At 47.4% G+C, this 144,179-nt stretch overlaps 1 protein-coding gene across 3 annotated transcripts; it reads right to left on the bottom strand.

The window, feature by feature from the left end:
• Positions 1 to 30,503: 30,503 nt before the first annotated feature.
• Positions 30,504 to 134,908, bottom strand: Crtc3 (CREB regulated transcription coactivator 3). Of its 3 annotated transcripts, none has more exons than XM_057756263.1 (15): positions 134,609 to 134,908; positions 124,189 to 124,287; positions 76,227 to 76,346; positions 66,625 to 66,686; positions 64,530 to 64,592; positions 62,227 to 62,327; positions 55,909 to 55,944; positions 51,627 to 51,712; positions 50,237 to 50,286; positions 45,778 to 45,995; positions 41,859 to 42,157; positions 38,153 to 38,350; positions 37,986 to 38,066; positions 35,723 to 35,825; positions 30,504 to 35,221 (listed from the first exon to the last, which is right to left on the bottom strand). In XM_057756263.1, the coding sequence occupies exons 1-15, from the start codon at positions 134,738 to 134,740 to the stop codon at positions 35,016 to 35,018; spliced, it is 1,854 nt and encodes a 617-aa protein (XP_057612246.1). In that variant the 5' UTR covers positions 134,741 to 134,908; the 3' UTR covers positions 30,504 to 35,015. The 3 variants fall into 3 exon arrangements, with proteins under 3 accessions (XP_057612246.1, XP_057612245.1, XP_057612247.1); XM_057756262.1 differs by having other exon boundaries at positions 30,505 to 35,224; XM_057756264.1 differs by having other exon boundaries at positions 30,505 to 35,224; positions 51,627 to 51,709.
• Positions 134,909 to 144,179: the final 9,271 nt, after the last annotated feature.

The following is a 144,179-nucleotide window of genomic DNA, read 5'->3' as shown; positions in this document are numbered from 1 at the left end:
TGCACATCTGGATTTTGCACATCTGGATTCTGGATTTTTGCGCATCTGGATTTTGCACATCTGGGTTTTTCGCAAATCTGGATTCTGGATTTTTTTCTGGATTTTGCACATCTGGACTTTTTGCGCGTCTGGATTTTTCTGGATTTTTGCACATCTGGATTTTTCTGGATTTTTTGCGCATCTGGATTCTGGATTTTTTTTCCTGGATTTTTGCACATCTGGATTCTGGATTTTTGCACATCTGGATTTTGCACATCTGGATTCTGGATTTTTTGCGCATCTGGATTTTGCGCATCTGGGTTTTTTGCAAATCTGGATTCTGGATTTTTTCTGGATTTTGCACATCTGGACTTTTTGCGCGTCTGGATTTTTCTGGATTTTTGCACATCTGGATTTTTGCACATCTGGATTCTGGGTTTTTGCACATCTGGATTCTGTATTTTTTATGGACTTTTTGCACATCTGGATTCTGGATTTTTGCACATCTGGATTCTGGAATTTTTTTCTGGATTTTTTTGCACATCTGGATTCTGGATTTTTTGCGCATCTGGATTTTGCACATCTGGGTTTTTCGCAAATCTGTATTCTGGATTTTTTTCTGGATTTTGCACATCTGGACTTTTTGCGCGTCTGGATTTTTCTGGATTTTTGCACATCTGGATTTTTCTGGATTTTTTGCGCATCTGGATTCTGGATTTTTTTTCCTGGATTTTTGCACATCTGGATTCTGGATTTTTGCACATCTGGATTTTTGCACATTGGATTTTGCACATCTGGATTTTGCACATCTTTTTTTTTTTCTTCCTGAGACAGGGTTTCTCTGTGGTTTTGGAGCCTGTCCTGGACCTAGCTCTTGTAGACCAGGCTGGTCTCGAACTCACAGAGATCCGCCTGCCTCTGCCTCCCGAGTGCTGGGATTAAAGGCGTGCGCCACCACCGCCTGGCCTGGATTTCACATCTGGAACGCACATCTGGATTGCACATTGGAATGCACATCTGAGATGCGCAGTGGGGATGCACATCTGGGATATGCACCAGGAAATGTGTATTTGGGATGCACATCTGGGATATGCACCAGGCATGTGCCATCTCGGATATGCAAACCATTAGCTTTGTGGTTGATGAAGTTAGGGGTTCAAATAGGAACCAGATGGGTAGCAAAGAGCTGCCAAAGAAAATTCCATTTTGTTTATCAGGCAAATACTATTACTATCAGAGTTTTCTCCCTCCCCTCTCTCTCCCTTTCTCCCTCCCCCTTCTCTCCCTTTCTTCCTACCCCCTCTTTCCTTTCTTCCTCCTTCCCTCTATTCCCCCTTCCTTGGATAAACATGGAAAAAGGAAGTCCCTAGGCCTCTGAGAAACTCTGCATCATAAACAGGGAGCACAGTACTCACACGGTAGAAGAACTGACTTTGAAACAGACTGTAGTAACCCAAGAACATTTAAGAACACCTCAGACTAAGAAATAAAACAATAAAAAAAAAGAAAAAAAAAAGAAAAGAAAACAAAAAAAAATAAAAATAAAAAAAAAAAAAAAAAAGAACACCTCAGACTTACCTACCCCTTCAGCAAAACTCGGACATTTGCAGACGGTGAAACAAGCTGTGAAACAGGAAGTGACGTACCAACGTATGACATGAAGTCGACAGTTGAGGAGCGTCAGACAGTTTAAAAAGATAAAATTTTAAAACATGAACCATAAAAAACAACATTAAAATCAACATTATATGCCAGGCATGATGGCGTATGCCTTTAATTCCAGTATGAAAGAGGCAGAGAAGGTGGATCTCTGAGTTGGAGGCCAATCATAGCTACACAGTGAGACCCTGTCCCAAACTTAAAATATTAAAAGCAGCACTAACAAGGCAGAAAACAGTTAACGATCTCTTATACCTCCATGTTTACATTGGCTCAATGGTGGTCACATGACAAATGAATAAAGCCTGTGATGCTTTTAGTAGAGGACCTGAGTGAGGCTTACTTTTAACAGATAATCAGCTATTATTTTTGTAAAAAAAAAAAAAAAAAACTCAATATAAGGGCTGGAGAGATGGCTAAGTGGTTAAGAACACTTGTTGCCCTTCCAGAGAACCTGGGTTTAGGTCCCATCACCCACATCTGGTGGCTCACACTTGTTTGTAGTTCCAGTTCTGGGGATCTGAGGCCCCCTTCTGGTCTCCACAGACATTGCAGTCATGTGGTGCTCATAGGTATCTCGAGTACACACACACACACACACACACACACACACACACGCACGCACGCACGCACGCACACAGCCAAAACCAACCAAAGAAAACAAAACAACAAAATTGTCAAGCCTCATATGTATATAACCTATCATATATATAAAACTATATATAATATATATTTATATAAATGAATTGGTAGGGTTACTTCAGTGGGAAAATGTATATTTACTATGCGAATGGATCTGACTTCAATTTCCAGCACCGAAGCCAGCAAATCTTTTAAATATCTCTAAAAGATTTAGTTATGCATTTGCTAATGTGAGCTTGTGACAGATGAGGCCGACTTTAGACTTGGGATCAGAAGTCTTGGATGGACTTGAAAACCTTAAGCGAAATGAAGGAGGGAGAAGTACAAGGGTAGGTACACAGAGAACTAAGCAGGGGCTTAAACATAATCATTGCTAATCTTTAAACAGACATCATTGGGAGACATAGTTTTTAGATTTGTAAATCAATGAAATCTGGACTAGTGGCGTGGTTTAACTGGTAGCATGCTTGTCTAGTATGCATGAGCTTCTAACCTCAACATGGCATAAAGTTAGGCAAGGGCGTGCACATCTGTAATCTATGCTCACTCAGCACTTAGGAAGCAGGGCAGGGAATCAAGTTCATGCTCATTCTCCCCCACATGGTGAGTTTGGAGCCAGCCTAAGCTGCTATGTGTAAGATCCTGTCCTTCTTTTTCTTTTTTCTTTCTCTTTTCCTCTTTCTTTCTTTCTTTCTTTCTTTCTTTCTTTCTTTCTTTCTTTCTTTCTTTCTTTCTTTCTTTCTTTCTTTCTTGAGACAGCGTTTTAGCATGTGACTTTGGCTGTCCTGGAACTCACTATGTGGACCAGGCTGGCCTTGAACTCACAGGGATCCACCTGCCTCTGCCTTCCAGGTGGTGGGATTAAAGATGTGTGCTACTAGGCCCGGCTGTTACGCTGTCTTAAAAGAAAAAGTGTTGCCATTTAGAAACGTGGATGAGCCTGGAGGACACTACGTGAAGTACGGCAGGCCTAGGAAGACAAGTTCTCTCTCGTAGACATAGAGTAGTGCTTATCAGAAGTGCGGAAGGGGAAGGAAGAGGAGAGTGGGAAGAGGTTGGCTGTGAGTGTAATACTGTGGTTAGAGAAAGGAAATGGCTGGTGATATGGCTTAGCAGGAAAAGGTGCTTGTTACCGAATCGGATGACCTGAGTTCAATTCCCAGTAGCCACACGGCAGGAGAGCACCGACGCTGACCTCACATGTGCCACGGCATACACAATAAATAAATGACTGTATCGAAAGGTAGGAGAAACGTGTTCTGCTCTCCTATATACAGTGTCTACCATTAGTAACTCCGGAGCTTTTGGGACCATCAATGGAAATGTTCAGAGGAAAAGAACATGGTTAAAATAAAAAGTCAATTATTCATGATCAAGGTGTTCAACTGTAAAGATCAAAGCCTGAGACAACAGAAAAACATTATCTTTTTGTTGTTGAGTCAGAGTCTCACCACGCAGTCTGGCTGCCCTGGAACGCACTATGGAGAGTGGCTGGCCTGGAACTCACAGAGGTTCACCTGTCTCTGCTTTCCTAGGACTGGGGTTAAAAGCATGCGTCACCACCATACCTGGCCTTGTGTTTGGTTTCTGTAACTAAGCTATTGATTCTGTCTGAGCAGAGAGCTTTGTATGCACGGTAAAGCCACTAAGCCGGGCTGTTTCTGGCAGCTAGCTGCGGTAAGCATTGTGTGCTATGGCAGCATGCAAGGGGCAAAGTGTGCCGTGTGTTCTGAACAGAGGCTGCAGTGAGATTGCATGAGCATGGCCAGAAATGTCTTAGGTTCAGTATTTGTCTGACTTTGGATTGATTTGTGGCTGTACATCCAGAAACCTTTTTAACAAGTTTTTAATAACCACCACATTTGGTAAAAGGACCCCATAAGGAGTGTAGGGATTAAACCCAGCGCCTCCTGCACACACCACTTAACTATGCGCTTTACTCTGTTTTGGGTTTTTAAATACTTTTTTGAGACAGGATTTCATGTAGTCCAAGCTGGCCTCAAACTCACTCTTAAGCTGAGGATGACCTTGAACTTCTGAAGCTCCTGCTTCTGAGTGCTGTGGTTACAGGTGTGCTCCAGCAGGTCTGGCGTATGTGGTACTGAGGATCAAACCCAGAGCTTTGTGGCTCCTAGGCAAGTCCCTACCAGCTGAGCTGTAGCTCCAGGCCCCCCTTCGTGGGTCTGAGAGTGTCCAGGCTTACTGGTTCTCTTGCTTCTCTGTCTTTGGAGCGCTGGGGATTACAAGCGTCACTGCCATGTCCTGCCGTATGGAGATATTCTCAACGATCATGACTTGGATGCACTATTAGTGTGGTTGTCTAGTGTGGAGGGGCCAGCAAGGCTGCTAAATACCCTACCATTGCAGGCTGGAGGCAGCTGACAGGGGAGGAGGATGTGGAGTCTGTCCGAGGAAGCTAGTGGAACTCCTGAGATGACCAGAACTTGCTTGTGGTATAAGAGCCTCCTCTCCTGGGAGTGGGGGGGGGGGGCGGTGGGCCTTGGGTACCTGAGGAAATGGATGACTGCAATTATCCTAGCACCAGAGAAGCACACGACAAGGCCGCTGAAGTAGAGACAGAGAGCACTGAGGCTGCCACTCAGCTGGCCCTGCGTGTTCCCAGCTGTTCCTGCAGATGGCAGGGGTGAGGAATGTGTGAGCTGCAGCCTCTAGGGACTTTGAGGGAACGTGCTACTTGGGGCTGAGGTGGCAAGCAGCAAATGTGGACCCGGATAACAAGGTTGTGGAGTCCCTGACAGTGGAAAGGAACACTGAAGAGCTGGGTCTGGAAAGCAGAGGAGCAAGAGAGGTGCCGGTGCCCTCACCAGTGACTGACAGTGTCCTATCTGGTCCCCACAGGGATTCACCCTCCCCAAAGTCTTGTTTCCTTCCTTCCAAGGGCCAAGGTCCTTGTGTCCAGGTGGGCTGGCGCATCCTCTTCACCTTTCACTCTGTTTCTGACACCCATAGATTACCAAAGTGTCCTTCCCAGAGTCCGGGAAGGAGAAGCAGGGCCAAGAAAGCAAGCATGCAAGAGGCTCCTGTACCACGTCAACTTTACCAGGAGAGGTCTGGGGTGATGAGCTCCTGGAAGGTACTCCCCAGTTCCTAGGAGTCTTCCGCCATATTCGAATGTGTGTGTGTGGGTGCGCCTCAAACTCACAGATCTACCTGCCTCTGCCTTCCAAGTGTTGAGAATAAAGGCGTGTGCCACGATACCCAGCCAGGAGTATATAATTTAAACTATAATGAAAGAGCTGATGCTGAGTAATTTTATAAAGAAAAAAAATGGGAAAAAAATAGCTGGGCTGTGGTGGCACACAACTTTAATCAAAGAACTTGGGAGGCAGAGGCAGGTGGATCTCTGTGAGTTTGAGGCCAGCCTGGTCTACAGAGTGAGTTTTAGGGAAGCCAGGGCTACACAGAGAAACCCTGTCTTGAAAAACAAAACAAAAAACAGAAAGGAAGAAACGAACAAAAATGGGGGTTAGAGAGACAGCTCAGCGGTTAAGAGCACTGGTTGCTCTTCCAGAGGACCCAGGTTCGATTCCCAGCACCCACATGGCAGCTCACGACCATCAATCCTTGCTAAGGGCAGAGCACCAATGTCCTCCAGGCACCACTCTTTCCCCCTCCTCCTCCCTTCCTCTTCTTCCTCCTCCCTTCTCTTCCCCCTCTTCCTCTTCACCCTCCCCCTCCTCCCCTTTCACCACCACCTCCTCCTCGTCTTTTTAGTCTGAGACCACCAGCTATTCAATTCTGACTAGCCTCAAACTCAGGCTCCATCTGCCTCAGCTTCCCACATGTGGGCATGACAGAACTCTGCCATTATACCTGACAGCCCCCATTGCTTCTTAACACACAGGGGACCAAGCTTCCCATGTGGAACCTTTTCGGGGGGCAGCTAACACATAAACCTCAGTAGGAGGTGACCAATCCCTGAGTCTCAGACACCCTTGAGACCCAGATGAAAACATCACAGAAATGATTCGGGGATAGCTGGACCCTCCGTCCAGAGTCTTCCTCCGTGGGCCTCTCTCTTCCAGCAGGCGCCCACCTGGCTCAGCAGCAGATCTCTCTGGGCTCAGTTTATTTTCCACTCACAAACACGTGGTTCAGACAGCAGGCCCGCAGGCCTCTTCTTAACCTCGTACAATTTTTTTTTTTAACCTAAATGGCAAGGCACTATTTTAGTGACTGTTTTACAGAGGGAAAAACACTGTCTGTTCTTATGATTCATTTGGTGGGTTCTAGTGATGCCGTATTGATTCACGCAGCTCACCCAGCATCTGGTACGAATTAAATGGGACTTTCTCTCGGTGACAGTGAAACCGAAGATTAAACAAGCTGAGCAGGAAAAAGAAGCCTGAGGCCACTCGGGCGGGCATTTGAGTAATCCTGGGGACTCAAGTCTGCTGGGTCAGCTGTGGTCTGGCCTCTGAGCATGCGCGCCGTGTCTGGATGCAGGGTGGTTCTCTGACTGCGGTCTCCATCCCTCACTCTCACAGGCGACTCCCTGCAGGTTAAACAGCGTCCCACGATGTCGTAGTGTCCTCTGGAGATGTTATCCCAATTATCCAGCAGGGAACATGGGCCAGACAGCCTCGAGGCCATCGTCACCTAAGAGCTAGATTGTACCCTGTTTGTTCCAGGAAGCTGTCCCCAGAATCCCAGAGGACAGTCAGCGGTTTTTAATGAGGGAGGGTTTTGCCATCTGAGGGGGCATTGGGAAATGTCTGGGACGTATTTTGGTTGTCACAGTGGGGAGGGGCAGCTGGCATCTGGCTTTGGGGGGAGGGAAGGGTTGCTGGTGCTTACACTGCTCGTGGCTCACGTGTCGGCAGAGCCGGGACTGAGAAACCAGGGTCTAACCCAAACTGACCCCGGTGCCCAAGTGACACCTGGTCTTCAGGCCACTAGTTGACTTAACGTATCTAGAGATGGTGAAGATGTGAAAAGGCAAGAGACGCTTCTAGTTCAGAAGAATATGTGGGGCTGGCAGAATGGCTCAGTTGGGAAGGCGCTTGTTTGCCCAATGCAACAACCTGAATTTGACCCCTGGGACTCACATGGCAGGAGGAGAGAACTGACTCCTTCAGGTTGTTCTGTGGCCCTCCTCTCGCATGTGAGACACAGTATACACACACACACACACACACACACAGTCAGGGTAAATAAATGGCTGGCTGGGAGCAGCTTGTTAGAAAACAGAGGCTCCCATGGAGATCAGCCATTTTTATGTCCTATCTTAGTTCTTTGTCTAAGGGCTAAACTCCTAGCATGTAGCAGCCTCAAGGCAGGATGGGACAATACGATTAACTTCCTAAATTACAGCTCTGTGTACCATCCAGTACCACTCACGATCTCAGCCCAGACACCCCTACCCTCTAAGTCTAAAAAAGGGAGGATTTTCCTTTCTTGTTTGATTGCTATTGGATTTTTTTTTAAACCCCAGCTTTGCCTGCTGTAAGTGTTCTTCAAGAACCTGATTACCGGGCTGGAGAGATGGCTCAGAGGTTAAGAGCATTGCCCGCTCTTCCAAAGGTCCTGAGTTCAATTCCCAGCAACCACATGGTGGCTCACAACCACCTGTAATGAGGTCTGGTGCCCTCTTCTGGCCTTCAGGCACACACACAGACAGAATAAATAAATAAATATTAAAAAAAGAAAAAAAAAAAAAAAAGAACCTGATTACCTGAAACCCATCTCTGCAGCTCTGTACCATTGGAAAAAAAGCTTTGTTACCTAAAAACATGTCTGTCCTCACTCTGACCTGATCCTTACACACTGGGTTATGGTTATGACCTGCCTGTGTCCCGAGCCAAGGGTAGCTATGAAAGCTATGTCTGGAGGCTGGCTTGAGGAGGGATGCTGAAACTAAACAGGTGCTCTCTTGGGACGACTAGTCTAAGGCACACAGAGAGAAGGGACATGGACAGACTGTGGGAGCAGAGGAGGGAGGCTCACAGTAAGTAGCTGTCACAGCCATACCGGAACCATGAGGAAGACTAGAGACAAATTGGCAGGTCCCAGCCCCAGGTGTACAGTCCATGCAAATGGACACAGCATGGCTTGTTCCATATGTTGGGGTGGGGCTGGGAGCTTAGCTGCTGAGATCCTCTTAGATTCCCATAGTGTTCTATATTTGAGTTCTTTTTCTTCTTGCAAGTCAGTCCTTGGAATCTCTCTTCAGCCTCAGGGTCCTGAGGCTTAATTTCTTTCATGTCTGTATATTTGTCCATGTAAAGGTATTTTACGGCTGGAGCTGCAGCTCGGTTGGCAGAGTGCTTGCTCAGCATGCATGATCCCCAGCACTGCATAAGAACAGCACGATGATCCATGCCTGTGACCCCAGAATGCAGGAGGCGGAGACATGGGGCTCAGAAGTTCAAGGTCATCCTAGGCTGCACAGGAAGATTGAGGCTTCCCTCCGAAATATTTTTAAATGGAAGTATGGTGTGCATATAGTATATTAGATTTTTCCCCTGTGATATATGCCTACGAGAAACAATTTAAAAAGAGAAATGAGCTGGCAGTGGTGGTGCACACCTTTAATCCCAACACTCAGGATGCAGAAGCAGGTGTATCTCTGTGAGTTTGAGACCAGCCTGGTCTACAAGAGCTAGTTCCAGGACATCTAGGGTCATTACACAGAGAAACCCTTAATGGGGAAGCCTTGTTAACCAATTATCTTTAAGAGGTGGGACCAAGTTAGCCTGTGGCTTTCTGGGGCAATGGCCCAGGTGCTCTCTCTGTGGTTCCCTCACTGCACAGCTGAGCTTGAACTTCTTGTTCTGGTTTCGTGGGTTTTCCCCCTATAATAAATAAAAATATAATTGTTTATCTTTTAGTTAGCCTGGTTATTTCCTGGATTGAGTTAACTTCTACAAACCCTGTCTCGAAAAAAAATCAAAGGGAGGAGGGAAAAAAACAGGAATGATGGATTTTGTCCAAAGTTGGCTGTATCCAGTGCTGTTGGTCTGGCAAGGTCAGGGCATGCTCACCTCACAGCGGTCAGGAAGCATGGAGAGAGACTCAAGAAGGGACCAAGAGCCAGGTGTAGCCCCAAAGTCAGTCCCCCAGTGGCCTATTTCCTCCAGTTAGATCACACTCCCCAAACAGCGTCAACAGCCAGGGTCTGTGCCTTTAACACAAGCTTCTGAAGGACTTTTCGGGTCAAACTATAGAGTATAACAAAGCACACAGACCTGAAGTGCAGCGTATGCAGAACACTCTTCCACACATGTTCACAACACACAGATCTGGATGGGAAAGAACACAGGGTACTCGGCGCTTCTGACCCTCAGACCCATGGGTCAGATTATGAGCAACTGGTTGGCTTATCCAGATGCTGGAGACTGAACTGTGGTACCCCAAACTTCAGATGTGACCTGTGGCTGCGGAGGAGGCTCAGTGGTTATGAGTGCTGGCTTCACAATCAGGAGGACCAGAGTTTGGCTCCCAGTATCTAAGCCAAGCCTTCCGTGCATGCTTGCAACTCCAGCTTGGGATGGGGTGGGCAGAAACAAAAGACTATGGGGACTTGCTGGCTTCCAGCCTAACTGGGAAATCATGCCTAGGTTCGCAAAGAGACCCAAGGGATATGCGTGATAGAGAAAGACACATGAACCTTCTCCTGGCACATGTTCCCATACTCACACAAATGTGTGCATATGCAAATGAACGCACACAGACAATTCTACTTCTATCATCTATCTATCTATCTATCTATCTATCTATCATCATCATCATCTTTTTTAAACTTCATAAGTTGAAGCCTGACCCTTCAGTGTGGCAATATTTGAAGATAAGAGTTTGGTAAAGCATTATGGTTAAAAGAGGTCAGAAGGATGGGGCCTTATAAGAATACTGAGGTCAGAAGTCTCTGTGGGAAGAGAGCATCTGCTCACAAAGCAAGATGACCACCATCTACAAGCTGAAAGATGAGACCTCAGAATGCAACTGAGCTTGCCAGAGCCTTGATCTGGGATACCCCTACCTTCTCATATTAATTTCTGTTTTTCTGTTTTTTAAGTTACCTGGCTTATGATGCCTTGTTGAGATCTGAGAAGTCTAACACCATGTGACCTGTAGTAAGAAAAAAAGACAGGAACGTTTTGGGTTTTTGTTTGCTTGTTTGTTTTTCGAGACAGGGTTTCTCTGTGTAACTTTGGGACCTGTCCTGGAACTCGCTCTGTAGACCAGGCTGGCCTTGAACTCACAGAGATTCGCCTGCCTCTGTCTCCCAAGTGCTGGGATTAAAGGTATGCGCCACCACAGCCCAGCATGACAGGAACTTTTTTAATGGAGAAGTGCCCTTGGTGGTAGCTTGGGCAGTTGACCATACTCTGTGCTAGAGGTCTATGTCCATGTGAGTGGGAAGCCAGTGCTAGCAGACAGCCTGGAGGCCACACAGTGGAGCACAACCCATGTCCGGACTTACTTGGACAGCCTGCAGGAAGACGTTGGCTCAATTTGGAGCTATAGTTAAATGTCAACCAACAGCCTCACACCCATCTGTCCCTGAGAAAGTGCTTGAAGACGTCCAATAATCCATCAGGGCTTTCCTTTTATTTTCTTGATCCAAATGTGGGCCTGGTGGAGAGGTCCATCTGAGCACTGACTTGTGAGGAAAAACCCACCCACACTTTGGAATGGTTTTTTGGAAAGGACCAGCCAGTCTCTGGAGAGACTACCCCAGTGTGGACACGGCTCCATCCTGGAGTTCAGTGACAGCCTCTCCTGAATATTGGTGAACTCTTAGCCTGAAATAGTTTGGAGGGGTCAGTCTTTCTCTGGCCCCCTTTAGTTTGCCATTGTCTTATAGGATGTCACTCTCTGTGTTCTGGTGACAGAAAGCTTTGGTCCCTGTCATGGTTATTACTTGTATTTACGTCTCTAGTGTAGAGTTTTATCTCTTCCATATTGCTTTCCTATTTTTCTCTCTTTGTTCCTTCAGTATTGCAGTGTTGTCTGCTCACCGTCTGCATCGCGATGCTGCCCACCCCCTCCAGGATCTTTCTAAGCAGGGGGTGGAGGGTAGAGGCAGAACGCAATCCAGAGCCATTGTGGGTTCCTTCAAGGCAGAGCAAAGCAATGCCAAAATGAGGGACTGCCCTGGGGTCTTCAACTCCTCCCACTAATGCTTTCTTTAAAGAGGGTGTTTTGTGTTATGATTTATGCCCGAGAGAGAGAGAGAGCACACGCGTGTGCACGTATGTGTGTCTGAGACAGGATTTCATAGATCTCCAGCTGACCTGGGACTCTGAATGTGGCAGAGGATGTCTTTACTTACTCTCCTACCCCCTCTTCCCAAGAGCTGGGATCATAGGCATGAATCAACACACACCGTCACTGAATGACGTGGACTGAGTTCAGGGCTTCCTATATACTAGGCAGGCACTCTACAACTGAGCTATGAGCCCAACACCTCTATTTGTTTATTTGTGTTTGTTTGCTTATTTATTTATTTATTATTTATTTGAGACAGGGTTCTCTGTGTAACCTTGGCTGTCCTTGAACTTGCTCTGTAGAACAGGCTGGCTTCCAACTTCCATCTGTCTGCTTTTGCCTCCTGGGTGCTGGGATTAAAGGCACCCGCCACCACTGCCGGGCTTCAACGCCTCCATTTTTATTTTATTTTAAAAAAGAAAAGTATTTTAAACTGGTGTGGTGACACCCTCCTTCAATACCAGCACTCAGGACGCAGAGATAGAAGCAAGCAGGTAGATAGATCTCCGAGTTTGAGGCTAGATTGGTCTATATAGCAAGTCCCAGGCCAGCCAGAGCTACACAGTGAGACTGTGTGCATTTCCACTCAGAGCCAAATGTGGTGTTGCAATCTGACATCCTGCTATGTGAGAGGTTGAGACAGACGCAAGGATTATGAGTTTGATTCAGAACAGGTGTCTTAGTCGGGGTCACTATCGCTGTGATGAAACACCATAACCAAAACCAAGTTGGGGGAAAAGGGTCTATTTCACTTACAGTTCCGCATGGCTGTCTGTCACAGAAGGAAGTCCGGACAGGAACTCGGACAACAGGAACATGAAATCGGGAGCTGATGCAGAGGCATGGGGGCGTGCTGCCCCAGGACCACCAGTCCAGGGATGGCACCACCCACAATGGGCTGGGCCCTCCCCCATCGATCACTAATTCGGAAAACGTCTTAGACCTGATCTTATGAGGCATTTTCTTAACTGAGGTTTCCTCCTCTCAGTTGACTCTAACCTGTGTCAAGTCGACACAAAACTAGCCAGTACACTGGACTGCATGGCTGGACTCTGCCCCAACAAACAAACAAACATACCCAGAAGTTCATGTTCACAGCTCTGGCAGTGGGGGAGGAGAGCAGCGTAACTCATAGTCTGGTTCTGGTAGGGCCCTGATCTGAGTTGCCGGCCCCGGATATCTCCTGCACCTTCCACGTAGTCGCGAGGACAGGAGAAGCAGATCGCCCATGGGTTTCTTTCATGATGGCGGGAGCGGCAGGAATTCCATTCCCGTTCAAGAGAGCTCCATCTTCACGACCGCTTAAGTTTTTTAGTTTCCTCCTCTCCTTTTTTTCAGGTCAGGCGTTCTCTGTGTAGCCCTGGTTGTTCTGGAACTCACTCTGTAGACCGGGCTTGCCTTCAATTTAGAGATCCACCTGCCTCTGCCTCCCGAGTACTGGGATTAAAGGCACGTGCCACCACCAGCTGGTTTTGGTTTTCTTTACTTTCTTCCTCTTTTTCTAGTCTCATGCAGGCCCTAGAAGATTTATATTTTATTTATTTATTGGGAGAGGGGCACCTGAGGTGAATGCATGGGGCCACGGTGTGTGAGCCAGGTCTCCCCTTCTATCGGGGGATTCCAGGGACCAAATCCAGGCAGCCAGTCTTGATGACTAGAGCCATCTCTCAGGCCCTATCTCCGGGTATTTTACTTTGTTCAGGGTTTCCTAAAGCACAGGCTAGCCTCGAACTTGCTCCTCCTCTCCCCAGTCTGGTACCCATTCGCCTCCGGAAGCATACCACCCCTGAGAGCCCTCCTCACGTCTCACCATTCTGGGCTTCCTGGACCACCTGGACCTCTTCCTTCTTGAAAGGCTCCTTTCCCCTCTCCCCCCTCAGACAGCTCACACACAGGCCTCAGCTGAGTGAGGTCCTGACCACCTCCTTCCATCTTGGGACTGTGTTTACTCTGTCTTCCTGGGCTAATTCAGGCAGAGAATTCCAGGGATGCAGCAATCTTGCACTTCGGAGAACTCAGTGTCTCCCTGGTGTTCTGACACCTGGGTCCTCTGGCTCCATCTCCTCTTGCCATTCTGTTTGTCTGCACCAGGGACTCTGACAGAGGATTCGACCTCCGCTTCAGTTCTCCTGAAGAAGTATATAATCTCATTCCGCTCTGGGTACCTGGCCTGTGGCGCTAGGGAGTGTTCCAACCCCGAGGTGCCGAGGTCTTGAGTGTTCCAACCCCGAGGTGCCGAGGTCTTGAGTGTTCCAACCCCGAGGTGCCGAGGTCTTGAGTGTTCCAACCCCGAGGTGCCGAGGTCTTGGCTAGCCTCCGCCATCTTGATTGCTCCCACTCTCTTTTAGGGTCTCACCCTCTACCTACAACTGCCATGGCAATTCCGACACCCTCTCTGTCATCAAGGCATCTCTCCTCCCCAAATCTGGAGATTAACTCCGCGCCTTTCTGGAGTGGGAGTTTCCCAGCTAGGATGAACTCCTAGGATGACATTTCCCCCCACACAAAGTCAATTTCTTCCCAGAAAATCGGAAGCCGGCTATTACTTTATAAAAGTATTTCCCCACCTCGTTCCAGCTTCAGTTTTTTGCTCCCCTCTTATGGCCCACACACTCCACAGGCACTTCAAACCTTGAGGGGCTGAGTCAGAATCATCTCGTCATCTACCATGGGGCTCTGTTTGCTCTCTTGACCCACTGGACCAGGTTCCTGGGTTGAGCCTGACTGCCACCTTCAGGCCAACCTCGTTGCTTACTTGAGAACCGCTTCCATGCGACCGCTCACATCTGTCTTCAAAGTTCTGCACAAAACTCTGTGTTCAGCCGGGCGGTGGTGGCGCACGCCTTTAATCCCAGCACTTGGGAGGCAGAGGCAGGCGGATCTCTGTGAGTTCGAGACCAACCTGGTCTACAAGAGCTAGTGCCAGGACAGGCTCCAAAACCACAGAGAAACCCTGTCTCGAAAAACCAAAAAAAAAAAAAAAAAAAAAAAAAAAAAACTCTGTGTTCAACACCATGGCATCCCACTGTCCTCGGGATGCAGCCAGGTCCCTGCTGGCGTCTCCACCGCGCCCTGTCTCGTACTGCAGCAAACTAGCTGCCTAGTTACTCATGATGTCCCCCGATGAACCAAACTCTGTCACTCTCTAGGTCTTTGTGCCTTATGTTGGTTACTTTTCTATTACTGTGATAAAAAACACCATGGTCAAGGCAACTTATAGAAGACAGGGTCTATCTGGACTCCTGCTCCATGATGCCTAAGTGGGGGTGTATCTGCTGGAACAGGAAGCAGAGAACTCATGTCTTCATACTGCACGCAGAGAGACCAAACTTGGAACGACATGTGGCTTTGAAACTGCAAGGTGCTCCTAGTGACATACCTCCTAAAACTTACCCAAATGGCACCACCAACTGAGGACCAGATATTCAAATACCTGCGCCTATGGCAACTGTTCTCACGCACACCACCAGACACCTGCTGTCTCTTCTTCTGTCCTTCCATCCCCTGGCCTACTATCCTAGGCTCGTCACTTCCTTTGTCACCTCTTCTGGAAATCTGTCCCAGAACCCTCACTTGTCCCGCGATGGATAGAACCTAATGATATTTCCTATGGCCATAATAATATCAAGACTACTGACTGGCCAGGCGGTGGTGGCGCACGCCTTTAATCCCAGCATTCAGGAGGCAGAGGCAGGCGGATCTCTGTGAGTTCGAGGCCAGCCTGGTCTAGTTCTGAGAGCTAGTTCCAGGACAGGCTCCAAAAGCTACAGAGAAACGCTATCTTGAAAAACAAAAAAACAACAAAACAAAACAAATGACTACTGACTACTGACTGAATTACACACTATGATATTTACTCTTTGGGGATGATCAGAGGAGAATCCTGTCTTTTTTTTTTTTTGAGACAGGGTTTCTCTGTGGTTTTGGAGCCTGTCCTGGAACTAGCTCTTGTACACCAGGCTGGTCTCAAACTCACAGAGATCTGCCTGCCTCTGTCTCCCGAGTGCTGGGATTAAAGGTGTGCACCATATCCGCCTGTGAAAACCCTGTCTTTATGCATTGGTGCGGGAGTGTAGACAGGGACAGAATACATAATTTAAAAAAATTAAGTCAGAAATCAGATGCCGACCCAAAAACAAAACAAAAACCCATAGTATAACAGGAATGGTGGTAGTGCAAGCCTGTAATGGTAGCTCTTGGGAGGTGGAAGCAAGAGAATCAGGAATTCAAGTTAACCTGAGCTGCATAAGACCCTGTCTCAAAAAATAAACAGTGACTGGCAAGCTGGCTCAGTGGGTACAGGTGCTTGCTGGCAAGCCTTGCCATCTGAGTTCTAGCCCTGGGACTCGTGTGGTACAAGGAGAGAACTGGCTCTCACCGGTTATCTCTCCGTTGACCTCCACACAAACACCTTAGTATGTGCCCCGCCCCCGCAAGCTGAGAAAACCACCAAGACCCCAAAGGTCATAGAAGCGTAGTATTTTGGAGTTACGGAAAAAACCAGCCACGTGTAAATCACTTGAGTTTGGCCTCTGAAGGGCTGGCTTAGGAGAGAGTTGCTACTTAACCAATATTTAAAATACAACAGATCAAACAACAATTAAATTAGGGAGATAAACCAACCCGAGCCAATTGGAGCTGCTTTGCTTAGGGCTGGAGGGCAGGCCCTGGATGCCAGCACCCGCCTTTCAGAGCACAGCTCAAAACCAGAGAAACCATGCACTCACCAAGGCCTCTGGGCGGGGACAGGGACAAGGCCAGCGCCCAGATTTGGCTGGTCCTCATCTGAGCACCAGCTGGTTTCTGTGATGCACAGGTTGGGGAGCCTGGCTGCACTTTGTTTATACGAAGAGGCCAAAGCAGGCATCCCTGTCTTTGGGGGTTTATTTAACATCAGAAGACAGAAGCTGGAGCCTCCTTTCTGTGGCCGAGACCAAGTCTATAAACTGTCACCTGCCTCCCTGAGCAGCTGTGTCTTTGGGAGGTGCCTCTTGCTAGCTGCCACCAGCCTCCCGTGTCTCGGTCCCTCACTGAGATTCATGAAGGGCGTCTTCCGAGAAGCGCTGCTCCTGGAGCTGTCTTTGACAGCATGCGGTTTATTATTATTACTATTATTTCCTAGACAAAATCTTGGCCACAATAAGTCATGGGAACTGCATATCGTGATTCGATTCTTCGTGAGCCAAGTTTTTACGTAGACGCTCAGCAATGTCAGGACGTGATATATAATTATAGTGTCTTTAAATGAGGAAGAAGCCGTGTGAAGACGCTGCAGCATGCAGAGCTGAAAAACCTTCCAGCCCGAATCTGGGAGTGCAGGGACACCTACCACTTCATTTGCAGGCATGGGTGGAAGTAATTTCCGTTCCAGCCTCAGGAATTTACATATAATTATAAAATCCCTCAGAGGACGTGCAGGGCCTCAGCTGGCTTGCACGTAGGTGCTTCCCTGGGGACTTCTTGGTGCATCTCTTTTGGAAGACTTGGAACCTTTTCAATTATTATATAGAAAAATAGAGAGGAAGGCACAGGGTTCTCCTGAACCCCAGACCTCTGCACGGCTAGCGCCACCCCCTCTTTATAAACCGCCACCACCAGAAATGGCCATTTGCCAGAATCTCACCCACACCAATGCATCCGAGTTCAGTTCCTGTTACATTAAGGTCAGGCATTCTGGTGTGTGTTCTATGAGTCTAGCGACACAAACAGCCCTAAACAGATGCTTTTGAAGGATGTTCCAGATTTTGCCCTTTTATCTGAGAATTCCCACACCCATCGCCACTCCCGAGAGTGGGCTCTGTTCCCACCAGACACTCCTGCTCCCTTCTGTATCAGTCACAGGACCAAAGGGGCTGTGATGCAGGATGCAGAGAGCACTGCTCCAAGGTCAATCCGGTAGCCCTCCACCCGGGGAGGTAGCCCGTCAGCCTGTGGCTGAACAAATTCAATCACCTCATGACAGAGAAGCAAAAGACAGAGAGAGGACAAGGCTGGGGTACCATGGTCCCCTTCAAGGGCATGCCCCAGTTACCCAAAGACTTCCACAAGGCCCTGCCTCCTAAAGGCTAAGCCACTGGAACCAAGCTGGAAGCACATGCACATTTGGGACACACATGTGGTACAAACTACAACACACACACACTCACAAATACACTCACACACGGATTCACACATACACATACTCACACACACTCATAGACTCACATTCACACACACTCACCTCACACACTCACGCACACTCACACCCACCCACCCACATTTACACACACACTCATTCACACACACTCACACACCCACACACACCTCTCTCTCTCTCTCTCTCTCTCTCTCTCTCTCTCTCTCTCTCTCTCTCTCTCTCTCACACACACACACACACACACACACATACACACAAAGAAAACACATTTTTCTAAGTAGCTCTCTTCTCTTAGATTCACTTTATCTGGAAAATCCAGGTCTGTTTTTCCTCCCATACTCTATCTTCACACTTTATCCTAAAAGCTTGCTGCTCCTGTTTCCTTTCAGCCTCTTCATTAATAGCCCCCACTTGCCGTGCAGGCTGCTCTTGTCTGTCTCGTGTTTAATAATCCAGTTTCCTAAGAGCCCATTCATCCTGGCTCCAGGGCCAGTCTCGGATGATGAAGCACCCGTTCCCTGCACTGTCCTTGTCTGATCTCCCTGAATAGGCAACTTTGCAACCTCAAATCTTATATTCCATGGGAGAGATCAGGCTCAAGGAATAGGACCATAGGGACCACCATGTGGCTTTCCTCTTTTTCTGGGAGCCAGGGGCACTTGGAAGAAACCAGGTTAGTTTTCTTCCTGTATCCAGACCTTCTTCTAACCGTGTATAAACCCAACAAGAGCAAGGGGGTGGTTGTGTTAACTGCGATGTTCAGAAGAGAATTGAGGGAACTAGAGGAAGAAGAAGGGGAGCTCAGATAGGGCCCTGAACCCCGATTAGAGTTTCACAAAGAGAAAGAGCCGCAAAGAGAGTAGAGACAGAAGACGTGGAAGGCTCTGCTTCTCCTGGGCCTAGTGGGACCCTCCTGGCATCTCCCAGGCCCTCCACATGGGTCTCATCTGCTTCTTACATGGAAAGCAGCTCTTCAAGAGAAGTGGGGCTCTTATGTCGACAGAACTCTAGTTTTCAAACAACCATGACCCATAAGGCAAGCTTTCTACTTCATCAGGTGTCATCCAGAGAGACAGCCATCTGTCCCCTTTCTGGAAGGAGAACTGGCTGATAGGTAGTAGTGTATAATGCAGAAACTCATGGGTAATTTAAGAAGTTTTCCTGAGTAACTGTGACCATGGGATAGTCTTACAGGGAGGTTTTAGGATCAGCCCTCAGATCAGATGCCACTGCATTGCGTTAGGCTTGTGAACCTCAGTGTCTCAGGAGGCAGACTCCTGATTCAGCTGGACAGACAGTCTCCCAGAGTTTAGTAGCTCACAACATGTCTGTGTACAACCAGACAAGATGAGCCAATCAGAGTCTTCATCTCTGCTCTATTCCAGAAACTTCTATTCTTAGTTCTCAAAAAAACAGAAACAAAACAAACAAACCTTTTAAACATGTTTATCAAACAGTAAGCCCAAGGGGCTGGAGAGATATCTCAGTGGTTAAAAGCACTGGCTGCTTGTTCTTCTGGAGGGTCTGGGTTCCCTGAACCCATATGACAGCTCACAGTGGCCTGTAACTCTAGTTTCAGGGGATCTGATGCCTTCTACTGGCCTCCATAGGCACCAGGCACACTTGAGGTGCAGAGATATACATGCAGACAAAACATAAATATACATTATAATTTTGTTTTGTTTTTTTTTCGAGACAAGGTTTCGCTGTAGCTTTGGTGCCTGTCCTGAAACTAGCTCTTGTAGGCCAGGCCGGCCTTGAACTCACAAAGATCCACCTGCCTCTGTCTCCCAAGTGCTGGGATTAAAGGCGTGCGCCAGCCTGATCTACAAGAGCTAGTTCCAGGACAGCTAGAGCTGTTACACAGAGAAACCCTGTAGAAAGAAGGAGAAGGAGAAGGAGGAGGAGGAGGAGGAGGAGGAGGAGGAGGAGGAGGAGGAGGAGGAGGAGGAAGAAGAAGAAGAAGAAGAAGAAGAAGAAGAAGAAGAAGAAGAAGAAGAAAAAAAAGAAGAAGAAGAAGAAAGATATTTTAGTGTTGATAGGTGTCTTAGTTTACTTTCTATTGCCATGATAAAACACCGATCAAAAGCAACCTAGGGTAGAGAGGGTTTATTTCATCTTATGCTTCCAGTCCATCACTGAGGGAAGCCATGGCAAGAACCCAAGACAGGATCCTGGAGGCAGGTACTGAAGCAGAGGCCAAGGAGGGTGCTGCTTACTGGCTTGCTCCTCGTGGTGGCTCAGCCTGCCTTTGTATTTCTCTCAGAATCACTTGCCCAAGGATGACACTGCTTACAGTGGACCAGGACCCCCCACGTCAAACATCAATCACAAAAGTACCCCCGAAACTTGCCTACATGATAATCTGATGGAGGTGGGTTTTTTTTTTAAGATTTATTTATTATGTATACAACATTCTGCCTCCATGTATGCCTATATGCCAGAAGAGGGCGCCATATCTCATTACAGATGGTTGTGAGCCACCATGTGGTTGCTGGGAATTGAACTCAGAACCTCTGGAAGAGTAGCCAGTGCTCTTAACCACTGAGCCATCTCTCCAGCCCCCTGGAGGTGTTTTTTCAACGGAGTTCTTCTTACTGATAAAGCAAGCTTGTGCCAACATGACCGAAAAACTAACCAGCAAAGGGGATGGGATGGTGGTGGTCTATATTTTCAGAAAAAAAGTTAGCCTTTTCTCTCTCTCTCTCTCTCTTTTTTTGTTTTGTTTTGTTCCTCGAACAAGGTTTCTCTGTGTGTCTCTGGCTGTCCTGGTATTCACTCTCTAGACCAGGCTGGCCTTGAACTCAGAGATCCACCTGCTTCTGCCTCCCAGAGTGCTAAGATTAAAGGCCTGTGCCACCATCATCCAGTCTTTTTTTTTTTTTTTTTTTTTTTTTAACGTGTGTGTATAATGCATGTACCTGTCAGGTACAGGCAAGAGATATTGTCCTTCAGGTTGCCTGGAACTTGCTAAAGACACTAAGCTGGCTGGCCGAAGAGACGCCCCGGTGACCCACCAGTCTCTGCCTCCCCAGCACTTGGATCAGAAGCACATGTCACTGTGCCAAGCTTTACAGATACATAGGTTCTAGGGACCAAACAAAGTCAGAGCAATTGCTTCACCAGCTGAGCCATCAAGTCAGCCCTGACTTCCTAAGAAGCTAACTGGAGTCTGCAAAAACTGCTGTGAAACTCTTACCTGTAGGTCAGTTTCCTACTCCTCTTTCTTCTTGCTTTTTAAAAATATTTTATTTATATGCAGAGTTATAGTGATTTGAACTGCTGTGTGGGTGCTAGGAACCAAACCCAGGTCCTCTGCAAGATTAGTGAACACACCGACCTGAATTCTGAGCCCTCTCTCCAGCCCTTTCTTGACAGAGTTTCTCTGTGTAGCTTTGGAACCTGTCCTGGAACTCACTGTGTAGTCGAGGCTGGCCTTGAACTCACAAAGACCTGCCTGCCTCTGCCTCCCAAGTGCTGGGATTAAAGGCGTGCGCCACCACCACCTGGCTCCTTTCTTGACTTTTGTTTAGCTGTGTGTTTCCTGGGTTCCATTATAATCATATGAAACCACCACTGTGGACGACCACTTGGCTCTCAGTGGTAGAAGGTCACCCTGTGGGGTGTCCATCTGTGAAGTGCCCAGCAGGATGGCCTCTAAGCTTCTAAGAACTGATGGATGTTCTAATATTCTTTAATAAAGTTCTCTCTAAGCTTGAGTCAGCTGGAGAGGACTCTGTTGCTCGAAGCCAAGGGCACTTACTGACACACAGAGAAAGGCAATAATCAAATTAAGATGGTTTCCCACAGAGCCCAATGTCAGCAAGAGGATTGTGCACAGTGAGAGGGGGACACAGTCAGGGAAGCCTGGAGAGAAGTCTGAAATATGACAAGGAACCAGGCATAGACAGGTGAGAGTTAAGAAAGAGACTGCTGGAGAAGTGGGCAGAAGACGCCAATGGTGACCCTGGGGTGCTTTAGAAGAGGGAGGGTTGGTGTGTTAGGTTAAGTGGAGGTGGGTAGAGAAGGACTTGCAGCTGGAAAGAGGAGCCATGCACGCCAGGGGACTCCAGGTGCATACCATCACATTTCTGGTTGTTTTAAGCTAACGTCTTGGCTGGGTGGTGGTGGAGGTGCACACCTTTAATTCCAGTGCTTGGGAGGTAGAAGCAGGCGGATCTCTGTGTGTGTTCGAGGCCAGCATGAGTCCCAGGACAGTAAGGACTACACAGAGAAAGCCTGTGTCAAAAAACAAAACAAAAATAAATACAAGGTCTTGCTGTGTAGCTCAGGCCACATCAATCCTCCTGCCTCAGCCTCTCAAGTGCTAGGACTTAAATTATGCACCAGCACCCTCAGCACTCAACCCACACCACGACTATAACTCCACATCTTGAGTCAGAACCTAAAGAAGTAGCGCCAGATTCTTGACGGAGAAGTGTGTGAGATGCACACTTGGTATTTTTGGCCCTTAAGTTTGGGGGGCTTGCTACCTCAGTCTCTTGTTCCCAGTTAGTATGGGATCCGACTGATGAGTGCCTGTATTGGTAACTTCTCTCTTGTTGCAATAAAACTCAATCACGAAGGCAATTAACAGGAGAAACGGTTTCTTTGGGGCTTACGGTTCCAGAGAGTTCCCAGTCATCACCATCCCTGAGGGGCAGTGTGGCATCAGGCAGGCACCCCGACTAGATCCGGAAGCGGGACTGAGGGCTCCTGTCTCTAACCACAAACAGGAAGCAGAGAGAGAATCAGACACGGAGAGAGTCTTTTAAACCCCTCAAAACCTCCCCGCTCCCAACATACTTCCTTCAGCAAGGCCACGCCCCCTGAAGTTGCGTAACTAGGGTCACCAACTTCGGATCAAGCTTTCAAATATCTGAGGTCCCAGGCAGGGAGCTGCTGGGTGGGTGACAGACAGGAGCTGGGAAGGGTGAGAGACAAGGTTGGAAGGGGTTTAGTGGGCTATGGGAGGGACGGGGAAAGGGGGGGGGAGAAGGGGGAGGAGGAAGGAAGACTGACTTGCTTTGGTGGATGGGAGGGTGGGGTGGGGATGGGGTGTTGTCTCTTAAACAGGACAGACCATTACAATATGTCTGTGCACATGAGTTTGTGCATGTGTGTGCATGGGACCATTTGCATGTGTGTGAGCATGGAGGCCGGGCATCTTCCTCGATCTTTCTCCGCATTATTCTTTTGCACATGGTCTCTCACCGAACCTGGAGCTCATCAATCCAGGGATCTCCTGTTTTGCCTTCCTCAGAGCTGGTTACAGACATGCAACACTGCACCAGGCTTTTACATGTGTACAGGTGAAACAAACACAGGTCTTCGTCCTTATGTGGCAGGTATTTACCGAGTGAATCACCTCTCCAGTCCCTGGCCTGGTGCTCTCGAGGTAGCTCAATGAACTTCCTGATTACAAAGCTGGCATTGAGGGTGTGTAAAACCACGCCCACCACTTTCTTGTGCCTAGATTCATCTGCAAATAATGATTTTTAGCAGGCACCTGAATTCTTAACAAATGTGCATTTCACTAGGCACGGTGGTACACGCCTGCGTTTGAGGCCAGTCTGGTCTGTAGTAGGAGGCCGCTTGTTTGTTCCCGGCTGCCCAGACCAGAAAATAATCACGCAGAAACTATATTATTTAAATCACTGCTTGGCCAACCACTTAAGCATATTGCTAGCTAGCTCTTATATCTTTGGTTAACCCATTTCTATTAATCTGTGTATTGCCACATGGCTGTGGCTTACCAGCAAGGGTCTGTCCAACATCTGTCTCTGGTCAGGCTACATGGCTTCTCCGACTTTGCCTTCTTTCTCCCAGCATTCAGTTTAGTGTTCCTAGCCTAGCTCTACTCTATCACAGGCCAAGGCAGTTTCTTTCTTTATTTTTTTTTTAATATTTATTTATTATGTATACAATATTCTGTCTGTGTGTATGCCTGCAGGCCAGAAGAGGGCACCAGACCCCATTACAGATGGGTGTGAGCCACCATGTGGTTGCTGGGAATTGAACTCAGGACCTTTGGAAGAGCAGACAATGCTCTTAACCTCTGAGCCATCTCTCCAGCCCCAGTTTCTTTATTCATTAACCAATAAAAGCAACACATAGACAGGACTTCCCACACCACTAGTCTACAGAGTGAGTTCCAGGACAGTAAAAAATACACAGAGAAACCCTGTCTCGAAAACAAACAAACAACAACAAATCAGTGTGTATTTTTCGGTCACATTGTCATCATCCATGAAAATGAGATGACCAGCAAGAATTATTTGAATTCGAACATAAACCCACTTCTAGCTGGTGGGCTGGAAGCCTTCAAATGGTCACCATAAGGCCATGAGAGGTCGCCAGCAGGTGCACTTCACAGGTAATGGTGTCCTCTCCAATCAGGGGTGGTCTCAAATATTTTTTAAAGAAAAAAAAATCCCCCTGTATACTGTATATGGGTGTTTAGTGTGTATGTGTGTGTATGTGTATGTGTATGTGTATGTGTGTGTGTCTATGTTGTGTGTACCACATGAGTGCATGAGTGCTTGCCCCCCACCAGAGCCCAGAAGAGGGTTTCAGATCCCATTTCTTGGGTCTGAAGTTACACAGTTGTGAACTACCATGTTGGTGCTGGGAATTAATCCCAGGCCCTCTGGGAAAGCAGTCAGTGAGTGCTCTTAACCGCTGAGCCATTGTTTCAAGCCCTCAAACATGCTTTCTTGGCTATTTGAGTATTAATATTACAATAAGAACATTTATGAGGGGCTGGAGAGATGGCTCAGCAGTTGAGAGCGCTTTCTGCTTTCCCAGAGGATCCAAGTTTGATTCCCAGCACCCAGATCAGATGGCTCACAGCTGCCTGGCTCTCCAGCTCCAGGGAACTGAAGCCTCTGGTGGTCATGTGTTCATATCCATGTGCAGACTCCCAACACCTTCACACAACTAAAAACCATTTGAAAACAGCAGACAGGGTTTCTTTGTGTAACAACCTGGCTGTCCAGGAACTAGCTTTGTAGACCAGGCTGGCCTCGAACTCCCAGAGATCCGCCTGTCTCTGCCTCCCAAGTGCTAGGATTAAAGGCGTGTGCCACCACCGCCTGGCCAGTAAAACTCTTTTTAAGAACATCGGTGGGTTGGTCCCTGACCCTCACTTGGTTCCCCATACCGGAGAAGTTCCACGTTGTCTCGTCTTTTCCTTGGTTCTGGTGGCATCCTTTCCCTTCCCTCTGGTCTCATCCATCCATTGACCTGTCCCCATCACTTTGCTCATGGCCCCACAAGATGTTCTGGACTGAAAGGGTTCAGGGCTCGGTTCGGAAACTACTGATGGTCACGCCAACCCCTTGGAGATGGACTGGCACTCTGAAGATGCTACAAAGTCCTCTAGTGCAAGCAACCACAGAGCCAGAACCCCAAGCCTTACACAAGTCCCCGCTAGTGCACGCACCCCCCACCCCAGCACTCTGCAGGACCCGGGCTTGTCAGACCTTGCTCCCATGAATGCTGACTTTCAGGCCCCTGGGTGAGAAGTGATGGAAAGCAGTGGCTGAAGACGTGCTGTGGGGTCAGTCACACAGGAGGCTCCCCAGAGCCAGCCCAAGGAGCTTCAGAAAGCCTGAGCCGTGACATGTTTCATCAGCCCCCACGGCCTTGACTGACTCCAGCGAGAAGGCAGGCAGAGCTTGAGTACCACAGACGGTCCTCAGGGAGAGCACTGGCAAGCTAGCCGGCTGAATTGATACTGCAGGGTTCTGAGAAGAAAGCCCGGAGAGAGGCACGTGGGCTGAGGAAGTACCAAACAAGTGGGCCTCCCAGAACCTTCCCTTTGGGGCATGACCATTAATTTGGTTGGAGTTGAGTCATTCCCAGACTCTGTGTCTCTCCTACTAGTGCTTCAGACTCCTGAGAGAGAGCGCGCGCAAGCATCTGACCGGCTTGTGTGGATGGGGCCAGTAGCGTGGGATTCCATGGCCCACTTCTGGGAGGTGAGGGTCTAAGTGGCTTCCAGTGTGCCGGGATCCATCTCAGATTTAATAAAAAGACCCCGAGATGTCTGCACAGATTTTGGACAGAATCAAAGTCCCTGCAGAAACCATCGGAGGAAGAACCTGGTTTTAAACGGAGGCTTGGAATAAGTATAGGACAAGCAGGCCCTGTTGGACATTGGTCTGCAGGCTCCCTCCCGAACCTGAGCATTGGTACACTGAGAAGGCAGAGCACAGCTGTTGGCTCTGGAGCAGGTGCAGAGGAACCCACGTGACCCTTCTGAGAGGTCAAAAAAGCCAAGTGAGGTGCTCACTTCACACTGAGGACTCGGTGGCCCTCAAAACACATTTTCTCATGTTCTGATGTCTGGTAATAAAGGGCTCATTTTTATACAAAGAACAACCAGATGTGGAGACATAGGCTCACAATTCCAGCACTTGGTAGGTGGGAAAACAGGAAGTGGGGAGTTCAGAATTGTCCTCCAATACATAACAGTTGGGGGCTGGCATGGGCTACAAAATAACAAAATAAATACAAATACAAAGTAACAGTAAAACCTAAATCAAAAGAATCATAGGGAAAATGAAAGCTACTATTTAGGAAGCTCACCCTATGGAGGGGAGGGGCATGACAACATGGGGACATCCCTCTCCTTGTTTTATAAAGAAACTGAAGCACAGGGCAGCTAACCACTTGCCTCTTTTTCACGGAGAAGGCTGGAGAGCCGACTTGAGCCCTATCTCTCACGCAGCCCCGGAGCTTGGCCCTAAGCAGTATTGCCTCTATGTTCACTCCTCAGCACCGGGCCCTTTGTTTCTATGGTCCTGGTTCTGTTATCCGGGTTTCACTTAACTCTCAGAGGCTCTGGTTTGGGCGATGCCTGCTAACACGAGGGTCCTAGGCTATCCCAGGAAGATACTGGTAGGCAGTTTGAGAAGCTTAGCCCACAGCTGCCGTGCCCAGGTTGCTGTTACCACAGTCGCCCACTGTGCCCAGGGATTCTGGCCCCCAGTGCTCCTTCCCATAGGCCCTTCCTGTCCAGCACTTCAAGGAGAAGCTAGGATTTCCTACTCTGGGCTCTTGTTTGTTTCCCCCTGCTGTCCCTCCTGCAGGTAACTGGTCTGTCCTTGGTCATGGTGTCACTTTTTGCAGTTGCAATTATATGTTGGCAATCACAGCCCAGAAATATTAAGCTTCCAGAGCTTCTTTCGTTGTTGTTGTTGTTTTTTCTCTTTTTCTGTTTCTGAGTTAGGGTCTCATGTAGCCCAGGCTGGCCTCAGATTCACTAGTAGCAGGTGATGACCTTGAACTCCTGATCCTCCTGGAATTCTAGGTGTGTGCTGCCACAACCGGTTCACAGCTTTTTTTTAAAATAAAGATTTATTTATTTATTTATTTATTTATTTATTTATTTATTTATTATATATACAGTGTTCTGCCTGCAAGTATGCCTGCAGGTCAGAAGAGGGCACCAGATCTCATTACAGATGGTTGTGAGCTACCATGTGGGTGCTGGAAATTGAACTCAGGACCTCTGGAAGAGCAGCCGCTGAGCCCGGTGTCTTACTTCCTCACTGGGCTATGTACAGCTTGAGGCAAGAATTGTCTAATTGAGCTGACTCCCCAGTTCCCGGCGCTCGTTCTTTCCTCCCCACCATCCACCTGCCTCCTGTCCAGGACAGCCCAGCAATTTTCTTTAGTTCCAAATCTAAAACTTCAAGCAGACATCAACAAAGCCAAGTTCAGGATGCCAGTTCTGAGCACATAATTCTATTGGGAGGTATACTGACGGTGTCTTTCCTATCCATTTCCCAAGACATCGGGCATAAACCAGCCTGGTGGAAAATGTCCATCTTTCTTTAAGGTTGCAGCCTAGTAGCCAGACGCCCATGACTGTGACCACCAGCTCAGCCCTTCTTGGAAAGACCCCCTGATGACAAAGCCATACAGGAATGAAAACAGCTGAGGGATGGGAAGCCCATTCTGAAGGGACAGGCTGGGGCAAGGAACCCACACCCGGAACAGGGGCCAGACAATGGTGGGAATAAAGGCGGCCGGACAGGATGTAACTAGTATAAGCCCTGACAATGTGAAAACTCAAGCTCATAAAAGTTCAGAGGGGAAGGAGCTAGGAAGTGGTGGTGAGCTCATTTCCTTCTCCGAAGCCTGAGGTTGCAGGGAGATGCCCTCTGCAGTCCCAACCTGCCAGAGCATAAACCAAACCGCCCAGTGTTTCTCTTTGGAAAACACCCTAGAATGCAAGAGGCGGCATGACTCTCTGCCTTGGTAACTTCCTCATATTTCAATTTCCTTTTGTTCTGTTAAACTGATTTCTTTCCTAAGAAGCACACTGTTACGGGACCACCTCTGCTCCCGCCTGTGGTTTTTTTCTAGTTATCCATGGTGCAGAGTTCTCCACCGGGGCTGTCTGGGTGCCAGCCCCGACGACTTCTGGGAGTTCCAGGTTCTGCCACTCAGGAGTCGTGCCTTTGGGCTGCTCCACACGCTTTGCCTTTGCGACCATGAGTGTGCACTACTTTTATAAACCAGAGCTTTTTCTTCCCCGAAGAGCGCGGGGCCATGTTCATGGCCTCACATCCTCTCCTGGCCAGTAAAGCCTTTTACAGCATTCTTCAATTTTACATTAAAACAAACAAACATTTTTTTTTGTTGTTTTTGTGGGTTTTTCTGCGTAACAGCCTTGGCTATCCTAGAACTCACTTTGTGCGCAGGCTGGCCTTGAAATCACAGAAATCCATCTCTCTTGGCCTCACGAGTGCTGGCTGGGATAAAAGGTGTGCACCACCATGTCTGGCCCTACAAATTTATTTTTTATTTTATGGGTATGGGTATTTTTTCTTTTTCTTTCTTTTTTTGTTAAAAACTATCTTTATTCTATACATATTGGTGTTTTGCCTGCATGCCTGTCTGTGTGATGATGGCAGGTCTGGAACTGGAGCTACAGACATTTGTGACCTGCCATGTGGGTGCTGGGAACTGAATTCAGGAGCTCTGGAAGAACAGCCAGTGTTCTTAACCACAGAGCCATCTCTCCAGCCCTGGGTATTTTTCTTACATGCATGTCTGTGCAATACATGCATCTAGTGCCTACAGAGGTCAGCGAAGGGATCCCCTGGAACTGGAGTTATAGACGGTTGTGAGCGCCCACGTGGGTGCTGAGTCCTCTGGAAGAGCAGCCAGTGCTCTCAACCACCAAGTCTTCTCTCCAGCCCTTGTATGGGCATGCACGCGCACGTATGTATTTCTGAGACAGGGCATCACGTAGCCCAGGCTGGCTGCAGTCTTGTTACACAGCTGGGGGTTGGTCCTGAACCCCTACTCCACCTCCCCAGTGTTGGGTTTGCACGTGTGCACCAGTCTGTCCAATCTCAAGTCTTGGGTATCTGGTGCCACAACAAGTACAGAGACAGAAAGAGACCCTTGGAGTCAGTCTCCCTCAGGTCAGGGCCTTGTAGCTAGTGACCCTGTGCCTTTCTGTAAAGTGCAAACGTCACCTTGGCCTGCATTGCTTTTAGGTGGCTGGAAGGGACTTGTGATGTGCACTGACAGTCTGTAGTGGTCACTAAGGAGCTAGTGACCTTCGGTCATCAGAGATTCATTAGGGACCTAGGAGGATCAAGTGGCTCTGTTTCCGGGTCCTGGGAACTACTCGGGGCCTTAGCTCCATCTAGTGTCCACATGGGGACACAGCCACCCCTAAGACCTCACCGCAGACCTTTCCATAGCTGCATATCAGCCCACAGTGAAGTCCATTTGGAGCAATCCGCCAGTGCTAATATTTGGGATTCCACATCAAGCGTTGTACAAACCCAGTGTTCTTAGGCATCAGCACACACTGTCCTTAAAGGGACCGATTCCTGTAACAAATAGGAAAGTGACATTGAGTCAGGTGGTGGTGGTGCATGCCTTTAATCCCAGTACTTGGGAGGCAGAGATAGGCAGATCTCTGGGAGTTCGAGGCCAGCCTGGTTTACAGAGCAAATTCTAGGACAGGTTCCAAAGCTACACAGAGAAACCCTGTCTTGGAAAAATAAATAAATAGAAAGAAAGGGGGGGGGAGAAAGGACATGACTGTCAGGTGAGGAAGTGCATGACTTTAATTCCAGTGCTGGAGACAGGCAAAGGCAGATCTCTGCGAACTCTAGGCCAGCCAGGGCTGCACAGTTAGACCGTCTCTACAAGAAGCTGACACTCTGAGAGATTACTCCTAAATTCTTGAATTGTGTGTGTTCATTCCATGCACCCCAGTGTCAGAAATAGTGGTGTTTGTTTCATTTTAGAGGTACAGAGAGATGAAATAAAATCTGTCACTGTGAGGGGATGTGGCCCCGTTAGGATGCCCATGTCCCGATGGCTGTCCCTACACCTGTGCAGGTAAGGACAGCACCTACTGGACTCCCTGGGCTATGAAAAGAAGAAATGACGGTGGGAGGGAGAGGTGGTGGTGGGGTCTGAGAGGAGCTGAAAGGGAAGCAGGGTGTTATATAAGCAGTATACAATGTATACATGTATGAAATTCTCAAACCCCTCTGCTGAATGTAGACAGAGGCTGCTGGGTGAGGCAGGAGGTGAGAAGGGGTCAGAAAAGGAGTTCTGAGTGGTTCAGATTGAGGAGTGGAGAGAATGGTTGGTGCTGCAGCTTGGACACAGGAGTGGCAGCTGTGACCAGAGAGAGAGGGGGCACAGCAGCTGGGAGGTCCTGACAGAGCCCTGACTATACGCCAGGCGCCAGGCACGGGGATGCGCACAGCCACGACCCCTGCTCTCCAGGACTCATAACTCTGAGGGAAGGTGGGTACGGAAGGCAGGTAAGGTGCTTTCTCACACACAGATTTCCAACGGTCAAGCAGCAGAAAGATGGGACAGTATGTGGAAGAGCCGAGAGGACAGGTAAGGGGGGTGGGGGGGAGGGTGGAGGAGAGGATAAGGGGTGAGGGCCATCAGCTTGGAGGAAGTGGATCAGGGAGCCTGGGGCAGTGGCGAGGGTCATATAGGTGACCTAGGACCTAAGTGTAGAACAAGGAAGTGGTGGCGCACGTCTTTAATCCCAGTACTCCCCGTGGCAGAGGCAGGCGGATTTCTGTGAGTTCGAGGCCAGCCTTCTCCACAAGAACTAGTTCCAGGACAGGCTCCAAAGCTACAGGGAAACTCTGTCTCGAAAACAAACAAACAAACAAAAACCCAAAACAAAAGGAACAAGGAAAGGTTTACTGGAGCTAGAGGGGGGTTAAGGAAAGGGGTGTCGGTCCAGCAGGACAGGAGCTAACCTGACAAGGCCGAGGGGGGTTTGAAGCCGGGTGGGGGAGGCGATGGCTGTGTTGAGCTGCCTTCAGGGAAAGGAAGGAGACAGCCTGTGGTCTGAGGAGAAGTGGGGCTTGAAGAAAGGTTTTCTATTTTAGGAAGGAGACTGAGGCAGATGCACAGGCTGAGGGTGGGGGCAGTTCTTGGAGGAAAAGTAGAGAAATGACACATGAGAAATGAAACCCAGGTTAGGGGAGGCACGAGTGGGGGAGGGGAGACAAGGCAGTGAGAGAGTTGGGCAGGCTGAGGGGAGAAAGGATGAAATAGGGAAGAGGAAGGAGAGCTGGTGCTGACTGCGTGGGGGGCGGACGAGAGCGAAGACCCTGAGGAGAGCCAAAGATTGGGATACTGGCAGGGTGGGCTTGCTGAGTTTCTGAAGGTCAAAGGCCACGTGTGTGGAGTCAGAGAAAAATGAGCTTCCTGAGGGCATCCTGGAGGCTGCTAAGCCTGAGGACCAAGTCGGGAGGGAGGGAAAGGGAGCCTGAAGAGGCCAAACGTGCTGAGGTGGTCCAAGAACAAGGTGTGTGGGCGGGGGCTGAGATGCAGGGCTCCTAACGTACTGCCCAGAGGTGAGATTTCTGTGGATCTCAGGAGTCACCCTCAGACAGTGCTCAGTGTAGCTGAAGGAGTGTGCCTCCCCGAAGGAGAAGAGGCTTATGACCAGGGCAGAAGGCATCGGGAAGATGATCAAGGCTGGTCCAGGACAGCAGCCGGGTAAGGAGCGGGTGGGGCCTTCGGCGGAGGCAGGAGGAGGCAGAAGACAGCATCCAGGGTGCTCTGTCCTGTTACTCAGTCTCAAAGGGACTGTGCACCTTGCATTTGTAATGAGACAGTGCAGCAGGTGGGTTGGTGAAGGACCCAGCCAATGTTCGGAAATCAGGGAGTGTCAGCCAAGTAGGCAGAGGCAGCCAGGGAAGTTGCCCACCAAGCCGGTGCACTCAAGGTCGAAGAGAAACACGGAGAGCAGGAGAGCAGATACAACCATATTGTGCTGCTTTTAATTACGAAAGATGTAAAATGATGTATTATAAAACTTGGAAGCTACTTTATACAAAGTCCAATCTGTCAATATTGCTTAACAAAGGGCCGGGAGTTAGGACACTGGCAGGAAGTCCGATTAGTTGCTGGGATGGCCCCATCCTGGAGCAGTGGAAACGCTGGGAGCCCTGGAGAGTCCCAACAGGAAATGTCTTCAGATACGTGCACGAGCATGAATATACCACTCTTCAGCTCCGAGGATACAGTAGATTAGGAGAGGGAGCAGGGCAAAGGAGAACTGATTTGGGACGGGATCCAAGCGTTTCTCCTCATGCTCACATCCTGTACCCCACGACCGCCACACTGCTAGAAGAACGAATACAGCCGTGACCAGGTGAAAACATGGACAGGTAGGGCTGAGGACGCCTGCAGCCACTTCAGTGACGAGGCCTAGGGCAGCAGAGAGTGCATTCAGGCTTACATGGCTAGGGTAGGGCGACAAGGTCTCCTGGTGTCCTCAACACCGCCTAGACAGGGTGGGCTCTCCAGTGGTTTAAAGATTTTCCCACGAGAAGATCGGGTTGGTGGACCTAACAGCAGATTTAATTCAGTGCTACCGTATTGTCTTTTTTTTTTTTTTTTTAACTTTTTATCTATTTCCCCCATAGCCAGTACTATCCCATCAGCTGGAGAATATCCCAGGGGCAGGGTAATTCAGGGTATGGGGTCTTGGGGTCTCCCATTACAAGGTGGTCTTCTCCTATTGTAATAATCCCATGGATAAGGCACGATGCAGAGAGCAGATTGTGCTGGGACCCCCTTTCTCTAAACTCTTACATCAGCACCGATCCCTGCCCAAAGGCTGAGATCTGATTTCAGGAACCTCTGACAGAGGAGCTGATTTCCGTGGGCACAGTGGGGCCTCTGACAGAGGAGCTGACTTCCGTGGGCACAGTGGGGCCTTTGAGAGAGGAGCTGGCTTTCGTGGGCACGGTGGGACCTCTGAGAGAGGAGCTGGCTTCCGTGGGCACAGTGGGGCCTCTGAGAGAGGAGCTGGCTTCCGTGGGCACGGTGGGGCCTCTGAGAGAGGAGCTGGCTTACGTGGGCACGGTGGGACCTCTGAGAGAGGAGCTGGCTTACGTGGGCACGGCGGGGCCTCTGAGAGAGGAGCTGGCTTCTGTGGGCACGGCGGGGCCTCTGACAGGGGAGCTGGCTTCCGTGGGCACAGTGAGGTGCAGGGCAGCTTGAAGAGTGAAAAGCTTCCACTTAAACTAAAGTCGCTCCTCTCTGATCTCAGGCATAAAGCATATGAGAGTTCCACTGCAAACAGGGCTCAGCAGAGGCCAGGGGCATCTTCTGGGGGTGGAGCTAGATGGAGACAGCAGAGCTGGAGGTAAATGGGAACACACAATGCTTGGGTCCTAGAGGAAGGTGGAGTACGGCACCATCAGGGCTGTTTGAAGGATCATGGAGAAGGCCTAAGAGAAGATGCTGACAAGATGTAGGGAGGTGTGGGAGCCAGCGCCCTGTGCGCAGGCTCTGCTCGCCACAGGCACAGATGTGTTGGCTTCCTTCTTCTTCATCCTTGCTTGCCTGAGTGGAAAGGCAATGAGCCTGGACTACACCAGCCTTCAGGGAGGGTAGTGGCTGTCTGAGCAAAGACTCTTCTTTAGCCTCGCCCCCATCATCTCCTCAGGCCTGGATCCTCCCCTGAAGGCTACCTGGGCACCACCACTTCCCCACTCAGGGCTAGGAGGCAGTAGTGGTAGAATCTGGTCAGATTACTGGGCGATAAAGTGTTAATGCATCACGAGAGTCCCACAAATCCGGTCTCATTTACTATGCACCTCTATTTTAGGCAATTTAGAACGAAAAGCATGGGTCTGAGTAGAAAGGTTCTACAGTGGGGGCCTAGTGAAGAGCCCAGGTGTCCCACACTCAGGGGCTCTGGTGTGCCCAGCCATTCTGGATGATTCCCACCTAGCTGCTGAGGGACGTGATCCCGAGGGGGATGGCTGCTGCGCCTAGTGAGGAGCTGGCCATCCCGTGTGGTAAGGCGTATCCAGTGAGGGCGAGCTGAAGGCGTCAGTGAGAGAAGGCTGAAGCTCGAGCTCAAGCAGGGACTAGCGATAGCCACAGGTCAGTCCGCCCTACCGCGTGGCACATCTAGTCAATCATCCATGACCGGGCGCCACACCCAGTCACATAGCCCTCATTCCTGTCAGGCACTAGGGGTTCAGTAAGGAACGAGGCCCAGCTCCTGCCCTCTCGGAGCTTACAGTCTAGTGGGGTTGCATCACACAGAGACAGCTGGGGAGGGAAGGGGCCGTCCAGCTGCTGCCACTGACAGGAGTCCCAGCAGCTCTGCCCAGTGAGGCTTCAGGGTGGCCGGCCTAAGATGGAGGACACCTTGTGCAGGGGACGTGCACTGCCCTCTTTAGGCTCATCCTGGTTCCGGGAACTCTTTTCACTCCCTCTTCTCCTGTCCACGCACAGGGAAGCAGCAGCAAAGAGGTACCGGACTGGGAGGGAGCAAGCTGAGCTCAGCCTGCTAACGACAGCCTGCCCTGGGACGGGTGGGTAGGCGCCGTCCTCTTCACTACATCACCTGGCAGAGCAATGGCGAGGCCCAGAATATCCACTAGCTGAAGGGTGCCTGGCCTTGGCGGCCAGACAGAAAGGCATCATGGTGCTCTGGTACCCTTGTGTGGTGCTGAACCAACTCTGCGGGTCTGCGGCCCCTCTTCGGTGCTGACTGGGACGTGCGGGTCGGAGCTCTGGTGGTGTTACAGAGGTACCTGTCACACAGCACTTTTTACGTTTACACGCTGACTAGATGCCAGCAAAGAATGAAGGGTGACACGGTGACCTCAGTCATCAGAAGCTCCACAGCAGCCGGCCTGCGGCAGTACAACGGTATCACAGACCGGAGAGGCAGGATGCAGCTGTGCCTAGAAAAGCCATGACATCTGAGCTAGGACTTCAGGGGAGAGCCTGGGACAGATGGCTGATGTCAGGGTGTCTGCTGGCTCCATTCTCGCCTCTGCTCTGGCCATTTCAGTCCCCCTGCTCCACTGTGTTCTGCTCAGAGCCGGTCAGCTCGAAATGTCTCCTCTACAGAGGGGTCCAGCAGGCCCATGCTGGAGTCACTTAACATGTTGAGTCCGTCCAGGCTCAAGGGTTCGATCTGCAGCTCCTCTTCCAATGGAAACGGAGTGTCCATGTCCAGGCCGACCTCAGGCATGCCCGACAGCCCCCCACTAAGGCCTTTGAACAGGTTGGTGCTTGGATCTTCTGAAAGGAGCAGAGAGGAGATTCAGTAACAGGAGAACTAAGGAGTGACAGTCCCCAGCATTCTATCCTGTCACCTTCCCAGACAGGCCAGTCAGGACGGCGAGCACCCATGCACTGACCACTCCCAGGCCCACAGCTCTTCCCCTGGAATTGACGTTTGTTTTTTCAGCCAGGGTCTCATTCTGTATGTAGCCTAAGTAGGCTCCAAAATCAAGGGAATCCCTGTCTCAGCTCCCCAAGGGCTTGAATCTCAAATACACATTGCCATGTCTAACTAAATCTTCGAATGTTTTAGACGGTTCTCAGTCACTGCAGACTAAGTATTTTCAGAAACGTGTTGGCCACCAGGCCCTGTCCTCACTGCCTGCCTCCGTCTCTTTGTCAGGCCAAGGCGGGCTCTGTTTCATTTATAGGCTGTGATATGATCCAGATCTCTCCCAGAGGCAAACATACTGTGCGCCGAGACCAACAGCGGCGCTGACGGGTGCCTACACTCACCTGTCAGGATGGCGGCTGGGAAGTTTCCACAGTTGGAATACGGGTTTGGTCTCAAAGGAAATGAGTCCTGTGGTTCCCGGTGGCTCTGCTGCACCAAAGGCACCTGGGGGCAACAAAAGCCACAGTGGGCAAGCAGCTCTGCTTCTGAGGTGTGTGTGAACAAGGGCTGTGTGTCCTCAGACTGTCCCACTTCTGCCTAGGATCCCGGAGGGCTCTGCTGTGTGATGACGCAAGAGGAACACTCCCTGGGTACCACGGCGCGGGCAGCTTTCCTCTGCCCATACACTGCCTGCTACATGACCCCAAGAGACATAAGTGGCCACAGTTAGAGACTCCCTTTGGGTCTCTGATATGCCTGCTCCTCAGCCCATCAGAGAGGTCCCTCTGTGCTCAGGGAAACAGTGGGTTCTCTGGCTTCCAGGAAGTGAGAGAGTGAGAATCTTCCCTTCACCCTTGGCCAGCACCTCTGAAGAACAGAGCCTCAGAGGCCTACTTAGAAATGGGGTCTGATTTAGGAATTTTTACTGAAATTAATTTTTTAGGCCATTTAAAAAAAATGTCTTAAAAGAAAGATCTCCAACACTTTTGAGGGAAGTGGTGGTCCTCACCAAGTCTGAAAGGGCTCTTTAGAAAGCAGTGAAGAGGTGCAGCTCGGTGCCAGAGGGCTTGCCTGGCATGCCTGCCTCTCATTATGTGAGACCCTGGGTCTGACGGCAAGCAGGACAAAACACAAAACAATAACAGCAAGAAAACTCAGAGTGAGTACTGCTCGCTCTTGCCACTTGGCTATAGCTATCTTTACCTGTGCTACTATTATTAAGATCTGGAGGTGGGTTAAAACCCCCCTTCACTTTTTTCTTTCTTCCGAGATAGGGTTTCTCTGTGTAACAGCCCTAGTTGTCCTGGAACTAGCTCCTGTGGACCAGGCTGGCCTCAGACTCACAGAGATCCGCCTGCCTCTGTTGGGATTAAAGGCGTGCACCACCACCTGCACCCGGCCCTCCCTTCACTTTTTAAATCTATCCTGAAGCCTGATCCATCCTTACCAAACACTATTAAAAACACAAAAGCGAAAGAAAGTGGCTGAATGGAAATGCTCTGTGGAAGGACTTCCCCATCCCAGTCCTGGGCTAAGCTCTCCCGCAGGCCAGGCACTGAGCTGGGCACGGCACCAGGCCCGCAGGAACAGTGCTACACCACTTTCTAACTCTGCTGCTGCGGCCACGTGTTATCCCTCTTATCCTTCAGATTCTCTAACACAGGGGCCTGGCTAGCTGTCTGCTATGGTCCCTGTGTGTCAGTGTGCATTAGTTAGCTGCTGTGGTCCCTGTGTGTGTGCGCGTGCATAGACATGTGTCCTGTGTGTGCATATGGAGGCCAGAGGACAACCTTGGGTGCTAGTCCACAGATTCCATCCACCTTCTCAATTTAAGACAGGGCCTCTCACTGGCCTGGAACTCATCAGCTAAGCTTGGTCAGCCCTAGGGACCCATCTGTCCCTTGCCGTCCCAGCAATGGGATAACGATTGTGCACAGTTGTACCTAGGATTTCTTAATCTTTTATTTTTTGTTTCTAAAAGATTTATTTTTATGTGTTTAAGTGTTTGCCTACATATATTTTGTGCACCACATGCATGCCTGGTTCCAGAGGAGGCCAGAAGAGGGTATCAGATGCCCTATAACTGGAGTTATAGATGGTTGTAAGCTGTTATGTGGGTTCTGGGAACAAAACCTGGGTTCTCTATAAGAGCAGCAAGTGCTCTTATCTGTTGAGCCATTTCTCCAGCCCCCACTCCTTCTTTTTGAAGGGGGTCTCATTATGTAGCCCTGGCTGGTCTGGAACTTTGTGTACGTAGGTACAAAACGGACCATAAACTCACAGCGGTCTGCCTCTCTTTGTGTCCCAAGTGCGAGGATTAACAGTGCACACGGATACACCTGGCGCTACTTCCTTCTTAAATGTAGGTTTCCGCGATGGAGCTCAAGTCCTTGTGCTTTACTGACTAAACGGCCTCCCCAGCTCTATGACGAGAGTGTTGTCAAAATCCACCACCGTTCAAGCATCGCCTCTGCTGAGCCCTGATCCCCACCCAAGGTCTGTAAGGCAAAAGGCAGCCGCAGTGGCACTGGGTAAGAGGGAGGCTGTGAGGCTCTCCTGGCCACGGAACATACCTGAGACAGAGGGGAGGCCTCATTTCTTAGGCTGAAGGGGTCAGCATACAGAACAACCTCAGAAAAGGTGGGGCAGGAATGGCCAACCTACCTGCTGAGGAAAGGCAGGGCTGGGTCTCATGGGCTGTTGGTCAAAGCCCACATCTGGGAAGAAGTTGGTCAGAGATGAGCCCTGTGGGAAATAAGGAGGGAACTATTTATAGCCAGAGTTCAGAGTGAAATAGGGCTCCCCACCTCCCACTCCCCACGGGGACTCACCTGGGCAGTGAGGAGCTGGAAATCTGACTGTGGCAGGGAGGGGGCTGCCTGGGGCTGAGGAGCAGGGGGCTCCTGGGCATGGGGCTGCTGCAGGAGGGGTTGAGGCATTTCCTGGGATGTGGGGTAAGGGGGCGGTGGGGACACTTGGGCTTGAGCTTCTGTGGGCAGGAAGGAAAGGTTTTGCTCTGAGGACACCATCTGTGAAATAAACCAAGTGACTCGTCAGCTTCCAAGTGATAAAGGTCCTTAGGATTGGGAGCAGGGTTAGAGGGGAGCCTGAGCGTCTCCCTGCCATGCTGAGATGCCCGGCCTCTGCCCTCTGTCTCCCCGCTACGCTGAGATGCCCGGTGTCTGCCCTCCGTCTCCCTGCCATGTTGAGATGCTCAGCCTCTGCTCCTTCGAAGCACATCTCAGGTTCACACCTGTGAAAGCATTCTTCTCAGTGACATTTCTATTGTTTAAATAAGCAAGAATATAGCCGATTTCCTCTGTTTTCTCAGTGAAAATAATGTCTTGCTTGTTAAAACCATGACTGCTGGAGAGATGGGAGACTGAAGAAGGTACTTAGCTGCGCTACCATCCTAAACTCTACTAACGCAAGACACCGACTCAACACTAACAGCGGTGAACATCAGCAAACAATACTACAACCATGAACTCCACTCAAGGGAGGAGAAAGATAACAGGAGAAAAGAAAATGGCAACACAGTCTGATCTGTGAAACAGCAGAACCGAGAAGGCCATGTGTTGTCATCTGGTTCAAGTGGCCCAATTCCTAAAGAGCTCCAGGCTTGGGGACAGCAGAGAGCAGGGTTGATGTTAACCCAGGGCAGTGATCAAGAACTAGCTGCCTTCCCTGCTGATAGCTGGGGAGTGGAAGCCGACCCTGGAGGGACTAGAGGAGAGGTCTCTGCAAGCCACAAGGTGAGCTATCTACCTCCGACTTGGCCCAGAAACTGCTATCCAGACACAAGCCCAAGTATCCAACAGTATAGTGTCGCTCAGGGACTCTGAACCAGCGAGACTTCTCTAAACACCAGTGCTAGAAGAAGCTCACCACAGAAAAGACAGACGGTTCTGTCACAGTCTCTGCCTCAGCAAGCCCCTGGTCTCAGAGCTGACTGTCAGCAACTGAGTGTCTTGCTTTTGAAAGCGAAGGAAGAACCAGGGACTGTCAGACTGCCTCATCCCCAGGGGAGCAGACACCCAGCATCACATCAGAACCGGGGACTGTCAGACTGTCTCATCCCCAGGGTAGCAGAGAGCCCCGCATCACCTTCAGATCCCAAACAGACACAGACTGGAAACATGGGAAGGAAGAAGTGAGGATCCACTTTTACTATTGTAACATGAAGGCCATTTTAAAGAGGCTAACCTTGGGCTGGTGTGGTGGCACACACCTTTAAGTCCAGCATGTGGGAGGCAGAGGCAGGCGGATCTGAGGCCAGACTGGTCTCCAGAGTGAGTTCAGGACAGCCAGGGTTATACAGAGCAACCCTATCTCAAAAAACCCAAAATAAACAAATATAAGAAGAAAAAAAACAAATAAATGAGAGGTGAGAGAACAAATCTAGACATTAGAGGAAAATTTCATGATGTCCAACATTTGTACAACAGGAATTCCAGAGGGAATGGAGAAAAATCAAGGGAAATATCACTGAAGAAATAATTAAAATTTCTAGAAACAACAGACATAAGTTTCTAGACACAAGCAACTCAGCAACCGTCCAGACGCACCCCGAGCCCCATTCTCATTACAGTTTCACAGTTCTGAGAAAAGCAGGACTATCCTAGACGACTCCAGAGGAGGGAAGGAGGTCCTATCCCAAGTCTTAGCCGTACGGCCAGATTAGGTCCAGCAACACCTCTAAAGGACCAGGCAGAAATATCGTAATCTCGCCAACCCTAACCAAATGGAAGGCAGAACAAAGGCATTTTCCAGTCACGCTAAGGCTCCTGTGCCCCCTCCCCACCCCTCACCGGCCCTCAGGCTTGCAGAGGATCTGCTTTGAAATGTGTTAAGATTATTCCAATACCAGAGTTTGGGCCTGAATTAGCAACACACAGCTGGAAAGAAAGACAGAGAGCAGGACATCAACATCTGGGAGCAAAGCACACGCCCACTCTTGTTATTTCACCGTGAGCTATGGGGTCAAGCCTAACTACATCACCGTAGCTAAAGAAATGCAAACACACGTGCTGCTTTGAGATTGTAATGGATGAACAGATCGAGAAGGAGAGGACGTCTGAGAGGGGGCTGTGGGGCAGAGGGAAAGCTGCAGCCCATCTAAGCACGAAGTAACGTGTTTATACCAAAGAGATTGGCGAAAACGGTCAGAAACGGCCAAGCCCAGGCAGTGAGACTGTGGTTAATGGGTAGAGGAGACAGGCCCTTCAGAACTATTTGCCTTTTGAAACTGCATGCATGAGTGAGACTTTTTAAAACCTCAACATTAAACAAATAATAATAAAAATATTAGAGTCAATGTTCCCGCCCTTAAAGTGTAGCAAAAAAGCAGGAATACTTTTATAGCTCGTAAAAGAATCGCACAAAGCAAAACTAAAAGGAATTCAATAACTTTTTTTTTTTTGTGGGGGCAGTTTGAGACAGGGTCTCTCTGTGTAGCACTGCCTGTCCTGGAACTCATTTTGTAGACCAGGCTGGTCTTGAACTCACAGAGATCCACCTGCCTCTGCCTCCCGAGTGCTGGGATTAAAGGTGTGCACCACCATCACCACTGCCTGGCAATCCAATAACATTTTTAAAAATTAAATTAAAAAAAAAAATTTCCCTAGGGGGTGGGATGTGGGGGGAGGGAATGACAGTGGGGTGGCTGCGTGGAATGAGAAAAGATTAGAAAAGATTATATTTAAAAAAAAATTCCCAATGCCATCTCATCTTTCCCAGAAGAAATGGCTCACGATGTCAGCATCCATCAGCAGTAACTGGCAGAGTGACTAACACCCGATCACGCAGCTTCTCCCGGGTCTACCGACAGCTCGTTGCTAACCATTACTCAGTTACATGCAGCAGGGAGCAGTCAATGATGCTATAATGAATCCAGGGTGTGGCAAATGGGTCAAAAACATATTTACCAGTGATTATGGTAAGGAGTAACGCCCTAGGAACTTAGAATAAAAACAAAGTCCGAAAGTCCACGGTGACGTTCCTCTACTCTAATGGCTGTGACGCCCAACTGCGCCTCTTCCTCGAGTGCCGTCACCCTGTCACAGGTGGTATTTAACGAGAGTGCTGTTTCTCGGGTGGGCAGCAGAATGAGGAAGGGGTTAAACCACTACTCAAGTGTCAGGACACCAAGTGGTTTTTCGGGCTTTTCTCTGTGCCTTACTGTAGTTATTGGAGCAATGGCTGACTTTCTGTGTACAGTTTGCGATTCTAACCTGGTTTCCCTGGATTGGCTTTCACTTTCCACACCTCACCCCGTTCCCCAGCCCCAACTTCAGGAGTTAATGACTACAAATTGTTTAATATTTGCTTAAGGGCAATAAACACCCGAAGCTGGAGATGAGAACGTCATGGATGCGTGCCGACTCATGCACACACCTCTGCTCTCTCACTTCAGGAATAAGACGGGGTGAGTGCATGTGCAATCGCGGGCTGTGCAGTGGAATAACAATGGCCAGAAAAGGAGAAACCATCTACAGCTCGCCTGTTGAATGTAGGGGGTTCAAAAGTCTTCTTCACCTGGGAGGCAGGATAGGGGTTCAGTGGGCTGGTAGAAGAAAGCTGTCTGCCGAAACCTTGATGTGCTTCCGGGCCAGGAGAGAGTGTGAGAGGACTGACTGGCGGCTGCCTTCGCCGAGAGGGGCCACTCATGTTTGTGGTGGAGAGCGAGGGGTTGCTGAGGGAGAAGAGTCGGAGCGAGGGGTGAAGAGCGGACGCACTGGCTGCAGATTTCTGTGGGTGGCTATTGAGGGAAGAGGACAGCGTCATCTTATTCAGTGTGGCTTGGATGGAAGGATTGCTTCGAGAACTCTGCAGACCTGCAACAAACAAATTTACAAGTTTCTTGTTATGACTTCAGACAAAGCTTTTGTTTTCAGATCTAAGAGTAAAGCAAACTTCTTACTAGCTATGTATGTGCGGAAGCTCCTGAGCAGCTCTCCTGCTGAAAATGTCTTGGGTGTACCAATGACAAGGCAAAAAAACACCATGTATAGAGAGATGCTGCCAAGCCTCCAGCTTGAGTGAGAACAGAATTACTGCTTCCGAAGAAGAACAAGACTGAGAAAACCCTGGGGAAGCTGGAGAAGGCGAGGAGTGCTGAGGAGCCTCAGGCTACACAACCCTCCATTCACAGCCCCCAGAGCATCTGCCCCGTGGCACAGCCGTGGCCCCTGCAGAGCAGGCTCATACGCCCCCCCCACTTCTCAGCCTGGACCTCTGTGGCCCCTGCCCCACCCCCCACCTCTCAGCCGTACAGCTCCTTGTTCTTCAGTTCTGGCCACTTCATAAGCTATCAACAGTGTTTGCAAACTCAAGGGAAAGCAGAGTTTCTGACAGTCCCTTTTTCTCTGAGGTGAAGGGGGGATGAATCTTAGCATGAGCAAGACTGTTTGGGAATGGGGTCTCCATGGTACGGAGAAGAACTAAGACAGGAGTAGCTAGAAGCTGGGACCCTGTCCTACGCCCTATTAGACCCTGGCACTCAGCTCAAGCCCAGATGGAACAGCTCCATTCTATGAACAAGGAAGCTGCTGCTGCTGCTGCATGTATTTCAACAGGCCAGAGCCATGGTTGGGAAGCAGAAATGTGTGTTTGTATTGATAAAAAATTTGTTTGTGGGGGTCAGGAGGGCTCATTGGCAGAACACTCGCCGGGAATTCTTGAGGTCCTGGGTGAACTCTCTAGTACCATGAGCAAAACCAAACAAAACAGAAGCAGAAACAAGTAAGAACAGCACCCTGAAATCCCAGTCCTCCGGGGGCTAAGGTAGGAGGACTTGCTAGCTGGAGGTCAGCCAGGGCCACATGAGAATCTCTCAAAACAAAAAACAAAAACCGGGCGAGCCAACAGGTAAAGATAGCTGGTGCCAAACCTACTGTTCCTTGATTTCCACATGCTTACTGTGCTTGCCTGTGCTCACAAGTGCACCAAGGAAATATAGAACACAAAGAAAAAAACTGTTTGATAAAAATTACAGAAATTCTAAGATCAACTATTTTACCTGGCAAAATTATTATGATTTATTTATTTTTTTAATGAAGACAGGACATCTACCACGTAGGCCAGGCCTGAGTATAACTTGATGTGTAGCAGAGGATGACCTTGAACTCCCGATTTTCCTGTCTCTACTTCGCAACTGCTTGCAGGTATGGAACCCTATACCTAATACAAAGTTATTAATTTTTAAAATGCTTATTCACTTAGTATGTATGATGTGTATATGACAGAGGAAGGTACACGAGCCATGGCACATGTGGGGCCAGAGGACAGCTCTGTGGAGTCACTTCTCTCCATCTCTATGTGGGTTCTGGGACTGAACTCAGGTGGTCAGGCTTGGCAACAGGGGCTTTTATCCACGGAGACATTTCATTAGCCCATAAAAATATCTTTAAAGTTAGAAATGATGTTTCTGGTAGAATCCTGAGAGTTATCACCTCTCAGTCGATGAAAACACGAGACCCAGTTAGCTCAAATAGTAGGTAGAGCTAATGGTCTGAATTTAGATTTAAAAAGAAGCCTCCTTCAGAAATAAGACTTAAATATCTTTCAAAATCATGTGTGCCAGGTGTTTGGTTTTTTTTTTTTTTTTTTTTTTTTTTTAAGAAAAGTAGGATCAGGCTGGCCTGGAACTTGTGATGCACCTGCCTTAACTTTTACATGTTATATGATATATACTTCAATATTTTTATTTTATATGTATGAATGATTGTCCACATGCATATATGGGCACCATGCAAAGGCCTCGTGCTGGTGGAAGCCAGAAGAGGCATCCAATCCCCTGGAACTGGAGTTATGGGTGATTATGAGTCATCATGTGGGAGCTGGGAACTGAACCTGGGTCCTCTGCTAAGAGCAGCCTGTGCTCTGAGACAGAGCCATCTCTGCAGCCTCTGTACCACACACTTTAAGGTGTGCATGACATTATAAAGCTAGGCACTTGATCTATGGTGTTCAGCATAAAATGCTGTGTTTTGAAGAAGGTGGATAGTCAATGACTGAACACGGGGTTTTCAGCAAGAATCAAAGGATAAAGCCTACAGGTGGCAGCTTCCTCGAGACCCCAGGGAGCTGAGGGGATGCTGTTTTGTTTCAGGGACCCTGGGCATCACTGCTCACTGAGAATTCGTCTAAAAGGGGACCTGCCCAGGCTGAGTCTAGAACTCTCAAAGGGTTTGAGAGTTTCTGCTGTGAAATAAATCAAAGAAACTCAGAGCTAAGAGACTGGTGTCTTCTTAAAGAGTATCCCAGGGTCTCACAACACCCAGAAACACCCTGCACGCCAGACTGTCACATGACTTCACAACTCACTTTTGATGGTGAGTTTGTCCATACATAATTTGATTTTTAAAACTCAAAACTCGCTGGGCGGTGGTGGCGCACGCCTTTCATCCTAGCACCCAGGAGGCAGAGGCAGATGGATCTCTGTGAGTTCGAGGCCAGCCTGGTCTACAAAGGGAGTTCCAGGACAGGCTCCAGAGAAACCCTATCTTGAAAAACCAACAAAACAAAACAAAACAACAAAAACCCCAACAACAACCAAAAAACCCTCAAAACTCAGCCTTAAAAAATAAAAATAAGAGCACCTCCTAAAACAAAAATTAAGGTGGTCTCTGCAGCCAGCTGGGCAAAACTGAACCCATGCTGCTCAGCAGCCATCCCACAGCACCAATGGACCTGGCAGGGAACCCTATGGGGCCACTCCCAGGGGGGCAGGCTCTGAACCCAGAGTAGAAACCAGAAACCACTTCCTCCACCTACAGACTGTCACCCAGGAGCCTTTCAAATAGAACATTCTGCAGCAGGCACCTGAACCGGGGCCGTACCACACCACTGTCAGAGGATGGAGAACCGCCTGCTCTGGAAGGGACAGGAGCAGTGTTGGTTCAGCGTGAAGTCTACACAGGGTCTGGACAGCGACAGCATGGCAAGGAGCGCGATTACAGCCAGTGCCACCCTACAGGCACTTCTGAGCACTTGCATAGTTCTGACTGTAGATGTCTACTTAATCTACTTAAGTACAAGTATTTTCATCATGCTCATTATAAATTTTCTAAAATTTAAAATATTTTCCTTCAGAGATCTGGTGGGGAACTGGGGAGAGCTAAGGAAAAGAATTAAATGACAGAAGATCACCATAGGCTGCTAAGAATTGCTAACGACGTTCTGTTGGCACAGAGTGGTACCTATCTCTCTACTCCCAAACACTCCTCCCCAAGTTCTCTGCACACGTGGGCTCGGGAAGACAGCGGAGAGTGAGGCGCATGCAGCAGGACTGCTCTAAGTTGTTGACCACGCAGAGCAGGGACCCCGAGCGGACGCTGACCAGCACGAAGGAGGCTACACTATGTCTCTAAGACGTGATCATTCTCACTCAGTGATGCACCAGACAGACACAGCAGGGGACACGGCCACTCCCTTTCCACGTGGGAGTACTTACCGGAGGAGTTCCTTATGCCCAGGTGAGTCATAGCAGCTGGAAGGTTGCCCACGCTGTTCCCCACACTCATGCTACCAAAGAGGTGGTCGCTGGTGTCCAGGGAGGCTGGCAGGGGTGCCGAGTAGTGGAGGTTGGTTAGGTCGGGCAATGACCCTCCGGTGTTCAGGGTCCCCAGGAACGGAGAAAGGCCTATGTTTTGGCCGTTATGTGGGAAAGCACTGAAAGGAGAGAAAGGAGGATTACTTCCTGCCACGTGTTAGGCTGTTGGAAGACGGGGCACAGACGATGCCTTCCCATCAGAGGCTGCAGTCCCTGGAGGCCCTGCCTCTGCCGAGAACGCGGCCCTCTGCTCGCCCTCTCTGGAATGCAATTCCTCACTCATTAAATGAGACAGAGGATGTCGCCTATGCCCACCTTACAGGGTAGTCTCCAGATCAGACTAGATTACAAACGCCGCAAATTCTAAATCACTGTATATAACCCCAGCACTCAGGAGGCAGAGGCAGGTGGATCTCTGTGAGTTCGAGGCCAGCCTGGTCTACAGAGCGAGTTCCAGGACAGCCAGGATTGTCCCACAGAGAAATTGTCTCAAAAAAACAAAAACAAACTGTAAGATACTATGTCATATTTAGAGTTCTTTGTGTTAGCTTTCTAAATTATTTTTGCTACCAAAATCACAAAAAAAGTAAATATATACCTTTCATGACATATTGTTTTGATTAAATTTCCATTAACTTTAAAAACATAACAATTTTCAGTTTTTCAGTTGTTTTTTTTTTTTTTTTTTTTTTTTTTTTTTTGGTTTTTCGAGACAGGGTTTCTCTGTGGTTTTGGAGCCTGTCCTGGAACTAGCTCTTTTTTTTTTTTTTTTTAAATATTTATTTATTTATTATGTATACAATATTCTGTCTGTGTGTATGCCTGCAGGCCAGAAGAGGGCACCAGACCCCATTACAGATGGTTGTGAGCCACCATGTGGTTGCTGGGAATTGAACTCAGGACCTTTGGAAGAGCAGGCAATTCTCTTAACCTCTGAGCCATCTCTCCAGCCCCCTGGAACTAGCTCTTGTAGACCAGGCTGGTCTCAAACTCACAGAGATCCGCCTGCCTCTGCCTCCCGAGTGCTGGGATCAATTTTCAGTTTTTAAAGATTTACTTTATTTTTATTTATGATTGTGCTTAAGTGTATGTACATGCACGCACGCATGCACACAGCATGTGAGTTTGTTCACAGAGTGCAAGTGCCCTTGAAGGCCAGGAGAAAGTTGTGCCGGATAATTTTATGTCAACTTGACACAAGCTAGAGCCATCTGAGAGGAGGGAGCCTCAATTAAGAAAAGCCTCCATAAGATCAGGCTGCAGGCAAGCGTGTAGGGCATTTTCTTAACTAGTGTTTGGTGGGGGAGGGCCCAGCCCATTGTGGATGGGGACGTCCCTGGACTGGTGGTCCTGGGTTCCATAAGAAAGCAAACTGAGTGACCAGTAAGCAGCACCTCTCCATGGCCTCGGCATCAGCTCCTGCTCCAGGCCCTGCGTGAGTTCTTGCCCGCACTGCTTTTGATGATGAACTGTTATGGTTCTGGGAGTGAAATGAACCCTTTCCTCCCCAAGTTGCTTTCAGTCATGGTGTTTCATCAAAGCCGAAAGAGCCCTAAGAGCCCGGGAGCTGAAATTACAAGTGGCTGTAGGTCACCCACCCGCTCCTCTGTAAAAGCAAGCAGCTCTTTACCACTGAGCCATCTCTCCAGCCAAGTTTCCATACTCTTGAAAATAAGGAAAACATATTCCGTTCATTTACTGAAACTGTTGACTGGTCACTGTGTGCCAGGCACATGGGCAGGCCCAGGAGGTACAATGGCGAGCAGGTTAGGCCTATGTTCACGGCTGGGCCTGCCTTTGACATCTGCACACCTGGGCCAAGGATGGAAACTGTGAAGGGAAGTTAGCACTGCATTTGTTCTGTGTGTGGGGGGGTGGGGAGCGAGATGACAGGTGTCCTGTTTAGCACTCTATACTCCTTTGAGACAGGGTCTCTCACTGGACCTGGAATCAGGCTGTAAGCCAGCAAGCCCCAGAGATCCTCCTATCCCCACTCCCAAAAGCAGTGGGGTTACAGGCATGTGTGCGACCATACCCAGTTTCCCACGAGCGGGCTGGGAATTTAACTTCGGCTTTCACAGCAAAAGCTCTTACCCACGGAGCCCTCTCCTCAGCCCTTGCTTTAATCTTCCAAAGTTAGAAATCAAAGAACAAACTCTTGTGTCCTGACAAGGCACACCTTTATAATAGCTTGGATTCAAATGCAGACTTCCCAGAATCCTTGGGGCCCTGCACTAACACACACTGGGACAGGCAGTCCAATCCTTAGTCCTCATTTCCTTTCCCTACCCAGCCCTGGTCTGTACTGGAAGGCAGGTATGTGGTCATCCCATATACATGTGTACTGTGGGTCCCTGCAGTCCCTTGGACTCTGTGCAGCTTGGGAGTAGGCCCTCAAAAGGACAAGGCTTCTTAGTCCTCTTAGGAGGGAATCGTGTTGGTGGAGTCCAGAGATGGAGCAGCACTGTGATCAAGCAGGCAACTGGAGTACGGTAGGAAGCATGCTGTGCGAGGGGCGACTGGAGCGGTACAGGCAAGAGCACAAGTAACACCAGCATAGAAGCTGGAGATGCCAAAGACAGGAAGAGCGGTGCTGAGGCAGGCTTTGCTAGGGATGTGACATAGTGCTCACGGAGCCTCAAGACGCTTGGTGTGCCTGGGGTCCGTGCAAGCAGTGCAGGTGTTGAGAGGTGAGGTGGGAGAGGCAGAGGTGGGGACAAGTCAGTCATAGACTGTAGGAGAGAGGGAGTCAAGTGCGAGCTAGAGATGCTACTGTGGTCAGAGTGACAGACTCGAGGGGACAGAGAGAGGGCGGCGGAACAGATCACAAGGCTCTTGCCGTGGCCCAGCTCCATCCAATCTGGGAGAGAGCAATGTGGCTGAAGAGAGAAAAAACCACACGAGCCAGAGCAGGGAGACGGGTGATTCACTCAGTGCGGCGCACACTGTGGAGCAGTGACCAGGCCACATGACTGGCATCAGGGCCTGCAGGAGACCCCGCGAGAACATAGTCATAAAGAAATCCACCTTACTCCTGCAGTAACAGATCCTGCCAGCATCTAGAGTGGAGAGAGGGGCTTCCTGGAAGCTGTTACTGGAAGCAAAGCCTGAAAGTTAAAGAACTCAGGCGCTAGGTGGGAGATCCGTTTCAGGTGCAGGTCAAAGCAGGAACTTTGAAGAGGGATGACCACTGAGGGTTAAGGTTAGGAGGGCAGGGAGTGATGGAGGTGGGATGGGAGAAGCTGGCATGGAACATCCAGGGCTGGCAGAGTCCTGAGGATGTGGACACCAGGTGATCCAGTTTTATCAGGATGGTTTGGTGGACAGACCTGGGAGGCAAAGAACAGAGCAGGAGGCACACCTGGTTTTTGCAGGGCTGTGACTGGGACCTTGGCTTTGGGCATGGTAGGCAAGCACTTTGCTAACTGAGCTACAATCCTAGCCTCCATTTTTTTGGCTCTTAAAAATCTTGGCCCCGTCTGTAGGAAGGTCCCGCATCTCTGGGTGGGCTGGTCTTCTTTGTCCTGTCATGTCCCTACCAGGCTTTCTGTTGTATTTCTCAGTTCTGCAAGTTATTAATTAGAGTTTATATTAACTGACCAAAAAAGCATTCCAGGCTGTGGGCACTCAGTGACCTGACACGCTGCTGTGGAATCATGAGAGATTTTGCGACAGACCATTTAGGAATAGCCGGAAGTTAATTTAATTCACCTACAGATCCTCTAAAATGGGTGATTGGGTCAAGATAGACCATGCAAAGGTCTCATTTTCTTTCTTCCCTTTTAGCTTTTGTTTTATGTTTTTTGTTTTTCGAGAGAAGGTTCATCTGTGTAACAGTCCTGGCTGTTCTAGAACTAGCTCTTTTAGACAAGGCTGGCCTCGAACTCACAGAGATCAGACTTTCTCTGCCTCCTGAGGGCTGGGATTAAAGCTGTGCATCACCACCGCCCAATCACCACCGCCCAATCACCACCGCTCGGCAGCTTCATTCGTGGAACTTTTAAATCAGCTTCTATGTAGCCAATCAAGTTAACTGATGGTGCCCTTTCCTGTCAGCTGATGCCAATAGCCTGCTACAGGCTCCAGTGGACGTGTGCACGCTTCTGCTTCTACCAGGAGGTTACGTGTGTGCTCAGAGTCAACTGGGCGATATCAGACACACTTATGGTGGTGTTATTGGCTTTCGCCAGTTAGCTAACGGAACTGCCTCAAATACATGAAGTAAGTATACCAAGACAGACCAGCTGTTTTTACGCAAATGTAGCTGACTTGGGTTTATCTAGAGCAAGCTCCATCTCTCAGTTCTGTGGCCCAGCAGAGAAGGCTCTCAGAAACCATCAGCAGAAGGGACATTACTTACTTGCCTCCCCCAACATCACAGGATCGCGGGCGTCCAGACAGAGACTGGATCTGGGAAGAGACAAAGAAAGCTGGGCTCATTCGGTGCACAGCCAAATTCAGATGTTTGCGAAGTGTTGTCAGAGCCTGTGACAGACAGAGTAGACCAGGGGCATCGTCACAGAGCACCCATGGCGGCTTGGGGGAGTCTTAAATTTCTCAACTCTCCGGTCAAAAGACAAGTATAATATTTACACACTTTCTGGATTCCTCAGTAACGTGTCTTCCAGCTAAACAGTCACTGCCTTCAGAAAGGCAGGCGTTTTGCGCATTCCGATTTTAAATATTTTTTTCAGTTGACAAGAGAGAAAAAAAGGAAATTTAAAAAGCAAAACTGCGTAAAGAAGGAGGGAATGAATGTCAAGGAAAAAGGACGACCTAATTAGAATGTAAATTGGTGGGGGACAGGGATGGGTACTGTGCAGCCACGGGGCCAAGGGAGACGAGCTCATGGCTCCAGAGAGCAGCTCCAGGTACTTGGAGGGAGTGGACACCTGCAGCACACCTATCTTCTACAAGAACCCTTTCACAGCCACGAGGACAGACAGCTGTTTTCATATGTGGACTTTAGGCTCCTAAAGATAAAACATCAACTACATATTTTGCTTTTACAAACAAAAAACCAAAACCAACCAAACAAAACAAACAAAAAAACCACCACCAACAAAAACCCACCTTTTAAGACCACTCTAATGCTAGCAGAAACTTTGGCAGATTTCAGGGAGGAAAAGGAGCAGCACCAATGGGGCCCTGACAGACAGGACAGTTAGGCACAGAGACCAAACAACCAACTACATCTGAGCATCACTAGGGGCTGGAAGGAGGGGCTGGCTCTACAGAGAGCGGCCGAGCTAAGCTGAGGGCCTTCTTCTCCTTAAGGCGAGGTCCGCACAGTGAGGTGGAGGTCAGCAGTGGCCTTTAGATGCTGCCACTGGAAGCTCAGAGAAATCACAGCAAACAGGTGGCGTGTCACCTGCTGCCATCAGCTGGGGCCAAAGGCTGCAGTGTCGGAAAGGATCATCTGTCACGACCGCAGTCCTCAGCAGAGCAGGAGAGCGGCGCCCAAGCAGACGGCTGCCCTTTCGTGCCAGGCCCCAAGCTTCTGACCGTGTGAGGTACAGCAGCCTAACAGTTTTCTTTCGAGAGTAAATTCACAGGAAATCAGGGAAGCCACAGGATCACTATGCTAATTCATCACGTGACCATGATGTCGTTTGGAGCAGCAGCCCCTGCTATGTCTTTCCAGTCTCAGGGTCCAGCCAAGTCCTCTCTTCCCTTTTCCCTAGTTCTGGCTTCCGCCTCTGCAGGGCAGGCAACCAGGATGATGCCTGCAGCCAGGATGGCTCACCCACCTCCTTGGTCTCCCACAGCTGCTTAGGCAGTGGCTTCGGAACATTTAACAGATTCTCTTCTTTCAACGGCCCAGGAAAAGATGCTACTGAAAGGGAGAAGAAAAAGACTCATTGAACTAAGATTAGAAGGCAGCCACCCCACTTTTGGTCAAATAAATCAGCATAGTTAAAAAGAGCTGGGGTAGGAGGGAAGGGGATAGCAAACCTTTATCCCAGCACTAAGGGGGCAGAGGCAGATGGATCTCTATGAATTTAAGGCTAGTATACTCTACAGGACAGCTAGGGCTACACAGAAAGACACTGTCTCAAAAGAAAAGAAAGAAGCTGGGTGGTGGTGACACACGTCTCTAAACCCAGCACTCAGAGGTAGAGGTAGGCAGATCTCTTGAGTTTGAGGCCAGCCTGGTCTACAGAGTGAGTTCTAGGACAGCTAGGATTACACAGAGAAATGCTGTCTCTAAATAAATAAATAAATAAATAGATAAATAAATAAATAAACAGAAAAGGAAACAATTTTTAAAATGGTTCTTAGCATTTAGACATGTCTGCCCTGAAACCTGCTATGTAACCCAGGCTGACCTCGGACTTGCAGCCATCCTCCAGCCTCTGTCTCCCAAGTAGTGAGATTACAGGCATGTGCCACCCTGCCTAGTGAACAGGATTTCTTTAGCAAATATTTATTTTTTACATATTCTTTTTCTTCTTTAGTTATTGCATTATTGTGTGTATGGATATTTCACCTCCATGTGTCTGTGTACTACGTGAATGCCAGTGGCCATGGAGGCTAGAAGAGGGCATTAGATCTCCTGGAACTACAAACAGTTGTGAACCACCAAGGGGGTGCTAGGAAACGAACCCCAGGGCCTCTGGCAGTTCTCTTAACCACCGAGCTATCTCCAGCCCCTTTATCAAATCTTTATTGATGGTCTCCTGAAGGTGCTTTGTGTGTCATTGTAGGAGTTAAAGAAACAGATTCAAATTTGAAGGAATCTATAAACTAGCCAGGGGACGAACGCAACACATCTATGACAGTCATTAAAACGGAAAGAAGCCCAGGAGAATAATATATCCTTGCTTCAGAGCAGAGAAGAACATTGAGGCTTTGAAGCCAGATGCTCTGTGCTCCCTTGAAAGACACAGTCAAGGGAGCACAAGCAAGAGAGTGTGGAGTAAGTAAAGAAGTCCAGAGAAGAAGTGGTGGCTACCACCAGCCAGAGTGCTCTTTTTCCTTGGACTATGGGCTAGGTAAAGGATAACGATAGGAAACAAAGGGTAGAAGTCTGAGACCAGGCCAGGGCCCTGCAGGCATGGGAAAAGAGATAAGGAAAAATCCACACACTAATGATATGAAGAAGGCAACAACAAATGAAGAGGTGGGTTGGGGAGCTGGCTCGGTGGAGAGAGCACTTGCCTTGTAAGTGAGAGCCAGAGTCTGGATTCCCAGAACCCATGCAAAAGCCAGGCAGACATGGCAGCTGCCTGTAATCCCAGAGCACCAGGGGCAGAGAAGGGGGCTCCCTGCTCCAGGAACGAGCTGACTAGCTAGATTAGTCCAAGCCAGGAAGTGCTAGATTCAGCAGGTCTCCTACTTGATAGATAATGTGGAGAATAATCAAGGAAGACACCCAGCTCTGGGCTTCCACGTGAATGCACATGTATGTGCAAGCACCCTCTAAGGCGTCCACATACATAAACATGATGTATGTGTGCACGCACGCACACACAATGTATGACAATCACAGTGGCAGTGAAGCTACTTGGTAAAGGGCTGGGACTGGGACTAAAGAAGAACTGATAACCCAGTGGCACATTTGGCTGAGCAGCTGATAGGGGTTCTAATGTTACAGAACAACCCGGCTTTGCTTGAAGGGACTGTCCTTGGCTGTCTGCGTGAACATGCTCAGTCACACCAATGAAAGAGAGAAGGCCAGCCAAGACACAAACCAAGAGAAGGCTCTTTGTTCTCAGACACAGACCAAAGGTCAAAGGCGAGCTCTGAAGAACTATGTGATCTAATGTCAGGAAGATTGTTCTAGAGCAGACCCTGGAGACTGCTCGGAAGAATTCTAGACTGAAGGGTTCTAGAGCAGACCCTGGAGACTGCTCAGAAGAATTCTAGACTGAAGGGTTCTAGGGACTGCGTGGCTCCACTGTGCCTGTCCTGCTTTGGCCTGTACGAGATGAGTAACAGAACTCAGGAAGTCACTTAAAAATAAGATCAAAGCTAGGCGTGTTGGTACAAGTCTGTAACCCCAGCATGTAGGAAGCAGAAGCAGGAAGATCAGGGGTTTGGTGCCAGTCTGAGCTACATGATACCAAATCTCAAAGAACAGACAACAAAACAATGGCCAAAATTTCAGAATGAACTCTGAGAAAAGGTTTAAAATAAATCCTCTAAGTTTCTCTCTCTCTCTCTCTCTCTCTCTCTCTCTCTCTCTGTCTCTCTCTGTCTCTCTCTCTTTTGGTAAGTTAATAAAACTTAGTAAATAATTACAGCTGTGGCCTCCAGAATTCATTCTCAGTGGCAGGCCCAGCACGATGCAGGGTTCATCATGGCTGACCTCCCAGCACTAGGGCAGCTAATGCCACTTCTGCTGAGACGACCGAACTTGATCTGTGGCCTCGGGGTCGCTCAGTTCTGAGATTCAAACCACTCACTCTTTCTCTCCTTTTTTTCTTCTTCTTCCTTGTTTCCCTTTATGTATTGCTAAGGATAGGCCCTGAAATGTCCTACATGACCTCACCGAGTCACCCAGAGGGATTAGTCTCTTGTGAAGAGTATATTCTGTTCTTGTTGGCTCTTTTTCTCATCACGAATATAAATGTTTCAGAGAGGTAAGCCCCGCGAGGCTCTAAGACTGTTCTACTTCTGGGTGATGCTGAATAAACAGTGCCCGGGACATGCAGACCCACAGGGGCTCTCCACAACTGGGGACAGGAGCAGAGGGCTTTGTGAGCCTTTGTGGTTCTAGGCAAATGGAGAACAAGGACAGCAATGTGCTCGGAAGGTTCTACGGGAGGCTAAGCAAGCAGCCTCATGACCTAAGGCCTAAAGAGATGGTCACAGGACAGGGACTGGGGCAGGCTGCAGGGCCTCAACAGGTTGTTTCCCTGAGGAATTCATTGTTTGTAGTTTGTTTCCATGTACAAGGCTTGTTGGGAATTCTTCAAAGAAATAGCTGGGGATGGCGCTGAAGCCGTTTCTTCACCTCTGTCCTGAATGATCAGATGAAGCAGTTTCAAGTTTTCTTTCCCCTTTTTTTGGTTTCATTTGTTTGTTTGCTTGCTTTATGAGACAGAGTTTGCCCTCTGGAACTTGCTCTATAGAATACACTGACCTTGAACTGCCTCCTGAGGGCCAGTTTCAAGTTTTTATGATTTTATTTAACACCTAAAATGGTTTGCTCAGAAAAGGAGTGTGCAGGGTGATGTCAGAGGGCTCTGCCTCATGCAAGTGATCCTTGCTTATCTTGTTCTCCACAAGCCTGGCCTCTGTGACATAAAACAAATTTAGCCATTCAGCTAATTCAGAATATAAAAATAATTATATTTCAGTTCATAAAGGTCCAATGGTGCAAGTATTAACTGGCTAAACGAATAGCTTTGGAGCCCCATTTGCTGAGGCTTTCAGGTTCATCTCAGCAGATCTCCAGCATGATTTTAATTGGCTTTATGAAGTCAGTAACTTCTGCAAAATGCATAACTCTGTATTATAATAAACTTGTATCTTTTTCTTTTTTGGGGACAGGATCTCATGTAGCCCAGGCTAGTCTCAAGCTCTATGTATAGCTAAGACTCTCCCGGAACTTCCGGTCCTCCTGCCTTCAGCTCCCAGGCGGAGGACTGCAGGAGTGCAAAAGCCTGGTGTGTCTGGTGCTGGAGGCCGAACTCTGAGCTGCATGCATGCATGCTGAGCAGTCCACAGCCTTAGTGCAAACTCACACGTGTCCTGCACTGTCATTTAAATCTGTCAGTAGCTCAGAGTAACTTTTCTAAGGGGGCTGAGACAGTGTGGAAAGCAGGCCGTGGAGCAACTGCTTAAGTCTGCGACTAATTCACATTTTCATGTGGTTACAACTCTTCCTTCCTTGCCCAAGCTTGTGACTGTGGTACCAAGGGGACTCGGGTAACAAGGAACCATTGTAATCTGGTCACACATTTCCTCTCTCAGGGCTTTGATCATGTCTTGCTAATTTCCTTAGAGCATCTCAGATAAGTACTCTAAGCAACAGTTGTCGGACTTTACATGAATATGACTCTCAACCCCAACACCTGCTCATACCTTCCCCATGGCAGTCATTTTCTCCATCACAGAAACCTGGTAGAAAGAGAAAAAAAAACTTTTATATGTGATATTATCATTTATCATGCATTAGAATAACTTTTTGACATGAAATATAATTTTTGAAGATTCTAAAGCAGTTCTGACAAAGCTCATTCAAGTGCTTTGGCATTCATACTAAAACAGATGCAGTTACTCAGAGCCGAGAGCAAAAAAGTTTGTTCTGCCACACTTCCAAATAAGTCATCCTACAGGAGGGCAGGAACTTGGAATCCATGTCACTGTTCTGACACTTACTCTGGGTGGTAGTTCCGTGCTGGACACTGGGACATATTCTGGACTCTTAAACAAGTTGCTTAAAAAAAAAAAAAAAAAAAAAAACCTAGAGACTAAGTGAAGGTAAGGGTAAATGTGGTAGCTGTTCACAAAGCTTTTAAACACTAGTCTAGAGTCAGTTCTGGCCGAAGGAAGAAGAGAGGACCATGTGCCGTCCCTTCAGCAGCTCTGGCTGGAACTAGAGTCGCCCCACATGGCCTAGTTAACCCTCCTCCCTCAGAGCAATTTTACACCAAGTGAGTTCTCAGCATAGACTCAGGATAAAATTTGAAGTCTAAGCCCTTAAACACAGCTCAGCTTAGGTAAGTTTCTAGACGCAATGGTTAAATTATAAATTAACCCACTCATTCTATAATATTAATACTTAATAATCAATCATTCACTCTACAGATACTTGCTCAGTTTTTGCAGTGTGCATTAGAGGATTGGGGCAGGTGGTGCAGGGTAGGCAGGAAGAGGCATCTTAGGGGCAGATGAACACTAGGAGTTCCCCAAAGCGCCAAGGGCTTACTAATTGATCAGACTCACAAAAAGGAGACTTTCTCCCAGAAAACAGAATCTGAGTTAGTGACTAAAAACTGTTTCAGTGTATCTTCCAGACCACTAAGGAGTAATTTCTTTTTCTTTTCTTTTTTATTTTTTTGAGACAGGATTTCTCTGTGTAACAGCCCTGGCTGTCCTGGAACTCTCTCTGTAGACCAGGCTAGTCTAGCCTCAAACTCACAGAGATTCGCCTGTTACCGCTGGGTCACAAGGGTAAATTTGTTAAGACAAGGAGTCTTGAACCTGATCTTTAAGGATGTTGATGCAGAGGGTATGTGAACTGCATGTTTCTCAACAGCAGAGTGCTTGCCCAGCATGCTGAGGCCATGGATCTGAGGCCAGCACCACACACAAACAAAGGAAAAGATGACAAAAACCAAGGAAGCAAAGCGAACTGGACAAGGTGCAGAGCTGGACAGGAGGCACCGGAGAACGCAGTACAGAGGGACAGAGGCAACGCTCCAGAGTCAGCACTGACAGCGAGGGGGGGGGGGGCCCGCGAGTGGCTCATTTACATTGTAGCTTTTTGAGAAAGGATAGGGAACTTGACTGTTATGACCACCAAAATGTAACTATCCTATTCAAAATGATAAATTGCATTTTATGAAATGGTCTCTTATGGTACATTGAGGAACTTCTTCATCAAGACACTCTGTTTAGTTACTAAGGTTAACCAGTTCCTACAACACAAAGAGCTAACTGAGGGTACCACGTGAACTTCAGAGGTGAGCAGATTCCCTGTGTGGCACCCTGCTTGTGCGGTGCAGGAGGCAGGCTTCATCCCTAGGTAGGCAGTAAGAACAGGGAGGGAGAGGATAACACTTGCTGCGTGCCGGGCACCTCACACACGATCTCATCTCATCCTTGGAGCAACTGTATGAGACATGATCGATCTATCGCCACGGCCAAGATCACACTGCCGGTTCTGGGACTAGAACTCCGGGCTTGTCACCTTCAGAGCCAGTGTGCTGTGCCCGGAGGGATTCGGGTGAGTGGAAGTAAGGCTAATGGGCTGCCTCGGTGGAACGAGCAAGAGTGGGGAGGATTAAGGAAAAGGGGAGGGGAAGACGAAGACACAGCAAGGGCAGGGGATGGTGAGGTCTGGGAGAATGGGAGACACGCGGGCTGGAATTGGGATGAAGCGGAGAACAGAGGTCTGGGTTAATAATAAGCTGGAGAGACTGTTCTTCGTGGCAGAACATGAGAAGCTTTTGGACAGCCTCATGGCCGGGCACCAGGCTGGAAAGCCAGCAGACTGAACACTGAGTTGTGAAGCTGGGTGGGTGGCAGGCAGTGAAGACTGAAAACACAAGGGCAGAGCTGGTCTATCGTGTGGGTGAAAGGCCAGGGAATAAGAACAATTTAATATCACTCTCAGGTGTTCCACTGAAGACCAGAAGACGGGGCAGCTGTGACTGACAATTTATTCAAAATTAACATATAACAAAATAGCCCAATGTGGATTTCTATTGCTGCTACTACTATTACCACGGCAACAGTCACATACGAACGTGCAAACACAATATACCAAAGGGCATGACTTTAACACAGGGGTTAAAGACAAAAAGCAGGGAACTGTGACTGGGTATCTAGAAAAAGAGTCCCACAGGCAATGACCGAGGTCGCATCTGTGCTGTGGGAAACCCACAGCCTCGGAGCCTCAGAGGGTTGACCTATCTAAGAGCAGCTGAGCCCATGTCTGGCAAGCCTACACAATGCCTCACAGTCTTCATGTGCAGTAGAAATACAAGGTGTAGACGCTGTGAATCCTCTGAGAAGTTTCTAGAATTTCAGCCTCCCTATCTGGGCCTCCCTGCCATCCTGATGACACTTTTGTTTTTGTTTTGTTTTATATTTTATTCTCTCTCTGTCTGTCTCTCCCTCTGAGTGTATGTGTGTGTGCGCGCACACGCATACGGGCACACATGAGCCGTGTGTGCAGGCAGAGGTCAGCAGACATCCTTGGGTGTTGGTCCTCAACTTCAACCTTAATTGAGCCGGAGTCTCTTCTCACTGGCTGCTGCATACTCAAGGCTATCCGACCCATGGACTTGTGGGCATTCTCCTGTCTCCACCTCTCTCCTTCCCATAGAAGTACTCAGATACATGTGCACACAGCAACATCTGGCTTTTAGATGGATTCTGGGGATCCAAGCATAGGTTCTCATATCTGCATGGGAGTATTTGCTCTGCTGAGCGTTTCCCCGGCTGTGTCAGGCAGACAAGTGTCGTGCGTTAACAGGCTTAGCTCTCTGATGGTTACTCTGATGGTTAAAGTCTTAACCGTCTCTGCACACTGCGAGTCAGGGCTTATTGCTGGTTGAAGGGTCATTGAGAAACAGATCACATCTCTAGACCTCAGAGGAGACCTAAGGGACTACAGTCCTCAGAGATGGTGGCTTGTAGCTACAGTCTGCACGCTTTGCCCTTAGCTCCTAGCCTGCTCCCTGAAGAGCAGGGGCCACTCTAGCTCCTTCTACATGCTATGATGAAGGAGGACAATTTGAAGATAAAGCCAGGACAGGGCAAGTGTCACAGAGAGTCACTGTGCTGCTCCATCCACACATCTACACGGAACAGTAATGACACTCACTGCACGTTACCAGGGAAACGGGTAATTAGACAAGAAGAGGGAAATGATGAAACCCTGTTTGGCTATAAGAAAGTTTGTTTCTGTCATTCACAACTTCATAACATTTATGTCGAGTTGTCATGTAACTCAACAACCATTATATATCAGGCTAACAGCTTTGCTTCCTGGGAATATAATCTGAGCTAGCAAATGGGTCATATTCTTCATGTAGCTAAACTATGAGCGGGCACTCCCTCATCTTCTGCTCCCAACCACGACGACAGTGACGACGGTGGACTTCCATCACGATGCTTAGCAGAGGTCCCCAGGAAAGGGTCGCTGTTATTGTTCCGACTACAGAATCTAGTTCTGGACATTGGTTATATTTTCCCATCACTTTTAAAATCCTTACTTTATTTGGTGGGTCCTATAAAAAGAAATACTTTTTTTGTGAAGCTAGTTGGTATTTTTAAAATCCAAAAGGAAAGAAAATGAAAAACTTTAATGAATTACATGGGGAAAATACATAAAACCATTTAAAATAGCTCCCACCAACAAATATAATTCTCTAGAAATAATTCTCATCCTTGGAGACTTGAATAATATTTTAAACACACTGGCTTTCCCATGTAAACACATCCATATTTGGACGTCTTTCTGAGGCCTGCGATATTGCAGAGGCAGGCACACAGTGCAGACAGCCATGCTGGGGCTTGGCTCAGCTTCTGCAGTTGGCAGACACTGGGGCCCCATGATTTCTAACAGTTGAAAAGGAGAGACCACCAAGTTCCTGAGGCCACCCAGGAGCCCTGCCCAGGACCCACTCCTTCTCCCCTTCTTGTCGCTCAGGGATCAGTGTCTGTCACCCACCTCCCATCGTGAGCTGCGCACCTGCTGGCAGTCCCTCTTCTCTTAGAGACGACCTTACTCTTAAAGCAAACATTCAGCTCGATTCCCTTAGTTATTTTCTTTCTCTTTACATGGAAGCTCAAATTCTCCTTAAATTAGCAATGGTTCCCTTGTCCTCTCTAGGCCTTCAGTCCCCTCTAGAACAGGGTAACCTCAGTGGGTAACACCAAGGCAGGAACACAGGCTTCAGGGAAGATGACACTAGGTTAGCTGGCACCCATCAGGGTGACAGACACCTTGCTGTGTGGACAGGCACCCCACTGGTTAGTCTCTGCTTTTTAAGGTTTTGTTTATACACATCCATTTCTACCTATCCTAAAGGTTACTGTCCTCTAGCTTCCCCCACACCCACTTCTCTAAGCACTGTTCAGTGACCCACATCTAATTCCGACTTCCCGGCCAACTTCCCTCTCATATTCCCATGTATGGAAATACAGCAGATGTCCCCGGCCAATTCCAAAGCTCTCAGGCTTTACGAAGAGTCATTTCAGCAAATGAATTGCACCAAGGGAGCAAATATAGTAACAATTACTATCAAATCCTACCCTATTATATGCAAGGAAGTGAGACCATGAATGGCTCTCCTCGGACGGAACAGACATTTTAGGCTTTAAATAAACCCAAACTGCAAAGGAAACCGGAAAAGGCAGTATCTAGGCCAGTCCTTACACTCAAAGTCAATCTGTATATGGAGCAGACGATTCAAGCCTGTGTTCTTTCTAGATTAGAAGGCCCAGAAAGACATACTTGGGAAGTATCTGAATGAAGCATCCCCACTTCGGGTTAGATGTGTGCACCTGGTCCTATCAGTTTTAGGGAGTGCTCAGAACAGTGAGAGTTCTTCATACTTCTCCAGCAGTAAATGTGTCTCTGTACTGAACACTGTGTCGGGTGTTGGCTAGGACAGGACTTTTAAGACAGTGCCTTCAGGAACTTTACCCTAAGCAGGGGGAGAGGAGCAGTCTACATGAAGAAGCGGTAGTCAGATCACAGAACCTGCACGTAGGAGGGCACAGGTAGCTCGGGACCAGCAGAGGGAGGAAGGGCAGACACGGCGGAGGAGGTGGTGGCTGGGTAGGAGAGGAAGACACGGGGATGAGGGGAGACAGCAGGAGAACCCCAGCAAGTTCACATGTGAGGAGCGGGCTGGGGAACAGGAGGGGGGTATGCTCATGTAACTCCAGCAAAAAGGCCTTGAACGGAAGTGCGTTGGTGGTTTCTGAGAGAGAGCATGAGAGCAGACAGGGGTAACAGTGGAAGCAGAGGCACAAAGTAGCACGAGTCTGCCTGTCCCGGTTCCTGGACTTTCTCTTTCAGACTGCCTCTGGCCCACAGGGAGAAAACCAGGGTTCTGAGCAGAAATGGAGACCAAGGAGCAAATGACGACACTCAGCTTCCATTCTGCTCCCCTCTCTCGCCTGTTCTCTGGGACAAGCCTTAACGTGGAAAGGTCTTCTCCTTGGCTCTACTCCGCCCTGGTCGTGATTACTCCTCCCACGGGGACTGTCTGTGCCAGTTCTGCTGGAGGGTTTGCCTCCATCCCGAGGTTCAACCCTACAGGGTCCATGGATCCTCAAAGTGAAGCCACTTCCTCCACCCTGGTCATATCAGTGACAAAAAAAGGCCTTGGAAAACCCAACAAAATCACCACAAAGGTATAAAAGCTGGGACAAAGACCAGCAAGGATGCCGCAGCAGAAGCCTGTGTAGAGGGTGATGGGTGTCTAGAAAAGGGGCTTCAGAGCCAAGAGATGCCAACAGGGAAGCAGGAGCCATGGGCGAAGGAAGGAAGGGAGGCAGTCTAACTGTCCCATGAACACACACACTTCCCCTGCTGGGAGCTTTTCTCTGAAGACCACCAGACTGGAGAAGAGCATGCACCACGGACGCTTTTCTCTCTCAGTTTCTACAGTGCAGGAGAAAGCACAGATGCCAGTAGCAGGGGCCTATGTGTCTTACCCATGTATGGGGCAGGCCAGGGTGACTGGCCGCCTCCTCCATAGGGGTCCTGGGGCTTGGTGCTCAGAGCACTCGTATGAAGAGCAGAATCAGAATTGGTCCTGAGGAGGGAGGAGAGAGTCTGGCTGAAAATCCATTTTTTTCCTCAGTGAAATGCAGCTGTTTTTGATTTTTTTCTAAATATTACCAACAGGAGAGAAGATGAGAACAACCAACTTTACAAACATCCACACAATGAAGGCTCAGGACCTACCTGCAGTCCTTCATACCACGAAGGCACCTGAGGACCACCATATGTTCAAAGAGAGTTCAATCTGGGCTCGGAAGGCCTTACACTATGAGGCGAATGGCACAGGGACTATTTCAGCAAGGTTGGCCTCAGCTTCACAGCTTCCCTAAGGCCGTCCTTTTCCCTCTGCATCTCAGAAGAGGGTCTGGGGCCCTTCTGACCCAGGGTTGCACTAGGTTTCTTGAGAATTCCTGAGCCCATGTGGAAAAGCACCCGCAACAGTGGTTCTTAAGCCCTTTCCGGGAGAATACAAGGTCAGAACGCCGGCACCATCCCCTCTTCATTCTCACCTCCGAGGGCACAGCAGGGCTCCCCAGCAGTTGTGCATACATCACAACAGACAGCACAGGCACTGACTATGGCTGCAGGAGGTACAACAATGCAACTAGTCTGTACACTCTGTTTGTTTTAGGAAGGCTACTGTGTGTCTTTTTAAGAAGGTATTATTTCTGTTGGCATGTAATAAGTTTATTGTTGCTATGCTGAAATGCACCAATGGGTACATTTCACATCTCTGCTACATTTCTATTGGCGGCAGCTGAGTATCGATGGGTACGCTCACATAGAGAAATATTCTTTCTGTGTGTGTGTGTATGTGTGTGTGTGTGTGTGTGTGCGCGCGCGTGCGTGCTGTTGTTTCCAGTGTAAAATAGGCCTAGGCAAATGTGTGGGAACTGTTGATCAACAGCAAGTATTTGAAACGCTCTCAGATAGTTCTAGTGTATGCACAACTTCAGCTCCAAAAGACGACAACTATTTATTTATCCCATCCAAAGGTCAAACTGTCTGTCATACAGGGGGCACATGAGCAACTTCAAGTTAGCCTAAAATGCTTCTTCATGCTCTGCTCCAGGCAACAGCTTCATGTGACTGGAGCCACGTGGTTTCAGGGGAGGGAAGAGGCGACAAGGGAAGGACTCTTGGGATGCTGCGGGAACAGTGTGTGCCCTGAGGGCTCCTGGCTCCGGCAGAGTCACAGAAACCCAGAAAACATCAGTCAAACAGAGGAAGGATGGGGAAATGGGACTGTCCACTGCCATTGGACTACGGAGTGGAAATTATTGTTACTGTTGCTAATCCCTCTGCAGTTATGAGCTTTAAGACTCTCCGTGGCCTTCAACTGGTAGGGCATTCACAGCTGGTGGGATATCTACAGCTGGAGGGGCATTCACAGCTGGTGGGGTATCTACAGCTGGTGGGACATTCACAGCTGGTGGGATATCTACAGCTGGAGGGGCATTCACAGCTGGTCAGAGGGATGACACAGGAAGGAGGGAGAGAAGAAATGAGACTGGCAGAATGCTGACCAAGACAGAAACACTTCGAGTGGGCACAGGCTGTTTACCACTTTATCTCTCCTGCATATACTGAAAACTTCACACCACTGAGAGTTTTCATTTTCAAATTAATATTTAAGATTCGGCTCCATAGCTCACGGTTTTTAACTAGCTGTCTCCTGCCTCTCAGCTTCCGGAGTACTGGAATTACAGCCTGAGCCACCATGTCCAATTCAAGCTTTTGGTTGTTTTTCAAATTCCAGTCCCCTCTGCATATTAGCTAAATGTTTCTGGGGGAAGTCATTTATCCTCTTAAAGCAGAAAAGGACAGTCATTCTTGTGGCATCAGGATTGAAAAGTGACTGAAGTATGGCCTAAAGTAACCTGGAGAATAGTAGACATATATTGTACTGTGCCTCCAAGTGGCGTCTTATTTAATCCTTCCAGCCAATCCCCTCCTGGGAACAATTACTACCTCCGTGTTCATATGTGCAGACAGACAGAAGGTACTCTGTCTGGGATCACGTGGTCAGAGGCAAACCTTGGCGGTCCCCTCAGACTCCATGTTCTTAACGCACATCTCCTACACACTCAACAGTATTCTGTTTTATTTTTTACCACTTCGTATAAACACAACTGATACAAACAAACTGGGCAGCAAGATAACACGTAGAGCTACCTAGCCAAACCCGTTGTCTCCTTGAAAATGTACTTCTACTACGAAACAGCCCACATACCTGTTAAGTGCAGACGTCAGCCTGAATCCAGGATGTTTTTCTTCTTTCCAAGGAGGCTGCTGCCTTTAGAAACCAGAACGACATTAAAAAGGGAAGAAGGTTAAGCTATGGGACCAAAGAGTGTTTGGTAGCTGGCTCTTCTAACCTCGCCATCTGGGCCCTGGGTTATCTAAAACCCTCAGGCCTCGCTCTGCTCAGCACTGGAGAGGAGGCCGGACTGAGTGGCCTCTCTGAGTGGCAGTTCTGTCTTCCAAGACAACTACCATGAATCCATAGCATGGGCACACTTGGACGCTGGGTGGAACCGGTCAAAGGAAGAGTGACCCTCCCTCTCTAAGGGACAGTCTTATTCCAGAACACCAAGTTTCCCCTCATCGTGCACCTTGAGTGTGTGTGCAGGGCTGCTTTGGCCATCCTGGATATGATTATTTGCTCTCTCATGGAAGGCCATGAGTGCAACATACTTGCCAGCCATCCTATGAAGACAGTCACCTGACCAAGCCCAGGGCTCTGAGGAGCAAAAGACACCCAGGGATACGGGGCTGAAGCGCATCCATCTGGAGATCTGCCCCTTCTCATTTAAAGTACAATTACAAATGTGAATCTCAGGACTCCTGAGGAGGCTGAGACCTGAGGAGGTGGGGCCAGTGCTGCTCCATCTTGACCTTTCTCAGACCCATGATAAGGGCTCAGTCAGCATTCGCCCAAAGAGTTGATGAGGGAAAGATTGAGAGTTGACATTTAGAGAATTCTCTCTTTTTAAAATGTCTTCTCTTTTTTTTAAAAAAAAAAATTCTTCCTTCCTTCCTTCCTTCCTTCCTTCCTTCCTTCCTTCCTTCCTTCCTTTTTCTGGTTTTTTGAGACAAGGTTTCTCAGTAGCTATGGAGTCAGTCCTGGAACTCAATTTGTAGACCAGGCTGACCTCGAACTCACAGAGATCCTGCCTGTCTCTGCCTCCCGAGTGCTGGGGTTAACGGTGCGTGCCACCACCGCCCGGCATCTTGTTTTCTGGGACAGGGTCTCACTCTGTATCTGAGGCTGACCTTGAATATACAGCAATCCTCCTGTTTCAGCTACCCAAGTTCTGGGATTACAGCTGTGGGCCATCACTCCTGGTGATACATACATTTTAGGAATCTCTTAAATCTGATGTGGAGATGTGAACTAATGCCTCACACAAAACAGAGGCAGTCAGTTCTCTTTCTGTGAATGTCTAATGGATCACCATTATACCAGATACAAAACATATTCACAGACGCTAGACCAAATACATTTTCAATTTAGGAGTCTTTTATCCCCTTCAGTAACTGACTAAGAAATGCCAGAGAAGGAATTTATTTTTTCATGTCTATCATAAGACTACCAAATCAGACATTTTGTTGGTAAATGTTTTCCCAGTGTATTTCTATTTGAATCTAGATTTGCTTAAGTAATTTTTATTCTATATTTCCTTACAAGCTCAGAATTACATACGGAAAGGCTTTTTAATGTTGTTGTCATCTGAGATAGGGACTCATTTCATCGCCTGGGCTCCCTGGAGTTCACTGTGTCACTTAGACTAGCCTCAAACTTGTGATTCTGCAGACACCTAAGTGCTGGTATTGAAGGCATGTACCACCATGCCCAGCTCAAGACTTAAACAAGATAAAACAAAATGTGATGTTAAAATTTCTAGCTAGGCCAGGCACTTGGGGCACAAGCAGGAGTATTGCTGTGAATTCAAGGCTAGCCTGGTCTACATAGCGAGCTCCAGAATAGCCTGGACTACATAGAGAGATGCTGTCTTCCCACCCTTCCCCCCTCCAAAAAATATCATGGTGGAATTTGTCTCTGATTCCATCATTGGAAAGGCAGAGGCAGGAGGTCAGGAGTTCAAGGCCCTCCTTGACTATATCACAAGTTTGAGGCTAGCCTGAGCTACAAGAGACCCTGACTCAAATTAAAAAAAAAAAAGCCAGAAACTTAAATAATATATAAACAAGTCTAAAACAACATTCAAGATGGTTAAACCACCTTAAAAAGAGGTTCTTTCCTATCTGTTAAAATACTCCTATAAAACAAAACACAACACATCACTTCTATTCAGCTCTCTTACCTTGGCCAGCTCTCATCCAGGGCCTGCGAAGGATAACTGGCTGCGAAAGTATTCCCATCAAAGTAGAATTTTTAATAAAGGAAAACAAAATTTATGGGGAATTGAAGCAGAATTAAGAAACTGAAACTGGAGGTTTGGCCGCTGAGTTGCCCCCCACACTTAATGGGGCACGCCCCTCCACATTCTCACCAGTTCTGTGATCTGTTCTCTCACCGTGTCCTCACCGGGCTCGTGTGGGCTGTTTCTGTGTCGTGTAAGTGCATATGTGTTCTGAGTGAACTGTGCAGATGTGTGCGGAGGTCAGAAGCCACCCTCCGAAGCCATCGGCCTTGGTTTGTTGTTGCTGTCGTTTCATCGCGCGTGCGTGCGTGTGTGTGTGTGTGTGTGTGTGTGTGTGTGTGTGTGTGTGTATGACAGGGTCTCCCTATCTAGTGCTGGCTGTTCTGGAATTCTCTATGTAGACCAAGCTGGCTGTGCAGTGCTGCCTCTGCCTCCCAGAGCTGAGATAAAAGGCTTGCACCATCATGCCCTGCTCCCTGTTTGCTGAGACAGCATCTCCTTGGCTTGTAGCTCACCAACCGGCCAGTCAGCTCCAGGGATCTGCCTGTCTCTGCCTGCCCAGCGCTCTGATTATAAATGGGTGCCGCCATGTCCTGCTTTTTCACATGGGTTCTGGGGATCAAACTCGGGTCCTCAAGTTTGCATGGTTGAGTTCTCTGCCCACTGAGCCTACTCTCCCCACCCCGTCATGTGTGTGTGTGTGTGTGTGTGTGTGTCCTGCCCAATGTTTGTTTCCACTATTTGCATGACAAACACTTGTAAGGTCACCCTATGCAGGCCTCCCTTTCTCTGGGTGGATGGACTCAGGACCAGCTAGTTTTTGTCAAGGTTTCTCATTCTGCAGAGAGTAATTGGTTCTCGGAGAGGCCAGGGACAAAAACAGGACCAAGGAGAGTACTTCCAGGTGGGAATGAGGCATTTGAGTCCAGAATGCTTGTCTATGCAAGAAGTCAACACCACAGGGCTAGTCTTAATGATATCATATGGCTTCCTGGCCATACCCCTTGGGTTTCCAGTCACAGAAGTCAATATACTTCCTTTTTCCTCAGGAGGCTGGGGTAGGCCACCAAGTCTGAGATCAGAGTTGGCAACTTAGTGAGACCCTCTCTCAAACAAAGTAAGAACAAGAAGTCATGGGGAGATAGCTTGGTGGGAGAGCCCTTGTCTGGCATGCATGAGCCCCTGGGCTCAATCCCCAGTGCTGGGGGGTAAACTTCCTTTTTGAGTTTGTTTTTGGGAGGCTTTGTTTGTTTTTTTATTTTTTTAAAATTTATTTATTTATTTATTAAAGATTTCTGCCTCCTCCCCACCACCGCCTCCCATTTCCCTCCCCCTCCCCCAATCAAGTTCCCCTCCCTCATCAGCCCTAAGAGCAATCAGGGTTCCCTGCCCTGTGGGAAGTCCAAGGACCACCCACCTCCATCCAGGTCTAGTAAGCTGAGCATCCAAACTGCCTAGGCTCCCACAAAGCCAGTATGTGCAGTAGGATCAAAAACCCATTGCCATTGTCCTTGAGTTCTCAGTAGTCCTCATTGTCTGCTATGTTCAGCGAGTCCGGTTTTATCCCATGCTTTTTCAGACCCAGGCCAACTGGCCTTGGTGAGTTCCCGATAGAACATCCCCATTGTCTCAGTGTGTGGGTGCACCCCTCGCGGTCCTGAGTTCCTTGCTCCTGCTCTCTCTCCTTCTGTTTGTTTTTGAGGCAAGCTCTTACTAAGTAGCCTAGGCTGGCCTGGAACATATCATGTAGCCCAGGCTAGCCTCAGATTCAAAGCAATCCTTCCATTTCAGCCTCATGAGGGCTGAGATTATATGTGTATATGTGTGTGTGTGTGTGTATGCATATATGTATATATATATATGTATATGTACCTATCTTAAAAAATTCTTTTCCAAATTAAGGTGAGTTCTTGCTATTTCTAAATCAAAAGAGAACTATATTGGACTTGAAGTGGATGTAAATTCCAGGTATAAAAGCTGTTGTTTTCTAGGTTCTGTGTTGCTTATTGGGTCTAGCACATCTAAAGACCCATTCCAAAGACTCGGAAAGACAAATGGAGTATTTACTATACACACTGAGTATAGCAGGGCCGTTAGTGTTGATTTGTGAATTGCACTCAGATATTTTAAATAATATTATTCTCCTACTTAAAAAAATGAAAGCGCTGGGTGTGGTAGCACATGCACTCTGGGAAGCAGAGGCAGTCTTGTGAGTTCAAGACTAGCCTGGTGAGGGCTGGGCGGTGGTGGCACATGTCTTTAATCCCAGCACTCGGGAAAGCAGACAGATTTCTGTGAGTTCGAGGCCAGCCTGGTCTCCAAGAGCTAGTTCCATGACTGCCAGGGCTGTTACACAGAGAAAACCTGTCTCAAAAAATCAAAAGGAAAGAAAGAAAAGACTAGCTTGGAGTTCACAGTATAGTAATTTTCAGGCCAGTCAGGGCTACACAGTGAGACCTTGTCAAAAAAGAAAGAAAGAAAGAAAGAAAGAAAGAAAGAAAGAAAGAAAGAAAGAAAGAAAGAAAGAAAGAAAGAATTTAAAAAGGGGGTTGGAGAAATGGCTAAAGAGCTAAGCATGGGCAGCTCACAACTACCTGTACTTCCAGACCCAAGGGCTCCAATGTCTCCGGCCTCCTCAGGACTCTGTACTTATGCCCCCCTCCCCCATATAATTAAAACTACTGAAAAGAAATCCTCACAAACCTCCGCTCACCACTGACTCTTGCTGGAGGGTGCTCTAGCTGTGATGTCACAGCTAACTGTGTGACCCACAGTGTGGCTGCAGGGCCCTGGGCTTCTCTCGCCTCCACTACCACAAGTTTACTCTTCTGCCTCGGCCTCTGCTAGGCCAGGTCCCTCTCCTGGCCTCTGGTGATACAGCCTCCTCACAGACCTGGTTCACATCTCACCACCATCACCAAACCCACTTTTTGTCTCTTATGTCACTGATTGTATCAAATGCACACCAATACTGCTTTTGATTCCAAATCTTTATTTCTTATATTTGAGGGAGAAATAGTATAGAATATATACAAGGTATACATTATGATACCAGAAATAGGAAAATGGAAGTAATAAGCACCTACTGTGTTCCAGGTTTGTGTCAAGTAAGTTCATGCTCCTCTGTAGTCCTTGTGTGTGGGGGGGGGGGAGGAAGAGAGGGAGGGAGAGGAGGAAGGAAGGTTCTCTGTGTAGTCCTAGCTTTCCTGGAATTTGCTCTATAGATCAGGCTAACCTCAAACTCAGAGATCCATCCTCTGCCTCCCAAGTACTGGGATTAAAGGCATGCACTATCACCGCCCAGCAGCTCCCCTATAACCTTAGGAGGCAGATGACATGATTACCATTTTACAGACAAAGAGTCAGAGGCTCAGTCCTAGACGAGCCGAGAGATCCATAATCCCACAGCTGGCGTGGCAGGCTGTGGGGTCAAACCTACCACTCACTGACTACAAAGCTTCAGACTGCACCAAGCCATACTGCCTCTTGGGAAGTTGTGAACTGGCACCATGGGCCCCAGAAAAGGGGAAACATGTACTTGGGGTGTTCTTGGAAGAAGATGGAGCCTAGAGTAAAGCAAAGCACCACCTGTTGGGCTCAGGAGGAAATGGGGGTCTTAATGGAGTGGAGCCCTGAAATGATACAGGCTGGACATCTAAAGTGAATACAAAACAGGCAGTTACAGAGATGTGGCTGTTAATGGGAGCTTAAGGATTTCCTTGGCCAAGAAAAGCACCATGACTGCTAGGTTTGTCCTCCAGAAACCTGTTTTCTTTGTTTTCTCACTATCTTATTTCTTAGTCTGACTCTGAGCCAACACAATGAGACAGAGGCATATTCCAGAGACGCCTTTCTTCAACCTGCCTGGGCTCACTGTCTGTCAAGTTCAGGGTAGATCCCTGAAAGAGAGAAAACCTGAGTCTATCAGTGTCTGAGCTGGCGAAGCCTGTAAGGAGGAGACTCTGAGTTCCACAGCCTGTGCTCATCTGCCTTTCTTTCTTCTCAAAGACTTGATGAGCCTCTGCTTACAGAAATTCAGTTCATAAAGCAGATGTCTAGCATGGTTTTCAAGTACATTGCCACCCTTAAAACCATTAAGTCCCGGTTGGGCGTGGTGTCCTTTAGTCTCCCGCACTTGGGAGGCGAGGCAGAGGCAAGCAGATCTCTGTGAGTTCCAGGACAGCCAGGGATACAGAGGGAGATCCTGTCTCAAAACAAATCAAGTCCCATCACAAAGCACTGCACACAGGTAGAGTGTGTAGGGTAATAACACAGGGCCTCCGTGCTGGGGCACAAAGCACTGCACACAGGTAGAGTGTGCAGGGTAATAACACAGGGCCTCCGTGCTGGGGCACAGTGAGCTTGCATTTTAGCTGCCTAATAAGCACTTAGAACACGACAATGCAGGAAGCCCTGGCCGGCCTTCAGGTAACTAGGCTGAGGTAAAAGAAGCTAGAAGATGGGACTCTCTCCTTTCCTTCTATCTCATCCTAGAAGCTAGAAGATGGGACTCTCTCCTTTCTTTCTATCTCATCCTGCTCAGTAGACAATTAAAATCCAAGATGCACGGCCCCTGTGGATGGATTGGGCTCAGTTTCCCCCTGCTGAATGCAGGGACTCAGGGAGGGAGGTGCTGGTACGACTCTGAGCTCAGCAAGGATGGGGCTTAGCGTGGACAGTAGAGAAGCCGGGGTTCTCTGTCTAAGAGGGACACTGTTTGGGTCCTTCCCGTCGTCTAGGCTGTATCTTTATCGCTGTTCTTTTTCCCATCCCCTGATTTGTTTCCTTTTCTTTCTCTGTCCTCCCTTCCTAAGACAAGGTCTCATTCAGACTGGCCCTGAGTCCACTGTAGAGCCAGGCTATTCAGATTGGCCCTGAGTTCACTGTAGAGCCAGGCTATTCAGACTGGCCCTGAGTTCACTGTAGAGCCAGGCTATTCAGATTGGCCCTGAGTTCACTGTATGGCCAGGCTGACCTTGAGCTGCGATCATCCTCCTACCTCAGCTTCCTGGCACTGGAACTGCATTTGTAACACGCCATGTTCAGCCCAAACATGCCCCAATAAAAAGAAAACATCAGGTAGAAAAAATTTTAACTTATTAGTCCATATGTGTATGTGCATGACGGAGGCACCGAAGCCAAGGCACACTGGTCAACTAAATGGAGTAAATTCTCTCTATCCATCTTTGCATGGGCTCTGGGGGTGGAACTCAGGTTGCTAAGTATGTATGTCAAGCCTCTTTAGCTGCTGAACCACCCTGCTAGCCTTCAAGTCAAATTTGAAAAGACATGTATGAGATCTTTCTAAGTCTCTGCACACGTGAGAGGGAAGCAGGCCGTAAGCGACACTATGAAGTTAGGATTGCTCTACCTTAGAACTCGAAGGACCAGTGTCTGTCTCTCTGCCTTCTGACAGGACTGTTATGTGAGGGTTAGGTTAGGATTGCTCTACCTTAGAACTCGAAGGACTGGTGTCTCTCTGCCTTCTGACAGGACTATTAGGGAAGGGTTGGGTTTTGGAGGTCACCAGGTTTTGAAAATTCATAAAGATAGACATTTATTAACTCCAGAGTGTCTCAGAACCCTACTATGTACCATGAGACTCCAAGAGCAGGTGTGGGGTGGGGGTACAGTGTTTCTTAGACTTGACAGGCTACGACTCTCAAAGAATAATGTCCCATGTTCTAAAATTTCCATCCTGTTGTGACTAGATAAGCCAAGGCATGCTGCAGAGGGGTGGTTCCGATCAGGTTCTCAAGCATGTGATTCAGGTCTGCTCAGGCCAGGTTCTCAGCTCTGCTGGGGAGCTTTCCAAATATCGTTTTCTTCCTTCCACAACAATGCGCCTCTCTGAGAAGGGGTTTTCTAACATCTTCCCTACAGATCAGAAAACGGTCCAGAAGCTCAGCAGAATGGTGTTTGGGATAGGGCGAGTCTACCAGCACCGCGAAGCCGGGGGTGGGTGGAGTGCTAAAGCATGGACTGCTGCAAAAGCTGTATTTTCCAGGCTGGGAAGAACGGCCTTCCAGGTGCCTCTCCTTTGCCTGCAGGGGCAGGGGTTGACAGAGTCCCGCTGTGGGGATGTCCTGGCCTTGTGGCAGCCATGCATGCCTAATCTAGAAGGAGGTTCCTGGGCCTGAGCCCTATGGGCCGTGGCTGCCCACTCGGGGAGGAAGCTGGAGTATTTGCTGAACAATGCTCATTTTATCTGTGGCCATTGTAGCCCTGGACCAAACCCTTGTTAGCAGACTGCCCACCCTAAAACAATACCCATGCTAAGAAACAACTATAATAAAAGAATTCTGAATACATCTTTTTTTTTCTTCTGTTTGTTTCAACAAAGATTCAAACCATTTTCTGGCATTTAAAATGGTAAAACTTGGGGGCTAGAGAGAGGGCTCTGAGGTTCAGAGCACTGACTGATCTTTCAGAGAACCTGAGTTTGGTTTTGAGCAATGACATGGTGGCTCACAACCGCCTACAACTACACATCCAGGAAATCTCACTTCTTCCGGCTTCTATAGGCACCAGGCACATACGTGGTGCATAGACATACACACAGGCAAAACATCCATATACATAAAAGATAATTTTTAAAAACTAGACTGGTATTATAGACAAATATGAAAGGCACAGGGTAAAGTGAGTTACTTCACAGCCAACAGAATGCTGGCCAGGAAAGCAAAGAAGGCCTCAGGTGTCTCCCTCTGAATTCCAAGTAAGTTTACCACCTGAGATGTAAAATCATCCATCCTATTTCTCACTTGATGTTCGCAGTTTTTTGACGCCTCAAACATGATGCAATAGTCCATTGGTGGATACCCCTAGGCCAATGAGCTTCTCTACATCAGATGTCCAGGCCCAGAATCCAAATTAGGGGCTAGAAACAGCTCAACAACAGTCTCTGTGTATTCACTTCGGTTTTCCTTTCCCTTGAGAGATGGCTGGCTTTGCTGACTCAGAGTCAGGCCACCCTCTGGGATGCATCCCCTGAAGAGAGACAGCTTCCCTGGACATGCAGGGCAGCCCCTCTGGAACTGTCTTCAGTCCGCTCCCTTTGCCAGAGCATGACTACTCTCTCTAACTACTACCATCTGCGGTGGTCTGAACAACGGCCTCCGTAGCTCCTACGTTTGACGCCTTGGTCCCCGGGTGGTGGAACTGTTCGAAAAGGATTAGAAGTTGGGGCCTTGTTGGGGGTGTTTTTGGGGGTGGGGTTTGAGATTTCAAAAGACATTTCCAGTGAGCTCTCAGCTACTGCTCCAGCCCGTGCCTGCCAGCCTGCTTGCTGCCATGCTCCCCACCAAGATGGTCACAGACTCTAACCCTCTGAAACTCTAAGCCCCCAATAAACTCTTTAATGAGTTGCCTTAGTCATGGTGTCTTATTACAGCAACAGAAAAGTAATGAAGATACTATCTGAAGTTACTTTCCTTAATTATTATTTGTTGCTTAGCTGTCTGTCATCTCCCAGAAGACTGTAAAACTCAAGAATACAGGAATATCTCATTCATCACTTGGTCCTCAGTGCTCAAGACACTGCCTGGGCCAGGGGAGGGTCTCCACGACTATATGTTTAATGCATGGACCTACCACACCCTACTTCTGACCTAACCCTCGTCCTCAATCTCTTCCACTGCCCACTCTTTTCCTTCTTTTTACCCCTCTTTCCTTCCTCCCCTCCCGCCTTCTGCCCTCTCTCTCTCTCTCTCTCTCTCTCTCTCTCTCTCTCTCTCTCTCTCTCTCTCTCTCTCTCTTTCATGCTGAGAATTGAATCCAGGGCTTGCTTTACATAAGCCAGGTTCCCTGCCACTGAGCCACAGTAGCAGGAAGAAAACTTTTCTTGAACCCTAACCCTTGAGAATATTAGGCGAATACTCTACCCCTGAGCTATACTCTCCCGCCCATGTGTTGTTAAATCAGGCAGAAACATCTGGCCTTTTCCTAGAGAATTCCAGGCAGTTTGGACAATTGCTTGGTGTGCCGCGCCACACTCACAGGTGCTAGTTAGATAAACTGTGCCTCCCTTTTACCTTCTGCACTCCGCATGAAGCCTCCGCACATTCCAGGAAGGAATTCTCAGGGTCATCTGTCACTTTCATTTTCCCTGACAGCAGCCGTATACTAGACAAAACTAGAAGTCACTGCACCTTGTGGATCAAATTCAGTGTGTCTGGAGAGGAGCTGGGAGGACTCAGGACTCACCAGGACCACTGCCCTTGCTTCTCAATGGAGTAAAACATAAGGGGCATTGAAGGCAAGAAAAGGTGATACTTCCTCTGTGAGTCCCTGCAATAGACTAGGAGTCTTCTCTAGCACGTGGTTCTCCTCACCACCGTGTGGACTAGCCTGGGCTATATGAGTCACAGCAGTGAAATCCTAGGCAAGTTACTCTGACATCTAGCTTTCTCGTGGGAAAATGAGGGTTAAAAGAAAAAAATCAATGACCCATTGACTTCTGGGGACTAAATGACATATAAACTGCCCAGCACAGTGCCTGGCTGGGTAGGTGCTCAGTAAACAGAAGTGCCCTCCCCCACTTCCTGGTTTCTAAGCTTGTGAAGCCAACTCTACCATCACTGCCAGGAATCAGCTCTCTGCAGGGAGATTCGCCACGCCTATCTGCTCCTTCCTCAGCCTGTGCCTGTGCTGAGAAGAGCAAGTGAGAAGAGACCCTGGCATGCTCTGTCTCTCCCTCTCTCGCAGCATCCAGTTCAGCTCTGTTTGTCCCCAACCTTCAGCACCGTGGGGCACACAATGCCACCCCAGCCTGTCCCATGCCTAAGACCTACCACTTAAATCAAACTGCCAGATGAATCCACTGGCCTCTTTCTTTATTCCTTAGCAACAGAGTTTGGTATCACATCACTGTTAAAGAATTTTCCTAAATGCCGCTGGAGAGATGGCTCAGTGGTTAGGAGACTGGTTGCTCTTCCAGAGGAGCCAGGCTCAGTTCTCAGCACCCACAAGCTGGCTCACAACTGTAACTCCAGTTCCAGGATCTGATATTCTCATACAGACATACATGTAGGCAAAACACCAGTGCACATAAATTAAAAGAAAATTTTTTCCTAAATACCAAGTTTATATTTTACTTATCATTTACTGAGTTTGAAACTATATAAACAGACAATCTTATGAGATTTCTCCTTTAAATTCTAAAAGCAGGTCATCGGGTCAACAATCATACAAACATCAATTTGCCCATTTTTTTGCTAGATAGACTAAATCTCTCTAAGTTGATTCCATCAAGTCAAGCTTAACTCTGCTGGTTTCTGAAGACAATGCTGAGGACGCCTGGCATGCCTGGATTACAAGTTTATGTTCTGCTGTCTCATTCAACAGAACATTCCTGATGTTTTCATCAACACCTACCATGATCTTGCCCAATCTGGCTGCAGAAATGTTGATAGTTTTGAGCTCAGTTACTTTTACTGCTTCCTCTCAGAAGATCAGATGGAGCTACAGCAAGATAAATCCTGAGCGCTCGCTTCTCAGGCATTTCAGAACTCACACTCTCCTCAGACAGTGAAAAAGGATATTTGTCTCCCTGGCTTCTCCCCAGACCTTCGGTGAAGGGGGTGGAAGCGGTTCCGGGCTGGCCTCTCCACCAGCCCGTGGTGGCGGGTTCCACGAACGTTATCAGCTGGATGAAATGTCGGCTGCAGAGAGAAAGGAAGAACGTTTGGCCTCTAACCATGAAATTGCCACTCACCCTCAAGAGCAACTGATAAAGATGAAAAGCCGAGTTTCTAATTTTACTATTGCACACTGGTGCTTTGTGTCAAGGTAAATAACATATCACACGTGGCTCTGTTTCTACATAATCACAGACTATTTCAAAAATAGTCTTTAATGTGATAATGTGGAAGCGAGACAGATTATTCATAAAAATTGTCACAGGAAAGGGAGAACCAGGGGACTATGGTTTCAAGCTCTCTCAGTCTCTTCTTGCCTTCTGAGAGCTACAATTCTATCTTAAAATGTTTTTACTGGGCCAGCAAGACGGCTCAGTGGGTAAAGGTGCCTGCCTCACAAGCCTGAACCTGGGTTCAACCCAGACCCCACAGAGGTGAAAAGAAAGAACTGTTTCTGCCAGGTTGTCCTCTGGCCTCTACACAAGCTCCACAGAATGCACACCCATATGCATGGGCACGTACGAGTGCCTCTGCATGCACGCACGCATGCACGCACGCACGCACGCACACAAACACACACATGCAGGCATGCACGCGCACACACACACACTTAAAAATGCAATATTGAGCTGGGTGGCATACACCTATAACTCCAGAATTAGAGGGGGCAGAGGCAGAAGAATCACAAGTTCAAAGCCAACCTAGGCTACAGCGTGAAACCCTGTCTCAAACAAACAAACAAATAAATAAAAATTAAGCTCTGCTGCCCTAAAAAGTACTTAACTTTTCCTTTGCTTTTCAAGCTTACTTGTGTATAACTTTTACGTTGTTGTGTAACATTTTTTTGTTGTTGTTATTGTTGCTGTTTTTGAGACAGGGTTTCTCTGTGTAGCTTTGGAGCCTGTCCTGGAACTCACTCTGTAGACCAAACTGGCCTCAAACTCACAGAGATCTGCCTCCCTCCTGGGATTAAAGGCGTGCGCCACTACTGTCGCCTAGCTGAAAGTCAATATACTTTTGAGATCTAGTTTTTGTACTTAACGTTATTTCATAATATACAACCTTGCTATACTAATTCAAAAATCACACAGAACTTCATTTCTAACGCTCATACAGCCAGCCATCTACACTGCAGTTCAAAAACTGTGATCCGGAGACACCGCGACATCTTCCACTTGCTAACAAGTTACTCTGGCTTCCTTACCAGTGAGGTAGGAATGACAGTTTCCAGTTAGGCTTGTTAAGAATATGAAATGAGGACGGGAGGTGGTGGCGCACGCCTTTAATCCCAGTGCTTGGAGGTAGAGGCAGGTGGATCTCTGTGAGTTCCAGAACAGCCAGGACTACACAGAGCCCTGGCTTGAAAAACAAAACAACAGGAGCTAGAGAGATGGCTCAGAGGTTAAGAGCACTGGTTGCTTTTCTGGAGGACCTGGGTTCAATTCCCAGCACCCATATGGCAGTTCACAACTGTGTGTAGCTCCAGTTGCAGGGGATACAACACCGTCATACATACATACATACAGACAGACATGCAGGCAAAACACCAATGTACACAAAATAAAGATGAATAAATTATTTTAAAAAAAGAAAAGAAAAACAAAACAATAACAACAAATTTGTACTTGCCAGCAAGCCTTATGCCTGAGTTTGATCCTCCCAGGACCACACGAAGGAAAGAGAAAAACGACTCCCATGAATCTAAGCCTCTAACCACCACACACATGCCATAGCACACAGGAATAAACAAGCCAATAAATAAAGGGAATAAAATTAAGACAAAAATAAAATGAAGTGAGATCCTTTATGGGTGGACGGCCCTGTCCCAGCTGTATCTGGGCATCAGAAGGGAGGGTCGATGTGCATGGGCGACACCATATTCAAGGTCACCCTACAGATTACCCTGTGTCTTCTCCAGCACGGGAAGCCACCTTACATTGCCCTCGACAGACCCAGACCTCAGGGAGGCACCTGTTGCTCACGCTGCACCACCTCTAAGACCTAACGGGGGCCTAGAATAATGCATGAGCGGGGAGGTGAGCGGACCGAGCGACTTGAGGTGGCAGTGGTTAATGACTTAGGAGCAAACGGATGTGTATCTTGTCCAAACAAACCCTCATACCCTTTTCTTTCTGCTGTGAGAAGTAAAGCATCTTCCTTCTGCCTGGACTGCAGAAAGACACAGGAGGAGCGCTTCCATGGGTGCCCTACAGCTCCTGACTGGTAACCCAAGTGAAAAGTGGATGTCTGCTGAGTGCCCAGGATTGGGTTGGCTGTTCCTGCAGCAAACCCTTCTGCTGTGGTAGTGATGGCAGGGAGGCCTGTGCTGAGGAGAGCAGGAGGCAGAAAGCCAGAAGACTGCCCAAACCGCTGCCTAGAGGCTTCTGGGAGGGCCTCAGCTCAGCTCCGACGAGCACTCTAATGATTCAGAATCTTGAGACTCGGAGGCCTCGGTGCCCATATCTAAAGCTCTCTGGGGCACAGTGCGGAACATTCAAGTCCGATGAGCATGTTGCCAGCACAGCATGGGCAACAGAGGAGGAAAAGTCATCTGAAAGAATTTCTAACAATTCCAAGAACTCATTGTGGGAGAAACCCAAATTCAGTTGTATTTCCATGGCTTTTTGTTTGTTTGGGATAACTCAGTTTTATTCTGAAACAATAAAGGGACGGCTGGCCAAGTAACCTCAGAGTCTGGAGCCAGCGCTGGTCAAGTGGCTCCCCAGCACTGGAGAGCAGAGGGAGGGAGCGCACAGAGTTGTTGGTGGCAACCAAAACAACACCAATGGCCTGAAAGTGCAAGTTCACATCGGAGGCCAGCAAGGATCTGGCCTGCTGGCTCTGCCTCACAGGATGACCTGATTGCTGAGGCAGAGCACAGAGAAGTATGTCTGGGTAGCGACCCAAGAGATAAGAAAGATTCTGGGCCTAAGTCACCAGTCTGCAGGACGGCAGACTCGGAGTAGAGCGTGACCCAATAAACAAGATTCCACGGAGCTCCAGAGGTAGGGAGTGAGTGGGCTGAGGCTCCAGAGGTAGGGAGAGGGCTGAGGCTCCAAACACTCAGGTGGCCAGGGGATAGCTAAGGCCACTTCTTCCATTGTTTCCGCGGGCAAGCTATGAGGAAAGGGGATATCTGGATATTGGAAGCTGCTCGACCTACTGTCAGAACTAGATGTCCACAGGCAGAGAGCCTTGCTCTCGGGCTCTCCTTATCTTGTAGGATTGTAAAGGATTGTAAACTCCTGAATTTTTCTGAAAAATATACCTACAAGGGGAGGCAACCGGCCCAGCCTTGCAGGTATGAGGTGGCCGACAAGGCAGGGAGCCACATTAACACTAAGAGCAGACCCTTCCGACAGGCCTCTTCTGGCATGGCAGTACTGTTCACCTGCTCTCCCCGCCCCCGAGCCTGCAGTTCTAGACAAGCACTCTACACTGAGCTGCATTCCCAGCCCTGGTTGATTGGGGTGGGGGGGTTGTCATTTAACTTTGTGATAAGGTCTTGCTAAATTGTTGCTCTGGCTGACTTCTGAACTTGTGATGCTCTTGCCTCAGCCTCCGCAGCAGCCCAAGCTACAGGTTTACAGCACCAGGCCTCTGCAAGCTGTGGATTTCAGAGAGGATATCTAGAGCTCACAGCGCACTGTATCACACACTCAGATCCTGGGCAGGAGTCAGTCTCTCTCACACCCTGTGCGTGTGTTCCCATGCACGTGCACACAGGTTTATTACAGAAAAGGAAGAAACAATTTGCTAGGATGGGAGGTGTTCCACAGAAGGAATATCCCAGCTTTTGGTTTTTGTTTGCTTGCATGCTTTGTTTCTAAGCAGATTCTGATATAGCCCAGGCTGCCCACCTCCTTGGCTGAAGATGACTTTGACCTCCTGGGCCTCTTGCCTTCACCTCACAAGTGCTGGACGGCAGATGTGCACCACCACGGTACCAGGCAAGCACTCTGCTCTGAGCTGCATTCCCAGCCCTGGCTAGGGCTCTCGGTGTGTTTAGGTGATCACATATCGTGAAATGTATGCGACAGACATAGGTGTCCATATCACATGGCTTCTGAAAGCTACAGCTGCTGCAGCTGGTTTCGTCACCTTCCACAGATCTAGTCCAGTCTAGTGACCAGAGGAATACGCTGCCTCTACTGTAGACAGAACTGTCATCACTGACACACTTCCACTGGCTCTCGCAGGGGTATACAACATTGCTGGCCTGTCATTACATCATGGTTAATTAGAAAACTCCCCATCTTCACTGGCAAATATATGTGGATTCCTCTTTCAGTGAGCTAAAGTCTTAGAGTCAGAGAGCTGTATGTTAATTTAAAAGTATTATCGGTATGAAAGGCCTGTATGGGGCTGGTGAGACTGTGTTGGGGTTAAGAGCACTGGATGCTCTTTCAGAGAACCTGGGTTCAGTTCCCAGCACTCACATGGCAGCTGACAGAGGATCCATGCCCTCTTCTGGCCTTGGAGGGCACTGAACACATGTGCTACAAAGACAAAACACCCATACGCATAAAATAAAAATAAACAAATCTTAAATTAAGTTGGGTATAATGACACATCTTTAATCCCAGCCCTTGGGAGGCAGAGGCCTGCGTATCTCTGAGTTCAAGGCCAGCATTTCTACATAGTGAGTTCCAGGACAGGCGGGCTATATAGAAAGCCTGTTTCAAAAAAACATAATTAATAATAATAATAATAATAATAATAAATGATAAATTTTAAAAGCGCACATATGTAATAGCATATGATTTATTTATGATCAACCAAGACATACCTTATTTCTGCAGCAAACAGAAAATAAATTTTATCTTAATGTTGTTTGTTTATTTTGTTTTGTTTATTCAAGACAGGGTTTCTTTGTGTGGCATCACCGCCCAGTGCTAACCAATTGACATTCTTGCACGTAAGGAGTTTTATTAACATTTTAGAAATAAACCGTTCCTGCCTAGCATGCATGAAATCCCGAGTTTGATCTTCAACACAACCAAGACACTCAGACACATGCACACACCACGCATGCACACACATCTGAATGTTTGTATGTATAATAACCCAGTCCTGGTGGTATGCACCTGGAACTCTGGCTACTCTAGAGGCTGAGGCAGGAGTACTGCTTAAGCCCAGAAGTTTAAAGGGAGCTGTTTCAAAAGTGACAGGAGATCAAGATTTAGCCCATAAATAGATCTTTTGAAAATTCTGATTGACAATGCCCAAATCTCAGCATCTTTACAGAGCATTGGCCAATCAATATTCTCAAACAGATGCAATCTATAGAGCAGCTCTCGGTAGCTGTATAAACAGTGATGAACAGAGATCAAAGAACAGATAAAACTGCAAAAACGATAAAAAAAACCACCATTAGTGCCAGAAATGCATACTGGCCTGAAACTTCCATGTCACCCAAAATTATATCATGATTCAGTACCATTTATGCAGCAACTTCATCTATCCCAGCAGTACATAAGAAACCAAACGACATAAGCAGATGGGAGGCAGAGCGCACAGAAGGGAGCCCGAGATTCTCTTACATCACACATAGGCCGCTTTAGTCTGCAGCCGGGGAACAAAGGTAGGGGCAGGACTGCTGGTCTACCGTAGTGCAGTAGACAAATAAAGAAGGCCTACAAGAGGGCAATCCGGGTCTTCCTCCTACAGGCGGGAACTAGATCCCGAGGGATGGAGTGAGTGTTCTCAGGAAGGCAGAGATAGAAATATGGTTTTGTTAGTTAAATAGTTTGTTTTGAGACAGCCTCTCACACAGCCCAGGCTGGCCCTAAACTATGTAGTCAAGACTTCTCCCTCTACCACCTATGGGATTACAGGTGTGTGGTGGCCTGCCCAGCGGCCTGGCAACTTGGATTCTGACTCTCTGAGACTCATTCGGTGATCTCTGTACCTTATCACATTGCCTTCTTTGCTAAGTGGTCTACATACAATCAACAGCTTCTGAGATTTTAAATGGAGTTTTAGCTGATGTATGAATTCTTTATTAGGACTCTTTCTACCCAGGCATATTAGTATATGCCTAAAATCCGAGCGCTAGGGAACTGAGATGGAAGAATAATAGATTCAAAGTCAGCTTGGGTTACACAGTAAGATTCTGTTTCCAGGGGATGGGTGGATGGAGATACATATCCCTTAAGCTGTAGTTCAGTGGTAGCACACACTGTGTGTTAGTTCATTAGTTAGCCCTTGGTCCATTCATTCAATAATCAGCAACACACCACACACACACACACACACACACTGATTAAATGTTACTATGTTTGTAAATCTACTGAAGATCTGTAAGCCACGTGAAGCCTGGTAAGATACTTGACTATGCTGTAATGTATGATACACACCTATGACTTGACGTTTACCTGGGATCTCATTTGAGGCAGGTCACAAATGGCCAGCTGGCTGAAAGCCCTAGAGCTGTTTACTGGTCCAGCAGTGCTTCCTTCTCAAGACTGAAAATGCTGCTTCAACAGCCCTACAGGCCTCTCTGTCCTCAGGCCCACAGCTGCCTCCTGCTTCCCTGATAAGGGCAAGCAAGGTGACTGGAGGTGAGTTTGGCTGGAAGGTAAGACAGGCCGGGTGAGTTACTGCTGGGCTTGAGGTCACACTGAAATAGATCACTGAGCTCTACAAATGACCCCTTAGTTAGCGCATCATAGTGAAGTGCTTTAGCTTGTTTCTTCAGTTTCTGGTAGATCTGTGAAGACTGGCCACTTCAGCCGAGGAAGAGTAGGGGTTAAGGCAAGCCCTACGACCAGGGTTTATTTATACTTGGGCTGGAACTCTCTTTCAGAAGGGCGTGTATAGTAAGAACTGTGTCTCTCTTGAGGACCCAACAGGAGATTGTTCCAGCCACCTCCAGAAGCTCTTTTGGTTCTTACGATGTCTTCATGAGAGTCCCTATTCTTGCAATAAAACATCACGACTATTGCAACTTGGGAGGAAAGGGCTTATTTTGGCTTACACATGCTGGGTGACCGCAGTCCACCGAGGGAGTCAAGGCAGGTTGATGCAACAAGAAATAAAGACTGGGGTACAGTGGCACTCAGACAGCCAAGGCAGTAAGTGAGTTTCAGGCCAGCAGGGGATACACAGCAAGACCCTGGCTCAAAAGAGAAAACAAGGTACAAAGGCACAACAAAGAACAACACGCAAGGCATGCTCAGAGTGTCAGGTCCTGCACTAAGCTGGGGCAGTCTTTAAAGATTAGGAGGAAAAGGGCAGCCAGGTCTCTGGCAGGGCTCCTCAGGCCTAAAGAGGAGAGACAGATGATACCCTGGCGGAACAGACTGGAGACTGAGTTCTAACCCTGCCTGCCATGTAGTGGGTGCCAGCATGTTTGGTTAATTATCTAATGTTTCTAACAACTCAGGTTCCAGAGCAGAGTGTGTCCCCCAAGGGATTCACGGCATGAATATAGTTCTGTTCCCACTTAGCGTTTTATTTGTGTGTGTGTTTAACAGGAAAGTGTCATATGCAGACAACATATAAACAAACAATACGCCCAAACTGGTGACACAACACTCTTTATATCATTAGCACAAGTGATCAAAAAGTTTAAATGGCAAGATGCTGGTTGTTAATTATTAAAAGTGGTAATAGTTCATTATTTTATTCTTCCTACTTTTGTGTACAGCTAAAAATTTCCGTAATAAAACAAAGAATTTCAACTTCAAATCCTCGGGGGTGGAGGTGGCCACGGAAAACGCAGGCTCTGAGCCGTCTGATGGCATTTTACTCTGTTTCCAGGTCAGGCTGCTCTGGCTCCCGGAGAAGAAGTTTCAAACTGCCTGGAGTGATGTGTTTGGTGGTGAGCAAGACTGTTTGCTCGGTGTAACTCCTCTAAACTTTGAGAGTGACTAGAGCCCTTGGTATAGGGAATCTAGGTCTGCCCGCTCACCTCCAGGCAGCTCATTTGCTTCTCTCGACACAGAAAGAACTGGAAAGGGAAGAAATGGTTTGGGCTTTGGTTTGGTTGGGTGTTTTCTAGGTTGTCCTCAAACTGAACAGCCTCCAGCCTCAGGCTCTCAAGTACCAGGGCTACAGGTATGTGCCATCACACCAAGTGGAGAACTGCTCTGTTGTAGGTCAGAGAGTCCTCAGACAGAACTGGTTTTTGATGAACCTAGGCTTGAGCAGGAGCCAGACCTAGAAACGGGCTCACCAGGAGGGCAAATGCCCAGAGAATTGCCAAAGGCACCCTCTGGGTGTCAGGATCAGAGGAAGAGATCAAAGCACCTGGCACAGGGAATGGGTAGAGGAGACAGTCATGGGGTGCTGCTCTGCTCCCCTCCTTACGGTCCTACTGCATTCTGACTCACACCAGATTCACCACGGTGATTACAGTCAGTGAGACACATCACTGAGTTTCGAGAGATCTAGAATTTAGATTAAAAGGGAAAAAAAAAAAAAAAACAACCCAAAACCTAAGAGGGGAATGGACTAGATGAGACAAGAAAGACAAAGTCTGGACGATTCTAACTGTGGCAAGCCTAACAGTGCAGGCCTGTGATGTCAGCTGCTCAGGAGGCTGGAGCAGGGAATCAAAAGTTCAAGGCCTGCCTAAGCTACAGAGTGAGTTCAAAGCCTGCCAGGGCAACTTAGTGAAACCTTGTCTCAACTTAAAAAGTGCAAAACGGATGGGAAGACACTTCCGTGGCAGAATACTTGTCTAGTTCGTACAAGGTCCCAAGTTAACGGCAAGCAGACAGAGGGGGGAGAAACCTGTAAGATATTGAGACTAGTAATGAGTACATACAGTTGGCTAACGAAGCAAGCTCCCCTCACCCCGACAGAGTATGTATATCTTTATGCTTTGTTTTTCTTTCTTATCTACTGCTATTTTATTTTATTAGTGACATCTTTTTAAAAACATGTATTTATTTCTATGTATACAGACACAGACACACTCTACAGTATGAGTGTGGCAGTCAGGAGACAACTTGCGAGAGCAGGGTTTCTCCTTCTACTACGTGGGTTCTTGGGATGGAACTCGGAAGTCAAACTTGGCAGCAAGCACCTTTACCCACTGTGCCATCGCACTGGCCCATTACTGATGTCTTTAAAGAACAAAATAAGAATACTTAGCTGTTTAGCAGAGCAATTGTCTAGTACGCCGGGTTTGATCCCCAGCACTAGAATAAACAAACAAATAAACAAATAAATAAAGGACAAAGCAAGTATTTAATTTCACAAAAGAAGTATTAAAGTAAGCCAGGCGGTGGTGGAGCACACCTTTAATCCCAGCACTCAGGAGACAGAGGGCAGGCGGATCTCTGTGAGTTCGAGACCAGCCTGGTCTACAAGAGCTAGTTCCAGGATAGGCACCAAAAACTACAGAGAAACCCTGTCTCGAAAATAAAAAAAAAAAGAAAGAAAGAAAGAAAGAAAGAAAGAAAGAAAGAAAGGGAAAGAAAGAAAGAAAGAAAGAAAGAAAAAAGAAAAGTATTAAAGTATAAGAAAAAGTGTGTCTGGAAAGAATAAAAGAATCTGGAACATTTAGTTAGATAGAACACATGGTAATTCTAAATAAAGATACCGGGTTAAAAACCCGCAACCCTTACATCCTGTTTTTGGTTTAAAAGAGCAGAGGGTACTAGCCTCATCTGGCTTCTTGCTCATGATGAGACACAGTGTTCTGGTCTTCAGGATTCACCAAGTCACAAGAGCTTTCGGGTCAGCCAAGCCAAGCACACAGCATCCTTATCCCTGGTCCCACTGGACACGGAACAACCACATTCTAGGGGTGCAGTCCTTTGTCATGCAGCATCCTTATTCCTGGTCCCCCTGGACGCGGAACACACCACATTCTTGGGGTGCAGTCCTTTGCTATGCAGCATGTGTCTGGTATGTTCTCTTTCAGGCCGAGCTACAGCATCCCCAAAACAGTCACCATCTCTTGAGGGCATCTGCCCAGATGAGATGTTGTCCCTGAGGAACCAAGCCACCCAAACTGAAGAATAGGTCTGCAGAACCAGATTCTTTTGGGGTGGTTGGTTTCTATTTTGATTTAAATTTTTTTTCTTCCTTCTTTCCTCCCTCACCCCTCACCGAATTTTCAATCAAAACTGGATCTGGTCCAGTGGTGGTGGCGCACGCCTTTAATCCCAGCACTCAGGAAGCAGAGGCAGAAGGATCTCTGTGAGTTCGAGGCCAGCCTGGACTACATAGTGAGTTCCAGGACAGCTTGGACTGTTACACAGAGAAACCCTGTCTCGAAAAACAAACAAACAAACAAAAACAAAACAATAAAAACTGGATCTGGTTGCTTACTTATAGCTGAATTAAATTGGTTTCAAATTCTTTTGTCAAACAGACAAACTTGCAGAACCCATATGGGGTCTTCCTACCTGCAAGCTCTTACTTCTGCCTAGACATGGGGGGAAACATCATTTCAACTGAGCTGGCGAGAGCCTTTCTTTGAATAGTGTGTATCATGGACTTGGGCAGCAGCCTCGGCTTCTCTGTTACCAACAGTCTTAGCAAGCTCTCTCCCAGTGAGACTCTCTCAAGTGAGAGTCATAATCAGTGGGAAATATAAGAACTAGACATGAAAAATAAAACATGCTAAATCCATGCAATCACACTAAAAATAAAACACGCTAAATCCATGCAATCGTTTCACCCTTCGCTCTGACACCAGAATGCAATAATGGATGCGAGAACCCTTTTCACCCCTTCGATTTTCTGTGTCTTTACTTCTGCTTAATTTAGGGAAATACTTGAGGTTTTGCCATTTCTGGGAATCATTTATAATAGTGACGGGGTGACAAAGTTGAAAGATTAACAGCTGCTGGTTTGCTGCTGGTGTGCATCACAGCTGGGATGTGGGGAGCCAGGGTGAGTGTCAGCTCCATCAAGATACTTCTCTTCCTTCTCTGGGGCTCTAAGCCAGCCTTAGAGCCCAGAGTTAATAAGACCGGCTGTGGCAGACTGAAGCCCTCTTCTTTGACCCAGGGATCCAGGAATGCTTCCCCAAGCCTGCTGGTCCCCAGTCAGCGAGAGTCAAATAAAGGCAAAGTTCTCTCAGACAAAAAGCCAGAGTCTGATTCTTAGGCGCTCAACAGACAAACCAGGGACACTTATTAGAGACAGGTGTAGCTAAGAAAATCCGCACCCTGGGGCTGAGAATAGAGCTCAGGTAGTAAATGCTTACCTAGCATGTACAAAGTCCTGGGCTCCACACCCAGTGCCCTATAAAACAGGGCAGGCTGGTCACACACTTGTATTCCCAACACACAAAAAGTATGAGGAAGAGAATCAGAAGTTCAAGGTCAACGTCAACTCGCAGGGAATTCAAGGCCAGCCTGAGCTATACAACCTGCCTCGAAAAGAAAATTCGTCTTGTTGGAATTATTTTTTTTAAAAACAATAAACTATTTTTATCAAGTTATTTTAGTATTTATTTGCATTCTCAACAAGTAAAAAATACAAAGATGGAGAATGCTGAGAAAACCTCCAATCCCAGTTCCACTTCTTGCTTCCCAATACAGACCCAGGATAATAGCTTCATGAGTCCTTCAAATAATGCTACGTGTGCACAGCAAGTAGGAATGGATGCTACTTCTATTCCTCTCTTTGAACACACATAGTAACATATATAACATATATGTTATAGCTTGCTTGCTACTTATTTATTCAAGTGTGTGTACATATAGGTCCAGGACAGAGGTCCACACTGGTACTTTAGAGCCATTCACTCTCTTCTTTTTTTGAGAGAATCTTCCACTGGTCTGGAACATGCCAAGTAGGCTGAGCTCAGTGACCCGACTCCTTGGGGCTGGGACCACATGCACACATACCACACCTAGCTCTCATGAGGGCTCTGGGGAGCCCAGGCCCTTGCGGGTACAGCAAGAACTTAACTAACTGAGGGATCCCAATCTCTTTTATTTTTCAATTTATTTTTTTCAGTACGAGGAACTGAACTTGTGGTCCTATTCGTGCTGGGCAAGAAGCATACTACTGACCAACATTCTCAGTCTTTACATCTTGCCTTTTAACTTTATTTTTGTGCGAGGGTAGGAGGGGTAGTGTGTGGAGGTCAGAGGACAGCTCTGGGGAGTCAGAGCTCTCCTTCCACTACGTGTTTTCTGGGGACTGAACTCAAATCGCTAGGCTTGGCCGCCGTCACTCTCACCGTTGAGGTATCTGGCTGGTGCCTGCTTCTTAAACCCACTCTTTCACTAAGTTTCTAAAGCTGATTCCAATTTCTTAGATGGTTTTGTTTACTGCTGCTGCTTCCTCCTTTCTTTATTCTCGGCAATCCTTCTGCTTCCACCTCCAGCGTGCGGCTGCAACACTAGCTCTCTGTTATCTCTCCTCCACGCGCCCATACTTTCTTCCAGACACATCACGTTGGCCGACTTCTCTAAGCTCCGCTACTCTAGACAGCAACAGGATCACAACCCTCTTCTTCCTCTGCTCACTGGTTCTTCCCGTCAACGCGTGAGCACAGCCAAGTCTTTCACTTGCTGAGTTGCGGGGAGGGGACAGGAACAGAATGATGCACCACCTTCCCTTCATCCTGCATCTCTTCTAAGCAGCAAGCTCCCTGCTCAGCTCTCGGTTCCCGACCTTCTCTTCTCCACTGAGATCCCCATGGCACCCACAGCTCCACAGCCTTTCCTCGCCGCTAAGTCCAGATGGACTGCTGCAGCTCCTAAGCTACTGGCATCCTAAAAGCATCTGAAACTGGAGTTATTCTGTTTTGAAACCTGCTGTTCCACGACCGTACTCTCCTGTTTTTCTGCCTCCACAGAATTCTGAACCCACAAACCATCCTTTAAATGCTGAGCTTCCCTGGGGTCAGTCACACAGCTGCACCTGCAGCCCACGTCTCTCCAGGCTACAGACTGTAGCTAACAGCCCCCTGGACAGGTGCTGAGGGCTTCAGGGGATGTTTCCCACTGCACACATTGACAAGTCACTCTGCCTCCGCCCTCTCACACCAGCCAGGACCTGTAAACTCTGCACCTCAGGGAACAGCCCTATCTGGCTGCCTAACCCACAACATCTGAAACCTTCCTTGAGTACACTGACCTCAGCGTCTTCCGCCCCACCCTGCTCCTTAATTCTCCATCCATTTATTCTTCCCAAGAAATCTGAAACAGCCTTGGGGTTTGGTGTTTTATTTTTGATTGTTTTGAGACAAGTCTCATTGTACAGCCCAGACTGCCCCAAACTCACCTGATCCACAGGTGTGTGCCACCATGCCGAGCTATACCTGGTTTTGGTCTCTATTATTGTTTCCTCCTACCTTGTTCCCACACCGCAGTCAGAGTGAGCCCCTAAAGCATGAATCTACTGGCACCGCTTAGCAGTGCAAAGGTTACTGACAGCACATTGTAGAAACCGCTTCTATCTTAGTTACTTTTCTTTTGCTATGCTAAGGCACTGTAACCAAGGCAACTTAAGAAAAGAGGGTTTATTTGGGGGCTTAAAGTTTCAGAGGATGAGTCCAGGACCATCTTGGAAAGGATCATGGCCGCAGGCAGACAGGCATGGTGCTGGAGCAGCAGCTAAGAGTACATTCAGATCCACAATCATAAGGCAGAGTTTTTGAAACCTCAAAGTCTTTCCTATTAGCACACCTCCTTATACAAAGTCACACCTTCGCTTCCTTCCCAGTTTCAAAACAGCGGACCACACATTCAAATGTATGAGCCTATGGTGGTCATTCCCATTCAAACCATGGCAACCCCAAAGGAGCCAATTTAAAAATCATCTTGAGAACAAACATTCAAGAATAGCCTAGAAAGAAAAATAACTGAAAAGCCACATGAAAGCGGATTAATATTTTAAAATGTAATATAAACTTAAAATAATTAGTCAAAACAGAGTGGCACTGGCACAAGGACAGACACCAACAAAAGGAAGCTAGCAGATGGCACATGCCTGGAACTCAAGCACCGTAACAACTGCACTGTAGTCCCAGTCCCCAAATTTCTGTTCATTAAAAAAAAAAATTACATGAAAAATCCCATCATAAAGTCTAATAAGAAATGGTAAGCTGTGAAAATATGCATGACTCAAATCACAGAAAAATGGTCACATTTTCTAACATATAACAACCAATCATCAAAATTAAGAGCAAAAGTTATAAATTTTGTAAAGATAATACAAATGGCTCAAAAACACAGGAAAAACGCACACTTCATATATAAGAGAAATGCAAATTAAAACTATATAGAAAGCCAGCTAAGCGGTGGTGGCGCACACCTTTAATACTAGCACTTAGGAAGCAGAGGCAGGAGGGTTTCTGTAAATTCAAGGCCAGCCTGGTCTACAAAGCTCGTTCCAGAACAGTCAGGGCACACAGAGAAAACATGCCTCGAAAAACAAAAACAAAACAGAAAACCTACATAGAGGATTTGGAGAGAGAGCTCAGTTAGTGGAGCACAAGGAATTTGGTCCCTATTACCGATGTAGGATACTAGCATGGTGGCATGCACCTGGAGTCCCACCTCTGGAGGCAATGACAGATGAATCCCTAAAATTTGCTGGCCATCTAGCCTAGGTCCAGAGAGAGCATGTCGCAAAACCAAACAGGCAACAAAGAAAACCAAAACCCCCACGGGGCTGGGAAGACGGCTTAGTGAGTAAAGTGTCTGCCATTCAAGCACAGAGACTGGAGCTGCATCCCCTCCTCCAGGGAGAGGAGAAACAGACACAGGAGAGCCCCAGAATCTTGTAGGCCTGGCCCGTGCAGCTGCAAATAACTACAGGTCCCTGCCTCAAACAAGGTAGAAGGCACGCACTGACACCCAAGGTTGTCCCCTGACCCTCATAACTGCTCCACAGAACACACGTGTGCACCTGTACTCACACACAGACACATATGCACACACACGCACGCACACACACACACATGCTTCAAAGGGGGGGGAGGGAATTTAAAGGTAAGGTTGATGGCTCCTGGAAAACAACACCTAACACTGACCTTAGGCTTCCGTGTGACTGTGAACCTGCACACGCATAAGCATGCACACACATACATGCACGTGTAAACACCCTCCCCCCCACACAGACATTTATAAGCTTACAAAGGATTAACATTGATCACAAGGTTTGTCAAAACCTTGGGGAGGATATGGGTAACAGAACGGACATGGCATAAACTGGTACACCTTCCAGGAGAATGAACTACGGTACACGGTAAACCCACACTGCTCCATCAATTCTCTTCTAGAAACTGTCCTTACAGCTATACCTGTATGTATATGAAACCGCATGTGTATAACAAGAATAAACTGTGGTATGTTCATCTAGTAGGAGGCTGTTATTTTGCTCTGTTTTAAAGAGGGGCTGAGGAAATGGCTCCAATGGCCAAGTGTTTGTCACTCGAGCAAAGAACCTGAGTTTGGACCCCCAGTACCTGCATTAACAACCAGGCACGATGGCATGTGCCTGGAACCCTAGCAGTGGGGAGGAAGAGACACAGGGAGACCTAGGGTCACTAGACAGCTGGTCTCAGTGAATCGGTGAGCTCTGTCTCAAAAAAAATAAGGTGGGTTATGTTCATCAGGTAAAGCACTGGCTGCACAAGAAAGTATAAAGAACTGAGTCCTATGTGAAACGGACATGGAATCAAGCAACTGTGATCCCAGCGTTCCTACAGTAACGTGGGAGATGGACACGGAAGCATCCCTGGGAGCACATGCAACAGTGACCAGGAGCCCTGTCTCCATGAAAGGCGAAGACTGACACCCAAGTTCTCCTCTGACTTCCATATATGCTTGGCAGCACATGAGTACCTGCATGCTAACATGAGCACACACATATGCACAGACCATACATACACATGCACACAGCAAATACACTTTTAAGAATGGTATAGAGAAAGCTGGATGGTGGTGGTGCACGCCTTTAATCCCAGCACTTAGGAGGCAGAGGCAGGCCGATCTCTGTGAGTCTGAGGTCAGCCTGGTCTACAAGAGCTAGTTCCAGGACAGCCAGGGCTACATAGAGAAACCTTGTCTCAAATAAAAACAAACAAACAAACAAAAAGATATAAAGAAATCCTTGAGATATACTAAGTGGAAAAAAGCCAGGTCCAGAAATGCAGGTAAGAGAGTCAGAGGAGCATTGGTGATGTGTATGTAAATGGCCCCTAAAGGAATAAGAAAACGTGAAAACACTGGCTGCTGGTGGGAAGGGAACTAGGAGTTACTGCAGAGACGAAGGGGTACTCGGGCTGCACACCCTTTCATTTGCCCTTCATTCTGGACTATGTGAATATGTATTCATATACCTGAAAAACATGTATAATATACCTGAAAAACATGTAAGTAAAATTAAACTCAAAGGCTATATTCTATACCTACAGTAATACACAGCTACAAAGACAGACTAAGAAACGTCAGCCACACCAGCGGACTAAAAGAGGAAGAAAACTTGGGAAAAATTCATGTAAGAAATAAATGGCGGTGGGCTGGAGAGATGGTTCAGCAGTGAAGAGAGCACACTGCTTGTGCAGAGGAACTGAGTCCCGTTCCCAGCACCCCATGGTGGCTCACACCCACCCATAACTCCAGCTCTAGAACACCTGGGCTCATGTGCGCGTACTCACACACAGGCACACACACATATAATTAAACATAAAATCAATCTTTTAGAAAAACAAATGAACCAGTTATGGACTGACATGATTGCTTAGCCAGTACAAATGCTTGCTGTGCTGGGAACCTGGGTTTGACCCCCAGGACCAAGTACTGAAAGCTGCCCTTTGACCTTCACAGGCATGCACGCCCATGCTCACAGATACACATTAGATATACACAAACAAGATAAAAATACTCAGTGGGTATGGCAGCACCATGTCTGTAATCCCAGCACTCGGGAGGCCAAGGGAGAGACTCTAACTCGTGGTAAGCAAATCCCAAAACAGCAATAGTATTAGGATAGCATACGGATGTTCAAAACAGGGAAGGAGGAGTCTGAGAGCGAAGTCTATTCTAAGTGTACTAGAGATTAAACCCAGCATTACAAAATACCAATGTCTTGAATATACAGAGCAGAAAACTCCCAGACACATTCTGAATGGAGAGATTGTTTGGAATATACATAGAAGACTGTGGTAAACAAGGCAAAGGAGGCCCCAACAGTCCCCACCTCCCAGTCTTCATGCCTGGGCATATTCCTCAGCCCTTAACTGCGGGCAGGGCCTGCAACAGGCCTCTACTAACAGTATACAGCCAGGGTGAGAGGACATCATCCCAGGGAGCACTCCCGTTTCACCAGCAGAAGCACTAGCAAGCCTTTCTCTCCCCGGCTTGATGGAGTAAGCTGCTGTGCAGCAAATGGACACTGGAGAAGTCCACATGGCACGCAGTGGCCTCGAGGAGCTCAGAGGAACTGCTGCCCCAAATGGATGCTGTAGTACTCTAACCATGAAGTAAATCGGCTACCCTGAGAGAAGACAATCCCCAGCGAGTCTGATGAGAACAAGCCCTGCCCCCATAACTGGATGAACCTGGCGAGCCAGGTAAGCCATGTCTGGGATTCACTACAGAAACTGCCAGGTGATAAAATGTGTGCTGTTTTAACATTTAAGGCAACTTGAAATGACAGACAACTAACATACCAAAAGCCAATCTGCTTAACACACAGAGTGTTCATATATGCTAATAAAAGATAAAGTAGCCGGGCGGTGGTGGTGCACGCCTTTAATCCCAGCACTTGGGAGGCAGAGGCAGGCGGATCTCTGTGAGTTCGAGACCAGCCTGGTCTACAAGAGCTAGTTCCAGGACAGGCTCCAAAACCACAGAGAAACCCTGTCTCAAAAAAACAAAAAAAAATAAAAATAAATAAAATAAAATAAAAGATAAAGTACTCAGAACCACACGTGACCACAGAAAGGTAAGTGCTCAGCCTGAATTACATGCTACACTTCCAGGATTTTAGAAAGCTAGGGACAGCCGGGCGGTTGTCTTTACAAAGGGCGCACACCTTTAATCCCAGCACTCGGGAGGCAGAGGCAGGTGGATCTCTGTGAGTTCAAGGCCAGCCTGGTCTATAAGAGCTAGTTCCAGGACAGGCTCCAAAGCTACAGAGAAACCCTGTCTCAAAAAACCAAAAAGAAAGAAAGAAAAAAAGAAAGAAAGGAAGGAAGGAAGGAAGCAAGCAAGCAAGCAGGGGCTCCTTCATTTTTATTTGTTGAATGAATTAATTTCACTCATAGAAAGAGCTGTGTTGATTAAACAAGGAGAGATGGCCTTCGATTTTTGCCTGCTACATTCTTGGCAAAGATGATGACAGATATGACTTAAACAAGCATTTCCCCAAAGAGGATACAAATGGCAGGAACCGTATGAGGAGATGTTTCATGCCTAATGATATGAGAGGCACGAAGTCATAATGAGGTGCCCCTTCACACCTGTTGGGGTGACTACCCTAAAAACAAAGACTGTCTAAGCTCACAAACAAATCACAGAAGGCTGAGCTGAAACAAACTCTTCCTCCCCGTAGCTGCTTTACTCGGGGCGTCTTACCACGGCAGCAGCAGTGAAGCCAGTGCTCACCCTGCTTGAGGACTATAAAATGGTGTGAGCGCCATGGGAAGATGATAGCAATTGCCCAAAAACTAACAGTAAAGCTGGGAGCTGGGGCTGTAGTCACTCAGTGGCAGAGCCCACATACCCAGCTCTGGCTCAGTCCCTGGTGTGACAAGGGAAGCAGAATAAAACACCAAGGAAGAGGGCTGCGGTTCACACACCTACACTCCCAGCTCCCCGGGGCACCTCTTCAGCCTGTGCAAATGAACCAATCTAAAAATACCTTATGGTCCAGCAAAACCACTTCTGGGTATGCATCCAAAAGCATATTTATTAACTATTTTCATGGCTGCTTTAAGCACAACAGCCAAGGGGCGAAACCAACTCACGCGTCCATCATAATATGAATGGGTAAATGGATGGTATATACACACAAGGTAATATTACTAAGCCTTTAAAAGGAAGGAAATCCTGTCAATACAGCATGGATGAGCCTTGAGGGCATCATGCCAAAGGAGACTGGCTACACAAAGACAAGGGTGTATGATCTCACTCAGGAGGCACCAAGCCCAGTCAAAGTCAGAGATGCAGAAAGCAGGATGGTGGGTACCGGGGGAGGAACGGGGAGGAAATGGGAGCTGTGATTTAATGGGCACAGACTTTCTCATTTCCACAATGAAGAGATTGTGGAAACAATTTTGCATAACAAATGAGTACGCATAACACCACTAAACTGTACTTATAAAAATAATAAAGACACACACACACACACACACGCCTTTTTTTGTGTCTCTACACCAGGTCAATTAGCCTCAAACTCGCCTCCTCCACCTCAGCCTCTCACCCACTGGAAAGACAGGTCTGGCTTGTACTTCACTGTTTTGCTTCTAGGAACTATGCACAGACACCGCAGGGAATATCCAAAAATGAGTGCTCACAGGGATGCTCACCGCAGTTTTGCTTTAGGGTTTCTTATTTTGGTTTTTGAGACAACGTCTCCTGTAGCCCGGGCTGGCTTCAAACTTGCTGTGTAGCTGAGAAAGCCTTGCATTTTGGATCTGGGTTAAAAGATGTAAGAGTTAGCCAGTAAGAAGTTAGAGCTAATGGGCCAAGCCGTGATTTAATCAATGCAGTTTCTGTGTGATTATTTTGGAACTAAACTAGCCGGGTGGCCAGGACAAACAAGCGGCCCCCCTACATACCTACTCCTATCTTCCAAATGCTGGGATTACAGAATGCACCCCATTTTGTCTTATATTAATGAACAATTACACGTAAGCTTCTCTCAGTATGAAAGTGGCCTAGCAAATGAAAGAGCACAGAAAAGTGAATTCTGCTGTTTTGTGTGTGTGTGACAGGGAGTCTCACTAGGTTGCCTAGGCTAGACTGGAACTTTGGGACTCAAGTGATCCTCCTGCCTCAGCCTTCTGAGTACTTGGGAATACAAGTGCGTACTACAACGTCTAGTAAAAGGGCTGCATTAACAAGAGTATGAGGGCTAGGGTGGTCAGTCATTACCTAGAATGCTGCAGGACTGGGCTCACCCCTGCACCAGAAAAAACAAAAGGAATATACAGGGGCTGGGGAGAAAACTCAGTGACAGAGTGCACAAAGCCTTGGGTTTGCAGCTAACAAAAGTGTGTGTGTGTGTGTACTAGGTGACACAGTGCCTTCTGAGTAAAAGGAGAATGTGCAAACACAGGCTGAAAAGCTTGCACATGCACGGAAAACCTCTAGAAAGATGAAAACAATATTTGGTCCTGCTGCGGACTAGAATTTGGACACGATGTCAATGAGAGAAGGGGGCTTTGGCCTTTCATTTACAAGGCTTCAATGTTACCTGAAGGGTTTTGTTGTTGTTATTTGTTTTGCTGGGCTTTTATTTGTTTTTGTTTGTTTGCTTTGAGACAGGGTCTCACTATGTGGCCCTGGATGGACTAGAACTTGCTATATAAACAGGTTGCTCTTGAGCTCACAGAGATCCTCCTGCCTCTGCCTCCTATGTGCTAGGATTAAAGGTGTGCACCAACTTTGAGTTTACTTATTTAAATATAGGTATGGATATATTTTATTTTAAAAACTTGGAAGAGCAAGCAAATAAGTAAGCAAACAGCAATAAATATCCTTAAACAGCCTCACACTGTCCTCAAGCCAAACTGGAAATTCCTTCACACAGGAGTGAGGTGTGCCATCTGGTTCTGGGCTCCCACGGCTCCGTCTTCACGGAGCTGGCAGTCTCAGACTCACCAAACTTTCGGTTCCTTTCTCCTGCCTCCTGGGTTTCTTGGCCACATGTGCATCTCCTGTGAGAACGCTCCAGACCAGCTTCCCGTGGCACTGCCCGTGGGTCACACTTCACCACCACCTCCTCCTCCAGGAAGGCGTCCCTGGCTGCAATCTGGATCAGGCACCACTCTGAGGTGCTCCAGCTCTGCACTCCATTGTAGGTTTATCACATGGTGTTAAAAGTTGTAAAATCATCCATCTGTCCCTCTGGCCTGAAGTTCCGCCTAGCAGTGACCAAGCATGTCTGGGTCATGACTGTATCTCCTGCATCGAGCAGAGTGTCTAGACTATAATCTGTATGCAATAAATATGTGAAGGCTGCTTGTTCCAATATTTTGTTTTGTTTGAGAAAGGGTCTTACTTTGTTGCCTGGGCTAGCCTCAAATTTGTGACAGTCTTCTTGCCTCGGCCTCTGCAGCCCTGGATTACAATTTACCTAATAAGATTCCTACTACCAAGAAACATAACCACGTTATATATAACTTAGGCACACAGACTAGGGGAGATGGGCTATATTGCTTACATCCAGATACAACCATAGTTTGTATTCAATGGCTTTGTTCCCCGTGTCTGTTTGTAGCTGTGTTCCCAAGCTGCACATTTTGATAGGACCTTGCTGACAGTCATTCTGGTTAAGGAATGTTTTGCTGCACCCTGCTGAAGCCTGAGCCTTTTGTAAGCCAGAATAAAAAGCACATTTTTATTTTCAAGTAGTGTACACGCATGCCAAACCTGCCGCCTTGCCGTCACTGCTGGAGACGGCAACTCTGCACTCAGCAATGACTGCACTGCTGCGTTCTTAGGAGGATGTGGGAAGATATTTTTTTTTCCCAAATCACTTCTTTTTGTGGGTCTGTTTTATCATCAGGGTCTCATGCAGTCCAGATTGGCCTCAGACTTGCTGTGTAGCCAAGGATAGGCTTGAACTCCCGATCCTGCTGTCTCTGCCTCTAAAGTTTTGGGTTTAAAGGGTGTGCACCATGCCTGGCTTGTTTTCCGCCCCTTTCCGAACCCCCCCCCCCAGTTTGTTTGTTTGAAGCAGAGTCTCACTATATAGCCCTGGCTAGCCTAGAACTTACTATGTAGTCCTGACTGGCCTCAAACTTGCCACAATTTCCTGCCTCAGCCTCCTGAGAACTGGAGTAACAGCTATACACCACCATGTCTGTCCTAATAATAGCTTTAAGAAGATAATGACCTAAATTACAGCCTTCTGGGTCAGCTCTAGCAGTCACTACTTGGTGTCACGAGGGCAGCAACACTGGAATGGATGAGGGAAGAAACTACTACAAGTTTCCTTGAGTGTGTGCTGGAAAGTGACTAGTCTGAGTGTGCGATCAAGGGTGTGCGCTTGCCTAGCCTGCCTCTGCTTCCCGAGTGCACCGCCCCCACCACCAGGCTAAAGTTTTAGTATTTTTCATACTGATGTCAAACATGGTCTTAAACTGCTTTTAAAAGACATGAACCAAATTACAAAGTCTGTAATAATACTTGGAACAAATTTCAGAATTCTCACCAACACCAAAGAGTAACTCAGATTTTTTCCTAACTGAATGATTGACAAGGCTGAACTCTTGGCCTCATAATGAACCTGACCTGGTGTTCAGAATGTGCCAGAACAATACTGATGCTCACACTCTTATTTCACTGCAGCTCTGTGAAAAGGGACTAGTGCTACCCCATCAAACAGACAGGGAAACTGAGGCTTGGAACGCTCCACTTCTGGAACACAAAGCTCGGGACAGGAAGAGAGTGTCTGAGCCCAGGCTCTCGATCTAACCCTAACTCCGCCACTCCTGCCTACAGCGTGGCACGCCACTAACAACAAACACACTTCCAAAAGTTTCTTTGCTTCCTACTTCCTGATTTCTCTACCCATGGGAAAATACAAACAAACCCAAATGGTCAGAGATAGTTGGATTCAGAGATCATCAGACTTTGGGCACAATTTAGAGAAATTTGCCCAGCACCACCAGAAGACCTGTCACTGCAGGAACTAATTCGGGACCGCCCTCTCCGCCTGCCTTTACTCCATGACGAGGAATGCACATTCTACAAGCTTCAGGAACCAAACGAAAGGCAGGAAAAATTCAAAGGGTGAAAGAAAAAAGTCAAAGGGTCCAAGTGTTGCCACCAACAGCTTCAGAAGTTCCCAAAGGATTATCTCCACTTCATTCTTAGCACGAAATCCAGAGAACAGAGTATACCAGCCCTGATGATGTCATGGAGTTAACAAATGAAGAAATCAGGAAATGGTTTCTTTTTTCTTCAAGAAATACTCTGGTTGAATTTCCTTAACAGGTTTCAACTTCTGCATTCAGAGAAAATAGTTCTGTTTCAGAAAACCAACAAAAGAACAACAGCTACTGGTGGGGACAGCTATAGTTACAACAAGCCTAAACTCTAGAAGGAGAGTGCCGGGCTTAAACCTGCCTTAGGGAGGCCCTTGAGCCTTGGCAATCCCCATCTTTGGCCCTGTATGTAGCTGGGGACAGTAACAGCACCTACTCTGGGGTTACTGTGAAGAATAACTAACACGCAAAGCACTTAGCCACAGCGTGTGACACATGGAACGGATGGAGCCTGGTTTTGTTAACCAGTACTGGTGGTAACAGTAGCAGGGACACAAAGTATTCCTGGCGGAAATTTGATTTAAAGAAGGGAAGGGAGTCAGGCATTGTGAAGCTGAAGCTCACCTGTCATCTGGCATGAGAGACACAGAGGCAGGAGGATCACCATGTGTTCCACGCCAGCCAAAATATATAGTGCCAGCCAAAAGCTACACAGCAAGCTCCTGTCTCAACAGCAAAACAAAAAACGAAAGAGATAAAAGAGAGGAAAGGATGGAGGAGAGACGAGAAGAAGAAAGAAGTAAATGTCCCTTTCGACTTCACTGGGAGGCGAAGCTGGCACAGCCTTGGAGAGCATCTGCCAGGAGAGCAGAGCTCTCGCCCGCACCCCTACAGCTGGGGCGCCGCAGGCTAACTGCTTCCTTTTTCTTGCTTTCAGTTTCCCACCTATGCACTGAAAGACTACGGAGTCCCCTCTGGTGCATAAATTTTGTTATTCCAGGGCAAGGAATCGAAATGGAAAGAGGCTACAACAAACTGGAGCCCCCACTGCTGGCAGACACCCAGCCACGGCTGTGCTGTGCAGTCCTCGAGGCTTCACTTCAACAGTCTCCCTGCTTGAAGCTGCGCATCAACTCAGGAGCTGGTTCTAAGCTTTTAATTTTTCTTTTTAATTAACATGTAATGGCTGCCCATATCAAAACGTTTAAATGACTACCCTAATTAATTAACTCTAAACAAACCTCAAAAACTACTCAGAGCCTAAACAGGCACAGACTGGTCCAGCGGGTCTGTTGGGCAATTTCATGAATGCCAAGATGGCAATGAGATACCGACGAGATGAAGTGCTGCATAGGCACTTCAGAGGAAGGAGGACCATGCTCTGGGTGGCCATGGCTGTCCTTGCTAGCCACTCATCCTCCCTTCTGGCCTTCTGGCCTGCTGGTCCTCCTGCTCTGGATGCTCCCGTCCCTGTTAGTGGACCACTTCCATCAGGACTACTGATTCCCAATTCCGGCCTCTCCTGACCAAGTTCCAGTGTGAAATTCTCAGGGCATGGGGGACTTAGGACTGCAAAAAAAGAAGCAGCTCTTTGGTAGTTGAAGGAAGAGAAGTTTGCTTAGGTCTGAAAGTAGGATTATATTAACAAAAATATTTCTCAGGTGGCTGAGGGAATGAATAAACAGGGTATAATCTAAGAGAATGACCAGGCAAAGGTGACACTAAGTGGCCATTTGAAGGTTCCAAGAGGCCAAAAAGGGCATTTATACAGACTGGAAACAGATAAAACACATTTCCACCGAAAACAAATCGATTCTGTGTGTCTCATTTTATTTGCTAAGTAAGAGCAAAGGCCTGAAAACTGCCACTTGCCACTGTAACCTTAGGGATGTTCCTGTCTAAGCAGCGGTAAAAGGGGGATAAGACACCACTCTCCACTCTAGCAGAACCAAGAGACAGAACAGAGAGCAGAGCTCAGTACTCAGTGGTCTGGCCTCTAACCACGAGGAGACTCCTGCCCAGAGGCTGGACTGCAGCTTAGGAAGTGGGTTCAGTCTGCAGCACCACAGCAAGACCAAAACCAGCAGGTGCAGGGGCACATCCCTGGGTCCCCAGTACTCCAGGAAGCAGAGACGGGAGAATCAACACGTCAAGGCCAGCCTGGTCTATGCTGAGAATTACAGGCCAACCAGGGCTACATAGTAAGACTCTGTCTCAATCAAACAAATAGCTCCTGGGTAACATTTGTAACATCTGTGGGGAAGTGTTTTCTTCTATACTCAAGAAAACTAGAGCCAGGCGGTGGTGGCGCACGCCTTTAATCCCAGCACTCGGGAGGCAGAGGCAGGCGGATCTCTGTGAGTTCGAGACCAGCCTGGTCTACAGAGCTAGTTCCGGGACAGGCTCCAAAGCCACAGAGAAACCCTGTCTCGAAAAACCAAAAAAAAAAAAAAAAGAAAAAAAAAAGAAAACTAGAAGAGGGCTGGTGAGATGACTCAGTGCACAAAAGTGTTTGCCGCCCAATACTGAGCTCAATCCTGAAACTCAAGAAAAGAAGAAGAAAACTAAACTCCAAACATGGGCTAGATGGAGGTGGGGCATGGCAGGCAAGCACACATTCCACACGCATCACACGCAGTAATAAAAGGTATATACATAAGGTCACAAATAAATACATTAGACTAGGGCTAGCATGGTGGCTCAGCAGGTAAAGGCACTTGCTGCCAAGGTGACATCCTCAGAATCCACATGGGGGAAGGAGAAAACCAATTCCCCTTGCAAGTTGTCCTGATTTCACACATGCTCTGTGGCTTGCAATGTACAAACACACAGAGAGAGAGAGAAAGAGAGAGAGAGAGACAGAGAGAGAGAGAGAGAGAGAGAGAGAGAACGTGCAAATAAACAAGAATAGCTAGCAGTCTAGCTTAGTGGTGATGTACTTGTCAGCACTCATGAAGTCCTGGGTTCAATCCCCAGCATCCCATCCTCCCACCCCTTCATCCCCCACCCCCCAACCACACACACACACACACACACACACACACACACACACCTCTGCCAAAAGGAAAGTGTAAGCTAAACTTGGTAGTGCAAGCCTGTAATTGCCCCTACTCAGGAGACTGAGACAGGAAAGCTGAAAGGAAGTTCAAGGTCTGTCTGGGTTACAGAGCAAGTCAAAGGCCACACTGGGCACCTCCCTGAGACACTGTCTCAGAATAAAACGATTAAAAAGGGATGAGGAGATGGCTCAATGATATGGTAACGGCAAAAACTAGGTTCAATTCTTAGTCCTGGGAGACGGGGGCTGGGTAGAGAGGAACTAGAACACAAAATGGTTACTATTGTTACAAACAGGTTTCCAGGAGAAATGGGAGTGGAGAGCTTTCTGAAGTCACATTCCCAAGAGGTTGGGGGGAAAGAAAGAAAAGAGCGAAGACATCAACTATCTGTTGTCAAGGCAACCAATTTCTGTGCCCAGGGAGCACCCTGAGACACAGACTATCCTCTCTGAACAGGGAAACGGCGACAGAATCTGGCAAGTGTGTAGAAATTTCTACAGATGGTGTTCGAGCTCTTGGAAAGCCTCCAAAGTAACAATCAACAACTGTGTCTTCATCGCGGCGTTTAGAGTATAAAACCAGCCATTTCACAACACAGGGACCAATTCTAACGCCTGAATATTGTGAAATTTTGTGAGGAACTGGAACAAAACTTTGGCTGATTCTACGGCCAAAATATGTGGTGACTTAGAGGTTTAGAGACGCATTGCCTTGACTGCTGCTCCCCTCCCCCGCTCTTTAACAGCCCGGTCATCAGAGCCCCATCTGGATAAAGGAGAAAGCACTGAACTTCAGAGTCTAAATGCAAGGCCACCTGGAGAAACAACTTCTGCCCTTGCCTGGCTGTGCCACTGCTCTGGCGTCTTCTTTCTAACAGGCCCTGCCTCTCCTGGAACTGCATTCACATACAGTCTGGATGACCACGGGCTGGGTCAGCTAAGACTCCAGCAGGGATATTTTTATCCAGCCAATGAGGAGTCACTCAGATGTTAACCGGCCTGCACAGAATCTAAGAGGCTTTATGTAAGAGCCGATGTAGTAGCACATGCCTGTAATTCTAGCACTCAAGAAGCTGACACAGGACTATCAGTTCCAGGTCAGCCTAGGTTACACAGTGAGATCTGGTTGAGGGGAGTGGGGGTGGAGATGGGCTGAGGTGTGGCTCAGTGAGTAGGGTGCTCATCTAACAAGCGCGAACCCTGGGTTCAATCCCCAGCATGGCAAAAATTGGGCATAGTAAGTCTCTCTCTCTCTCTCTCTCTCTCTCTCTCTCTCTCTCTCACACACACACACACACACACACACACAGTTCTAGGTCAACCTCAAAGGAGTTCTAGTTCAGCTTAGGATACATGAAACCTCACCTTAGAAAAATAAAAATAAAAGCAAAACTTAGATCTGTAACCCTCAACAGCATACCTATACAGAGAGGAAAAGTGGTATCAACAGTTTACTGAAATCACACAAGAAGGTTAACATGCCCAACATTTCACCCAAGAGAAGTTGGTACAGGAATTTTGCAACGTTCATTGAGCAATAACTACATGCCTGGCATTATTCTGAGGATGTACATGTATTGGCTAATTTAATCATGCCAGTCTACCTTAGGTACTCTGTCACCAGAGCTTTATGGATGCATAAACTAGGTGCAGAAAGGTAACAATCTTACCCAACGCCCCAATGCTAGTCAAGCTGGTAATGAGACCCAGTTTGACCTCAGAGACAACACTCCTGACCACCAGTCAATCTGAGACACCAAATCAGGACATGAGACCTTTATATATTTCATGTATCAGATGGACCATAGGTTTTAATCTTTGTTTGAGGCAGAATCTCACTATGTAGCCCATGCAGGCTTCGAACTTGTGATCCTTCTACTTCAACTTCTAGAGTGCTAGGATTATATAGCCACAGGTCTATGGCTGGCTCTGAAGATAAGTATGCTTGCTGTTCTTGATCCGAGTTCAGATCCCAGCACCCACATAGGGGATCTCACAGCCATTTGTGACTTCAGCTCCCTTCGTCTGGCACGCACACACACACACAGGGGCCGGAGGGGGAGAAGAGGAGTAATGGACTTACATAGTACTGAGCATACTGAGGAGCTGGAGATGGCTTGGTAGTGAAGAGCACTGTGGTTCCCAGCACCTACACTGGGCGGCTCCCAACTGCCCACAACTCTAGCCCTACGCACACCTCTGGCCTCCACCAGCACCTGCGCTCAAGTGCACAAACCTCCCAACCCCAGCCACATGCACATAATTAAAAGCAAAAAAGCAAAATAATATTTTTTTAAAAGAGGTATCTGAAAGACCTGTTTTATTGAACACCAAGTGGCTCAACCTCCAGAACATTTCCTGTGTGAGACAGCTGCACAAACCAAATCTGGTATAGGAGGGCCATTCAGGGCAAAAGTCGAAGGCCTCAGATTTTCCTTTTAGATTCAAAGCAAACCTGAGCTAGGGTGGGCAGCAGCTGGGGGCCATACTCACTCCCCAGGGCTGCGGCACTCGGGCCTGGAGGGTCTACGGAGCCGGTGGTCTGATAGGAAGTCACCACGCTCAGAAGAGCCTGCCAAGTTCTGACCATATGAATTGTGAGTCCGGAGACGCCTCCGGAGCTCGTCCCACAGAGAACATCTCAAGAGTCATCATCTGCCCCATTTTTGCTGCGCAGCTGAGGGAGGTGGAAGGAGCCGAAAGTGAACTGCTCCCAGAGAAGACAGCGGATGCCTGAACGTGGAGGCCAGCCCATAAATTCCAGAACGCTTTTGAAACTTCTGATTATGTGGCCAAAGTCTGGAAAGTGTTGGGTCTCTGGCTCTGAGAACACGTATTATCTCTCAAGAATCTGTTAAAACCAAGTCAAAGGGCCACCATCAGAAGTGCAAACCGGAAGTCAGGGTTTAGAGCTGTTCTGGCTGAATGGGCACCCCCAAATGCCAGCCGTGAGGAAACAGTGGCTGAGTGAATAAGTCTGTATTCTCATTGACTTGATTATCAACCAACGCTGGACCTGTGACCACATGAAGAGAAACTATTACCAAAAACATTACTCAACAGTGAAAGGGTGAGAAGGAGTATTTGTAAGAACACAGACCTCTAACACTCAAAGAATTCTCCCAACTTAATTAGAAAGAAACCTGGAAAAAGTTATAAACAGAAACTCTCCAGAGGAAGCCTGAATGGCATATATATATATATCAACCTTACCAATAATCAGAGAAATATGTAAGAAAATGACATTCTCAAGACCTATAACCCTTCCAGTAATCTGAAAGGAGAATCATTGTCCATATTTTCTATGTCAGGAAATTGAGGCTGTGGAGGTTTAAATTCAATCACGGCAGGGCTGAAACCTGGACTTCTAGTCAGGAACATGTTAAAGTCTGCTCCATCAGCCATGCTGCTGCCTATCTGAGTATCCGTCTGCTGGCTCAGACGCTCTTGGTAAGTCGCTTAGCCTCAGTTTTCTGCATGTAAAGTGGGAACCATCACAGAAGATCATTGTGAGAATCTGTTAATACATATAAGATATATTAACACAGGCTGAGAGATGGCTCAGTGGTTAAGAGCACTGGCTGCTCTTCCAGAGGACCTGAGTTCAATTCCCAGCACCCACGTGGCAGCTCACAACTGTCTGTAACTCCAGTTCCCCGGGATCTGACACCTTCACACCAGGGCACATAACAGAAAGTTAAAATTTAAAAAAAAATGTATTAACACACAAGTAAAAAACGTTCAACTCCTCATTCCTTCACTCTGGAGATGGTACTGCTTTAGACTTTAGCGCCTTTGCCTTCTTGGTGTTTACATTCTGACAGGAGACACGATGTAAATAACAGATAAAAGATGTAGCATGAATCCTAATTGGTATTAATATTAAAAACCCAGCGTTGGATATAGGGGTTAATGCTGAAGATCAGAGAAACAGAGCAGCTAGCTACTAGAGAGTTCTTTTACCTCACCAATGCTCAGACTGAAGGGACGATCCCATCCTCAGACTGCAACTGTCTCCACCAAACCTCAGACTGTCTCCTCGCACCTCATATTCCTCTCTCTACCCAGCCATAATCACTCCTGTCTCCACCTCTCTAGTACTGAGACTAAAGGTGTAGGATCCCAAGCGCTGGGATCCCCTTTGTGTGAGCTCTGTTTCTCTTTTAGACAGATTCAATCTCACGTAGCCCAGGGTGGCCTTGAACTAACAAGAGATTCCTCTCCCTCCGTCTCCAGAGTCCTGGGATTAAAGGTGTGTGCCACCACTTCCTGGCCTCTGGTGGCTTAGCTCTGCACTCTTCTTCAGGCGAGCTTTATTTGTCAAAATATAAACAAAATATCACTACGATATCGTGTATTGGACAGTGATAAGGGCTAAGGAGGAAAACACACTGCACAGACTGGGTTGGGAGCGTAACTTTCAGGACCTGATGCTGCCTCGCTGATGGACACGGAGAGCTGGGCAATGTGAGGAAGTAAGCCATTCAGAGCTGGAAGAATGGCCGTCAGAGTCCCAGGGACGGCTAAAGGGACAGAAAACCATGTAAATGAGGCTAAGTGCTGCATGCTTGAAAAGTTTCTGCACCCCGATAAGCCTCGCCACCAATGCAATAATCCAAATCAGACCAAATTAAACTGAGTCAGAAAAAGGACAGGTTTAATGGATACAAAGCTCCTGAGTGGCTTTCCAGCCTCCCAGAGAAGAGGGGGAAAGAGAGACCCAGAAAACCACGCATTTTCTCTCTGGGGGGCAGTTTAAATACCCTGTGGGAATGGTCTTGAGCATCTCTGGGAAGGGGTCACTGTTTGGTGGGTTTTCTCAGAGGCAGAGTCTGGACGGAGCTAACTCTGAAGGGGAGGGACTGGACGCAGGTACTTATGCGCGCTCGCTACCTGGATAAGCACCCTGCCAGGTGAGCTGCAGCCCCAGTGCTGAATGCGCTTTTAAAGAAGAATCAAGAATTTGCTGAAGGCCAAGAGCAGATGTGAATGAATAAAAGGGGTGAAGGATGACCCAGCATTCTGGTCTGAAGAACTGGAAGAACGCAGCTGCCCTTTGCTGAGATAAGTTCCAGAACAGGGACTTCCTGACTGGGCACCAGAACAAGCAGCAGCAGTGCTCACGAGTGTGGTCCAAACAGCAGGCTGGAGGCTGATACCAGGAGAGCGAATGGCTGCTGGGTTCAGTCCCTGGGAATGGGGCTGATAAAAAGTGGTCACAAAGCAATGAGGCGGTTACCATGGGACTCTGGCACAGAGGACCGGACCAAGTCCAGCTTTCAGAGCTAAGGCACAAAGCCAGCAGTGGTAACTGGAGGCCAAATCACAGAATGTGCAGCACTCTGAGTCCCCCTGCCTCAGTTCTGGCTGGAACCTAGACAAGGGCAAGATGAAAGCAAGGCAAAGGCCCAGGAGCCCAGGAACCTTGGGAGTGAGGAAACAGCAGGAAGAGAAGCCATCCCCCAAAACAAACACAGCACTGGGGGAGGCTGGCACATTACAGATCACGTTCAGCCTGGAAAAGACCAGAAATGAAGAAGCAGGAAGCCGGTCAACAGGGGCATCATTTTGTGTGTATTTAAGATCTTAAATGGAAAAAATCCTCCAAAGGAAGGATCGGGGGCACAAGTTTGCCAGAGACTACGAAATAAAGAAAATAAGCATTCTGGGGACAGGACAAGAGGCACCTGTGATTCACCACCTGCCTATCAGCAGAGGGAAGGAAGGAAGCTACTCTAAAGACAGCTGGTTCTCTTGAAAGTATACACATGCCATGATGGCACGCCTTTAATCCAGCACTCGGGAGGCAGAGGCAGGCGGATCTCTGTGAGTTCGAGGCCAGCCTGGTCTACAGAGCTAGTTCCAGAACAGCCAGAGATACACAAAGAAACATGGTCTTGAAAAAACAACAGGGGGTTGGAGAGAAGTCTCAGTGGTTAAAGCACTCACAGACTCCTGCAGAGGACCCAGGTCCAGTCCCCAGCACACACGTGTGTCTTACAACCAACCTGTAACTCCAGTGCCAGGGAAGTTCATGCCCTCTTCTTACCTCTACAGGCTCCGGAGGGTCTGTGGTGAACACACACACACTCAGGCATATGAATGTAAAAAAAAATATATTAAAAGAAAAGAAAAAACAAAAACAAAAGAACCAAAAGAACATATATGAAAAACAAAAACAAAGCACACACATGTTCAAGAAAAGAAAAGACTGAGAGACTGCAAGGTTAAGAAAAGGCACTAATGCAAACTTGCGATTGGTCAAAGCAATGTCTCTCTTGCTAAGTTTTTCTCAGAAACTATTTTCCCCATATTTCCTTTCCTAAAGAACCTCCTTTAAAATTAAAACAAGCAAGTGGGGAGGGACAGCAGCAACCCAGTACACCAAATGACAGCATCAGTGATATATTTATTTTTCATGCTTAATTACATTCACATAACATTTCATGACTTTTTATAAAGAAAATAAATATTGGTTGGTGCTAAGAATAAAACCAGATTTATTTGCTAGAAGTAAAGATGAATACATACAATCTAGCAACTAGGAACTAGGTGGCATCTGCAGGCCTTTGGTTATAAGCGTCGGAGTCCTAGGGGTTTTCTAGAGTTCATTTCTGCAACAGGAACAGCTTTCCTCTCTGTTTCTATACCATAAATCAATGGCCTTGCCAATTTCACAAAAGTCCTCTTTTTTTTTTAAAGATTTATTTATTTTATGTGTTAAGGTGTTCTGCCTGCATATATATCTGTGCACATATGTGCATTCCTGTGTCTGCAGAGCCCAGAAGATGGCATCAGATGCTTTGGAACTAGAGTTGTAGATGGTTGTCAGTCATGTGGGTGCTGGGGACTGAACTCAAGTCCTCTGAAAGAGTGGCCAGTGCTCTTAACTGCTGAGCTATCTCTCCAGCCCTGCAGAAGTTCTCTGTATTCAAAAAGGTAAGTATTTAAGTCAACAAATATAAAAGAGTACTGCACAAGGCTAGGGAGCCCCAGTGGCATTTGCTAAGCGGTGTTGTCAGCTGCTCAGCCCATGTGATTCAACTCTGAGCTTCAGTAAACACAAAAACTTTACGTCATGGACTTTGGAGTCATTCTTGAATAGTAAACACACACTTGGAATATGAGTTCCAGAAACACTAATGGTCTCTTGCAGTCAAATACTAAGTATCTAAATCAATCAGGACCACAATTTCTGTGAGACTAAACATCATTGCCAAAAGCAATGAGGCCACATGGAGGAAAACCCATGCAGACAGTTCCTTCTGACTGATTTTACTGGCAGAAATTTATAATCAAAGTTTAGAAGAGTCACATATAAATCTGCTTACTACTATGTTACTTCTCATCAAAGAAAATCAGAATCTGACATTTTGGGAATAGGTGTGAATTATATGTCAAAGATGATGAAATATTGTTTGGCTTTTAAAACTGTATTTACAAAGTATGTTAATGACATGGGAAAATAATTATTATTATAATAGCTGAAACAGAAGCAGAGGGAAATGCCAGGATACAAATATGGAAGGTAAGGGCCTGGAGAGACTGAAGCAGGGGGATCACAAAGCCTTGAGTCTAATGCTCAGGAACACACGTGCACACATGCGCGCACACACAGAGACACAGACAGAAACACAGGGCAGAGAGAAAGAATAACATCATCTGTATAAAAGATACAGGAGGACTAAAATGAATCACTAAAATAACATTTTCCAGTTCCTAAGATAGGGCTGGGGGTTAGGAATGTGGCTCTGTTGGTGAGGTGCTTGAAGCCCTGGGTTTGAGGTCTAAACGAGGTGACAGACACCTACAATCCCAGCAGTCAGGAGGGCAAGTTCAAGGTCATCTCCAGCTACACTGCAAATTCCAGGCTATTCTGGATTGTATAAGCCCTGTCTCAAAAGCAAAATATCCATTCATGTGACTAGTTTTTCTGTCTCCCCTCCAATTCCCTTGAGACAGGATCTCCGTGCAGTCCTCGCTAACCTGGAACTCACTCTGTAGATCAGGCAAGCCTTGAACTCACTGAGATCCACCTGCCTCTAACTCCCGAGTACCAAGCAGAACTTAAACTCACTGAGATCCACCTGCCTCTGACTCCTGAGTACCAGGCGGGCCTTGAACTCACAGAGATCCACCTGCCTCTGACTCCTAAGTGCCACATCCAACTTACTCCTCTTTAATTTTGAATATTTTCTAACTTTTATGTAATACGCATATATTATTTTATAGTGAAAAACAAAGACTTAGGAATCAAGCTACACACAAATGCAATATGTTACTTTCCCTAAATATAAAATATTTTGTTTTGTGTTTCGAGACAGTCTTACTACACAGTCCTGACTGGCAAACTCTTGGTCCCCAGCTTTGTCCTCCCAAGGACGAGGATCACCCATGTGAACCACCACACTCTTAGTGAACAGAGAGGTTTAAAATGAGGGACTGGAGAGACGGCTCAGCAGTCGAGAGCACTCCGTGAGAAGGCTGCTATTCTGAGGACCTGGCTGGATTCCCAGCACTCACAGGGTGGCTCACAACCATCTGGAACTCTGGTTCCAGAATTCTCACACCCTCTTCTGGCGTCCATGGGCACCAAGCACGAACATGGTGTACACACGTAAAGCAGGCAAAACACCCAATCACACCAAAACTAAAAACAGGGAAAAAATTAATTTTAATCTTCAAAATCAAAGCTAAAATTCCAGGCATTACTTAGGAGACAGAAGCAGGAGAATCAGGACAAGCAGGAGTCCAAAGTCAGTCCTGACTTCGAAACGGGTGTGGGGGGGAGTGATGCTAGAGTTAGTGCTATTGTGCTATAGTTATCATGCAAATATTCAGTTTATCAGACTTGATTCTAAGTGGCTTTTATTGCTGTTTCTGAGACAGGGTGTGGCTATGTAAACCAGCCTGCCCTGGAACTTTCCCTCTGCCTCCTAAGTGCTGGGATTAGGGCCATACACCATCATAGCCAACTAAAAACTTCTTAAGCAGATAGTCTCTGAATTATCTTCATAAACCCACAGATATCCATCCATGACAGGCACTCAATAACATTAGTAAATAAATTCAGGGCAGGTAACAATAGCTGCTTAATGCAATAGAAAAGTGATTTTTAATCATCTGAACAAGTATTTCCTGGCATATAAGTATGTTTGGACAAGATAAGCACAGTCGGGCTGTACAGGGTTATGGTGCGTTGGCCTGGCAACCATTAGGAGCCAAGCTTGCCACGGTGAATGTGAGCCCGGAAGAGCGTGAGGGAAGCCCTGGTGTCCTGGCGGCTTCCCAGGCCTGTGATTTTTCAACTCTTTTCTGTCCATACAAATAAACTCACCAGTAGCTGTGGGACCCTTGTACCCAGAATGTAGCCAAGGCGTGCCCAGCCCTGGGGGTGCACACACCCTCTAGTTTTAGGGTAGAAGTGCAGAAATGGGAAGCTGGAGGCAGCTTTGATTTAGCTCTAGTCATGTCTGTTTGTTTATTTAGGCTTTTTACTTTTTACTTTTACTTACTGCAGCCTTTTAACTTATTTTTAAAGATTATTCTATTTTAATTGTGTGTGTGTGTGCATGTCTACATAGAGATGTGTTCACATGACTGCAAGTGTCTAAGGTGGGACGAGGAGAACAACGAACCCAGAGCTGAGGTTACAGGTACTTATAAATTGTCTAAGCAGGGTACTGGGACCCGAACTTGGATCCTTTGCAAGAGCAGTACCCACTCTTAACTGCTGAGCCCATTACCTCTCATCATTAAGAGAAATGAAGGTACTTCATTAGTAAGAACAAACGACTTTCCAGGGACACAATTCACAGCGGAGAATGAAGCCCTGGTGTGAACAGCTCGTGTGTCAGGAGCTGCTGTGGTCCCAACAGCACCATCAAACTATCAGTCACCCATACTGCCGTGGAGAATACCTACATCACCCCACCACAGTCCTGACTCTGAGCTGTGGAGTGGCAGCGCTCACACTGCTGCTTGTGTGCACGGTGCCGGAGGGGGGGGTGATGCTGGAAGCTGCAGTGGCAGCAGCAGGGGAGGCAGAAACAACGCTGAGGAAACACCCACCTGGCCCGCCTTCTGCCAGGCACTGCTCCAGGGTGTTCTACATAAGAACTCATTTATAACTCCCAACCACACAAAAATTTCAATGACACTGGCATTATCGATTGTCCCCAGTTTAAAGGTGAACAAACAGAGGCAAAGAGCCTCCTGCCTTAATCTTCTGAAAAGCTAGGACTATACGTGGGTGCTATTGTGGCAACGGCCTTTTTAAAAATTTCTTTTAAAAAATTATTTATCAAGTATACAGTGGTCTATCTGCATGCATGCCTGCAGGCCAGAAGAGGGCACCAGATCTCATTATAGATGGTTGTGAGCCACCATGTGGTTGCTGGGAATTTAACTCAGGACCTTTGGAAGAGCAGGCAGTGCTCTTAGCCACTGAGCCATGACAATTGCCTTTTTAAAACACTACGGAATATTGTGTTAAAAATAGTATCTTATGTGTCCCAGACTGGCCTCAAACTTGCAACGCAGCTGTGGATAACTTGTGATCCTTCTGCTTCTCTCTCCTGAACGCTTGGATTAAAGGTGTATACCACCACACTTTACTTATGCAGTGCTGGAGATCAAACCCAGGGCTTCGTGGATGTACGACAAGCATTATGCCAATGAGCTGCATCCCACGCCCCTCAAGCATCTCTACATTGCTGATCCCTCACTGCAGGAGCAAATGGGATTGAATGGAAGGACAGAATGCAGATGTTCCCATAGATACAGATGTTCCTAATTCATGCTGGGGCCGATGTTTCCTTGCTCCTTCTATAATTTCAAACAAAGGCTTAATTCCAGACTACTAGAGATTCATGAGCTGTCCACTTTTCTCTCTTATTCTCTAAGACTCTTATTCAACACATATGGATAGATAAAAAGAAAGAAAAAAGGCACAATTCAAATTTGTATTAAAATATGACAACCATATCCTTGGTCACAGTTCCTATTTTGGGACAGATGCACATTCCACAAGCATTAAGTAAGTCACTAACTTTCTGTGCTTCTTGCTATTCCCTTCAGCAGAAAAGAAGAACACCCTGCTGAAAGTAAAAATCAAAGGCAAACATTGAGCAAAACAGAGAGAAATCCCAGCTGCAAAGTGCATTTGGGTTGCGAGGGACAGACTCCCACACAGAACTTAGAAACAAGGTCACTTTCTGCAAAAGAAATTAAGACGCGACATAAAGCAAATAGTATTAGCAACCAGTGGAAGTCTTTCCTGGGAATAATTCATACTAAAGTGACCCACAAAGTGGTCCTCTAAATCTCTCGCAGAGACGAAGCAGTGTTGTTTTGGGGCTGGCAGAGAGCACCCAGTGCTCAAGAGCAGGGCTGGCCACTAAGCTTTATGACCCTGGGAACAAAATTCTTTCTCACTTTAGGTTTTGAGCAGATGACTCTGCCACAAAAGCCACCAACTATGATGAGTGAACACACATACACAGAATTTAGCTAGCGGCTTTGGGAATAATCTGTTATCTTTACACGCTAGTTCTCTTAACACACACCAGTTCCCAAATGCCTCGGTCAATGCCTCCTGCTTCCTATGGTTTCAGTTTACCTTACACAACAATTATTAGACTCACACCCCACAAACGGACTTAGAAAGGCAGAGAAAATGCCCACAGCACAGACTCAGATGGTGAAGTCAGCCCACACTCCTCCCCGCAGAACAACTCAGCCTAAGCAGCACCCAAACAAACAAGAGCAAGCCATAGGAAAACTGCAAAAGCATAAAGTCTGAAAGTGAGAGCTGGCCAGGGGACGTGAGGAGTCAGAAGCCAACCCAGAGATACAGAGAACTGCTAGGTGGTCTCCACAGATGCTGCCTGAGACTCCAAGGCCATTGTGGGTGGAAGCAGAGAAGCCCTCCTTCATGAGGAGAAGCAGAGCCAGAGATTTGGGACCAGAACTAATGCGGCCACAACTGTTGGGGTGGGGGGCTGTCTTACTCATTTCCATGTTTCCTAGAGTCTATATTGAGCCTGCCACACAGTAGGTATTCAAGAAACATTTGCCAAATGAGGCCATAGCTCTGTGGTAGAGGCTGTAGGTTTAATTCCTAGTACCCCCAAACAAACTAGCAAAGAACAGACACTATGCCAGGCATGGTGGTGGCACAAGCTTTTAATCAAAGCACTCTGGAGGAGGCAGGAAGATCTATCTCTGTGAGTCTGAGGCCCGCCTGATCTATATAGTGGAAATAATTCAGGACACCCAGGGCTACACAGTGAGATTTTTGCCAAAAAAAAAAAAAGAAAAAAAGAAAAGAAAAGAAAAGAAAGATATGTTTGCCACATGTATTTCTTAGGAATGAAGGAAGAAAGTAGTTAACTCTCTCAGAAGAGGGAGGGGCGGAACAGGAAGCCCTCACAGACCAGTCTGTGCACATAGTAGGAAGAAGAAGAGCTCCAGTGACTACGGTGCAGTGTTCTGCCAGCCTGAGCTTGCAGGAACCCTTGCTTCAGATCTATGTACCCGAGAGTGGGTAAGCGAAGGCTACCTGTCAGCGGTGCCCTCCCTGGGTGGGGGTCCTGACGGTGTCAGAAAGGGAAAGTGAGAAAGCTTAGGAGCAGTCCAGTAAGCAGCATCCTCCACAGCCTCTGCTTCAGTTCCCACCTCCAGGTCCCTGACTGGAGTTCCTGTCTTGGCTTCCCTCAATAAACTGTGACCCGGAATTATGCTAGCCAAATAAACCCTTTCCTCCCCAAGTTGATTTTGTTCATGGAACCTTATCACAGCATAGAGATCAAACTAAGGCAACCCTCTTCCCAGTCTCAGGACCCCGAGGAGGAGGGCAAAGGCTGGAGAACTGAGAGGTCAACTTGCACCTGGAAAGTGAGGGTGCTCTACTGCTGCGAGGTGCTACATTCGCACCATTTATGCTACTACTCTGGCATGCAGAAACACAAGTTCCCAAGGTTGGCATGTAATGGGTTTTCAAACACTGCCTAAGAGGCTAAGGGGATGATGGAGAAGCACTCCTGTTCTGTCTTCTGGACATAGTACCAAGTCACTACCAGGTCTTCTGCTATTTTCTTTTAGACATACTTTACAAACCAGAAAACCAGATTTAAAAATCAAGAGAATCATTTTCTTTTGAAGGAGTACGAGGTGTTTTTCAAGTATGCTGTGGTGCATGTATGTGATAAGCTCCGTGAGAAACTAGATAATACTTTAGAGGACTGTTTAAACACAGGGAGCATTGTTCACAACAGAAAGAAGGGAAGGCATAAAATTTTCATGCACTATGATAATTATTTGTTAAGAATGCTTATCACCAAAGCTACAGAGAAACCCTGTCTCAAAAAAAAAAAAAAAAAAGAATGCTTATCACAGCAAAGCTATTGGAAAAAAAACCAAGTACAAAGAAAGATATTATCTGCTTCTATAAACAACAACTATCACATTTAAAATCAGGAAAAATATTTTTAAATTTTTTTCTATTAATATCTAAAAATATTTTTTCCTTTTAAAAAATAAATTACATATATATGCATATATGTATTTTAGTAATAATAAGCTATATATACACATACATATATACACTTTGGTAGTGACTATAATTTATTTATGGTACCCCTCTCCATTATCTTTGACTCAACCCCAAGGAAACTCTGTACAAATTAATAGTATATGTAAAGAATTTAATCCAGTATCTGGCATACAGTGTGAGCTCAATATATGCTTCTGCGGGTTTGTCAGTCAGTCTGTTTTCTTGCTTTCCTGTTTTTGTTTTGTTTTTTTTTTTCTTTTCTTTGGATTTTAAGACAGGGTTTATATTCCTTGGCTGTCCTGGAACTTGTTCTGTAGACCAAGTTGGCCTCAAACTCACTGAGATCCACCTGCCTCTACCTCCCAAGTGGTGGGATTAAGTATGTGCTACCACTGCCTGGCTTACTTTCCTTTTTCTTAGAACCCTATGGAATTAAGGAAGGAAACCGTGAAGGAAGCCCACCGAGACTGAATTATGGGCAAAGCAGTGGTCTTTAAGCCTTGGTTCTCTAACCCTTGCTATGCAAACTCTGGCTTCATTACAGCCAAAGGTACTGACAGGGAGCCTCAGTAAAGGTGCCTTTTGTCTTCCTCCTGAAAGCTCTGCCTCCATGCAACAAGGGTTTTCTCACTTGGCAACCAGAACGTTCTCAAACTCAGTCCGAATTTAGGAACCTTCAGTTTATAAACACAATGACGCAATTTTGTTACAATGTAGAAGTCTCTGGTGATTCGATTAGCAGCTGGTTTGGGTGATACAATTTGAAAGGGTAAACATGTTATATGGAGGCTACAAAAAGCTACGCTGACACTCCAAAAGCCCAGTGTAGACACACGGGAACCTCTAGTCCCTTTGCCCCGTGGTTCCTAATAAGCACAACAACAGGGGCCCAGGCTGTGCTTCAGAATACACGGCGACAGTGAAAGAATTACCCCTCCTCTAACCAAAAGGGGCAACCCTGGTCTCAACGGATTTGCCACTTCCTCCTCACAAGCCTGCAGTGTGCATGTGCCAGTAGACAGCTTTGACTGACAGCCCACCCCATACTAAGGACTATCAGAAGGGTCTTGAACGCCATGCTTTGGTTGAGTTAGATAACAATCTGTATCCCCTGTGAGGGGCCGCTGGAGTAAGAATGTGCTTTCAGATTGGTCCTGCGATAAAGAACTGGCCTTTAGCCATATTAAAACAGCACTCTGTTGACCATCCAGTGCTATAGTAAGAAACAAGAAAAATCACAGGTTGTGCTTGGTGTGGAGGTACAACCTGTAATTCAGCACCCAGAAGACTGAGTAAAGAGAACAGAGTTCAAGCCTGAAGCTACATAGTCCTTTGGAGGCTCGCCTGGGCTATATAGATACAAGTCCCAAAACAAAACATAATCGTGAATGGACAGGAGGAGGAACAGTTTAAAGGATTTACTGGACCTCATAGTGACTATAACTACAAAAACACACTGTATAACTGAACAGTTCTGAGAGTAGAGTCATGCACAAAGTGATAAGGTTATGAGGCCGTATGGACGCTAATTAGCTTGATGTAGTTATTCCCCATGTACCAAAACATGTTGTAACCACTGGGAGATGGAACTCAGTGAAGAATGCCTAACCAGCATGTTTACACCCCAAATTCAATCCCCAGCAGAGGAAAAAGAAAAAGGTGGCATATTATACATACATTTTTATTTGTTAATTAAAATAGAATAAAGGAAAATATATAAGGACGAGGACGGTGTATAAGTAGGTGATTATAAGCAAGTCAATTAAAATCTGTGTTTCTGCAGGATTTGGAACAGAAGCCACAGCCAAGAATAAAGACTCCGTATTTTCAAGATGTCCCCATCTCCCCAGCCTGAAATTCTGGCACTAGAGAAGCTGAGGAGCACTCTAGATCAAGGCCAGCCTGGGCTACAAAATGAAACCTTGTCTATAAAAACAACAGTAATAATAGCTGTTGTTACCAGAAAGAGGAAGGAGAGAAGACAAAAGGGGAATGTTGGAGGAAGGGAGTGGAGAAAGGGAAGAGAGGAAGGAGAAGGAGTAAAGGGGCAGGAGGAAGGGAGGAGGAAGAAGAGGGGAGGAGGGGACTGCAGCAGTAGCAAGTCAACTAAGCACATGAAAAGATGCTCAAGCAGGACACGAGCATTCCCAGCATTCAGGTTGTAGAAGCAGGCAGATCCCTGAGTTTGAGGCTACATTATTAGTTATTAGGGAAGTGCAGACTGAAGACACAATGATACACTGAAGCTTTCTCTACGGAAATAGCACATCTAGTAGCATGGCTTTGGGGAGGAGGGAGTGGGAAAGCTGGAACCCTGTGCACTACGGCAAGAATGCAAACCAGAGTGGCTGCTCTAGAACACAGGCAGTTCCTGAGACCTACATATGACCTAGCAACCCTAGTTCTGAGTTCATACCTAAGACAACTGAGAACAGGTTCTTAAAGCGGGCATGAGGCACTCATCTGCAATCCCAATACTTGGGAGGCAGAGGCAGGAGGATTAGAAATTCACTGTTATCTTCAGCTATGAGCCAGTTTGAGGCCAGCCTAGGCTACCTGAGCCCCGTCACAAAACAGGAAGCAGCAGGCACTTGAGCTATCTGCTCACCACAGCACATTTACAGTAGCAGAATGTGCCACAGCCAAGAGGCAGAGCAAAGCAAGTGTCCACCAGATGAGCAGATAAACAACTGTGGTATGCACATACAATAGAATATTATTCACCCTTAAAAGGGAAGGAAATCCTGTCACAATATGGATGAAACTTGAGGAAATTATGTGAGGCGAAGCAGCTTAGTCACAAAAAGGCACACAGTGTGATTGGATGAGGCACGGAGAGCAGCCCCATCAGGGACAGAGAGCAGAGGGTGGCTGCCAGGCTGGGAAAGCGAAAACAGAAATGTTTTCTCAATGAGCACCGAGTTCCAGTTTTGTGAGGTGAAAAACTCCTGGAGACTGGCTGTACAAGCATATGAATGTTCTTAATGCCATTGAATTGTATATTAAGTATTAGGATGGCAAGTTTGTGTGTGTGGGTGTGTGTACGTGTCTGTGTGTGTGACCGGTTGGTTTTTTGTTTGTTTGGTTGGTTTTGGTGTTTTTTTTCTGGGGGGGATGTCTTACTATACCTCCCCACCTGGCCTAGCCTACCCTCAAACTCACAGAGATCCACTTGCCTGTGCTACCTAGCTGCAGGGACTAAGCACATGCTGCCACACCTAGCTTGTATTTTGTTTTTTAAGCCTGAAATGCCAAGTGCTAGAGAAGATCCGGGGCCATTGGAATGCTTACACCTTGCTGACAGGAGTGTGACACCGTAGAGCCGCTGTGGAAACCAGGTAACCTCCTAAAAAGGTAAAGTAGGGGCTGGCATATGGACTGCAGTAAAGGACTTGGTCAGCATGCTCAAAAGCCAAGTCCAGTTCCCTGCATCAGAAATACAGGGACAGAGCGGGAGAAAGATCAACTTAGCGCATGATCCACCAGGCCCAGTAGGGCATTCACACAAGAGCACAGCTGCACACACAGCTGGATGCCGTGGACCTGTAATTTCAGCATTCAGGAGGCTGAGGCAGGAGAACTGCTCCAAGTTAGAGGCCACTCTAACAGTGTTTTCTAGGCCAACCTGGGTAGTAGGATAAGAACATCATCTCAAAAGAAGGGAGAAAGAAAAAAAGGCTGGGCGATGGTGGCACACGCCTTTAATCCCAGCACTCGGGAGGCAGAGGCAGGCAGATCTCTGTGAGTTCGAGACCAGCCTGGTCTACAGAGCAAGTTCCAGGACAGGCTCCAAAGCCACAGAGAAACCCTGTCTAGAAAAACAAAAAAACAAAAAAACAAAAAAAAAAGAAAAAAAAAGAAAAAGAGGAAGGGGGAAAATGAAAGGAAAAAAAGAAAAAAGCAGGATCTTTGCACATCATTCATCAGTTCAGATGGTGGTCACACTAGAGTAACACGGCCCGACATCCAAGCCTGGTGTCGTTATAAGATTGGGGAGAAGGGCTTAAGTCACAGATACATGGGAAGGTCACATGACAACAAAGCCTCAGATGGCAGTTACATCACTACACAAAAAGCCAGGGAGCATTCAGTGGGAGTGCGGCCCTGATGATCCGTGATTTCACACTCCCAGACTAAGACCTGTGAGAAAGTGACTTCCTGCTGGTGTAAGCCACCGCGGCGTGGCACTTTGTCCCAGCATACAGGAAACGAGCGTGTGCTACAACACAGAGGGGCTCTAGTGTGACCGGTTAAAGGCAACCCAGAGCCAGAAGACCACATCCTTTGGATTCCATTCATAGGGTACTCTGTGGGGACCACGGAGAGTGACCACCAAGGGACACAGCCACTCTGTGTGAGGAAACCATCCAATACCTCAGTGGTTGTTATGGTGGTTCCATGACATAGAGCTACCTTTCTAAAGACTCAATTACATCTCAAAAAAAGTATCAGAAGAAAACCTATGCCCCAAGACCTGTTTTTACATCAATTTGTTATAGAATTTGCTATTTGGAAGAAGGTTCCTACTAACCTAATGAGTGATCATACACTCATCAAGATAAAAGTAACAGTTACAGACCATAACCCACTCAGCAAAATGGGAATTCTTAAAATCACACACAGATATACTATAAATATATGTCAATAAATATATTTATATATATTTGTTTTATGCATGTGTGTTTATAATGCAAAGTTTGATGCAGTTTAGTAAAGACTTAAGGCAGCTGGGTAAGAACAGTCATTACAAAGGAGAAAGAGCAGCTTCGGAGCAGGACCCCTGAAAGACCAACCGAGCTGGTAAGGACACAGCCACAGTCACAGGACAAACTGGAATCACATGCCTGATGGGATCCAACCGTCACTTCTGAGCGATTCCTACAGATTCACCATCTGAGAAGCCCTGGATTCAATCCCAAGCCCCAGAAGTGTTAAAAGACAGCTGCACTACAAAATTATTGCCCGTGACCGTCAACAAGGTCAGGTCACAAAAGTCAAAAATGTTTTTTAGGGTTCTCTCAAGGCAGGGTCTCACTAATCCCAGCTGGCCTCAAACTTACTCTATAGTCAAGGATGACTTTGAACTTCTAATCCTCCTGCTCATGTTGTTCTAGAAACCCAGTCCAGGGCCTTGTGTATGCAGTCAGGTGCTCGACCAACTGAGCTGCATCCTTACCCCAAATTAGTGCATGGGGACCAGACCTCTAAGTCCAACACTTAGAGGCCAAGGCAGGAGGATAGAGACAAGAGGACAGAGAGCTGGACGCCAGCCTGGGCTATATGCCAAAAAGCAAATAAAAACACATTTTATACGTGTGTGCAGACACATGTGGTTGTGGGTGGGGGTGCAGGCGTAGGTGAAGGCCTGGAGCTGACCCTGGTGTCTGCCTCAGTCTTGCTCCACTGAGGCCGGGTCTCTGCTGAGGTGCAAGGACACCAAGCACAGCCGGTGTGGCTGGCCACGTCTGCTTCCTCAGTGCCATCATTTCTGGTGGCTGCCACACGTGCCCAGCTTTTCTGCAGGTTCTAGAGATCCACCTCTAGTGTTCATACTTATAGCAAATGCTTTATCTGCTGCGGTGTGTCCCCAAACCTCAAACAGTAATTTTTAGAAAGATGTACTTATTTTTATGCCTACATACATGTGCCTGAGTGTATGAATGTGCACCATGTGTTTGCAGGTGCTCACAGAGACCAGAAGAGGAATCAGATCCTCTGGCACTAAACTTCCTGACAGGGTGCCGAGAACTGAACTTGGGTCCTCTGCAAGAGCAGCAGATGCTAAAAAATGTTCTTAATCTGTATGCTTAAATACAGAAGTACCACAGATCCCAGTTTTCTCAAATATTAGCAGAAATGTAACTGGTTGAGCATTCCTAATTTAAAAATCCAGAATCTGGGCTAGGGAACGGCTCAGGGGACAAAGCGTTTACCATGCAATCAGATGACTTGAGCTCAGGCCCTCAGAATTCACATATGGCTGTACATGACAACATACATCTGTGAGCCCAGTACTCCTAGAGAGAAGTGGAAGAAACAGAGAAGAATCTCCAAAATCTTGCAAGACAGCTAGCCTGGTGTACACAGCAGCAAAGAGCTAGCCTGGTGTGCACAGCAGCAAAAAGACCCTATCTCAAAAAGACAGAGGGTGAGAACTAACAATTGAGGTTGCCCTTTGACCTTCACATGTATGCCATAACATGCTTGTGCCCATACAAACATACACAACACACACACAGAGTTTCAAAAGCCAGAAATCCAAAATGCTCCACAATACTTAGGGTATCATAAAAACAACGAACTCAGTTTCTCAACAAAAAAGAGCCGGCTTTAACAGGGAAGGGAGGTGGGGCTCGGAAGACAGCTGGGTGAGAACACATTCTCTGCAAGCGTGACAGCCTGAGCTCGAACCCCCAGCATCCGTGTAAAAAGCTAACAACAGCTTTGGGTGCCATGACCCCAACATTACTGAGCTCACACACATAAACCACACACACACACCACACAGATTACACGCATACCACATATGTACACAAACACAGATACCACTGACATTATACATACCACACACACACATCACAAAAATAAGATAGAAGGGCACCTGAAGGCATGGAGTTATTATCACAAAGTTTATGTATCACTTCTAACATCAAATCCTAACTTGTTTAATTAAAAATGTCAGGCTTCTAACTTCTCTGTGGGTAGGACATCAAAATAGGTCTAACTCAGATCTTAACTACAGCACCCGACACTATTGTCTGTAACACTGATTCCACATTGTTTTAAGTAAGGCTCTTCTGGTAAATGACTATGGGGCCTAAATCAGCACTAATCTCAGCGCAGCAAGACTGTTATCTATGTGTCTGGCCCACCTGCCCAGCGAGGCCATCTGGTGACAGGCGTAGTTGAGACTGAGACGAGCTTTAAGTGTAAAAAACACAACAGCACAAAACAATATGGGGACTCTCTTATGTTTTCTATGTAGATTATATGTTGTGATGGTATTGTGGTATTTCTTGGGTTAAATAAGTATTCAAATTACTTAAATAAGGCTGGGCATGCTGGCACATGCCTACTATCCTAGGTCTTAGAGAGCTACATTAAGAAAAGCAAGAACTTAAGACCAGGACTGAAGACGTAGCTCAGCAGGTGGAGTTTGCCTAGCACAGTATTTTTAACAAGTCCTAGGTCCCATTCCCAATCACCCAATAATCCCAGCACTTTGGAAACAGAGGCAGGAGTATGAGAAGTTCAAAGTTATCCTCAGCTACATAGCTTAGCTGCTCAAGACCAGTAAGACCCTTTCTCAAAAGAACAAAAACAAAAAGAGGAAGGAAGGAAGGAAGGAAGGAAGGAAGGAAGGAAGGAAGGAAGGAAGGAAGGAAGGAAGGAAGGCAGGCAGGCAGGCAGGCAGGCAGGCAGGCAGGCAGGCAGGCAGGCAAGCCGAGAGGGAAGGAGGAAGAAAGGAAGAAAATAAGAAAAGGAAGAAAGAAAAGAGAAAGGAAGAAAACAGAACAACAAGCCAGATGTCATGAGATACCTGTATTCTCGGCACTCAGGAGGCACAGGCAGGAGGAACGGACAATCTGAAGCCGCCTTGGTCTACACAGCAGGTTCAGAGCAGCCAGAGCTGTACAGACTGTATCTCAGAAACCCTAGCGATGGCCAGCAGGAGACTGGCAGACTAGAGCACTTGATGACTGAGTTCTACTCAGAGCATGGTAAGAGACAGCTGACCCTTGAAAGCTGTCCTCTGAAGCTGGGCATGGTGGCGCACACCTTTAATCCCAGTGTTCAGGATGCAGAAGCAGGTGGATCTCTAAGTTTGAGGCCAGCCTGGTCTACAGAGTGAGTTCCAGAACAACCATAATTATACAGAGAGACCCTGTCTCAAAAAATAACAAAGTTTTCCTCTGACCTCCACACACATGCTGTGGCACAGGCCATGTCTACATACATACACACATCATACATCCATACAGTAAGTTTTAAAATAAATCCCTATTGTTTAAATTATATTAAACTTAATTTCACCAGGTTATTTTCCTTTAGTGTGGGTACTAGAAAACGCTAACTTAAACTTGTGGCTCAAGTTAGTTTGGGGTGTTCTGTGTTTTGTTTTCTGGTGATGCTGAGGATGGGACCCAGGGCCTGGTACATGCTAAGCCAGTTCTCGTCACACATTTCAAGCGGATGATCGGCCTCTGACTGCTCGTGAAGTCACACCACCTCCACCAGCAGCCACCAAGAAAGAACACACGCTGACTTCCCAGAAGGCTGAGCTGCACTTAGGCCCAGGCTCTTCTCCAAAGAGCTAATCTTCCCAGGGCTTATCTCTGTCTCTGTACACATCCTTCAGCTTCACAAAAGCAGACAAGTGGGGTACCTGGAACTCGGATGTGCTGTTCCGCAGCTGGCTCACGTTAGGCAGGGATCCCCCGTGGTACTGGGTTAGGCGCAGTTGCTGAAGCTTCTGAAACTGAACCTGGAAACAGAGAGATTTCAAGAAGGTTCAGCAAAATCTGAAAGAGACATCCAAGCACAGTGTTTTGTAGAACGCTTCAAAAAAGAAGTCCTAGTTTTGATTTCTTTTTCTATTTAAATGACCATCATCTTCAGGTTTCCAGAGCTTTCTGGGGTCTGTTTCCTTTGGGTTTTGTTTGGAGAGATGGTCTCACACAACCTAGGATGGCCTCAAGCTCACTCTGTAGCTCAGGATCCTGATCCTCCTGCCTCTACCTTCTAAGTGGTGATTACAGGCGTGCACCACCATAGTCTGGCTTTCTGTTTTGGGGTTTTTTTTTTTTTATTTCTTTATGAGTTTTAGAAAGAATTTAAGAATATTTCAAAAGTCCTACACACAATGATGTATAGGCATACAGACACAATATTTAACAATAAAAAACATTTCTAAAAGGAAATTAAGCTATCTAAAAATCAAAAACATTGTTTCCTTTCTTTCTCCACAGACTTCCCAATCCCACGTGGATTTATGTGTCATATATGAATGGGGAATCACAGCATAGATATGACTTGCTGGAGGGGTTGTTCGCTTGTTCTGTTTTTGTTTTCTTTCTTTTCTTTTTTTTTAAGTCTCATATAGTCAGGTTAGCCTCAAACTCACTACATAGCAGAGGTTGGCCTTGAACTCCCAATAACCCCACCCCCACAGCCACATCTCCTTCCCAAGTCCTGGGATAGCAAGTGTGCTCCACCACACTCAGCCAAAACAGGTACCATCTTACATGCTTACATCACGAGCCTTTTCTAGACCGTTACATAATTGTGTGTATATGTGCATGTGTGTAATTTTTAGTTTTATTTTCCTGAAACCATCAGAACTCATCCTAAAGAGTAATTATTAATCTCTAGATATGGACTTACTAAAGGAGGCCATGTCAGGCTGATTAGATAACTTAATAGGTGGGAGAGTTTGTCACGGAGCCTGATGATCTGAGTTTGATCCCCAGGATGGCATGGTGGAAGGCGAGAACCAACTCCAGCAAGCTGTCCTCTGACCTCCACACATGTGCCCTGTGTGCATGCGCGCGCACACACACACACAAATTTATAATAAAAATATTTAATGAAGGAGGTCAGACAAACAAGTATCAAGCAGTATCCTACGGATTTAGCAGCTTCGTTCTTATTTACTTTCAGAGGGCAGTCAACTGTCCCAGTTCTCATGAGCCCTGCTTCTAAAACAATACACTGAGTATTACGTAACCCTCAGCGATTATAATTCATACAAGGAAGGAGGGTCATAGAGAAATCCCTGAGGCGGATTTCTACCCTTCCTCTAATTTCTACTCTGTCCTCTGCTTACACAATAGAGTATACCAGACCTGAGCCCTTAGGGCAGGCCAGGTGTTGTCCTCAGACACTGGTCCACTTCCAGTGGGCTTTCTCCACAGCCCCGCATTACAGACGGGGACTCAGATCCAGAGTTCAATGCCCTGCCCAAGGCCAAGCGCAGCTACTTCACACAAACCACATCCTATCCCCTGCTTTCCATTTCTTCCTGAGTGATCATACTATGTAGTATTATTATTATTTAAAATATCTGATACAGTGTAGGAGCCGGAGCAATGACTCAGTAGTTAAGAAACACATTGCTCTTACAGAGGATCCAGGTCAGACCTCCATCAGGCAGCTCACAAAATCCTGCCATTCTAGATCTCGGGCCTCCGAGAGCACTTCCACACATGTAAACATGCGCAGGTGCACACAGACATAAAACTTAAGATTAATTACCCAAAATTATCTAATACAATGTAAATATTCTGTAAGTGCGGTAGTAAGGAAATTATGACAAAAAAAATTCAATGATTCTACTATTTACAAAGTGTGAAAGACACAGTACATTGTGGAGCTACGAATCTCTGATTTATTAACACTTACTATGAAAGCTTTCAGATACTGAAAAACTAGAGATGACCAGTGAAACCCATCGTCTATCTATCCAATTGCTTCTATGATTACTGAGACAGCCTGGTTCCCCACTGCTCCTTCGCTACCCTTGGCATCCTAAGTGAACTCCCAGAGATGACAATATTCCTTAATTTAACATCCATATTAAAAAATAAGTACACATATTTTTTGTAAATTTTAAAGACATACGAAGTCCTTGGGTGTCTTTAACTTCCTTATACTCACAGTACTTGATTTCTCAAACATGCTGTGTATAGGGAGACATATTAATTATATGTTATATATATTAATCAAAATTCAGATCTCATAGTCAAATTTGAAAACTCGGTAAGCTATTTCTCCTATGAGCCAAATTTAAGAATAAAGCCAGCTTTCCATTTAACATTCTAAATGCACTTACGAGAAGCATTTAACTGGCAATCCTTGAAATGCTCAGACAAGATTCTTGATTTCCTTGATCTAAAGTCTTTCATTCCTTCTTCAAAGATTCACTCAATCCACTGCTTCATTTACATAAAAACATAATTGTGTGTTAGATACCATGCCAGGCGCAAGCCTATAAAGGTGCACACGTGCCAGAGCTCTTCCCTCCTAAGAGGTCCCACAAAGGCTTCAACTGTACTTAAGGCCACTGCAAAGGACCCCACCCCACGACTGCCTGCCCTCTGGAGAGCCTGTCTCCAGAGCCTTCAAAGACTGTGTGACACCAGAGTGAGCTCTCATGTGGTTAGCCGAGTCATCCCGTGCCCTTCACAAAGGATATTAGGATAAATATAAAAAATACGATGGTGTTATGTGAACTATAGAGACCTGGCTACTATTTCCGTAGATGTTCTCAGCTACGTCTAAAGACTTTCCTTTATTTTGACACTTTCTTCTTTTGAAATTTTGAATCATTAAGCTAGAAAGAAACTTGAGACTGAATTCAACACCTCCGTGCTTCCAGATGATGGGAATAAGGCCTCAAGCAGAGCAGACTAAGGCAGAGGTCACAGACTGGCAGCCCACAGGGAGTTCTGACTTGTTCAGTGTTTTCTATTTCAGTTTTAGAACTTGGAAGACTGCAAGAACAAACAACACTAGATTTGTGTGTGTGTGCGTGTGTGTGTGTGTGTGCAGGCTCGTGCGTTTTGAATGCATAGTTGTGCATTCGTGTGGGCACAAGTCAGAAAGCAATGGCTAAGAGTTGATCCTCTCCTTCCCCCGTGTGGGTCCTGGAGCCTGGTGGATTCATGTCAGCAGGGCTGCCAGCAAGAACCTTTACTGCACGGGCATTTCACTAGCCCTAAACCCATAGCCTTGCATGACAACACTGTCTGCTCCTCACCCAGGATCTGGATTGTTCGGTTTGTCCCAGGCCTCAATAAACCCTGTTATCCACCACTACAGCTAAGTATTAGCTACTATTCGCCCTCAATTCCTGACCCTTCCATTCATCCTCCTTACCTACCTTACACTGAAACTTTCATTGGCAAGATCTGGCCTAAGGTCACACACTGGTAGAATTTCTTCCAACGCCTGTATAAATGACATAGAATCCGCTCTAATTCTTTTCTGGAAAAGTCTCACAATAGCCAACACAATATCCTAATCAAAATCCCAGCAGGGAGCTGGAAGCATAGTTCAGCCGCAGAGCACAGCTCAGGGTACCAATGGACCAGGGCTCAATCTCCAGGACCAAACAAAAATAAAAGTGAAAAATCCCAGCCAAGTTTTGTTTTTATAGATTGACAAGATAATTCTAAAATTTATGAAAGTACAATGACCCAGCTCAGCAGGAGAAATTTTTTAAAGATTTATTTTTAATTATGTGTCTATGTGTATGTCTGTGTAGGGGAATGCACACACATGAGTGCAGATACATACAGAGTCCAAAGGATCACTGGGTCCCCTGGGGTCGGAGTTACCGCCAGTTATGAGCTGTGGGTGCCAGGAACCAAACTTGGATCCTCTAAAAAGGGAGCGCATGCTCTTAACCGCTGAGCCATTTCTCCAGCCCCCAGAGTAATTTTAAGGGCTAAGTTACAAGATTTAAGTTAATAGTTCAAGATCTATTATAAAGCTATAGTGTGCTGTTGTGAAAAAGACCTCGGGTGAAGGTAAGGGCTGAGTGGCAGGGCTTCAATCACAGGAGGAAAGACATCAGTAAATGTGACAGAGTGCAAAAACAGACAGACAGACCACACACACACACACACACACACACACACCACACCTCTACTAGGGGAAAAGATCTGACTGCACAGACATCCAGTGTGACCCCCGGATTCAGTCCTCCCCTGCCCTTCCCAGCCTCGTACGGAAACTTTGATAAGCCTCAGTTTACCCGTCTACCAAAAGACGGAAAATCCAGTCGGATAAACCATAAGGCCGTTTTGAATACTGTCTGCGATAGCAAGGGAAGAGAGCAGTGCCTGCCTGTCACGGAGCCCTGGGATTTAGCCCAACCCTAATCTCTGCAGGCTTTTTCTCTGCTCTTGGCTCAGAGGCCTGGCCACTCTGCAGCACATCCATTGCTTGTTTTAACAGAAAGACAAGGCATGGACTGAGCTGGGGGGTGCGGCTCAGCGGGGGCTGTATAAACTAGGTACACTGGCACACACCTGTAATCCTAACGTTCTAGATCTGGAGGCAGGGGGATCAGGAGTTCAAGGTCATTTTTGACAACACAGTGAGTCTGAGGCCACTGTTAAGACCTTGTCTTAAAAAAAGAAAAACAGAAATGAAACAGAAAACAATGGTTTATTCCAACTATTCAAGGCAAATTGACATTGGTTACAGAGCTGAGTTTCTCCTAAGGTTTCTCCATACAAGCTGTCCTTCTCAGCCAACCACCCCGAAGCTTCCAAGTCTCCCTCTCTGTTCCTGTCTCTCCAAGCCTCCCAATCCACTTCCTGCACATGCAGTGGTGACTGATGGCCTGCACGCAACCAGACCAAAGGACATGATGTCCTTATCGGGACAGCAGCACCGACTCCGTGGGTGGACATCCCCTGCTCTGCACAGCAAGCCCGCTGGCCTTCCTCCTGACGTCCTAGCCACCCTTCAGTCTTTGGTGGCACCTTGTCCTCTCTCTCCCCTGCAGACAGTAGGGGCTTTGGCTTCTAGGCCCTCTTCACACTTCACTTTATAGCAGGGGACAATTGGAATCTGATAGAGGGAAGCTAAGTCAGTAAGGCAATCTGGAGCATCATGAGACACGCCACAGAGATGGTGGGGACCGTGGCACACTGAAGACCACATACATGTTCTATAGCATCACCATAGTCCTGGGGCATCACCAGACTATTGCTGTCAGGCTTTCCAAAATATGACGGAAAGGACAGTGAGATGACTCAGCCGGCAAAGGCACTTGCTGTCAGGCCTGATGACATGTGTGACCCTCAAGACACATACTGTGGAAGAAGAGAACCGTCTCCTGCCCGTTGTCCTCCCACCTCCACAAGCATAGATATACCACCACCACCACCACCATCCCTGTGCAAAGAGAATAATTGTAAAGAGAGGAGCTAAAGAGATTGCTCAGAAGAGCACTTCCTGCTCTTGCAGAGGACGCAGGTTGGACTCCCAGCACCCACGGGACAGCTCACAACCATCTCTAACTACAGTTCCAGGGAATCCAGCACCCTCGTCTGGCCTTGTGAGCACCAGACACCCATGTGGTTCACTTTCATACATGCAGGCAAAACACTCATATACATAAAACAAAATGTAAATAAATATTTTTAATGGAAAAAGAAAGAAATGAGAGAAGGGTGTTGTTAAGTAATCTCATTTTCAAAAATTCAGAGGCTAGACTTTAATGTACAATCCCAGTGCTTACTGCTGGCCCTCATTAAACAGACACAAGCACACAGACACAGACAGTTACACACACACACACACACACACATTTTGGACCAAGAAAACAAAATAAAAGTATGTCAGAGAGTCAAAAACAGGGTGTGGCCGACAGTCTGTAGTGTGTATGTGGAGGGGGTCTTTTGTTTGAGATAGGGTAGGCTGACCTCAAATTTCCTATGTAGCTAACTAAGAATGACTACATTTCTCATCCTCCTGCCTCAACTTCCCAAGTGCTGAGAGTCCAGGTTGAGTCACCTCAGCTGGTTTATGCCGGGGACCAAACTCTGGGCTCAACACAGGCACTCGACCACCTGAACTACAACGCCCTCCCTGCAGGATGTGGCCTCTAAACTCTTCCCAAGCAGTCGAATTTCCTGTGGCTAAACTCCAAAGAGCCCCAAATTTGAACCAACAGCCAGCCTTCCTTCCTGAGCCCCAGGTCCGCACAAACCAACGCCGGCTGGAACATGCTTTTAGTGCCTCGCTCGCAGGTCCCTCAAACTCAGCATCTCTTACCCAGCCACACCCTGCTCAGGCCAGAGTTCCCCCACCCCAAGGACCTGAGGTGCTGGAGCTTGAAGCCTGGGGATCATCTGGACCCTCCCCGCTCACCGTCCTCACTTCTCCAAAGCTCCTCACACTTTCTAAGTATTGGTCTGTTCACCACCACCACCACCACACACACACACACACACACACACACACACCCGCCTGCCCTAGTCAATGCCACTGACCCCCTGCCTGAGTTTACTGTGGCAGCCTTGAACTGGCTTCTCCACGGTGGCCTCCTAGAGTCTAGCTGCGGCTCTGGAGCTGGAGGGATCCTTTGAAGACGCAAATCAATCCAGGCTCAGCCTCCACCACTGGCCCACTATTGTTCTCAGGATCACTCCCAAATCCCACCTCTACAACCCCCTCCCTGTGAAGTCTCCAGCACCTCCCTCTCTCTTCTAACCCTCCGGCTGGACCTTAGGACTCTGCCTGAAGCACACTCCCCTCCCACACACACAACCCCACCTTCCTTCCCCATACCCACCGATCCTTCAGGCCGGCAGAAGCGGCATGGACTTTAACCACACATGCCCAGAGCCCCAGCTGCTTCCTTTCTATAACATTCGCCCAGATGGGTCTTTACTTCTTAGAAGTCTTCCTCTCTAGAGCCTAAAGTCCACCAAAAGGCTCTGTTGCTTGTCCACTACGGCATCCCAAATAACCATAAAAATCAAGGCACACACTGCAGTCACAGCATTTGTGAGCACACTGAGGAGACTGTCTTTACCCGCATCATGCACACACGTCACAATCCATTATCCACACCGGTAGCACGCAACTCACAAACATCACACGGATGGATGAACAACACAGTGCCTTTCCCAGGCAGACGCTGCCTCCACTTTCCTCCTCCTCACCAGGCAACCCCAGGACCACCACGGACAAATCCTCCAAGTCCTCCCTTCTCAAAACTCTAGCCAGGTATGGTAGCCTTTGATCCAAGAACTCGGGAGGCTGAGGCCAGAGAAGCTCTAAGTCTGAGGCCAGCCTGATCTACAGAGCAAGTTCTAGGACAGCCAGGGCTACACATAGAAGTCCATTCAATCTTGAAAACCAAAACCAACCAAACCAAACTTTTCACATTGCTTCCTGTCGAAGCTGAACAACTATAGCTGGAAAGAAAAAAATTCTCCAAAATCGAGAGCAGTGCTCTCACCCTTCCCAAGGCTGCGACCCTTTAGTTCCTCATGCTGTGCTGACCCCAGCCATAACATATTTCCTTGTTACTTCATACCTGCATTTTTTCTACTGCTATGAACTGTAATGTAAATATCAGATATGAGACCTCGGTGGGGCTGCAACCCAGAGGAGGAGCATCCTACCTACCTGGTTCAAGTTCAACCCTGAAAGACTGAGAATCTGAACTCTGACACTGTCTCGAGAAGAAAGGACACCTAGATCAGTTTCAACGCCTGCCCATCAATCACACGCCTGCTCTAAGCAGCAAGGAAAGTCAGTACAACAGCCGTCCAATGGCCCCCTATGGACCAAATGGATTGTTTTCCAAATGAGAATATAATTCACACAGTTGAGGTTCTAGGAGTTCTTTATGAGAAGTGTTCCGTTCCATGATTTCTTAGAGAAAAATAATCCTTTAAAATGAAAAACCAGCAAAGCCTCCGGGGCAAAATCAGTGTTGTCACTCATGCATGTGACTGGGCAAGGAGAGAACACACGCGGAATTAATGTGCAAATGATTCCCTGTACCAGGTAAAGGGCAAATGGCATCGTTTGTAGTAATTAGCAGAAAATAGCCATTGGATTAGCCCATAAGCCACAGTTGAACAGGCTTGCTAAGTCAACATGTTCACACTGAGAGCCTCAGCTCCCTTCAGCAGACCAGTATTTGTCATACGAAATTAAATTTTACTTGAATTTATTGCATTTGTAACCCTAAGTTGTATGTCGTACACATACATGTTTTGGTTTACAGGTGTATCAAAGCTCTACCCAAAGAACTTCAAAACACAGGTTTATGTGTGAACATACACAAGTAAAACCATAATTAAGGGCCGGAGAGAAGGCTTAGAGGTCTAGAGCCTTCTTCTTCCAGAGGTCCTGAGTTCAATTCCCAGCACCTACACGGTGGCTTCCAATCGTCTATAATGATATCTGGTGCCCTCTCCTAGTGTGCAGGCAGAACACTGTATACATAATAAATAAATAAATAAATAAATAAATAAATCTTTAAAAAAAATAATTGAATGAACACTAAGGATCTGTGATGTCCTTTAATGTTTAAAATCTGAACCAGGTATGATGGCATACACCTACGATCCCAGCATTGACGAGGCCAAGGAAGAAGGATGGCAAGCTAGGAGCCAGCTGGGCTATAGAGTGCCACCTTGTCTCACAAAAATAAAAGTAGTCTGTGCACGACTCACGATCCCACCTCGAAGGATGATTTAAAGAGGCCTCAAAACTCGCATGAGTGGCTGGAACAATGCCAGGTGCACAGACACGTAGAGAGCATGGGGTTTGTGCATAATGCATGCCTCCTCTAAACACCACAAAACGAGCCTTACATTAACCCGCGGCTTTTACCCACACTTTCTCTTCGATGTGTTCTAAGCCTGTCAAGCTCAGTCTAACCAAGGTCAAGAAATGTAAAGGCCAGTGGACGCTAGTTAGTAAGGGGTAGCGCTGGTCAGGGCACGGGGAAATTTTTTCTTAAAACCTTCTTTATCTATCCTTTTTTTTTGCCTCCATGTAGTAGGAATGAAAACTCAGAAAGTATTTTATTTTTCCCTTAACTACACCAAAAGAAAACATTGCATAAATATGACAAATGGCCGCGGTGTGGGGGGCTGCGACAGTGAGTGGTGCGGATCGCATTATAGCAAAATAAAAATAGAGTTCATACTCCACTTGAGGGTGGCAACACGAGAATGCAAGATTGCTACCAGGTCTCTCGATTTTTAAAATAAGTAAACTTAGTTTGCATTACAAATTTATATTAGTTCAGTTTGTGTTAAATTTATATTTAAAGAAAAAACTCTCAATTTTAAAACCCTGGCAACAGATTTTTTTTTTTTTTTTGAGTTCCGCAACACTATAGTGGACAAAAAATAGTATGTCTACAAATCAGGGGGCAGGGAACCAGTCAGTTTGCAATCTGTTCTCACATCTCCTTCCAGCTGCACCCCCCAGCATCTCGGCCTCCGCCGTCTGACAACACGCCTTCAAGGCCAGCACTCAGAATCCTCAAGGCTGCCTGCCCACTCACGATGACCCTCTGCGGTCCTGCACACACCCCTGCTCTCCATCCTCCGCAGCTCCGCTCCAGTTGTCCAGCCTTCCCAGGAGTTTGTCCCGAATGGCTCCTTACTCCTTCCTCTGGGTCCCTCCTCAGTCACCGTCTACGCTAGGCACTCCGTAAACATCTGATGTTGAACAAAAATACACCGGACCACGTAAAGCACCTCCGAGAGGCGAAAGGGGGAAAGTCACAAACTTGTCACGGAATCACATCGTGGTACCAAGGCCCCCTGCCACTCGGAGGCCAGCAGTCCATTCACTTGTGCGTACACCGAGCTTTCCCCCGGGGAGGATGTGCGACCCTCGGGTCCCCGAGGCCTTCCAGGCGGACAGTCAAGGGCTCGCCGGCGGCGGGTGTCCGGAGCACCGAGAAGCCGCACCGCCCGAACCCGGCGCGCCACGGTCCCGCCTCGGAGCTGCGTGCGATTTCCTCTCGGGGTCATCTTCCCGCTTAGGCCGCCGGGCCCCGCCGCCCGCCTCCCCCGGCTCGGCCGTTCCCAGCTCACCGCACCTCCGCCGAGATCGCGAGCCGCCCTCGGTGTCGCCAGGCTGCCCGGAGTCGAGGCCGCAGCCGCTCCGGCCCCCGCTCCCCACCGCGGCCCCCACCCCGCCCCGCCGCCGCCGCCGCCCTCGGCCCGGCGACCTCTCCCCCGCCTCGCGGGCCCGCCCGCCCGCCCGCCCGTCCTCCCTCCCGCACCGCCCGCGCCGGCCCCGGCCCTCACCCGCGACAGGGTGAGGTCGGTCATGAGCTGCTCGAAGGCCCGCGTCTCCTCGGCCTGCCGCTGCGTGTGCAGCGCGATCTTCTCGCTGAACTTCCGCGGGTTGGCGCTGCCCGAGCCTGGCGAGGCGGCCATGGCGCGCGCCCCGTGCGACCGGGTTCAGCAGACGGCAGGCGCGGGGCCCCGCGGCTCAGCCCACCCGCTCGCTCCGCAGGCCGCCCAAGCCGCCGCCCGAAGCCGGTCCTCCGGCGCGACCCGGCAGAGGAGCCGCCGCGGCCCCAGAGCCCAGCGAGCGGCCGGGAGCGCGCCGAGGTCCGCCCCCCACGCGCCGGCCCCGCCCCCGGCGCCCCGGAGCCCGGCCCCCCGCGGTCCCGTCCGTCCTCCCAGCCCCGGAGCCCGGCCCCCCGCAGTCCCGTCCGTTCTCCCAGCTCCGCGCGCGGATCGAGCACTACTGAGCCCACTGTCCCCAGCCCGCTGACCCCCTCACACTTACATCTCGTCAGCAAAGCTAAGCCGCCCCAATGTGTGGGAGCCGCTGGGTACCACTGCCCTCACCGCCCTAGCTTTGGGATTTAGGTGACTCGTTGAGAACAGGGTTGTGCCAATACTCCTACCAACTTCAAGCGAGCGTGGTTGAGTTTGCGGGTGCAATCTTATCGACCTCACTTGGAGTTTACCACAGAGTGTACCTGGGGGGACCTCATTGGACCGGCCCGGAGCCTAACAGCTGCCCCCTCCTACCCATTCCGGTTTAGTTTCCTGGTGGCCTTCTGAGGTCACCACCAAATCAGCCTAAGCGGGATCTCAGTTTCTAACCCTAACTCCTGTTTTACTCCAGCTAGAGACACTATGTTGGTCGCAACAGCCTCTTAACGTCACAGCCTGAGCCCCAGACCCCATTCTTTGTAAATGCCCCTGTGGTATCTTGAAAACCCCAGCTTCAGAAGGTGCCAGCTCTACATTCTTTCTTTTTTTCTTTAAGAGTCGTATATTTTTAACTATGTGTAAGTGTGTGGATATGTACATGTTATGCAGTTGTTCATGGAGATCAGAAAGGCCCGATCTCCCTGGACCAAACTTGGTGCATACGCTCAACGTAGAGGCTCTCAACCTTCCAAATGCTGCAACCCTTTAATACAATTCCTCATGCTGTGGTGATCCACAACCATAAAATTATTTCCATTGCTACTTCATAGCTGTAATTTTGCCAGTTTATGAATCATAATGTTAACATCTGATGTACAGAACATCTGATATGTAACCCCTGTCCTTCAACCCCAAAGGGGTCTCGAACCACAGGTTGAAAACCATTGTCTTAACTGCTGCGCCATCCCTCCCACCTCTTCAAGTTCGCCTTTTTTAGAAAGCCCGATTCCTAATCAGGTTTCCCCCTTTTCAGCCCAAAAGCTTCTTCCAGCGTAATTGTACACCAAGATGTCCTGGGGAGTGCTTGAGTGTCTGTGTTTTATAAATTAGGGTGTATTAGAGACATGCAGAAAAGTACAGAAAATAACATTAATAACACCCACGCATCTCATGATTAAACGATCAAAACATTTCCACAGGGCCTTGGAATGGTGTTCAGCTGGTGAGTGCTCGTATGACAAGCCCTAGGCCCTTGGTGTGAATCCAGCACTGCCAATAAAATTTAAAAGGCATTTTGGGGCCAGCTCAATGACTCAGCGGGTAAGAGTTTGATGACCCGAGTTTGATCCCTCAAACCGACGTGGAAGGAGAGAACCAAGTCCTGAAAATTGGTCTTTGACCCCCACACTCACTCAGGCTGTGGCAAGTGCATACCTGGGCACATGCACAAACATACACAATCCACGTGTGCGTGCACACATGCACACACACACTAACTTTTAAAAAGTCATTTTTCTTTCTATGCTTGGAATTTATAAAACAAGCCCATTCTCATTCTTCTTTGTGTCCATAAAATACGACTGTGTTCATGTTGACATCTATCACGATTGCTCATTTTTCAAAATTAACATATAATGGTCTACTGTTTGTGTTTTATGCTTTTATTGTGTATGATTTATTAACCCAATGACTATATGTGGAGTAGGAAGTCTTATGTTTTAAATCTGTACAAAAATGAGCCCATGGCACATGTCTGTAACCCCAGCACTTGAGAGGCTGAGGCAGGAGACCAAAGAGTCCACGGTCATCCTTGGCTACATCATGAAGCCAAGGTAGCCTGGATTATGCAAGATCTTGTGGCAAAAACTAAATTAGAGACATGACATGAAACTTTATTCCCTGTGATGTTTTTGAGATGTTTATTGATTGATTGATCGATTGATTGTGCCTGCATGTTCACATGTGCCAAGCTGATTTTGTGGCAGTTAGTTCTCTGCTTCTACTTTTGGGTTCCATGCATCTGACTCAGGTTGGTGACAGACACCATTACCCACAGAGCCATCTTACCCGCCCCAGACTGTTTTGTTATAACTAGGTTTATATATATGTCGTGTCTGTCCAATCCACCATGCTTTCCTGTTTTATATTTCTTCATTTCTATGTGAATGTGTGTACTTGCATGAGTTTATGTGCAGGATGTGTGTGTAGGATTCCTTGGAAGAGGGCATCAGATCCCCTGGAACTGGAGTCACACATGGTTGGTCATGAGCTGCCAGGTGGGTGGTGGGAACTGAACCCTGGCCCTCTGCAAAAACGTAAGTGCTCCTAACCACAGAGTCTTCTCTGCAGCCTCACCCATGCTTTTTCTTTACGTGTTATTTTCTGCCTGTGTGTCACACTGAGTCTAGTTTCAAACAACAGAAGCCAGGCTGGGCATAGTGTCATATACACGAGAAGCCAGCACGAGGAAGGCAGAGCAGAAAAACTACAGGTTAGAGGTGATTCTGGCTGCGTAGTAAAACCCTGTCTCAAAGAAAAAAAAAAAGAAAAGAAGAAAGAAAAAGGAAAAGAAAAAAGCAAGTGCACACAGGCTGGAGTGTTGGTTCAGTGGGTAAGAGCACTTGCTACTCTTCCAGAGGACCCTTTTGGTACCCAGCAAATGGGTGTTCACCGACATCTGTAACTGGAGCATGAATAATAAAAACCCATAAACAGATACTGGGGTTCCAGATGAAGATCAGAAAAGCAAAGCAGTTAAGCCCCTAGAGGGTTCCTGACTCTACCAAGGCTCAGACAGAACAAAGGGGCGATCCTATCCTCGATGTGGCTGCAGACTGCAATGCTCTCCACCAAACTTCAGACTGCCGTGAGCTCTTATCTCCTCCCGCCTTATAGGCCTCTCTCTCTACCCAGCCAGTTCGCTCCTGTCTCCCCCTCCCTAGTGCTGGGATTACAGCCCTGTGACTCCCGAGTACTGGGAGCACCTTTGTGTGCTATTTTTCTTGTATAGCCCAGGGTGGCCTTGAGTCCCGGAAGCAGAGGCGTGTGCCACCACTCCCTGGCCTCCAGTAGCTTAGCTCTGCACTCTGATCTTCAGGCAAGTTTTATTTATTAAAACACAAATAAAATATCATTATATGTAACTCTCTCTTCAGGGGATCTAATGCCTTTGGCTTCCACAGGCACCCACACTCGTGTATACATGCTCACATAGAGACACATAGACGCAAAATTAAATGTAACCAACATAAATCTTTTTTTTTTGTTTTGTTTTTTTTTTTTTTGTTTTTGTTTTTTCGAGACAGGGTTTCTCTGTGGTTTTGGAGCCTGTCCTGGAACTAGCTCTTGTAGACCAGGCTGGTCTCGAACTCACAGAGATCCGCCTGCCTCTGCCTCCCAAGTGCTGGGATTAAAGGCGTGCGCCACCACCGCCCGGCACCAACATAAATCTTAAAGAAAAAAAAAAGCTAGGCATGGTGGTACACACCTTTAATCAAAACACTTGGGAGGCACAAGCGGGAAGATTTCTATGATTTAGATCTGATCTATGTATTGCATTTCAGGCCAGCCAGGGCTGCATATCGAGACCCTGTCTCCAAAACAAGCATCTAAACAGGTGAAGTGGCACACACCTTTAATCCAGCACTCAAGAGGCATAGGCAGGTAGAGTTCGAGGCCAGCCAGGTCCACATAGTCATGCCCCTTTCCTACCGTCTTAACAAACAAATAAAACCAAATAAACTAGGAATCTATTCTAGCTAGTTCAAGTAGTAAAGATATTGCTTAAAAACCTTTTCGGAAGGCTGGTAACAGACTCTGATGTTGAGAGCCTGGCTGCAGAAATGAGCCAGCAAAGGAACCACTACCTCTCTTGAAACAGGAAGCCACCAGCCAAACGGGAAAGCTGTCACTACACTTAGCGATATTTTAACAGCTCTGAAAACACACAGGAGGAGGGATACTCCTCCACCCACGGTCTCGTTTTCCAAGGTTTCAATTACACACCATCAACCATAGTCTAAAAATATTAAGTGGGACATTCCAAAAATTAATAATTCATGAGTTTTACATTGCTTGCCAATCTGAGTAGCAGGAAGAAAATTTGTATCATCTCACAAATGCATGGGAGGTAACCCCTTAAGCAGCATGTCCGTGCTAAATAGACCACCAGCCTGTATGGTCACAGGGTCTCAGATAGCAGATTGCATCACAAAATGCTTTGTCACGTTTATTTCACCTGATAAAAGTCCCAGCTGGGGGCCAGCAAAGTGGCTCAGTTAATGCAGGTACTTGTCACCAGACCTAACAACTTGAGTTCGATCCCAGGATCCACATGGTAGAAAGAGAATCAACTCTTACAAGCTGTCCTCTGACTTTCCCACAGGTGTGTCCGTGAGCGTGTATGCACGCAGAAGCACGTGCGCACACACACACACACACGCACACACACACTGTAAAAAATAATAAATAAGTAAGCCCTCACTGGGCACCTACAAAATGAACCAATGGATAAAAGCTTTTGCTGTGCAAGCTTAGAACTAGAGAACTGACCAACTCCTAAAAGATGATCTCCGACCTCTATGCAGGCAAAATAAATACAATGAAACTTTAAGAATAGATCCCTAGGGACTGGAGAGATGTCTCGGTGGTTAAGAACTTGTACTGCTCTTGGAGAGGACCTGAATTTAGTTCCCAGCACCCAAGTCAGGCGGCTGAAAATTGGTATAGCTCCAGCTCAAAGGGGGATCTGAAGCTTCTGGTCTTGTCAGGCATCTGCACTCACGTGTACATACCTGTATTTGGAGGTTTCTCTCCTGTCTGCCAGTTCCCAAGTAACCACTCAGAGGCTTATATTAATTATAAATGTTTGTCCAACGGCTCAGACTTATTACTAGCTAGCTCTTACATTTAAATTAACCCATATTTCTTACTTATATTTGCCACGTGGCTCATGGCTTGTTACCTCATTATTTACAGGTCTTGCTTCCTCAGCAGCTGGCTGGCATCTCCCAGATTCTGCCCTTCTTCTCCTGTATCTCTGCTTGAATTTCCCGCTTGGCTCTATCTTGCCTTGCCATAGGCCAGAGTAGCTTTATTTAACCAATGAGAGCAGCACATAGTCACAGCGTACAGAAGGACACCCCACAGCAATACCCATACATGTAATTTAAAAATAAAAATTTTAAGGAAAAAAAAGCCCTAGCTGGTCATGGTGGCACACATCTATAATCTCAGCATCGGGAGGGGGAGGCAGAAGGCCTCCAAGTACCTAGCCAGTTAGAGAGCAGCCTGGACTACATGAGACCCTGTTCCTGGGTAGGGGGGTACTTGAAAAAAAAAAAAAAGCCCCAGAGCCTGAGAGTTATGATGCTGGCAATTCAGATATGTCAAAAGGAAGTTGTAAAAAGTAAACGTTCTTGAGGTCAGGGAGGAGTGTGTTTAGACTGCTAAGACCTGTGATACTGATGGATAAGGGAAGATGTATGCAGAGGGCTCAGTACTGCCTGCAGTTCACACAACCACTGCTGGTCCTAGAATGGGTTCCCACCACAAGGGAGCCACCACAGTGCTGTCACGGTGAGGAGCCACCACAGTGCTGTCACGGTGAGGAGCCACCACAGTGCTGTCACGGTGAGGAGCCACCACAGTGCTGTCACGGTGAGGAGCCACCACAGTGCTGTCACGGTGAGGAGCCACCACAGTGCTGTCACGGTGAGGAGCCACCACAGTGCTGTCACGGTGAGGAGCCACCACAGTGCTGTCACGGTGAGGAGCCACTGTAGGAAACTCAGACACCAGCAGCATTGTCCTCCCCAGCAGAAACATCTGTACACACACACTCGCTTCATTTCTCACCAAAAATCTTTTCTCTTTTGTAATATTCTATTTATTTGTTTATGTGTTTGTAGTCATATGCATATGCTCACAAGCAGATTCCCACAGAGGCCAGAAAAGGGCACTGAATCCCTTGAAGCGAAACTTAAAGGCAGCTCAGTGTCTCAGTGTAGGTGCTGGGAACCGAACTCTGGTCCTCAGGGAGAGCAACAAGTGCCTTAAATCACTGATCCATCTCTCCAGCCAGTCTATTTACTGAGCTTGTAAGATTAAAAAGATGCCGGGACGGGCACCAAAGCTACAGAGAAACCCTGTCTCGAAAAATAAAAAAAAAAAAAAAAAAAAAAAAAAAAAAAAAAAAAGATTAAAAAAATGGTGGGAAGAGGCAAAATTGCACCCAGAAATCTTAGCTGCAAGGTCACGCAGAAAATGTTGTTCTAACCTTCCACTTTTTACGTCTGAAGGGACCGAGGATCTCGGGATGGCTATGGAGCTAAGTGAACTGTCTCCATCAGCCTGAACCCAGCATCAGTCTTACCACATCCTGATGCCATGCTTCTCTCCCCATCTGACTGGGAATATATTCGCTGTATATTTGTAGTCGTCCTGTAATTAACTTGTCTTAATTTTTTTTTTTTTTTGGTGAACCCAACATCCTGTGCATGATAGGCAAGTCTTTATCACTCAGTCACGCTGCCTAACCCTAAACTTAAATTTTAATTCAATAAGGGGACAGGAGAGATGGCTCAGAGGCTCAGAGCACCAACTGCTCTTCTACTTCAGCTCCCACGTGGTGGCTCACAAACCATCCGTATGAGATCTGGTGCCCTCTTTTGACATGCAGGCAAACATGCAGACAGAACATTGTGCAAATAATAAATAAATATTTAAAAATTTTAATCCAGTAAATACATCTTTGGAATTGTTTGGAGTAAGTGTAGAACTTTATCATTTTAGAAAGACAGTTACACTGAAAAAGACCGTATAGCCTTGCCGTCTATGACAGGCTTGATCTTATAGATTGTTTATTTTCTAGTCTCAAAAAGGGTGCTTGGGGCTGGAGAGATGGCTCAGTGGTTAAGAGCACCGACTGCTCTTCCAGAGGACCCAGGTTCAATTCCCAGCACCCACATGGCAGCTCACACCTGTCTGTAATTCCAGTTCCAGGGAATCTGACACCTTCACACCAATGCACATAAAATAAAGTTTTAAAAAAAGGTGCTTTTTGCCCAATTTTTCTTTAAATATTTATTTATTATGTATACAATATTCTGGTGCCAGAAGAGGGCACCAGACCTCATTACAGATGGTTGTGAGCCACCATGTGGTTGCTGGGAATTGAACTCAGGACCTTTGGAAGAGCAGGCAATGCTCTTAACCGCTGAGCCATCTCTGCAGCCCCCTTTGCCCAATTTTTTTAAATCATTTTCTCTGCTTATAATTTTTCCAATGCAACTAAATGATCATATCTGATAAGTCAGCTTAAGTGTTTACAGAGTACACTTCAGTGTACGTTTGGGGGAAGACCACTGGCCAAGAAGCCCTACGACCTAAATCCAGCTGCTGCAAGTTGTCCTCAGGTCTGCGCATGTGCCGTGCACACACACACATGCACACACACACACTAACACACACACACACTAACATAATAACTGTAGTAAAAATATGCATGGAGACTGGAGGGGTGGTTCAGGTCCCAGCACCTACAGGGAGGCTCACAACCGTCTGTAACTCCAGTCCCAGGGGCTCTGACACACTTTTCTAACACTAATAAGTGTTAGAAAAATAAAAAGTGTTTCTAACAAGTGGTGCAAAGGCATATAACCAGGCCAAACACCCACACATATTTTTATTTATTTATTTATTTATTTATTTATTTATTTATTTTTTTTTTGGTTTTTCGAGACAGGGTTTCTCTGTGGTTTTGGAGCCTGTCCTGGAACTAGCTCTTGTAGACCAGGCTGGTCTCGAACTCACAGACATCCGCCTGCCTCTGCCTCCCAAGTGCTGGGATTAAAGGCGTGCGCCACCACCGCCCGGCCATATTTTTATTTTATATAATTTATTAACTAATATCTTGTTTAATATATTATTAATTATTTTTTTCTCTCACAAGGGAAAAATATCTCCTGGGCTGGTGGATATGGCCTAATAGGTAAAGTGCTTACCTAGCATGCACGAAGTCCTGGGTTCAATCCCCAGCACTGCATAACCGCACGCGCACCCTCCGCAGCTTCCTGACTGCTATCCTAGAGATGACCGCACGGCACCCTCCGCAGCTTCCTGACTGCTATCCTAGAGATGACCGCACGCGCACCCTCTGCAGTTGCCGGACTGCTGTCCTAGAGATGATCACTTAAAACCTGTTATTTTAGCCTTGGTTAACTCGCCCAGGGCCTGTAACAGCCAAAAAGAAGAATTTTTATCATACACATATTGATACATAGGTAATATAGAGAGTCCTGGGAAATTGTATCTTCCACTTTCCTCCTGATTCTCCTGCTTCTCCCTCCAATTGCTGGGATTACAGATGTGCCCCGTTTCAGCCTGCATCTTGTCTTTTCACTGGTGGATGTCACCGGACAGACTCATCCCCCATTTGTACATTCCTCCTCCCCCTTTTCATATCTGGACCTCATGTATTTGTTTGTCTATTGCTATTTTTTCTTATATTATTCAATTTGTGTATTTACTGTCTGTGTGTGTGTGTGGGGGGTGATGGGGATGTAGGGAGTACCATGGGTAGGTATGATGTAGGGAGTACCATGGGCATGTGTGATGTAGGGAATACTACGGGCAGGTATGATGTAGGGAATACCATGGGCAGGTATGATGTAGGGAGTATCATGGGCATGTGTGATGTAGGGAGTGCCATGGGTAGGCATGGTGTAGGGAGTACCATAGGCAGGTATGATGTAGGGAGTACCATAGGCAGGTATGATGTAGGGAGTACCATGGGCATGTGTGATGTAGGGAATACTATGGGCAGGTATGATGTAGGGAGTACCATGGGCAGGTATGATGTAGGGAGTACCACGGGCAGGTATGATGTAGGGAGTACCATGGGCATGTGTGATGTAGGGAATGCTATGGGTAGGCATGGTGTAGGGAGTACCATAGGCAGGTATGATGTAGGGAGTACCATGGGCAGGTATGATGTAGGGAATACCATGGGCAGGTATGATGTAGGGAATACCATGGGCAGGTATGATGTAGGGAAGACTACGGGCAGGTATGAAGGTCACTGAACAACTCGTGGAAGTCAGTTCTCTCCTTCCACCGTGTACGGCTGGACTGAGCTCTGGTTATCAGTCTTGGCAACAAGCTCCTTTCTTCCCTGAGCCGTCTCACTGCCCTGTTATTGGCTTTTTGC

This window comes from Chionomys nivalis, chromosome 23, assembly GCF_950005125.1.
Source record: "Chionomys nivalis chromosome 23, mChiNiv1.1, whole genome shotgun sequence".
NCBI lineage: Eukaryota > Metazoa > Chordata > Mammalia > Rodentia > Cricetidae > Chionomys > Chionomys nivalis.
This window is presented reverse-complemented; position numbering and strand designations above follow the sequence as displayed.

Coding starts and splice junctions, on each gene's coding strand:
- Crtc3 (XM_057756262.1), bottom strand. CDS start 134,740: ATGGCCGCCTCGCCAGGCTCGGGCAGCGCCAACCCGCGGAAGTTCAGC. Junction 38,351..41,858: donor ACCCCTATCCTGCCTCCCAG/GTGAAGAAGACT, acceptor TTTATTTCACAG/ATGGTGTCCTCAGAGCAAAA. Junction 35,225..35,722: donor CCCAGCCGCCATCCTGACAG/GTGAGTGTAGGC, acceptor TGCTCCTTTCAG/AAGATCCAAGCACCAACCTG.